The 144,179-nt window shown below is 40.0% G+C and overlaps 2 protein-coding genes and 3 gene segments (V, D, J or C); 2 read left to right on the top strand and 3 right to left on the bottom strand.

Annotated features, from left to right (window-relative positions):
* Positions 1–34,297: 34,297 nt before the first annotated feature.
* On the bottom strand, positions 34,298–41,098 carry LOC123461470 (the record flags this gene model as incomplete). The annotated part of the segment is given in 3 exon segments: positions 34,298–34,314; positions 40,378–40,686; positions 41,050–41,098. Coding segments are annotated over 3 exon segments (375 nt in total), but the record flags the coding sequence as incomplete, so codon positions are not given.
* Positions 41,099–43,542: 2,444 nt separating this feature from the next.
* On the bottom strand, positions 43,543–78,043 carry LOC123461485 (40S ribosomal protein S17-like). Its single transcript, XM_045152185.1, is given in 4 exon segments — positions 43,543–43,716; positions 43,718–43,965; positions 75,332–75,437; positions 77,840–78,043. Coding segments are annotated over 4 exon segments (732 nt in total).
* A 3,094-nt stretch (positions 78,044–81,137) lies between these two features.
* On the top strand, positions 81,138–81,479 carry LOC101600815 (eukaryotic translation initiation factor 1-like). Its single transcript, XM_045153495.1, has one exon. The coding sequence runs from the start codon at positions 81,138–81,140 to the stop codon at positions 81,477–81,479; it is 342 nt and encodes a 113-aa protein (XP_045009430.1).
* A 1,972-nt stretch (positions 81,480–83,451) lies between these two features.
* Positions 83,452–84,062, top strand: LOC123461484. The segment is given in 3 exon segments: positions 83,452–83,500; positions 83,588–83,600; positions 83,681–84,062. Coding segments are annotated over 3 exon segments (444 nt in total).
* A 52,072-nt stretch (positions 84,063–136,134) lies between these two features.
* Positions 136,135–139,342, bottom strand: LOC123461469 (the record flags this gene model as incomplete). The annotated part of the segment is given in 3 exon segments: positions 136,135–136,150; positions 138,575–138,884; positions 139,294–139,342. Coding segments are annotated over 3 exon segments (375 nt in total), but the record flags the coding sequence as incomplete, so codon positions are not given.
* Between the last annotated feature and the right edge of the window lie 4,837 nt (positions 139,343–144,179).

Below are 144,179 nucleotides of genomic sequence, written 5' to 3'. Positions count from 1 at the left end.
CACCAACCATCTGTCTCCCACAGTACCTCCTTTCCATGGTGGTGGAGTACTTCGGCAGAGTCGGGCTGCCTGGGCACATGTACAACAGGATCCACTTCTTCCTTGCCCTGTGAGTACCTGCTTGGGTTTTATGCCTCAGTCTTGCCACACCCCAAATCCTGCCTCATCCAAAGCCACATCTGGGCCAAGTGGCATGAGAAGTCATAGATCTCAGCCACTGAGCACTTGCAACATTTATGGAGCCATGAGCTATGGAGAACAAGGAAGGAACAGAACTTGACATCATGAAAATAATGGGGAAACTCTCCTAGATCCTCAGTTAGGGAGGTGATAAAGGCAGAAATAGAAAGGAAACAAATCAAAAAGTGGGAAACTAAATATTCCCTAGTTCAGTGTGGGGCATAGCATTTGTTCCCCATGCTCAAGGTCCAGGACGCTCTGTGGCCTTATAGAGACAGATCATTCCGCAGTCATTCCATTCACATGACATATATTCAGCATTCACTTCCTCTCTTGTAACTTCTCCAGCATGTCCCAACTGAGAATGGGATTCCTACTTAAGGACAAGCACACTTCTCCTTTTTGTCTGATAGTTACATTGCATGTGACATGGAAGAATCTGACCCGATTACGAAGGTGACAATCATCCAGTGTTTGCTGGGCAAGGAACACTGGAAAGGCTTATGCAAAGAATTTCTTAAGTTGAAGACAGAGTTCTTTAAGGCACTGGAATACCGAGCTTGGGTCAAGCCTGATTTGTGTGAGGAGGTCAGTCATGGTGATGGCCAGGACAGTAGGAAGGTGGGAATACCTGGGTGGGAACAAGGGCAGTGCACACCCTTCAGGGCTCATTTCATTTCAGATCCAGAACCAGAATCCAAAACACTGGGTCTGGAGCCGGGTACACGAGGGCCACCACTAGGTTCCTAGAGCCTGGGAACCATCAGCGGGATAGTGGAAGAGGAGCTGCAGTCTGTCCAGGTGTGTGGAGGTCTGAGCCTGGGATGCAAACTGGTTGAGCCACAATAACATTCATGACCCTCCCTTACCCTGAGCTTTGTGGACATGGTGGGAATGCTTTGTGTTATTCATTGATTTTGTTTTTAAACCAGATGAGCATAGAGAGGGTTTTGTTCATTCCTAGAGGAAGGGCCATGTTTACATTACTATTCTCATGTTTTTGATGAAAGAATCAAGTGATGAGCCCCATATGGATTCAACTTCAGGTCTTGTTTATTTTTTTTTTCTTTTGGTATTTTAAGGAAGGTCATGCCATACCAATTTTCTATATCTGTAGCTTGATCAGAGTTGAAATTCACAAACATAAGTATAGGAAAACCCCTAACACCATCCTTTCTAGATTTATCTAGAGACTTATCACACCACTCCCAGGATTCTCGTGTTTTGCTCCAATATGAAGCAAACTGTACTGACCTGGATCCCTAAAGGATGTGGTCAAGTCTCCTCTACCATTGCAGAGGAGAGTTGAGGATTAACTTGTCTCTTTAAATAAAAAGTGAGGTTCTATGTACCAAAAGGGAGTAGTGAGAAAATGCAACCATGATGAAATATTTAATACATGACTTACAGAAAATGAGCTCGAGTCTGTAGACATGCTACAGCATGTACTTTCTTTCATTGAATTTTCTTTACATTTGCAATTAGTTTTAATGGTATAGACCTTGTGCATAATCCTTAATAGCAGCTCTTCTTGGATAAATGGTTGTACTAAAAAAAAAAAAACACTGTTGATGGGACAGATGGTTGATTCAGTGAATACATGTGTTTCTTGTGAAGCCTGGGACACCCAGAGTTTGATAATCCATTTCTCATTTAATTCCCTAGTCCAACGTGGTGTAGATTTTCTAGAATGGCCAACACAAACAAGCATGAAAATCAGTATAGACTCCAGATCAAAGTAAGACCACACAGAAGAGCAGTGGAACAGGATACACAGTGATCTGCTCCACCCACAGTAGGTAAGCAGCTTCCCACAGGAAGTGCCCACTACACACACACACACACACACACACACACACCACAACACTACACTAACCCATGAGCCAAAAAAACAAAACAAAACTGGATTTCTGTCATGCTGCTGGATCGGGGAGAGTCCAAGACAGTTACAAAAAGGAAGAAAACAGATCAAGAACAAGGAAAGCAGTAAAAAGCCCAGACTTCTAGGATAATCCAGGAGAGGTAGCTTGTCTAATAAATCCACAGTATTGTTAACTTTATATTGGAGTGAAAAAATACTAAATCTATCTATCTATCTATCTATCTATCTATCTATCTATCTATCATCTATCATCTATCTATCTATATGCATATACATCATTAAATTCCAAATAAGAGTATTGGATGCTATTGATTTTATCACTTATGGGAAGAGTCAGAGGGCACCCCTGAAATTCACCAGTTCCTCTCCCATCACACACTCTGTGCTGTGAATTGTAAGAGCTCACCTTACACACGACTCTAATGGAAACTTCTGTCTTTTCTTATAGCTCCTGCCCACTCCTGCAATCCCCACCCCTACAAAGAAGTCAATGCCTTTACCTGAGGTTCCAGGAAGCTGCACAGTGACATCCATCTGCAGCTGTCCTCAGACTGCCAGGACGGAGGGCCCAGAAACATCATGGATCTCAGGAGCCTGCACCAGGGAAAGAAAAAAATTACTACAGGAAAAAAAAGTGAATTACTGCCCCTAGTCTACATTTGTTTGCCAACAAAGACCACCCCATCCTCTTGGTAGCCTGGGGAAAAGGTTTCAAAATATTTGACCTGGAAGACCACCTAAGGCCTCCACACCTTCCAACGACTGAGGACAGGAGACAGAGCAGAAATTTCAGGGGTGTCCTGGACCATCCAGGAAGAAAATCCTGAGGGAAGAAGCTAAATTTTAGGATTGGGAGAAGGAAGAAGAGAATATGAGAAGGGGAGAAACAACTGAGGCTAGAGTTTAGACACGTTTTTAAAAAAGTATTGCAGAGATCTGTGCTCAGAGTGTTTCCTGGAAAATCTCTCATAGTATTCCAGGAAGACCTATCTATTGAGAAGACAATCTATGCATCAAATTTCAGCAGTGGCTGAGGGGAAGCTCTGAGGTACTGAGTTTTATGGGATTATGGGATGTAGACTAAGATGAAAATACATGGGAATATGAAAGAGTTTCTATGCAACCACATCCCCTACCACATAAAAATATACATATTGACAGATGATAAAATCACGTCAAATGGGCCTTATGAATAGCAGAAGTGAAGGACCTAAGTTCTCAAGACACCACCAACACTGGACATAAAACAGTTTGAGGCAGGCTACAGGTAATAAAATAGCAAATAGGAGAGAAACAAGTGCCAAAACTAAGATTCAGCAGACCTGCCAGCAACAAAACGATGAGATCACACAGAAATTTCACATAAGGAATTGTACATGATGCATTCTTCTGGGAGAGATGAGATTGACTGCATTATCTTTGGTTGTATTTTATTGATTTTTACTTGTTTTACTTTTTATTGATTATATTTATCTTGTTTATACTGTACCATTTCAATTATTTTGGTTACATTGTTTTGATATCATGTATTTTATTAATAATTATTAGGTTAGTATTGAAATTTCTCAGATTGACCCCTAAAACACACCTAGCCCTGTGCTATGGAAAATACATGAGTGCTTCAGAGATGCTAAACACTAGGATTGGGGAGCAAAGAAAACACTAAATAAACATTCTCAAAGTAAGAATATTAGCATTTTCCTAACAAAGGAAGGGAAGCCCAGGTTCAAAACTCTCCCAGAGTCCTTGATGGAGACAAGTATAAGGCTGGAAGGTTTATGTATCTAAGCCTCTGGAAGCCAAGAAGGTGGGGAGGGACTGAACACTGTTCAAGAGGTCCTAGGCTACTCCTCCAATGCTTGAGCTACTTCATATGTACAGCCATTTATGTGTAACTATTGCAAATAAAAATTTAAAAATAAAGATTATTTGTAGAAAAACATGGCAGACAAAATATGTTCTGTCCCCAACTCCCAAGTAAATGATGAATTTTATGATAAAATTTCAGGTAACCGTAAGGTTACTTGTAGAATAAGATGAGATAAAAACCATCATGAGATATTTAAAATGCTATCTTACAGCTTGGTAGATGAACAAGTGTTAAAGTGCTTCCTTGAAATTAAGATAACCTGAATTACCATTCCCTCATCCCCAAATTAAGAATCAAGTAAAGGGGTACAGAAATGGCTTACCAGTTAAAGTGCTTGGCTACAAAATCTAAAGAACCAAGTTTGATTGCCCAGGACACATAAAAGGCAGATACACAAAGTTGTGCTTTCTTCTAGAGTTCATTTGCATTTGCTTGAGGCCCTGGCATGGCTCTCTCTCTCTGTCTCTCTGTGTGTTTCTATCTCCATATCTCTCAAATAAATAAAAGAAAAGAAAAAAAGCCTTAAAAAAAGAAAGTTGTCAGGCATGGTAGCAAACACCTTTAATCCCAGCACTCAAGAGGCAGAGGTATGAGGATCATGGTGAGTTCAAGGCCACCCTGAAACTACATAGTGAATTCCAGGTCAGGCCAGGCTAGCATGAAAACCTACCATGAAAAAGAAAAAAAAAAAAAAAAAAAAAGGAAGTTAAATTTGTTTACTCTGAAATCACAGTGGTAGGGAGGTAGAGTCAGAAGACCCCTAGAGAGCCCTATGAGCTCTGAACCAGTGAGGACAGTTTATCAAATCAGGAGAGGGTTCCAGCACCTGTAAATCTATATCCAGGTTATCCGTTGTCCTCATCATGCAGGTGCCTCACAGTAGGCAGGATCATAGACTTCATAAGTGCTCTCTCCTAGATGATTCTTGGTCTCTCCTGATGGCTTTGTGAGATATAAAACTCTGATTCCAACTGAAACTGCCAAAGCTCAGATGTCTCAGACATTTCTATTTTTCTATGTCTACTTACAGCCTGGAAAGTGAATGGGAAAGGTAGTTTGCTTAATGGGTGAAGAGATCAACAATCTCTCCCAAAGTTACATTCTAGGGTGTGTCTTAAACATGGCTTACAAGAATGGCAAGTTGTACTAGGAATCCAAGCCTAGTAGAGGTTGCTAAAATATCTGAGAAAACTAAAAATGTGGAAGTAATCCACAAGGGACTGAATTATTCATCCTAGACTATAAAAATAAGATATTTGTACTCACATTGCCAGAGCTGTGCCACAGGAAGAGCTGGGCATCCAGCTCCTTCAGGGCAATGAGGATTGGTTAGTGAGCTTTCACTTTGGTGACAATACCCTATGGAACAATTTACAAACAGAAAATGTTTGACAGTGAATATTTATATTAGCTGGGGCTAAGCCACAATGGTAGACACAGGTCAGGGAGGCCCCTGTGTATTAAGCAGTAGCTGGGAGTGCAGATGCACCACATCTGTAAACATGGATGAACTCAAACAAGAAGTCAGGATGAACAAATTCATGCTAACTATGGATGACATGGCGGACCAGGCAGAGCCTAAATATATATATTATATAATTAAAAAAATATATATATATATACACACACACACACACACACACACACACACATATATATATCATGGCCTGTGGAATTTTTTATTCAGACTTAGATTTTTACATAGTCTTCATCAGGCATAAGACTGAATGGAAGATCATGTCATTCAGAATGGACCTTGAGTCCAATTTGACTAGGGGTCTAGGGTCAGCTTGGCCTCTGGTGGTTTGTGATTGTGGTGCTGGTTCTCGCTCTCTCCTATGTTTATATGATGGGGTGAGTCAGCTTCTTCAAACATGACAAAGCTGTTTATGGAATTTGTTAGATTGAAGTAAACTCTTTCCTCCCATGAACTGCTTTTGTCCAGGCATTTTCCCAGAAATGTAAAGGAAAGTGCAGCACAGTCCTACTTCACAAGTTCCCAGGGCTTTATCAATTCCAATAATGTTCAATCTTCCCCTTCTTCACATTCACCAACCTATGAACATGTCAAAGCAGGCCCTTAGAGGGAACACGTGAGCCACAAGAACCTGGAAAGGGTAGGAGGAAGATTGACCTTAAACTTCTACAGCTTCTCTCTCTCTCCTCTCTAACTTTTATTTTAGTTACCTTTTTCTTCCTTCTCTTATTGGCACTGACCTGTAACTCCCAGTACCAGCATGTGGCTATCATCTACAATGAGTTTTTGATCAGAGAAACGACAAGGTTTGCAAAAAGAAAGACAGATTTCTGTCAGAATACTTGATGTCCCACCAAAAGTTAGTGGTAATATCCTACTGCTGAAACACATCTTATGTGTTTTACATGTAAAATGGAATGGCATGGCAGGAAGCTGGAAGAGATTCAGTCCCCACACAGTCAGGGTGTCTAGTGCCATAAGGTGCTACGTGGGTGACTGGGGGAAAATGACCAATATCTGTCCAAGCAACTCATGGTCTAACCTACTTAGCAGCAAATAACCTGCCATGATGCTCACACAAGTGCAATAGTGACACACAGCCATGGTGGGAAAACAACTGCCCTTGATTTGGCTAACTGATCCCTCAGTGGGATGGGACCCATAGCTGGATGTGGGAAGCAAGTCAGAACCACATCCAAACATAAGCCCACTCTCCATTATCAAGCTACCACCATCGTGGGCTACAAGAGGGCCTACACCTATTAAATTGTCTATAAAAAAGTAAGGGTTATCTCATTTGTCCTGGTGCTAACTTACTCTCCATTGGAGAATCTGCTTCTCATTTTCAGATAGAAGTAGATAATAAGGAGAGAGCCATCCCATCATACCTCAACAGGGCCCCAGCTGAAACTAATAAAAATTGGTGAAACAAGCAAGGGTTTTCTTTTCTTAGTGAACCAGGTACCAGCACAAGAGTGAAGGAGATCAACACAGAGAAAAATCAACTACTACCAAATCAGAGATCCAGAGGCCCCCAAGACCTCATCACTGAAGCAGACCAAAACTGAACCCAACATGGCTCAGAGATTTTGTGGAAGAGGGGGAGGAAAGAATGTCAGAACCACATGTTGGGTCATGATATGCAGACATTTATCCTACCCATCGCTGTGGGCTAACACCAGAAAGCATGACCCATATGCCTCAACAAGGAGGGGAAAAGGGGGGGGCTAGGTAGTGGATGAGCATAAACAATTGCAACTGAACAGACCTGGCATCTTTAGTACAAAACTTTCATGTTTAATGGCATATCCTATTGTTCATTACTGCCTATTACTTATAAATATAACCTCACTCAAGTGCTCAAAACACTAGCTTACCCAAGCTAGCCTATCACACAATTCCTGTTTCACAAAAACATTCTTTCTTCTCTTCATAAGCCAAGACATATTGAACATTTTTCTAGATATTTATTGTTGGACATTTGTATTTTTCTAATTAAAATTGTATGTTCACTTCTTTACTCTATTTTTGATTGGATTTATTTATTTCTTTATCAAGTAGTTTTTTTTTTTTTTTCTTGAGCATTTGTTCTGAGCCAACACTTTCAGTGTTGTAGAAAGTAGTTGTAATTTTAAAAATGACAGATTATATTTTTCCATATTTTTTTCAAGGCACTGTGCCACCTTTTCAAATGGTTGTAACATATGAATAGAGTTTGAAACTTCCTCATATTCTGCTAGCGGGAAGTGATGAAGAATTTCTCCCATGAGTACATTCAGTAGGACATTGAATTCTACAGTTCCGCTATTGTCATGAAAATCAAGTTAGAAAGAACACACAAGTAAACCTCACTACTAATAATGCCCTACTTGATTGTCAACCCAACTCCTGCTGGAAAACCTGTTGGACAGTAACTACTGTGCCAATGAACATGGTCTTTGTCTCAGGTTACTTGAACTTATGAACCCTGACACAGATATCTGGACACTGAGATATGATAACAGTAGTCAGAGGACCGAGATGCAGTGGACCAGATCATCAGATTCAAGAGCACTACACATACTTCAGCAAGTTGCTGCCCAAATGCAGTCATAATATTTTGTAAAAGTTTGATGGTCAGGGAAGGCCTAAGGAAAACATGCTTTTCAGTAAGAAATCAATGTATGCATGATTAATTTTCCTGTAATGACACCTCTATATCTTACTGTTTCTTGGACTTGGTTTGAATTGTAATTGGCTGAACCAGAGTTGGTTCAGGTCTTATCCTGCAAAGTCACACCATACTCTGCAGCCAAGTTGTTCTGACAAAAACTAGAAAAGTTTGCAAAATCACATCACCAAACCTCAAGTCTCCCCATTCATCCACAAAGAGGCCATATCCAAGAGAAGAATAGACTCATATGGATAGCAAGCATTACCTGATGTGAAAAAAAAAAATGTAGTAGACAAAATACATTCAAGCTATGACAGTAGCCAAAGGCCCCCCACAATGTGGTGAGATCAAACTATAGAGCTACCATGGTCACACAAGCAGAGGCGTGGTCACGTTAGAGCCTCAGATATTGAAATGCATATGAAGAATGTAGATGCACTCAACACACTATGGATGACAGTACCTAATGGTGCGGAGGTGACTCTGAGGTGTCAGTCATCTTAGGTCTAGGAAACTGAATAAAGGAAGGCTGACTCCTTAGTAAAAATTAGTCACAACAGTTAAGCTGTTTAGATTCTCCTTTGTACTGCATACCTAACAGTCTGGTCTGAATGTCTGGAACTGAAGATGAGCAAGGTTCCCCACTTCTTCATAAGAGAAGTGAAGGAGGGCAGGAAAGCAGACCCAGCACAACAAAGAAAGAGGTATTTTCTGAAACTGCGATGCTGTCTAAGATAACTATTGTTTCCTTTTATTCTGTTACCTATTGTTTAATATCCACATTCTTGTCTATATTGTCTACATATTAACTGTTATGTTCTAGTATGTATATTGTTTGTGTTCATTGCAGAAGTGATTCACCTACTATGGGTGCACAGCAGAATCTTCTAATTACACATTCTACTTCTTCTTTTTTTTATATTTTTTTCAAGGTAGGGTCTTACTCTACCCAAGGCTGACCTCAATTCACTATGTAGCTTCAGGGTGGTATTGACCTCATGGCGATCCTCCTACCTCTGCCTCCCAAGTGCTGGGATCATAGCCATGTGCCACCATGCCCAGCAAGATTCTACTTCTTCAATTTTTACTTCTTGAATCATTGGTGTGCATTCATCAGTGTTGCATATTTATATATGGGTATGTACATATTTAGGTGTGTGATATGTGTTAATTTGAATGTATGATAGCCCATTGACACATGTGTTTTATTTAAGCTTATAAATTAGCTTTCCAGCTACCCACTTGAGGAAGGTGTCACTGGAGGTCAATACTGGCATAGAGCCCACAGGTGTGTTTGGGGACAGATATGGATTATATATAATGAATCATGCCCTTTATTAAGTCAGTAGTGCACCACCAAGTCTGCAGTCTTTGACAGAGTAGGAGGAGGAAAGCATATCAGTGATGAGCCTTCCTCTAACCTTCCACCAAAAGCACAAGGAGAAGTGGCTGGAGCTGCCCAAGCCGCCCCCTTCTGCTTCCCTGGGTGACTGATAGTTTCAACATCTTCAGTCTGAAGCTTATTATGATGAGAAGAAAATCTATTCCAGCTTCATTACCACTGATCACTAATGAGAATAAGTGTGTCCCAAAGGAGGATAAGATATCAGGAGCATAGGAGCTGTTCCTGATTTCTGCTGAACCCTATATAAGTGGCTACTCTTACATGCCTAGTAGTTAATCATGACTTTCTCTCCCAGGGACACAGACATAAGGGTTTGGGACATGATCATGACTAGATTTAAGAGGAGACAGCATTGGATACAATAAAAGGTAAAGAAGATAAATTAAAATTTGTAACTTCCTAAAATCATTCATGTTAAAAGAGGAGTTCACTCTTTCTCTGATGACTCCTCTCTTGCCACAGCTTCCTTCAGACTCACTCCATCACTGACTCTAGCTCTGCCAGGATGTTTTAATTTCTCTTCTATCTCTCTCTCTCCCTATAACCACAGGGTGTGGGATGTGTGGAAAATCCTTAAGCTCCATACCTTGGGTTTTTACTTGTTTTAACAAAGAATTGAAATAAACATGTAGGGGAGGATAGTTAACTATTTTATACAATCATTCAGGGGAGTTAGAGGTGTGAAATGATGTCTGAGACCAAGAAAGGAGCCTGGATCTATCATGTAGTCTGAGAGCCCATGTAGGAGCTGAGCATGGGTCAGTGAAAGAGGATTTCTGTGGCAGAGGTTTGAAAATACTAGCAAAATGTTAGAGCTGATCAAAACCTACAGCCATGTAGCAGGATACAAAATAAATACACAGAAATCAGTAGCCTTCATCTTTGCTAACAACAAACACACAGAGGATGAAATCAAAGAATCACTCCCATTCACAATTGCACCAATAAATAAAGAAAGAAAGAAAGAAAGAAAGAAAGAAAGAAAGAAAGAAAGAAAGAAAGAAAGAAAGAAAGAAGGAAAGGAAGGAAGAAAGAAAGTACATTGGAATAAACCTAACGAAGGAAGTAAAGAATCTACAATGAGAACTTTAAAACACTCAAGTGAGAATTTGCAGAAGACACTAGAAAGTGGAGAAACATCCCTTGTTCCTGGATGGGAAGAATCAATATTGTGAAAATGGCAATCTTACCAAAATAAATCTACACATTTAATGCAATCCCTATCAAAATTCCTAAGGCATTGTTCATGGAAATATGAATACAATCCAAAAATTCATTTGGAATCACAAAAACCCTAGAATATCTAAAATAATACTGAGCAACAAAAGTAAGGTTGGTGGTATCACCATTCCTGATTTTAACCAGTACTACAGAGCCATAGTAACAAAAACAGCATGGTACTGGCACAAAAACAGACATGTAGATCAGTGGAACAGAATAGAGGACTCAGATGTAAGTCCAGGTAGCTATAGCCACCTGATATTCGATAAAAGTGCCAAAAATACTCACTGGAGAAAAGACAGCCTATTCAGCAAATGGTGCTGGGAAAACTGGATATATATCTGTACAAGGATGGAAATAGATTCTTCTCTCTCCCATGCACAAGAATTAAGTCCAAATGGATTAAAGACCTTAACATCAGACCTGAAACTCTGAAACTGCTAGAGGAAAAAGTAGGGGAAACCTTTCAACATATCGGTCTTGGCATAGACTTTCTGAATACAACCCCAATTGCTCCGGCAATAAATCCACAGATTAATCACTGGGACCTCAAGAAATTACAAAGACTTTTCACTGCATAGGACACAGTGAAAAAAGGAAAGAGGCAACCTAAAGAATGGGAAAAAATCTTTGCCAGCTATATATCTGATAGAGGATTAATATCTAGGATATACAAAGAACTCAAAAAGTTAAATAATAAGGAATCAAACAAGCCAATCAAAAAATGGGCTATGGAGCTAAATAGAGCATTCTCAAAGGAAGAAATACGAATGGCATATAAGCATCTGAAAAGATGTTCTATGTCACTAGTCATCAAGGAAATGCAGATTAAAACTACATTGAGATTCCATCTCACTCCTGTCAGATTGGCAAACAGCATGACAACAAATGATCATAAATGCTGGCGGGGATGTGGAAAAAGAGGAACCCTTCTACACTGCTGGTGGGAATGCAATCTGGTCCAGCCATTGTGGAAATCGTTGTGGAGGTTCCAAAAACAGCTAAAGATTGTTCTTCCATATGACCTAGCTATAGCACTCCTAGGCATATATCCTAAGGACTCATTTCACTTGCTTAGAAGTACGTGCTCAACCATGTTTATTGCTGCTCAATTTATAATAGCTGAGAAATGGAACCAGCCTAGATGTCCCTCAACTGAGTAGATAATGAAGATGTGGCACATTTATACAATTTATACAGTGGTAAAGAAAAATGAAGTTATGAAATTTGCAGAAAAATGGATGGATATGGAAAGGATTATACTAAGTGAAAAAACCACGGCCCAGAAAGACAAGTGCCACATGTTCTTTCTCACGTGTGGATCCTAGCTACAGATGCTGCATGAGAATGAAAATACTTAGTTAACAGAGGCCAGTAAGTTAAAAAGGAGTCATAAAGGGAACAGAAAGGAAGGGAGCAGGGTACTTAATAGGTTGGTATTGTATATATGTAAGTACAATTACTGAAATGGGGAGGTAATATGATAAAGAATGAAATTTCAAAGAGGAAAGTGTGGGGGGGGGAGAGGTATTACCATGGCATAGTTTTTTATACTTATGGAAAATGTTAATAAAAATTGTGAAAATAAAAAATACATAAATACTGACTGCCTCTACTGAAATTTTACACAATTCCAAATGCAAATGATGAAATTCTGGGAACACAGCTCCTTCATCTGTACTATTCCTGTGTGGTTCACTGTGAACTCAAGTGTACTGTGTCCAAAATATAGTAAGGAAGAAAATTTGCGGTAATTCAGAGTCATGATTTCCTACCTAGTATATGTGGGGTGTGTTTTGTGTTTATTCTCATGTGTGCATATTGTTTAGTGGGAGCTATAAAAGATGTACAGAGAGGGTTTGGTGTGAGGTTATGTGTGTATGGATCTGAAGGTGTTAGTTGTCAATGGAAACAACTTAAATGTTGGGGAGCTGGAGAGGTGACTCAGCTGTTGAAATCACTTGCCTGCAAGGCCTGACAACCCAGGTTCAATTCCCCATTCCTACCATAAAGCCATATATGCAAAGTAGAATACACATCTGGAGTTCTGTTGCAGGGACAGGAGACCCTGGCATGCCCATTCCTCCTCCCTCCCTTGTTCTCGTTCTCTCATACCTTCTCAACTAAAAAATATTAAAAATAAAACCACAACCTACAGAGGATATATCTGTAGTTTGTTGGAAACAAATTCAATGAGAAATTTATTTATTTTTGGTAGTAGAGGATTTAATTTCAAACATGGCTTCAGCAGTACAGACTCAAAGATATACTATATCTACTGAAACCAAGTTAGACTAGATCAAGCAGACTGCTGTGTGCTGAGATGTGTTCTCCAATTAGTGTGTTGAACTTTGAAATCCCAGGGTGTCAGCATGTGACTGTCCTCAAATATAGCTACTGTAAATGATTAAGGTCAGAGCACTTCTAATCCAGTGTTTGTGATTGCCTTGCATAACTGTAAATTACTAGCTAAGACTCCAGGGAGGAGAATGTGATCCTCATACACCTCCAGTTATCATACTATGGATTTCTCATAACTCTCCACTTCCTAGAAATTTTATGAACACCAGTTCTTGCTTGCTGAGGAGAAGCAACCAAATTGTCATTTTAATGTAATGACCTCTTAAGCTCTAAGAGTTTTTGACATTTTTGAAAGTTCCAAGGATGCAAGGTGAGTGCCAGCTGAACTTAGAGCACTGGATAGCTTATGTTACTGATAGCTATGTTACATAGTTCTCAACTTATCTTGAGTGCAGTGGTCTAAACAACTTCATAGGCAAGAAGAATCACCAGTGTGCCAGCTTAAAGGCTATTATTCCAAATGTTTCTGTGGTTGTTGTTTTGATTAGAGAAGGGTCAGGAATGCTGACCTACTAATGCCTTCAATTGAGTGTACCAGTGCTACACACATTAGAAAGGGTCATGTACCTTACCCAATCTATTGACTCAAGTTGACTACCATTCATTCACCCTCAGACACACACCTGCAGTGTGATGTTGACTCATTAAGCTGACACATAAAATAGTTAAGAGAGGACTCACTTCACCAAACAATAGTACTCAAAAGGAAGTTCCTGGTTCTCAGCTCACTGACATAACACTTCTCTCAGCTCAGTCAGGTAACAGTATTTTTCCTGTCTTCCAACTACTGCTGCTTCTCCCATCCTGCATGTATCAGAGGTTCTCAATTCACCCTGCCCACAGTGGTTTCAAACATTTCAGCTCACAGGAGGCACAAGCACCAGGTACTCATGGTCTCTGAGAATCAGCATTATGATGGTTCTTAATTCAGATGAAAGCACTCCCTCTGAAGTCACACATGGAAATGAGGAAGAGGTCCATGCTGCAAAGGCTGACAGCAATTTCAGATCACCCATGGAACAGTAGTCTCATCAAATCCAGGTAACAGTGTTCTTATCTCATTGCATTAAAAGTAGATCTCAATTGAACATGATATAGTATTCTCCACATCTTATGGGAATAGGGTTTCTATTCAACTTCTGACAATTGTATGTGGTCTCAGCCTCTTCAGATATTAGAGCAGGTGCATCAGCCAGGTAACCATAGTTTCAGCATGCCTGCATTATGACAGTTCTCAATTCACATGAGAACAGTCCTTATGAAGTCACCCATGTAACCAATTTTCCACTGCTATCGCCAATAGCGGCTCTCAGCTCACCCAGGCAGTAGTGGTTCTCAACGCTACCTCACTTAACAGTGACTAACACCAAAAATAAGAACTAAAAGTTTTCTTAGTGTGCCCATGTAATAATGATCTCATATCACTCATGTAGCAGGTTTTCCAGCCTGTCCAGAAATAATGATCTTAGGTCCCAAAAGTATTATTATTCTAGATACATACAGATTAAAATTGGCTCTGTTAATAAAAGGCAATAGAGGTTTTCTACTTCGCAGATAAAAGGCATTCCTGGCTACACTCTTGACTTACCAAAAGTACGAGTGTTTTCCTGGTCTGATCTTGTGTCAACATGAGGACAACGATTAAATATAGAGATTAGGCAAAAAGGTAAAGATAGTTCTTAGGATCCTGACATATTTTTGTTCATATTTATTATATAACGTTTGTCTTTGTTTATTTAGAATGCTGTTCTTTCAACTTTCCAAGGAAACAATTATGTCTGTTCAGTGGGTAAAGGCTATTAGAGCTTGGGTACCTACCTGTGCTCTAAGATCACTCAAATAAAAATAGTGGTATTTGGTGAAAGGAGAAGCTAGTCCTCAACCCCCCTGATCTTAAGTTCCCATAGTTCTCAACTTACCTTGATTGCAGTGGTCTAAACAACTTCATATTACAGGGGAGGCAGATCAATCCTGTAGCCAGAGTCTCTCCTTACCATGAGGGCAATAATTCTCAATTTAACAAGGGATAATATTTCTGAGGTTAAGGGTAAATGACATCCCAGCTTCCTCAGGTAACTTCATTTCTCAGGCCACCCATGGAGCTGTGATCATTACAACTCCTGATAAGAGTGACCTCACCTAACAATTTTGAGACATTTCTCATCTCCTTGTGATCACAGTTCTCCCTGCTTCCACTGGCGACCCTGTTCTCAGTCCCCACCTCAGACTTAGTGCTTGTCCTCTCATACAATAGAGGTCTCAGCCCACCCAGATAATAACAACCTCAGATTACCAAGGTGAGAATTTTGCTAACCCACCCCAATAAGCATAGTCTAAGTTCCCGGGGTACAATTCTTCTTGCAGTACCCAGATAAAAGTTGACCTAGCATCAGGTTAAGCACTACTTCTATCCACCAAAAATCAGTAGTTTCAAGTCTCCTGTGGGTCCATACAACTCAGTTCAAATATGGAATATCCCCTTACCTTGATAACTGTCATGTCAGCCACTATTGATCCCTGAGGAGGAAGGTTGCTCATGTAACCAAACTGTAACTTATCAATATTTCAATGGTTATAAATTCATGAGGATTAAATACTTATTATGTCATAAAGGTAACTGATGTCAAAGGTTCCACATCAGACATTGGATCTCACTTTACCCAGCATGTTCTGATCTTAGCATCTTCATTAACAATGGTCACAATTCATGATAAAATAGTGGATCTCATTTCGCCATGGTGCCAGTGCTCTTTGCACTGTTGGGTCACAGTGGTTGTGAGTTTCTCAAACAGATAATAGACATTTTAACTCATCTAATTTACAGTGATTTCAGCCCTTCAACGTGTTACTAAATTACTAAAATCAGTAATTTTAGTTCTTGCAAGTAAAATGTGTCAAATCATAGCTGGTAACAATGTTCTCAGATCCCCTAGGTAAAATTCTCAGTACATCCAGGTTGAAGTTTTCTTACTTCATGGAAGGAATGAACAATGGTGGCATATTTATCAAGTAAAAGGCCTCCCAGGATTGGGCACCTGACTGTAGTTTCAGATCCCAAAGTTAGTCGTGATCAGCCAAAGCACAGTATTTGTCAGCTCCCCTATGCAACAACTTTATTACCTGTGCTAGGTTACAGTACTGCTCATCAGCAAAGTGGCAGGTTCATGTCTCCCAGATGTCATTGCTTGTAGGATCACCTGGCATTTCCACAACATTATCTTGGGCACAATTAGTCACTGCCACCTTTGGTCACAGAAGTTGTAATTCAACAATGTATCCTTCATCCTCAGCCTATATCCATTGTACTGATTCTCAGTATAACAGACCAATTACTTCTGAGGGCAGATGGGTAATAGATGTCCCAGATTCTTTAGCTGTAGAATTCTGAGATTGCCCAGATATCAGTATCCCCAGTAAATGCTAGTCAGAAAACAGTGTTCTTACCATATCAGGTTAACAGTACTTTTCCAAATTTGCTCTAGAAATTTTGTTCACTACTCCACCAGGTAACAGCACATATAAGGAACCTAGAAAAAACAAGCAATACTCAAATACTAGTTAACACAAGACAGCACAGGTAGAACTGGAATCACAAAAAGAAAATGCAAACATAAATACACACCTTTCAATAATATCTCTTAATATCAACAGCCTCAATGCCCCAACAAAAAGACATAGGTGGGGCTGAAGAGATGGCTTAGCGGTTAAGCGCTTGCCTGTGAAGCCTAAGGACCCTGGTTTGAGTCTCGATTCCCCAGGTCACATGTTAGCCGGATGCACAAGGGGGCACACGCATCTGGAGTTTGTTTGCAGTGGCTGGAAGCCCTGGCATGCACATTCCCTCTTACCCTATCTATCTGCCTCTTTCTCTCTCTGTCGCTCTCAATTAAATAAAAATATCCAAAAACAATTAAAAAAAAAAAAAAAAGACATAGGTTTGCAGACTGGGTTAAAAATCAGGATCCAGGATTCCAGGAAATAGAAAAAGAAGGAAGTCTACCAAACTCCTTCTATGAAGCCAGCATCACTCTGATCCCCAAACCAGGCAAACATACAAAAAAAAAAAAAAAGGAAAATTAGAGACCAATCTCCCTCATGAACAGAGATGCAAAAATTTTCAACAAAATATTGGCAAAAAGAATATAAAAGTGTATCAAAAAGATCATTCACCCTGACCAAGTAGGCTTTATCCCAGAGATGCAGGGATGGTTGAATATACACAAATCTATAAGTGTAATACATTATATAAATGGGTTGAAGGACAAAAATCACATGATCATCTCATTAGACGCAGAGAAATCATTTGACAAAATCCAACATTCCTTCATGATAAAAGTCTTACAGAGACTGGGAATAGAAGGCACATATCTCAATATAATAAAAGCTATTTATGACAAGCGTACAGCCAACATATTACTAAGTGGGGGAAAACTGGAAACTTTTCCACTAAAATCAGGAACAAGACAAGGGTGTCTACTGTCCCCACTTTTATTTAATATAGTTTTGGAATTCTTAGCCATAGCAATAAGGCCAGAGACACACATAAAAGGGATACAAATTGGAAAGGAAGAAATCAATTTATCATTGTTTTCAGATGACATGATTCTATACATAAAGGACCCAGAAGACTCTTAGCAAACTGTTAGAGCTGATGAAAACCTACAGCCATGTAGCAGGATACAAAATAAATATACAGAATTCAGTATCTTCATAAATGCTAACAACAAACACACAGAGGATGAAATCACAGAATCACTTCCATTCACAATTAAATCCAAAAAAATAAACTACCTTGGAAAAAACCTAATGAAGGAAGTAAAGACTCTCTACAATGAGAACGTTAAAACATTCAAGTGAGCAATTGCAGAAGACACTAGAAAGTGGAGAAATATCCCTTGTTCCTGGATTGGAAGAATCAATATCGTGAAAATGGCAATCTTACCTAAAGCAATCTACACATTTAATGCAATCCCTATCAAAATTCCAAAGGCTTTCTTGGTGGAAATAGAAAAAACAATCCAAAAATTCATTTGGAATCACAAAAAACCTCGAATATCTAAAATAATACTGAGCAACAAAAAAGAGGCTGGTGGTATCACCATACCTGATTTTAACCTATACTACAGAGCCATAGTAACAAAAACAGCATGGTACTGGCACAAAAACAGACATGTAGATCAGTGGAACAGAATAGAGGACCCAGATGTAAGCCCAAGTAGTTATAGCCACCTGATATTCGATAAAAATGCCAAAAATACTCATTGGAGAAGAGACAGCCTCTTCAGCAAATGGTGTTTTGAAAACTGGATAAATATCTGCAGAAGGATGAAAATAGATTCTTCTCTCTCGCCATGCACAACAATTAAGTCCAAATGGATTAAAGACCTTAACATCAGACCGGAAACTTTCAAACTGCTAGAGGATAAAGTAGGGGAAACCCTTCAACATATTGGTCTTGGCAAAGACTTTCTGAATACAACCCCAATTGCTCAGGCAATAAAACCACAGATTAACCACTGGGACCTAATGAAATTACAAAGATTTTGCACCGCAAAGGACACAGTGAAAAAAGCAAAGAGGCAACCTACAGAATGGGAAAAAATCTTCACCAGCTATATATCTAATAGAGGATTAATATCTAGAGTATACAAAGAACTCAAAAAGTTAAATAATAAGGAATCAAACAAGCCAATCAAAAAATGGGCTTTGGAGCTAAATAGAGCATTCTCAAAGGAAGAAATATGAATGGCATATAAGCATCTAAAAAAGTGTTCTACATCACTAGTCATCAGCGAAATGCAGATTAAAACTACACTGAGATTCCATCTCACTCCTGTCAGATTGGCAAACAGCATGACAACAAATGATCATAAATGCTGGTGGGGATGTTGAAAAAGAGGAACCCTTCTACACTGCTGGTGGGAATGCAATCTGGTCCAGTCCTTGTGGAAATCATTGTGGAGGTTCCTAAAACAGCTAAAGATTGATCTACCATATGACCCAGCTATAGCACTCCTAGGCATATATCCTAAGGACTCATCTCATTTCCTTAGAAGTACATGCTCAACCATGTTTATTGCTGCTCAATTTATAATAGCTGGGAAATGGAACCAGCCTAGATGTCCCTCAACTGATGAGTGGATAATGAAGATGTGGCACATTTATACAATGGAGTTCTATTCAGTGGTAAAGAAAAATGAAGTTATGAAATATGCAGAAAAATGGATGGACCTGGAAAGGATTATACTAAGTGAGGTAACCCAGGTCCAGAAAGCCAAGAACCACATGTTCTCCCTTATATGTGGATCCTAGTGGGCTTCTTCGGGAGAATGAAAACACTTAGTATCAGAGGCCAGTAAGTTAAAAAGGAGACATAAAGGGAAGAGAAAGGGAGGGAGGAGGGTACTTAATAGGTTGATATTGTATATATGTAAGTACAATGATTGTAATGGGGAGGTAATATGATGGAGAATGAAATTTCAAAGGGGAAAGTGTGGGGTGTGGAGGGAGGGAATTACCATGGGATTTTTTTTTATAATCATGGAAAATGCTAATAAAAATTTAAAAAAAATAAAAAATATACAAAAAATAATCCAGATCATACTTTGATCAGTACCAAGTGAAGATATTCCTGTTACTTTTTCAAATTTTGGTCGCATAGTCACACTTATTGTCCTCTCCCTCTCACGCTGGACATGCAACTGCCCACCTCCATCCAGGGCTCACACAGTAACCAGCAAAGGGAACAGTGATCAGCAAAGAAGAAACACAAAGCTAGGCTCAGAACTTGCTCTTCTCTGACAGGCTTAGTAACTCAAATGTTTTCAGTTTGTTCTAGTTTTCTGATGAATTACTTACAAATAATTTTTATTATCTTGTGATCATTCATGTTACCACTCTAAACTTTTAAATTTGGTCAAAGTACTCATCTTGCATTTACATTTGCATGAATTTTGTTTGTTTTGAAGTTTTTTTTTTCATTTATAAACACACAGGAGGGTATGTGTGTATAAGCAAAACTCAACACAACACAACAACTCTTATTTCTGCACGTGAAATTCCTTCTCTCTGTATGTGGCTGGATAGGTAAATAAAACCAGGCCAGCTGTCTTTGGAAGCAAGTATCTTTTATTGCTGAACCATTTCCCCAGCCCCTACATTTGTAGATTTTTTTTAAAAAAGTATTGATTTATTCATAGATAGTTCTTCTGTTTAAAAGATAGGTTGGGGAAATATTTAATTGTGTCTTTAAACTCAAGGGTTTTGAGCTACACATACAAATTCATACACAAATACAAACAATCCTCATCTTATATTCCTACATGGAATTGTTCAACTGAAAAATTTTGTCAATTTATAATGTGTCAAAACATTAGATGTTCAATAGAAAAATAATTTCAAATTTATATGGTTTGTTCCCAATAATTGTGATTTTTGACATCAACACTCCCCTTGATGCTGGGCTTCAGCAGCAATCCTCAGTTCAAGGCAGTCACATGACCACAAGAAGAGACAACCAGTGCTCCACAGTGAACCACAGTTAGTGAACCACATGGAATAGTCAACAATATATTGTAATGTGGCTTTATATTAAATAACCTTTCCACATTATCCCCATAAGTGACACTTCAGCTTATGTTGAACAGTAGGTTAGTTATTTTTACTTATTTAGTCACTTGTATAAAGAGATGCATAAAGAGAGAGAGGAAGAGGAAGTCTGAGAAATTGGCACACTGGAGTTCCTTGCCACTGCAAATCTCTTCCAGATGCATGTGAGACTTTGTGCATCTGGCTTTAAGTGAAGACTGGGGAAATGAGCCTAGGCCATCAGGATTTCCCTTCAAATTCAAAGCCATTTCTCCAGCCCAAGATTAGATTTACTAAATGTATGTAATATACCAATATTTCCAATAAACCTGATTTTGTTTAGATATAATTTATTGTAAGACAGGGACTATTTCTTTTAGGAAATATCTGTTTAGACACTGATAGTACTCATAGGGATTCACACTCTTTCTACACAATTAACTTTCACAACTGTGCTGAATCCCTGAATCTCCAGGCTTCTGGATGACAAGAATTTCAGTGTAAGTGTTTATGCTCATGTGGCTGTGTGTACACAGCTTTCCTCATGCTACTGATCACTCACATGGAGGCACAATCCCAGTTTTGTCTGTTCATAAGTTTGTTCTAATCACGCTGCAATTTAGCCTTGATCATTGTGTACTGTTTTCTCTAGGCTCTAATGAGGGCAAATATTCAAACCTTTTATTGTTTAGTCAGATCCTCAGCACAAGGAGTAACTAACTCATATCTATCCAGTCAAAACAATTAGCACTAGGAAGAATAACACTAGGAAGAATAAAACAAGTTCCTACTTACTGATGCACTTGGTAACCAGCAAAGTCTGCAGGTCATAAGACTTCTGCGAAAGTGTCTGGGAATATTTCACATCCCTCAGTCTGCTGGGGAGGGGTCGTACAGCCTTATCACAGAATTCCAGTTTCTGGAGCACTGCCTTTCAGTATAACATAATAAGAATAAGACTGAATGTCCCCAATTCCATCAGCACCCAGGACAGCGATTCTTCCTATGGTCTCTGGGTCACAATGCAGGGATGGAAACTGAGCAGAAGCAGAGGCCCTGCCCTTACCCACAGGGATTACGTTCCCAGCCTTCCAACATTAGACATTCATATCTGTCTCATTTTTAAGCTCCTGATGACATTTTCAAGACTCAGTAGAGCCAAACACCTTTCTGCATCCAAACCATGTCACACTATGTCAGTGTTCTGCAAAATCCGCATGCATTCTTCTTTTTTTTTTAAAGTATTTATTTATTTATTTCAGAGCGACAGACACAGAGAGAAGGACAGATAGAGGGAGAGAGAGAGAATGGGCGCGCCAGGGCTTCCAGCCTCTGCAAACGAACTCCAGACGCGTGCGCCCCCTTGTGCATCTGGCTAACGTGGGATCTGGGGAACTGAGCCTCGAACCGGGGTCCTTAGGCTTCACAGGCAAGCGTTTAACCACTAAGCCATCTCTCCAGCCCTGCATTCTTTTTTTTTGGTGACGCATAGGAGGGTTGAAGGGCCTGGGTTCTGAGGACACCACCAACACTGGACTTTAACAGCCTGAGGCAGGGTGCAGGTAAGAATAGGGAAAACAGCAGTGATCCTAGGTGACAAAAGTAAGGTTCAGCAGATCTGTGAATTAAAAAAAAAAAAGTAGACCACACAAGATGGTAACATAAGGAATAGTAAGTAACATATACTATTGAGAAAGATGACATTGCCTTTTTTACTTTTGTTTATATTTAATGATTTTACTTATTTATTTCTGGTTACATTTATTAGATTTATGTTTCTGTTGGTTCTACTTTGTTTATGATGTACAGTTTACAGTATTTTATTTACATGGATTTTTATTAATAAATATAAATTTGGTATTCAAACGAATCAGGTAGACTCATTAAAAAAAAAAAAACAGCCCTTAACTATGTTACACCTTACAAATGATTCAGAGGTGCTAAAAATGAGGATTGGGGAAGAAGAGAAACACCAGCCAAACATCACAAAATTAAGAATGGTTATGTTTGTATAACAAAGAAGTGTATCCCAGTACAAAACGTTGTCAGATTCCGTGAAAGACAGAAGGATAAGGCTGAAAGATTTAATTATCTAAACCACTGGGTACCAGGAAGGTGGACAGGCACTAAATGTGGTTCAAGAGGCCTAGTCCGAGTCCTCTCATGCCTGTGTTACTTAATGTATCTGTGCTGTGGATAAGTATAAGATTTGGGAGCCAAGATATGCAGAGCCCTGCAGGTGATCACATAGTGAGCGTCACCAATGACAGCACTAGGCTGAATGTTAAATCCTATGTCTGATTTATACAAAGAGTCTCACGAGTGTGAGGGGACACCTGGGACTCTCAAGTTGAACAACTATAGGAGAAACAGTTCTCTGGTTTGGGGGATAACAGAACAGGTGGGAATGGGGGAAGAGAATGGAGAATGAAGTAAAGTCAGGAGGAAGAGGAGGACTGAGAATGTTGGTAGTCATCACTGAGGCTCTAAGGGAGGAGCCATAAGATCAGTGTCATGGACCATGTGAAAATATATAGAGGTGATGAGGGAAAAATGGGTTTTAAGGTCATCCTGGAGGCACTATTGAAAACATGACTGACACTCACCTCCCCATTCTTCCTGTGAGTATTCCTCAGACAGGAGTCCTGCACCAAGCCCCAGAGCAGCAAGTGCCACTCAGGGATATCTCCTAGACACAATCGGAAAAAAAAAAAAAAAATGTTGATACCTGCAAATCAAGTGAACTATTATCCTTCCATCATAAATTATATGGAATATTGAGGTAATTCTTACTGTATAACTAATTTATGCCATTTATTATGACATTATTAACTTTTGCTTATATATTTGCATCTGTTGACACAAAAAATACAGCTCTCACCTCAAAGGGAATAAGAGAGTTTATTCTGGAGCCAAATATGAGTGATCATATCCCCGGAACACAGATTGACATTACCCCAAATGCCATGTTCCAATGTATAAATGATTTCAAGAAGGTTTTATAGTTATAGAACAAAGGAAAGACATCAAGGCACTTTTCAAATACATTAGCTGACCATCAGGTTGGTGGGTTACAGGAAAGTGGGGAAATCTCCATCACAGGCCTCAGATGCTATCTGATGACATTCTTAGTCCTTGAATTGGTGGAAGCTCTTGATCTGATCTTGCACTCCAAAAAGGATTACACCTGATCAACTGATAGGCACCAGGATGTTACAAACACAGAGGTGGGCAGTAAATGGCTAATCTGCGGCTAAATGTACCCCAAGGAGATTTGGCTCTGACTTACAGCATTCTATCTCAGTAATCACAAGAGCTTTATCAATCCACACACCCTTGTTGGAAGTAGGTGCAACAGATAGAGTTGTTTTCTGGGAACTTTATTTCACACAGCTAAGATTATTTACATATTTTAAAAACAAGTTAATCAGGGATGGAGAGATGGCTGAGCGGTTAAGCACTTCCCTGTGAAGCCTAAAGACCCCGGTTCAAGGCTCCATTCCCCAGGACCCATATTATCGAGATGCACAAGGGGGCTCACGCATGTGGACTTCATTTGCAGCAGCTGGAGGCCCTGGTGCCCCTCTCTCTTTCTCTGCCTCTTTCTCTCTCTGTCTGTCACTTTTAAATAAATAAACTAAACAAAGAGTTAAAAATAAAACAAGTTAATCAGTTAAACATAATATGGTTAGATTCAGATTGAAAATCTTACTTTGTTTTGGGACATAGAGAAGACAGGTCTATTTTAGCTGCCCAGTGTCAACTCCAAGCCATTGCACCAAAGAAAATGATACTCTTTGAAGAAAAAGCAGATGTGTTATTCTTGGCTCCTTTACCTTCTCTACATGAATGAGGAATGAGGGAGCAGACTGACCTCTAACACATCTCTCCTTCATCCCCTTCAACTCTTCTAAGTCATGTTTTCCCAATATATCTCTAGGTTGTGTCAGTGAGCCAAGAGTTCACTTTCTGATTTGCTTCTGTAGGCATGGCAGACAGAAAAGAAGTAGTTATATGGGTGTCCTCTAGAGCAGGGGATGACAATGGGAATGTTCTTTGTGTGACATTTTTTTTTTTCATTATGATTCAGTTAAAACATCTTGTACTATGGGGTGTTTGAACATCATTAGGATTGATAAGAACCATGAGAACTTGTAAGGTTGGAGTGAATTCTTTGCATTTCACATCATGTAAGGTTACTATTTTATGGGGGACAGGGCAGACGACGGTGTGGTTTGGTACAGGTGTCCCCCTTCAACTTAGGTATCCTGAATGCTAGGTTCCCAACTGATAGAGATTTGGGAACTAATTACTCCTGTGTATTGTTCAGGGTTGTCTTATGGGTTTTATAATGAGTGTTCCCTTGACAGTGTTTTGTATACTCTCCTGTTACTATTGTCCACTTCATATTGGCCAAGAGATGATCTCCACTCTTGCTCATATTATTGTTTTCCACTGCCATCATGGAGCTTCCCTTAGAGTCTGTAAGCCTAAAAAATATATTTTTTTATTTTTTTATTAGTTTTCTATTCAGCAAATTCAGGCAGTTTGGTACCATTACGAGGCTCATCCGTGACCTACCCCCTCCCCATTGGCCCCTGCTTGTTGAGGTATATGGATCGTGCATTGTGGAGTTAGCCCACAGTTATTGGTATGGCAAATGTCTCTGCATATAATGACCCAACATGTGGCTCTGACATTCTTTCTACCCCCTCTTCTGCAAAATTTCCCTGAGCCATGTTGGGTTCATTTTTGGTCTGCTTCAGTGATAAGTTGATGGGGGCCTCTGAGGCTCTGGATCTCTGATTTGGTGGGAGTTGATTTTTCTCTGTGTGGTCTCCCCCTTGTGCTGGTATCTGGTTCATCAGGAAAACAGGACCGTTGAGTGTTTCAGCAATTTTCCTTAGTTTTAGCCGGGGCCCTTTTGATGTGTGATCGTGTGGCTCTCTCCTTAGGATCCGCATCTATCTGAAAAATAGAAGAAGATTCTCCAACGGAGAGTAAGTTGGCACCAGGACAAATGAGAAAATCCTTATTTTTTTTTTTCATAGAGAGAGCTTAAGAGGTGTAGGCCTTCTTGTAGCCCAGGATTGATGGTAGCTTGATATTGGAGAGTGGGCTTATGTTTGGATATGGTTCTGACTTATTTCCCAACTCCAACTATGGGCCCTGTACCACTGAGGGGATCAGTTAGCCAAATCAAGAGCAATTGGTTCCCCACCATGGCTTTGTTCCACTATTGCACTTCTGTGGGCTTCACAACAGGTTATTTGTTGTTAAGTAGGTTAGACCATGAGTTGCTTGGAGGGATATTGGTCATTTCCCCCACTCACCTGTGTAGCACATTCTGGCATTAGATACGCTAACTGTCTGGGGACTGACTCTCTCCTGGCTTCCAGCCATGCTGTTCCATTTTACATGTCAGCTGCATATGGTGTCTTCAGCAACAGTGTCTTACCACTAACCTTTGGTGGGTCATCAAGTATTTTGTCAGAAATCTATCATTCTTTTAGGAAAACTTATAGGTTTCTCTGATCAAAAACTCATTGTGTATGTTAGCCACATGCTGGTACTGGGAGTGACAGGTCAGTGCCCATGAAGAAAATGAAGAAAAAGATAACTTATATACAAGAGTTAGAGAGGAGAGAGAGAGAGAGAGAGAGAGGGAGAGGGAGAGGGAGAGGGAGAGGGAGAGGGAGAGGGAGAGGGAGAGGGAGAGGGAGAGGGAGAGGGAGAGGGAGAGGGAGAGGGAGAGGGAGAGGGAGAGGGAGAGGGAGAGGGAGAGGGAGATGAAGGGAAGGAAAATGTAGATTTAGGTTAGACTTGATCCTACCCTCTCCAGTGTCTTGTGGTTCAGGTGTTTCCTGTAAGGGCCTGGTGAAGGTTCAGCCATTTGGTCTGACATTTAGAAAGGAGAATTTTATGGTACCATTGCTGTTTAGGTCTAGATTAGTGTTTCCCACCCATTTGATGCCCTCCCTTCCTGCCCCATCCATCCTAGTGTATAGTCCATGAGATGCTTGCTGGGTATGTATGGTATCTTGGGTAGATTCAGGTTAGGTGCTATAGATGAGTGAGACTATGTTTTGATGTTTTTTCTGTGATTGGCTAAGTTGACTGAGAATGATCTTTTCCAGATTCAACCATTTTGCCTGAACTTTCTTTGTGTCATTTTTCTCTTACTGCTGTATAGAATTCCATTATGTAGATATACCACATCTTAGTTACCCATTTTTCTAGTGATGGACATCTGGATTGATTCCATCTCTAAGCTGTTACGATTGAGCTGCTACAAACATGGTTGAGCAAATCTCTTTGGCCTGTGGTTTGAAGGTTATAGGTAATAACTGGGTCTGTTGGTATCTCTATAGTCAGCTTTTTCAGGAGTCTCCATATTGCTTTCCAAAGTAGTTGTACCATCCTACATTCCCACCAACTGTGGATGAATGTTCCTAATTCTCCACAGCCTCGCCAGCATTTATTTTCATCTGAATTTTTGATGTTTGCTATCCTTATTTGGGTTAGGTGGAATCTCATAGTTGTCTTAATTTGTATTTCTCTGATGATTAGGGATGATGGATATTTTCTTAAGTGTGTGTTTTCCAGTTGTATTTCTTCCTCTGTGAACTGCCTGTTCATCTCTTTGCCCCATTTTGTGAGTGGGGTGTTAGACTTCATACTGTTTAGACTTTTGAATTCTTTGTAGATTCTAGAGATTAGGCCTCTATCCGTTGGATAACCCACAAATATTTTCTCCCATTCTTTGGGTAATCTACTGGCTTTGCTTATTGTATGCTTGTCTGTAAAGAAACTCTTCAGCTTCATGTTATCCCATTGGTTTAGTGATTGCTTAAGATTGTGAGTTGCTGGGGTTTTGTTCAGGGAGTCTTTTTCCATTCCTATATCATGGAAAGTACTTCTTAAATTTTCTTCCAGTAATATTCATGGTTCTGGTCTTATAATGAGGTTTTTGATCCATTTGGATTTGAGTGTAGTACATGGTGAAATGTGTGGGTCAAGTTTCAGTTTCTTGCATGTGGTTATCCAGTTTGTCCAGCACTATTTGTTGAAGATGCTATCTTTTTTCCAGCCTATATTGTTCAGACCTTTGTCGAATATCAAGTAGCTATAGTTGCTTGACCCAAAGTCTCGGTTCTCAAGTCTCTTCCATTGGTCTATGCTCCTGTTTTTATGCCAATACCATGCTGTTTTTATTACTATGGCTTTGTAATATAGCTTTAGATCAGGCATGGTGATGCCACCAGAGGTATTTCTTTTGCTGAGGATGTTTTGGATATGTGAGGCCTTCTGCTTTCCATGTGAAATTTAAGATAATGTTTTCTATCTTTGTGAAGAACACTGTAGGGATTTTAATTGGAATTGTGTGAAATCTATATATTGCCTTTGGTAGGATTGTCATCTACACATTGTTAATTCTGCCTATCCAGGAGCATGGGAGGCCTCTCCATTTTCTCAAGTCCTCTTCAGTTTCTTTTTTGAGTGTATTTATGTTTTCATTGTATAGATCTTTCACTTCCTTGGTTAACGTTATTCCAAGGGACTTTTTTTTTCATTTTTGGTATTCAAAATGGGACTATGTACCTTATTTCTTTCTCTGTATCTTTCTCATTTGAATACAGAAATGCTACTGACTTTTGTGCATTGATTTTGTATCCTGCTACCTTGATACAAGAGTAAATCATCTTCAGGAGTTTTGGGATGGAGTCTCTCGGGTCTCATACATATACAATCATGTCATCAGTGAATAGAGCTATCTTTACTTCTTCATTTCCAAATTGAATCCTTTTTATTTCCTTCTTCTGTCTTCTTGCTTGAGCTAGGACTTCCAGTACTATATTGAAAAGCAGAAGTGATAGAGGACAACCCTGTCTTGTTCCTGATCTTAATGGGAATTCCTCCAGTCTCTCTCCATTAAGTATTATTTGGGCCTTCAGAGCTTTTTATATTGCCTTTATTATGTTAAGATATGAACCAACCATGCCAATTCTCTCCAATGTTTTGATAATGAAGTGATGCTTGATCTTGTCAAATGCCTTTTCTGCATCTATCTAAATGATCATGTGTTTTTTTTTTCACTTTAACCTTGTTTATGTGCTGTATTACTCTGACAGATTTCTTTATGTTGAACCACCCTTGTGTTCCTGGGATGAATCCCACTTGGTTAAGGTGGATAATACTTTTGATGTGTTGTTGGATTTTGTTTGCGAGGATTTCGTTCAGGATCTTTGCATCTAAGTTCATTAAGGAAATAGGCCGGTAGTTTTCTTTTCTTGTGGCTTCTCTTCCTGGTTTTGGAATTAGTGTGATCCTAGCTTCTTTTGGGTAGCTTTTCCTATTCTTCAATTGTGTGGCACAGTTTTAGGAAGATTGGTTTGAGTTCTTCCATGAAGGCTTGTTAGATTTCAGCTGAGAAGCCGTCTAGTCCTGGACTCTTTTTTTTTTTTTTTCTTTTAGGACATTTTTATTACTCTTTCAATCTCCATGAGTGTGATGGGTTCATTGAGGTGATTTAATCTGCTCTGAGTTTAGAGTTGATAGATGGTATGCATCCAGGAATTTATCCATCACCTCCACATTTTCAAGTTTTGTGGAGTAGCAGGTTTTGAAATAAGTCCTGATGATTCTTTCAATTTCACTTATGTCTGTTGTGGTCTCTCCTTTTTCATTATGAATTTGGTTAATTTGAAGCTTCTCCTTTTTTGCTTGATCAAATTGAACAGGGGTATGTCAATCTTGTTTATTTTTTCAAAAAACCAGCTCTTTGTTTTGTCAATTGTCTTAATTGTTTCCTTGGTTTCCAATTCATTAATTTATGCTCTTATTTTAATTATTTCTTTCCTTCTGGAGCTCATTGGGTTGGATTTTTTCTCATTTTTCCAGTGCCTTTAGGTGGATGGTTAAGTTGTTGATTTGGGATCTTTCTGTCTTTTTTATGTAGGCATTAAGTGCTATGAATTTTCCCCTGAGGACTGCTTCATTGTGTCCCATAAGTTTTGGTATGATGTGTTCTCATTGTCATTCAATTCCAGGAATTTTTAAAATTTCCTTTTTTGTTTCATCCAATATCCATTTATTGTTTAAAGTGTGCTGTTCAGTTTCCAGGTGCCATTGGGATTCCTGGTGGGTCTTCTGTTGTTAATTTCTACCAATAGAGCATTGTGACCTGATATCATACAGGGAATTATGTCAATTTTCCTAAATATGTGGAGGCAGTCTTTGTAACTCAGTATATGTTCTATTTTAGAGAATGTTCCATGGGCTGCTGAGAAAAATGTGTAGTCTGTGGATTTGGGATTGAAAGTTCTGTTGATGTCCGTTAGCTCTAAGTGATCTATGGTTTTATTGAGCTCTCTCATTTCCCTGTTGAGTTTCTGTTTGAATGATATATTACTGATAATGGTGTATTGAAGTCCCCAACTATGATGGTGTTGATGGTTATTTCTGTTTTATTGTCAAGTAGGTTTTGTTTTATGAACTGTGGTGCCCCTGTGTTTGGTGCATACAGATTTTTGATTGTCATATCCTCTTGATGGATCATTCCCTTGATAAGTAGGAAGTAGCCTTCTTTGTCTTTTTTGATTATTTTTGGTTTGAAGTCTATTTTATCCCATATTAATATAGCTACACCTTTTTGTTTCTCATTCCAATATGCTTGGATTATTGTTTTCCACCATTTCATCCTGACGAGGTGTCTGTCTTTAGTGGTGAGGTTGGTTTCTTGAAGGCAACAGATTGAGGGGTCTAATTTTTTGATCTATCCTGTTAGCTTGTAGCTCTTGATGGGTGAATTAAGGCCATTTATATTTAGGGTAATGACTGTGAGATTTGTTTTGAACCCTGCCATATTGTGATGGTAGATGTGTGTTGGTGTTTTCCTGGGCTTTGAAGTTTTTTGTGCCTACTCTGAGTTTGGTTATTGTGATCTGCTTCTTGTAGGCATTTGTGTTTCGTTATTTGTTTCTTCTCTGTGGAGAATTTCCTGAAATACTCTCTGTAGGTCTGGTTTTGTGTTCATATAATTGTAAAGCTGAGTTTTGACATGGAAAGTTTTGCTTTCACCATCTATTATGAGGGATACATTTGCTGGGTAGAGTACTTTGGTTTGGAAGACATAGGTTCTTAGACATTGGATTGTTTCTTTCCAGGCCTTTCTAGCTTTCAGGATTTCCATTGAGAAGACTGAGGTAATCCTGATGGGATTACCTTTGAAAGTGGTGTGCTGTTTTTATCTAGCTGCTTTTAGGAATTTCTCATTGGTGTCAATGTCTAGAGTCTTAATGATAATATGCCTTGGAGAGTTTCTCCTTTGGTCCAGTCTGTTTGGAGTTCTGTTTGCTTCTTATATCTTTATGGGCCTTTCTTTTAAGAGACTGGGAAAGTTTTCTTCAATTATTGTGTTAAATAAATTCTCCATGCCTTTGGTCTGAAATTTTTCTCCTTCTGGTATTCCAATGATTCTGATATTAGGACATTTAAGTGTATCCCACAATTCCCTCATGTTCTGTTCACAGAAACTTTTGAACTTACTGAAAGTTTTGAACTCTCGAACTGTTTCTTCCATTTCATCTTCCAGATTGGAGTTTCTATCCCCCACTTCACTGACTCTATGCTTGAGAGCCTCTAGAGAGTTTTGGACTTATTCAATTAAGTGTGCATTTTCTACTACTTTTCTATGTATCATTTCCATCTCTCTGTCAAGCTCCCTTTTCACATCATTTTCTGATTTTCTTGATTCTTGGAATTCATCCTTGCTTTTCTTTATGTCTTCATTTAGTATGGCCAGCAGTTTTTTAAGGTCCTCTTTTTTTTCACTCTCCCTCAAACTCATAACTCTCGTTGGACTTCCTGCAATTTCTTATCAATTTATTCTAGCTTAGTGATGGTAGCATTCACACGATTATCGGTCTTTTGTTGCTTTCCTGAAAGTTCTAGCAGTGGGTTTGTCAGAGTTTCATTGTTTGGCTTCAATTTCATGTTCTGATCCTAATGACTGTTGGCTAGTTGTATTCATTGTAGGACTGGGTGAACTAACTGGATTTTCTTCCATTTTTGATTTTTCATGTTATTTCTTTTACACTGTGGTCTGTCCATTACAGTGTATGGGCAGGTAGGTGGGTGGGCCAGCCTGGGCTCTAGTGCAATGGGAATCTGAGGCAGCCTGGAGTGGTTGCCAAGCAGCCTGGGCTTTAGCTCCCACTTGCCAAAGCCTCCTATCTACTGTCTGAGAGGGGCACCGAAATTGCCTGAATTCTCAAGTGGTAATGTGCCAAAGCTGCCTGTGTTTGACGTTGGAGGGGGACTGAGGGACCTGAAGCCCTGAAGTAGCCCAAACTCTGGCTGGGAACACTGGGACCCGGAAAAAGTCTGTGCTCCCCCACCTCAGGTGAATGGAGGATGACCGGCATGGCAGAAAGGTAGGTGTTGGCACCTGAGCTGGAGCAAGCGAGAGACAAGGTCTGGGCTTGTGTGGCATTTGCTTTGGGACTGTGCAGCAGCAGAAGCAGTAATGTGGGCAAGTGTGCCAAGCAGTATAAGCTTCTGCACTCAGGGTTCGATTGTGGAGTGGAGGTGGGCATGGCTTGCATGGTGGTGGGGCCTGGCGGCTACTCGGTGAGTGGGGTTGTCTACCTGCCCAGGAAGTAATCCACAATTTCCTGTTTCGCCCCGCTCTGTACCCTCCCATTGACAAGAAGACCCAGAAAATCCTTAATGTCTTGCCTTTCTTTCCCTGGGATTTGCAGCACAGCTAGGCAATCACCATCTTGGCCTGAGGCCATTTTTTTTTTTTCTTCCAAACAAGTTGCTCTTGATCACATGATTTCTGCCAACAGTGCAAACCTGACCACAAATACAGGCCTTGACAAGGTCTCGTGCTAAACAGGGAAGTGCTCTTAAATGTGAAGCCATCTGCCCAGCTCCAGGGTTTTTGTTTCAAAATTCGGTCATATTTTTCTTGTTTTTTTTTTTTTTTTTTTTTTTTTTGCATGATCTTATATGTACTAATATTTGTACAGTATTTTCTCTAAATGTATATATCTTCATGCATAAATCCTCAATAGTATTAGTCATCCTTTTAAAATTGATGTGTGACAACCACTTAAAAAATCTGCCACAAGAGTACTTGGCAACGTGAATAGTGCTGTTATTGCTAGACTGCCAACCACTGCCAAGGTGATATTAACAGATATGGTGATCAATTGAAACCTATCAAAACAGAAATACAGAGGCTACAGAGAACTCAGCACTTGGTGATGCAGCCAGCCAGCCTGCTATGGGTCAGGGAATATTGTAGAGTAGGGATCAGAAAGATTGTATGATCAGAGTGGCAGTAATACTGTGAAACAGGGTACTTTGTTACTATACAGGGCTTCATTACCCCACAGTGAATACCATAACCCCATGGCTCCCAGGGTAATGGGAGCAGGAGTGGAGGAATGAAAGTTTATAATTTGTATATAGATATATTCTGCCACATCCCTCAAGCACCTATTTTCATGACTATTCACATTTTATTTTTTATTTGTTGATAATTTTATGCATGTATATAATGGATTTTAACCATCATCCTCTCAAATAATCATCTCTTTATCCCCATCTGCCCCCTTCCTGTGAACTCCTTCTTCTTCCCAACAATTTTTTATTCTATTTTGATGGCTCTTTTCTCATGAATGAGTGTGGCCCACTAAATTTAATTAGAGTACAAATAGGGCATTATTTACCAGAAAACTTCTTTCCTACTAATATTTTCATGGAAGAAAATTTCTTCTACTTTATTCACAGGAGAATCAGGTGATCAGACAGGATTCATCCGGGTAGTTCTTCTTGTCAGTCAACAGATACTGATGGAGATGGTGCCAATAGCTAAGGGATATGACAAAGAAAAACAGTTTGAAGTCAAGATAAATAAGTTAAGTTAATCTTCACCAACAAAACATTATAATATTAATATAGTCTCTTGTCTCTGCAATTCTTATAATCATATAAATTTGAAGATATTCCAGCATGTCAATAGAAATAACTAGTTTTTTAAAGTTAGCAGTAAAAATGCAAATATTATGTTATGTAATTAGAAAATAAATTTAGATATGTGAGATTAAATACATTTTTTTAAATGACACCTTTCCATAAAATGTTATAAAATTTATTACCTATAGTACACATAGCCCAAACATAGCCCAGGTGTGCATAAATCTCTTATTATCTCAGTAAGCTTTACATTGCTATTTATCAGGTCTATAGGAGATGGGCTGTGTTCATGCATGTCACCATCTCTTTGGTGCTAATCGTGATGCTGGATTCTGCAATAACATAGATGAGTAATTTTTTTTTTTTTGTCTAAATGTGAAATGCTATATCCCCATGTATTCATATGTGTATGTAATTAAACACAATTTTGTAGGTTCTCTGCCATCGTTGGCTTCATGTTCCTGGGATGAACCTCCAAGTTAGGTACAAGTGATGGGAAGAAAGGATTTATTGATACTTACAGACCCAGGGGATGTTCCACAATGGTGGAAGGAGCTGGCCCCCTTTCACAGTCCATGCACAATGAAAAACCACCACCAGCACCACAAAACAAGCATACTCCATGAAGCCTTGCAAAACTCAAGCACTCTGCATATCTTTGGCTGGAATTCAGATCCACCCCCAAACACACCTTGGGGATGGACCACTGTGCCTTTATCCACTCACAGTGTTACCTCTTCCAGCTAGCCAGCTGGAAATCCAAGAAACCTTAATAAAACTCATGAATTTATTGGGGCACATCTATTCAGTCTAACACATTATGCTTTGGCCTGCAAGACAATCATAAATATCTCACATTGTAAGTTGTACTTAGTTCAACAGCAAAGGTCCCCATAGACATTACCAAGTTTAAGATTGTTCCAAAGTACCAAGTCTCATCTGAAATTTAAGACTGTTTAATGTAAATCCGATAAATAAGAACAAGTTTTATACTTTCAACATATAAATGCATAGAGTAAACATTTACAATTGCTAGAAGGCATAACAAGAAGCAACTGGATCAATACAAACTCAATAAATGTCAAGCAAACATTAAACACCTGTAGTGCAAGTCCAATATTGTTGCAAGTAAACAGTGAGGAGTGTCTGGATTTCCAATTCTGCCCCTCCAGCTGGGATGAACAGCCAGGGAAACCTTCTATCTCCAGTGAACAGCACTCCATGGTTGCTCTCTGTACAGTCCTGGTATACACAAAGCATCTTTGTGTCTTCATGCAAACCATGGTCCATCTCCAAATGGCTCCACTATCCTATAAGGAACATCACCCCCTGCCTATATTCTGCTTCTTAGCAGTGGCTCCTGGAACCATGTGCACTTCATGATCCACTCCACACATGTTTTCTACATTTGAAAATCAATACAAGGTTGCAGGACATAGCCATATTCTTAATTCAGGGATGAAATAAATCCTGACTTTGATGGTCAGGTTCCTTCCTTTCAGGTAACTATTTTTAAGAGAGTTTGCATTTCTACCTTTCAGTCTTTCCTGAGACATCCTTTCCATTGTTTCAGTCTCAAATAGTTGGACCATCTTCCATCCAAATACTAATATAATTGACAATAGCAGCTCAGCTACCAGTCTCAGTGACCCTAATTTGGTACTTCTTTGCATTTTCCAGCTTTAAATCTTAAACTTCTCAGTTCAATATCTTTAGAAAAGCCTATCAGTCCATTACAAATTTAACCTTGAACAAATTACCTTGGCATCAATAGTAGAATGTAGCCAGCACTTAGGCCCGTAGGCCTGTCCCAACAGAGTTCTCTGTGATTTTTTTCTTCTCCTTAGAAAGCTCAGGAGCCAAGCCTCCAAATACAACTCTATCTGTATTTAGCATTTTCAAATTTTCACCATAATAGCCCCAAAACTTGGCTTAATACTCTGGAATATGTCTTCATTTAAAAGTACCAAGTCTATGCCTATTAGTGTAAAGACAATATATCCATATAAAGTTTGCCACAACACTTGTGTTAAAGAGTACTCATCCCTAGTTAGAATGTTTATTACAAAACTGCTAATAAATGTGAAAAATAAAGTACTCTTTCAAAAATTATTTTGTGGGGCCTGGTGATCTTAGTTTAATTTCCAGTACTCACATACACAGATATACAAAGTGAGTCATGCATCTGGGGTCTAATTTTAGTGAAATGAGGCCCAGGTGCATCCATTTCTCCTCCTTTCCTCTATTCTTCCCTCTCTACTTGCAAATAATAAACAAAAAAGACATTTTGCAATGTGTTCTCACTATGTCTTATGGAATGAATCTCCTGATCCTCATGTTTTAGTTTCAAAGGACTTAGCTATGTTTGGTAAAATGACATGTTCTTATTATGCCTTATGACATTAGACTTGTGGTGTTTGTGTTCCAGGTTCCTATGAACTGAAGTAAAGTTTTGTGAAAATTACATGTTCTTACATTGTCTCACAGCTTTAGACTTTTGGTCCTCATGCTCCAGCTCCCAAGGGCAGGGCCAGAGTAGTGTTCCTCCATGCCTGCATTCATAAACTCAAGTGTGTTTTGTTGGGAATTACATCATTAGTGTCTCAATGGGAAGCTGTATACAGGTTCCAAAAAAGGACAATAGAAGTACCAGATGGTCCAGCTACCCAGTCATAAATAGAATGTGATAAAACAAATGAAGTAAACTTATAAGAAATACCTGCAACCCAGTCTATTGCTGGAGTATTCATCATCATTGGGATATGAAATTAGCTTACTTGCCAATCCACAAATGAATTAAAGATATAATATGATATAAAGAAAAATGCATAGCCATGAAAATGATAGAATCCTGTCATTGGCAGTGAAAAGTATGGATCTGGAGATCATCATGTTAAGTAAAATATGGAAGACACAGAAAGATAGAAATGATACATTCTTTCCCATATGAGAAAATTATAAAATCCAAATGATCATTTCTGATTAATAATACTGACAAAAGGGCCAAAGAAAGGAGATGGTGTTGAAGATACAAGGAACATGAACACACATGTACAATGCCTGCATAAAAATACACAAGAATTCATTAGTATTCACAAATAAAATAATGAAATATTTGTTAAGCTTTGCCTCCCTAGCACCTGGTAGTGCTGAGGAGGGACCAGGCCCACTGGTTCCTCCCAAAGGGTTGAGGAGAAGGATGAGCGTCAGATGACTGAGAACCTCTCCTAGTCACCAGAGAAAAACCACACTGAGGTGGGAGTCTTGTTGAAGCAGCAACTTGCTTTATTGTTACAAGCAGTTGCCTATATAATGTTGAGAATGAAGGCGGGGATTTTAGGACAGGGGAGAGAGGTAAGGGCCAATAGTAAACTGTGACCTTTGAGATGATTTGTCCCAAGCGTGCATGCATGGGAATTCCAACTCCTACACAGAAGTAGCAGGCCAGAAACCATTAGGCATAGCTGGCCCGAGGCAGATCACCAAACTTTAGCTAGGCTCAAGAAGTTCCACTAGGCCTCACGCCCGGGCTTCTCAAGGCCCAACAAGCTTAATAGAGTAATGTCTAAAGTGTAGAATTATTTTACTGATCTTTAAAATATACTTTTCTTGTAGGTAAGTCTAGTGATATTTTCTTATATTCCAAGAACCTGGGAGAGCTAAGCAGGGAATAAGGAGCTCAAGTTACTTGTTGGCTATATACCAGTTTCAGGTTAATCTTAGCTTTTGAGACCCTACTACATAAATAATAAATGGACATTTCATGCTTAAAATTTACTTATTGTGTCGCAGTAGTTTACTAATGCATACAGTGCAAGGTTAACCGTTTTGGCCATCATTGTGAGAACTTCAGACATGTGTGTAGGTAAGTGAACTACATGGTACCTTCTAGGAGTATGTAGGTGGCTGTGATGAGGAGATTCCCTTAACTTGCAAGTTATTTGATAACATGTATAAATTTAAGAAGGAAATTGGAGCCAGAAATATCAATGTTGTAGAAAACAGTTACAGTTTAAAAATTGAAAAATTATCTTTTCCCCCACTTCATTTCAGAAAATAATCTACCTATTGCCTCCTATGTCATTGTTCATACAGTAGTTTTAATATTAGTCTTTATATTCCTTAGGTATTTTGTAAAGATGGTTATCACTATCTACAGAACAATCTAGATGATTACTATTCAAAAAGAGTCTCTCTTCACACTACGACACCATCTCAGGGAATTTATTGTGTTCAAGTAGATGTAACACATGGGTAGAGTTGCAAACATCCTTGAAAACTCCAGGTGAGAAGTGATGGAGATTTTTTCCCATGAATATCTCAAGTAGGAGGCTGAATTATAAGGAACCAATATTTCCACTAGAATTAATAGGTAGAAAGGAAGCACAAGTACATCTTCAACTAATGATGTCCCACTCCATAGTCAACCCAGCCAATCCTGGCTGATCTGTGGAAGTTTACTACTCTGTAAATGAATTGAGTCTTAGTCTCAGGCTCCTGGAAGCTGTGAAACCTGCCACATAGATCTGTGAACATCCGCTTATATAGCCAAATGTGAGGGAGTGACCTTGAGGCAGTGGGTTAGACTTTGAGGTCATGCTTTGGTCTAGGAAATTACAAAAGGAAGGGTTGGTCTCTGCTGATTCCTTTACAGAAATACAACACAAGAAGCAACTTGCCTGAATTACACTTTTCAGTGCATGTGTGCCAGTCATGTCTAAATGGCTAGAACTGAGAAAAGCAGTAAGTTTCCTTCCGACTACTCTGTAAGACAACTCAAGGTGGAGAGGACTTAAGAATCCTCATAGCTAAAAAGAGATATGCGCTGATGCTGCAAACCTTTTTAATTTTATTTTGTTTCATTTTCCTTCACCATTATTGTTTAATATCCACATTCTTGCCTATATTGCACAAGATATTACCTACATATTAACTGATTTGGTCTAGTATTTGTACTGTTTAATGAAATGTTATATATTTTATTTCTGTGCATCTTCTATTGTGTTATCTATGAAATTTATGTCATATATAGACTATACCTTTTCCTTCATTCTTACTTTTTTTCCTCCTTTTACATCTTTAATTTTTCCATAGTGTTGTCATTTAATATCTTAATTACCATTCAATATGGCCTTAATAATGAAGCTCTTTCCACCCAGCAATGTAACAATTCTCTCCTAGTTACTTTTCATGTTTCTATTGTTCTAATACTAAATTTATGATTCCTCAGAGTATTTTATATCCATTCCTATTGTATCTTGTTTCACACCGAATTTTTATTTTCCTTTTATTACCCGATGAAATTAGAGTTATAGGAACAATTGTTTTAATTGAATGTCAGTACTCTCTTTTCATAAGGACATGTCTTTATAAGTTGTTGTTCCTCTACACTTACTATCCTACATTTAGTAGGGTGTTGTAGATTGGGCCTAGTAGCATAAATATAAAAAATGAAGGTATGGCTGAACACCTGAGTGTGTGTCTGGAGGCAGTGTGAATATTAGTGTACTTATGCTAATACTGTCATTACATACAGTAACCAAAATATTGACAGTGAACCTATCCATGTGTGAGTTAATTGATGATTAGACAAAGAAACTATGTTATTTATATGTGTGTGTGTGTGTGTGTGTGTGTGTTTTATATTAGTGTCTATCACTATCACTACAAATGTAGTCCTGCAAGTTGTATTGCTTCCTCATGTGCTTGCAGGTGCACAGGGTAAAACCTGAAATCCAGGCTGTGTCCTTTCAACATGGGATTGTTCATAAGAAGATTATCTCAGTTTCTAACTGGTTCATAGATTCACTACAACCTGATTAGATTTAAAACCCCAACATGAGCCACAGTGTGGTGTCCTACTAGCTGCTGTGTTCCATGTGCCCTTCATGATTCCATTCATTCCCATCTGCCCAGAATCTTCTGGATATTTGGTGACCTCGGGGATGGGTCAACTGTTGATTTTTCTATCGGTCATTCAAGTTGTTGCATAAGACTCACATTTCCATGCTCTTTGGATTTTTCAGTTCTTTCTTCATTGTTTTTTTATACTCCAACTCTGAAATGAAGAAAACAATCTTCCCTTTAAACATGCTGAGGATGAGAAAATTATTTTGAAGCACATTTTTGTAGTTTATCAAGAAATGTGTAAACAAAAATGTGTGTGACTTTTCAGATGCTTCTCTGTGCCTGCTTCACATGGTGAAGAAAGTATGTTCAGAGAAAGCAGACATGGATAAGAATTGGTAGAGTGGGGTAAAGAAAATCCTAATAGCATCAATTGTTTATTTCCTGCTGCACATAAAAGAGGAACTGATTAATTTACCCTCCAACAAGCAAAATGGAAAAAAAAACAGCAATATTCACAAAACTAAATTTAAAAATGCACATGAATGTTGGTTACCATACTTCACCCTTGGTCCTGGCGACATGGCTGCACCTATGAATGAAATCCATCTGTGTGTGCACTACTCAACAATGGTGAGGATGAGTGACCATCAGCTTTCCTTCCTGTGTGGCATTTGTGAGGGCAATGAGGTGCTCTTCACACCGAGGCTGCTTATTTGATGCTAAAAATATAGCATTGTGTGGGCATTCTGCAGGCAGATGCAGCAGCTGTGACCTTCTCCTGTGAGGCCTTCCAGCTCTGCCTCTTACACAGCCTGCGAGAATCTACTGTGCTGCCAAACAGATGGGAAATAAGTGATGCAGCCAGCCAGAGAGGTTTTTGTTCAGGGCTGTACCACTGTGGGAGGAAGATGTGTACCTTGAAAGCAGTAATAAACTCCTAAGTCCTCAGGCTCTACTCTGCTGATTTTGAGTGTGAAATCTGTCCCTGACCCACTGCCACTGAACCTGTCTGGGACCCCAGAGTCACGGTTGGAAACCTTATATATCAGGCGCCTTGGCGACTGGCCTGGCCTCTGCTGGAACCAATTTAGATATGTGTTTCCATTACTATGTAGGAGACTCTGACTCGACCTGCAGGAGATGGAGGCGGGCTCTCCTGGTGTGACAGACAGGGACAGTGGAGTCTGGGTCATCAGGACATCACCAGTGGACCCTGAAATGGAAACAAAAAATAAAATTATAGACTAAAATACTGAAATATTTTTAAGAAGTTTTGTTTGTTTGTTTGTTTTTACTTCCATCTACTTGATTTGTTGATTGGAATCCTGTTCCAAGCATACCCAATACATTACTTGGCCTCTGGAAGATTCCTACACTGTCCAAAATGTGCTTTAGAGCCAAAGCCTTCCACAAACTATATGCTCTTGCTCATTCTGGAATCTTCCTCACTCTCAGGAGATTTTCATAGTCACTTGCATATCATAATTAACACATGACAAAACACACATCTGTGAAAGAGTATCCTCAGATTGCACAGCCCCTCCCATGCCCCTTCCTCCTCTCCCTCTGCCTTTACCAGGGATCCAGAGCATCATCAGCCCCAGGAGATGAGCAGGGCACCTCATGGTGTCAAGTGGTACTGTAGAATCCTGGTCAGTCAGGTCACAAGTTAAGCTGAGCTTTTATCTCAGACTAGCAGTGGAAGGTCCTCCCCAGGGAGAAACATGCAAATCCCCTGATGGGAGCAACAGTGCACAAAGAGCCAGGGTGAGTGCTGGGTGTGCTCCCATGAGAGTGGTGTGAAATGCCACCTGTGTGTTCATCAATACCCGTGCAGTCCATGCTGCCTTATGGTGTGAGCAGAGGACTCCTGTGTAAGAGTGATGATCTGTCAGGTAACATAGAGCACAAATCCCAAAACCCAGAGCCAGCAGTTGAGCATCAACAGTATGGTGTTGTATGCACAGCCAATTATGGATAAATTAATGGCCAAGAAGCATAGCTCTCTCCCACCTAGTCTAGACAACAACAGGGCATTTCACACTAGTACTATTGATTACCAAAGCTATTTTATCAGTGACCTTCAAATTTTATTTCTTTATTGATTGATCAAAACAATTTATGACATTTGCTGTTATTATTATATCTTCAAATGTCTTTTGTTACAATATAGTCAGCCTTATAAAAGTCAGTTACCCTTTCCATTTTCTTACTATTAAGAACCATTGTTCTCTATGTCTCAATATAATATCTATCCTTCTTACTGCTTAAAATAGTTGCTATAAGTTTTCCTTTGCCAGTATCTGTCTCTCCTTACTGAAGTTTAACCTAAATGTACATGCCGTTTTTTTAATGCTAGTCTACGAATAACCTACTTTTGATTTTGCAAGTTATATGTGTGTTCTGATAAGTTTATTTCTTAGCAAACCTTGCATTTATGGCTTCCAGGGTATAACAGTCAGCCTCCCAGAGGTTTTGTACTCTCTCTTTCTTGCTTGCTTTCATTTTATTTCAAAGCTGTTCTTTCATTTATTTTGGTTTGGAAAAAAATAAGGTGACTGAAAAAGAATGCAAAGAAAAGCAAATTGCCAGAATTTCTGATTACCTGGGCATTGTAAAGGATCCTTGCCTCAATTTCCCTTGTTTAGTTTATGCTAATTGAATCCTAATTTCAGTTAGTTTCTCTTACCTAAAATCCCATGAGGATAGAATATTGATTTGACCCCTGTGTTTTATGTCTGCCTGAACTTAGGGAATAAAATTAACAATACTCTCAAATCAATAGAGCTTCTCTTTGGTGTCTTCACCTTGTGAATGACTGAGAGTAAATAGCAATCCACATGTAGCAGGTTCAAAACTCCCCATGATAGCTAAGTGTTGTCTAGATGGACAATGTTGAATGGTGAGCCTCCCTTATGGCCTATGGATATTTATTCTTCCTTTGCTATAGTTATTTGAATGGAGAGCCTAAAATCCTTCTTTGTGACATATTTATGTTTTGATAGTCATTAAATATTTTAAGAAGGAAAATATTCTTCAGTTAATTTATTATATAGTTTAAGTCTATGGCAAAACTTTAATCAATGATGTTTTTTGAATATTAAATATTGATTTTTTTTCTTTTTCATGCTATCTATCAAAAAGATATTTAGGCTTGGAGAGATTGAGAAACTTGTCTGTGAAACTTAAGGACATAGATTTGATTCCTCAAGACACACATAATCCAGATACATGGGGGGGGGGTACATGTGTCTGGCATTCATTTCTGGTGGCTAGAAACCCTGACTTGCCTATTCTTTCTCTCTCTCTCTCTCTCTCTCCTCACCTCTCTCTCCATCCCTCTTTCTCTCTTTCTCTCTATGTTCTTTCTTGGGAATTCTTTGTTCCTTTTCCTTTTCATACAGAATCGGGTTCTGCTTATTTCTTGAAGTTTCTGTCTTACTCGGTCTAATTATTTTAGTCTGTTTGCTGTTGCTGTACTGCTTGCTTCTGAGGCAAAATCCATCCTGAGCCTCTGGCCTTCCTTGGAAACTGAAACCTTGTTGTGGACTCACACAAATCCTGTAGTCTGCACTGCCACCTGTGGGTCGTTCCCACAGCTTCACAGAGTGGCCACCCACTCTGTGAAGCTGTGGGACTTTGACTCTGCCTCACACTGCACACCCTCAGAGGCTCTTTGGAACCATGGTACAACACATGACCGCTCGTATCCTGCATTTTTTATTCTTCCAGTATCACTTGAGGCATGGATTTTCAACATAGATATTTCTCCAACATATTCTAAGTAAGAATGAAGCCTGACCTAGAGGTGCAAAGACCTTTATTTTTTAATTTTCCTTAAAAAAAATCACATTTCTACTAGCCCACACCTTCAATGGGTTGGTTCTTGCCCTCAAGATTCTTCCTACTGTCTCAATGCAGAGCTTCTATCCCATCTTCTATAGTGGTAATCTTAACATATATATATATATATATATATATATATATATATATATATATATATATATATATTTTATTTTTTTAGTCATTCCCAGATTTATTGAAAATATTACAGGATAGAAGAAAACAGTCAAACAGCTCTGCATGGTGTTTTGAAATACATTCCCACTGTGAGCTGAGTGACCTTCAGGTTAGAGAGGCTGCCAGAGCCCAAAAGCTTCAGCATTTCCTTAGTGTCAGGGTCCACCTCAATGATCTCCTGATCCAAGGCTGAGGCCTCAGGAACATGATTATCTCTCTTCTATCTCTCTCTTTTCTTCCTGTAGCTTGATGGAGATTCCTCTCACAGGAGCTCTCTGAATCCACTTCATCAGATGCGTGACATAGCCTGCTATCTTGTTGCGGAGCTTCTTGCTGGGAATGATGGCGATCTCCTCACACACACACTTGCTGGTGTGGAAGTCATTGCCCAGGCACGTGTAGTACTTCTCGATGATGACCTTGGCCACTTTCTTCACAGTCTTCGTGTGCACACAACCAATGTTGGTGGGTCCTAGGAAAAGATTTATTGACAACTTCTGTACTTACAGACAAAAAAACACCATGGTATTTTCCTCCCATGCTCTCCCCCACATTCTCCTTCATAACTCTGTTCACTGTCATTTCCCCTCCCTCTCTCCATTAGTCTCTCTTTTAATTTGATGTCATCATCTTTTTCTCCTATTAAGAGGGTCTTGTGTGGGTATTGCTAGGCACTGCAACATCTTAGATATCAAGGCCAAATTCTGTCCGGACAGTTGTATGTAAGGAGTCGTATCCTTCCTTTGGCTATTACATTCTTTCCTCCAACTCTTCCACAATGGACCCTGAGGCTTGGAGGGTGTGAAATGTTTCACTGCTGGAAACTTCTCCTTCCCTTCTTCTCAGTACTATGTTACCTTTTGGGTCATCCTAGTGGTCATCACCATCTGAAAAGTGAAGCTTCTCTAACAAGAAGTGAGAGTAGCATTAATATATGAGTATGAACATTAAGTGTAGTGCTTTTGGGGCAATTTAATGAGCGTAATATATGCTTTTTCCAGACAGGAGTAGGCTTTATACCCTTAAGGCTCATGACTTCCCTTTCCATAGGCTTTTGATTAGGTTTTCAGTAACAGGCACATACTCCCATAGAGCTGGCCTTCAGTCCCAATTAGAGAGTAGTTGGTTTCCTCCAGAGCAGACATGCCACTACTGCACTCTTTCAGTCATTTGGCCTGTCTGGCCAAACCTGAGGTTTCCAGTGCTCACTGTTTTCAATGCTGATGGCTTCTGTCTCCCATAAGACGGCATGTAGTGCAGCTTTTTCCAGCTTTCAGTTGGCTGGGCTAAAGGGAGGTGTTCTGCTCAGCACCAAATTGATTTTGTAATGACTTTGCCTCTCAGGCATTTGAAGTTTTCATCAATAGGGTCTTACCATATCTTTCTCATGGAGAACAAACATCAATGGCAATAGTCTGTAATGCTTTGGAGGCAACATGGACCTCTCTGGCCAACAACTCACTGGAAGGTATCCCATGTTGGACACTGAAAATTTTCTCCAGTTCTGTAGGTTGTCTCTTTGCTCTCTTCACAGTGTCCTCTGCTGTACAAAAGCTTTGTAATTTCATGAGTCCCAGTAGTTGATTAGTGATTGCATTTTATGATTGGTATTATATTCTGAAACTCATTACCTATGCCAATATGTTGAAGGTTTTCCCGTACCTTTTCATCTAGCAATTTCAGAGTCTAAGGTCTGATATTAAGGTTCCTGTCCCACTTGGATTTTATTCCTGTGCATGGAGAAATATAAGGATCTATTTTCATCTTTCTACATATAGATATCCAGTTTTCCCAGCACTACTTGTTGAAGAGGCTGTCTTTTCTCCAGTGAATATTTTTGGCACATTTTTTTTCTAAATTCAGATGGCTGTAGCTGCCTGGATTATCATCTGGATCTGGTCCATTGAGGTACATGTCTGTCTTTTACCAATACCATGTTGTGTTTGTTACTATGGCTTTGTAATATAGCTTAAAATTGGGTATTTTGATATCACCAGTCTTATTTTTGTTACTCAAAATTGTTTTGGCTATTCAATGATTTTTGTGCTTTCAAATGAAATTTAGGATTATTTCGCTATTCCTGTGAAGAATACCATTGGATTTTAATGGGGATTTCATGAACTGTGTAGATTGCTTTTGGTAAACTTGACATTTTTACAATATTGATTCTTCCAATCCAAGAACGTGAGATATCTTTTCATTTCTTTGTGTCTTCTGCAATTTCTCACATGAGTGTTTTAAAGTTTTCAGTGTAGAGCTCCATAACTTACTTAGTTAATTTTATTCCAAGGTACTTTAGTTATTTTTTTGAGGCAATTGTGAATGGGAGGGATTCCCTGATTTCATTCTCTGCACGTTTGTTGCTACTATATAGGAAAGCTACTGATTTCTGTGTATTTATTTTGTATCCTGCTCTGTTGGTTAAAGTGTTCATCAGATCTAGCAGTTTGCTGGTAGAATTGTTAGGGTCATTTATATATAGAATCATATCATCTGTAAATAGTGATAATTTGATCTCTTCCTTTCCAATTTGTTTCCCTTTTATGAGTGTCTCTTGCCTTATTGATATAGCTGAGACTTCCAGTGCTATATTAAATAAAAGTAGGGACAGTGGACACCATTGTTCTGTTCCTGAGTTTTGTGGAAAAGCTTTGAGTTTCTCACCATGTAGTATTATGTTGGCTGTGAGTTGGTCATAGCTTTTATTAGGTTGAAGTAACTTCCTTCTAGTCCCAGTTTGTGTAATACTTTTACCATTAAAGGGTTTTGGATTTTGACGAATGTCTTTTCAGCATCTATTGAGACAATCATGTGATTTTTGGCCTTCAAACCATTTATATGATGTATTACATTTATTGATTTGCATATGTTGAACCATCCCAGCATCTCTGAGATAAAGCCAACTTGGTCAGGGCGAATTTTCTTTCTGATATATTCTTGTATTCTGTTTGCCAATATTTTGCTCAGAATTTTTGCATATATGTTCATGAGGGAGACTGGTTTGTAGTTTTCTTTTTTTTTTTTGTTGTTGTTATTCTATCTTTGCCTGGTTTTGGTATGAGAGTGATGCTCACTTCATAGAAGGAGTTAGGTAGAATTCTTTCCTTTTCTATTTTATGAAAAAGTTTGGAAGCACTGGTATTAGTTCTTCCATGAAGGTATGGTAAAATTTGCCAGTGAATCCATATGGACCTGGTCTATTTTTAGCTGGGAGACATTTTATAACTACTTGGATCTCTGTACTTGTTATAGGTTTATTTAAATGGTTTATCTCATCTTGGTTTAATTTTGGTACATAATATAATTCAATGAAATAATTCATTTCTTTTAGATTTCCAAACTTAGAGGCATATATATATTCTTAAAGTATGTCCCTATGATTGTCTGAATTTCTTTAATATCTGTTGTAATGGTGTCTTTTTCATCTTTAGATTTATTAATTTTTGTCTCTTCTGTCTTTCTTCTGGTCAAATTAGTTAAGGGTTTATCAATCCTCTTTATCCTTTCCAAGAACCTACTTTGTTTTGTTGATTTTTTTGGATTTTGTTTTGTTTTGTTTTCTATTTCATTGATTTCTGAACTTATCTTAATGATTTTTCTCATCTACGAATTTTTGTCTTGCCTTGCTCTTCTATTTCCAAGGCCTAATGTGGAGCAGAAAATTCTTTTTGTCTTTTGTGAATTCTCTAATTTTTTTTTTTTTAATATAGGCATTTAGAGTATCAATTTCCCTCTTAGGACTGCCTTCATTGTGACCCAAATGTTTTGGTATGTTGTATTGCCATCATAATTTGATTCTATGAATTTACTAATTTCCTTTTTGATTTCTTCAATGACCCATTAATCATTCAATAATGTACTGTTTGGTCTCCATGAACTTCTGTATGCTCTGTAGTTTTTCTTGTTGCTTATTTGCAGTTTAATCCCATTGTGGTCAGATAGAGTACAAGGGATTATTTCAATTTTCCTGTAATTGTGGAGATTTGCTCTGTGTCCTAATATAAGATCTATTTTAGAGAATGTTCCAGGTGCTCCTGAGGGGAAAAAAATGTATATTCTGCAGCATTTGGTTGGAATGTTGTGTAGATATCTTTTAGATCCATTTGTTCCATGTCATCATTTAATTCAGATGTCTCTCTGTTTATGTTTTGTAGGAATGGTTTGTCAATTGATCATAGTGAGGTATTGAAGTCTCCCCCTACAATAGCATTTGATGTTATCTGTGCTCTTAAGTCTAATAGTGTTTGCTTGATGAAATTGGGAACCCCCATGTTAGGTGCATCTATGTTCAGGATTGTAATGTCCTCCTTTTGGAGGGCTCCTTTAATCAGTATAAAATGGCATTCTTTATCTTCCATCGTTAATGTTGGTATGAAGTCTATCCTGTCAGATATTAGGATAGCAACCCCTGCTTGTTTCCTAGGCCCATTTGCTTGCAATATCATTTTTATCATTTCACCCTAAAGGTGGTGTCTATCTTTTATTGAGAGATGAGTTTCTTGAAGGCAACTAATGGCAGGATGCTGCCTTTTAATCCAGTCTGCAAGCCTGTGTCTTTTGGATAGTGCATTGAGGCCTTTGATATTAAGAGTTATTACTAAAAGATATGCATTTATTCTTGCCATTCTTCTTATTTTGTAATATTTCCTATTTTCCCTTTACACGTTTGTTTTAATTGTTATTTGAGTGTGGCTTTTTTTTTTTTCCTATTGCCTCCTGTGTATGTTTTGCTTTCTCTTCAGCATTAAGAGTTCCTTCAAGTATTTTCTGAGGAGCTGGTTTAGTTGTCATCAATTTCATTAGACTGTTTTTGTTGTGGAATGTCCTTACTTCTCCATCGATTTTGATAGATAGCTTTGAAGAATAACATAATATTCTGCTAGTCAGCCCTGCCCAGGTAGTGCTGTTACAGGGAATGGAGAGGCTTATCAGCGTTCACCCACCATTCTGCTGTATTCAGGAGCTTTGGTTGTTTGGGGAGGGGTGGTAGGTATCATTGGGAAAGTTCACCTTTGATTTCCCTTTTCCATTTGTTTTTCTGCAAGAGCTGCTTTCCTCAGGGGTCTGGCCCAGCAGGCCCCAAGGATGATGGGGTAGACTGACTACTCAGGGCTCCCCTCAGCTATTTCTACCCTCCCTCTGGAAGGGAAGGTGGACTTAAGAGCCTTGGCCAGTTTGTGGGTAAGGCCTGGCTCCCTCTTAACCTTGGATCTAGAGTGTTACTCTCAGCTCTGGGAAATTTTCACATTGATGACTATTTTAAAATTCAAATAAAATTAATTTTATTGTAATAAAAGGATAAAGTAATCTTGGTTGACTGTTGTTATCTTTCAGAACTTGGAATATGTTATTCCAAGCCCTTCTGGCTTTTGAAGTTTGTGTTATTCTGATGGGCTTGCCTGTGTAGGTGGCGTGCTTCTTCTCTCTAACTGCTTTAAATATATTATCTTTTGTTTGTTACATACCCTTCAAAACCAAACACCCATAACCATTCCTCTATAAACCTTTTCCTTCCTCCCAGGCAAAGATTGCATCTACTAATTCCTTCAAACTTTGTAAAGAACATTAAGAACATGAGAAGTGGAAAATGAAAGGCAAGGAGACAGTATACAAATCCTAACTGCAAGACTCTGTGCTATAGACCATGGACTTGGACAGCAGCTACCCTGGGAGGAAGGGGACAGTGAAAAATATTGGTCTCAATATCAAAGAAAGAAAAGAAACTAAGACATAAGATGGAGTTATTGAGAAAATTCTCATTTTACTTTTAGTACCAAATACTATGGAACTTGGAGAGACAGAAGAGAGAGATGGAGAGAGAGAAAGAAAGAGATAGATCATGCAAGGGAGGAATACATGACAACAACACTAACAGAGGAAGGGCAGAAACCCACACAAATTAGGACCTCAAAAGCAGCATCACCACAGGACACATCACTGATCATTTTTGCCTTCCAAAATTATGTGAACCCTGAGTGTGCACATCATTCAGGGGCCAAGAAATGCCTATCTTCTCAACTTTTGACTAAAACAATTTTAATTAGCTAAGTTTTTTAGGCAGGGTCTCACTCTAGTCCAGGCTGGACTCAGACTCACTATGTAGCCCAGTCTGGCCTTGAGCTCATGGTGATCTTACTGCTGTGTCAGTTTATGAGCAACAGGACCGCACAAAAAGTAGAAATAAGGAATGTTTTTGATTCTGTAGAAAGATAACATGAGCATTGTCCTTTGTAACAGGTGGGAAATGTTAAAAAGAGTCTGGCCTATTCCTCTCTCTTCTCCTCAGGAGTTCTCCTTTCCTAAAAGATAATCATCTGGCTTCAGAGAAGGCTCTATTCCTCCTGGAAGATTGAGATTCCTGGGAAAATTGCCTTTTCTGGAAATTCTGATGTGTCTGATATGGATTAAACAGCACCATGAAAGATGTCAATCAAGGTCTCATGCTGTGCTTCAGCAATACCTGAGAACGCCAACTTGCCTTTTTCTGAGGCAAGCACTGTGTACTTAATCTGTCTGGAACCTCTCCTGCTCCTAAACTCTAAGCACCAGCTATCATAAAATCTATGTAAACTATTTCCTCTGCTCTTTGGATTTTAATCTTTGAAACTTAAAAGGAAAGTCTCCAGGAGGCCACTGGCTCAGTGCAAGGTTTGTATGGCCGTGACTTTCTGCACCTAAGCTCCCCAGTTATTGCCCTCATGAAAGGTTAGACAAGGCTTCTACATTCACAAAGAACCCCCAACCTCCTGAATAACTACCTCAGACTCCAGAGATCTGCTATTAGTGTCTTGAACCACCATACCTTGTTTGACTAAGACATTTGTGAAAGCTCTCTGCTTAGTCAAGATTATATCATGATTATTCTACTCTATGAAGCCATAGCAAGTTTCAGAGACTCACCTCTGCCTCCTGGCCCTCAGAATGCCTTTATCTAGAGAGGAAACCTGAGTCAGAACTGCACAGGGATACACAAAGTGGCCATCTATGGTTTAAGCCAAGAACAGTAATAAAAGATTTATGAGCTCCTTGGAAGAGGGAGGCACGGTGGCAAGGGCTTTAACATGCACAGGTTTAGGACATACCTGTAGTACAATTTCTAAGAGTATTTCCTAATGACCCTAAGCAATTATTGTAGGTTGTCTAGGAATTTACCACTAATGGTTAGGGAAAGACTCTTCAAGTTTTGTGTCACAGATCCACCATTGTTGAAACTACAGGTCTCTCCTGTACAGAGTTAAAATAGGCTTGATATATGGACCTCTGCATTCTGCTTACTTTCCTGACATTTGGTAGTTTTTCTCAGTTATTGTAATCATGAAAGGCTGACTACTGTTTCAGACTTCCAAACTTCAACAAAAATCTGTGTCTTCAAATCTAGCAACCTCCACTAAAATGACTATAATTGTCCAGTTGAGCCCCAATTCTGCGGGATCAATAATTTCCAAAGCAGAGAAAGAAGAGCAAAAGCACTCTGCTTGTGGGCGTGCGCCCACTGTGCCCACTCATAGCTTGTTTATGAGGGTCAGCTGAAGGGCCTCTGGAGCCTGTTTTTGACCAGTATATGGAAAGGAAATCCCTGGGGAGAAGCCATCTAATAAAAATCTTTAGGTTCTGCCGGAGTAGCTATTGCTAAGTATATGACTCTTTACCTCACAATGAATGCCCTTTCTTTTTGTAGCCTTCATCAGTGCATGAGGAAATCATGCTCATCCAGTCACTTGACTCCATGGCTGCTTCGACAAGAGAGTTTGCATCACTGGCCAAGCCAAATATGATATATATGAAGCAATATTTTGGGTTCAGATAACATGTGCCCAAAGATATTAACATGAAGATCTTATACCACTCTCATGACTTTGAGTACCTCAGGCAAGTTCATGAGTTGAGGAAGTGAAACCTGCTTTGCCTGTGATAAATCCATGACCATTGTTGGCCAATCCAATGTGAAGCCTGTGCACAAGGTACCTGATATCCTAACTGGGTCTGACCGTTAATTGGATGTGCCACTGATGAACTGCCCAGATTAGATAGATAGATGATAGATAGATGGAGAGATAGTCAGATAATAAGTAGATAGATGATACATAGGTTGGTAGATAGATAGATGACAGATATAGACAGAACAGAAGGATGCGGCTCCTGCTTGAAAACACACTTCATTTTCTGGGGCTATGCACCTGTCAGCAGTGATATCCGCATCCTTTTCCTTTGCTCTTTTTCTGCTGCATTTCTTTCTCCAGATTTGCCTGTGCCTGACTGTCCCTGCTGAATCCAGGAAACAACTTCCCTGCACATGTGGCCTGGGATCAGTATTTCCCAGAGGAGTCCCAGTGGAAGATGACAGAAGAGTGGAAAAGCCCAGCTCCTTCCACACTCAGGTGGATACCACAGAGGTACTGGCCTTAGGCTTCACTTGTGTTCAGTTCCCCTCATCCTCAGGAGCCAGCTGGCTAACATGAATTTCCTGGCCATGTTGCTCTGCCACTTCCTTCCTGCCATGTCAGGGTTTCCTTCACATCATACCTGGTCTGCCTAAGCAGAACTGCTTACTGCTTGTGGATCCTCCAGCTTGCAACAATGGTTTAATCTTTATTCCATCAAATGTCTCTCACCTGATTGGTTACTTCTCCTCGTTAGTGCATAGGACTGTTTAGATATACTTAATGACCATTTAACAATCACTGAAATTGAACGAGCGATTCCTCTGTACTAGCTCACAAAATCAGAAAGAACTCTTGCAGATAGCAGCACACTGTGAACTCCTTGTGATCTGCTAAAAAATATGGAATCCCTCGCCATTGTGTGTGAAGATGTCTTTTGGACTTTATTTTATTTTTAATTTAAATTCGAGCAGTACAGACATGCAGTTTAAAGGAGAAGGAGGAAGACCTAACTCCCTATCACAAATAATAGGAATACTCTAATCTGTTCATTCTAGGAATATTGTCATATGTGTCAAAAACTGAAAGGAATTATAACCAATTTGATGCTTACATGGATAAATAAATAGATTTATTGTTTAATTTTCTGTTGTGTATCAAAATATAACTGATCACTTCAAACGTTAATGAACAGTGCCAGGCATGGTGGTACATGCCTTTAATCCCAGCACTAGGGAGGCAGTAGGATCACTGTGAGTTCAAGGCCAGCCTGAGAATACAGAGTGAATTCTAGGTCAGCCTGGGCTAGAGTGAGACACTACCTTGAACCCCTACCCCCCAAAAAATACCCATTAATGAACAGAAATAAGAATTTCTCAAGCTACTAATTCTTTCTGTTGAATTTCTAGAGTTCCTTGGTGCAGCTGTTAGCTGCTGTGTCTGGAGACCATGTTTCTCCATCTGTCCTCAATGGTGTTTAAGAAGTAACCATGCTTTTCTCATGCCTATGGTAAGGACGCTAGGCTATGTGTAAATCTCTGGTAAACTGTCTGTAGTCATTTAATTTAAACCAAGAAACTTACATTTCATTAAAAAATATATGGAAGTATTAACTCTGTATAATATCACACTAAAATAGCTCTTAATTCAAGAATAAGAACTTCTCCAGGTTACCTCCCATTTATCATTACATTTCTAGAAATGTGTTGATCACAGTTTATGTCCATACAGCCTCAAATGAACAAAGTAATCTTGTCTATCAGAAGCTAGGCAGGATTTGTGAGTAGTGTTGTCTTAGAGATAGCCAGGACCGTGGGGCAAGGGTAAACTAGGATATGGAACATCTAAGGCCTGAAGGTGCTACATGGGCAACTGGGGGAAAATGACCAATATCTGTCTAAGCAACTCATGGTCCAACCTACTTAGCAGCATATAACCTGTCGTGATGCCCACACAAGTGCAATAGTGGCTCATGGCCATGGTGGAAAACCAACTGCTCCTGATTTGGCTAACTGATCTAACCAGTAGAACATGACCCATAGCTGGAGCTGGAAGAAAAGTCAGAACCATATTCAAACATGAGCCCACTCTCCATTATCAAGCTACCACCAACCATGGGCTACAACAGGGCCTACACCTCTTAAATTCTCTATCTAAAAAAGGGTTATCCCTTTTATCTGGTGCTAACTTTAATCTCAGTTGGAGAATCTGCTTCTCGTTTTCAGATAGACACAGATCCTAAGGAGAGGACCACCCCATCATACCTCAAAAGGGCCCTGGCTGATTAAGAAAAATTGGCAAAACAAGGAAGGATACTGCTTTCTTGTGAACCTGGTACCAGCACAAGGGTGAAGGAGATCGACACAGAGAACAATCAACTCCTACCAAACCAGAGATCCAGAGGCACAGAGGACCCCAACACCTACCTCATCACTGAAGCAGATCCAAAATGAACCCAACATGGCTCAGGGAAGTTATGCGGAAATGTGTGTGGGGGAGGGAGAATGTCAGAGCCACATGTTGGGTCATGATACAGAGACATTGTGGGGAGTTTTGTCTTTACCCATAACTGCCCATGAGTGTGGGCTAACTCCACGGTGCATGACCTGTGTACCTCAACAAGGAGGGGCCAGGGGGAGGGAGTAGGATATGGACAAGGCTAACAATGGTACCAACTTGACTGTATTCAATGAATACAAAACTAATTTAAAAAATGAATTAATTTAAAAAAAAAAAAAAGCAGAGGCTGGGCTCTCCCTCTAGAACTGTGTGATGAGATCAGTCATGATGACTGCCAGGACAGTTGGTCCATGGGGATGCCAGGGGTGAATAAGGGCTGTATTCACACTTCAGGGCTCATTTCATTTCAGATCCACAACCAGAATCCACACCGCTGGGTCTGGAACCTGGGGCATGAGGGAACCCATAAGTTCCCATACCCTGGGAACCATCAGCAGGAGTTGTGGAAGAGGAGCTGCTGTCTCTCTAAGGCCATGTGGCCCTAGTCAGCGCCTCAATAACACCACTGATCTCTGGGTATCTTGGAGACATCCATATTATCTATATTACCTGACCTGGAAGAGCACCTAAGAACTCCAAACCTTCCAATGGCTGAGTACAGGAGACAGAAAAGAAAACTCAGAGAAGTTCTGTACAGCTAAGGAAAAGGGTAATCTTGATGGAACAAGCTAAATTCGACCACTGGAGAGGAAAGAAGAGGGCACGGCAGTGGGAGAGACAACTGAGGCTTGGTAGAAGACACTTTCCTGGAAAACTATCTCTGGGAACCTTGCTAAGTGTACTTCCTGGACAATCTCCAAGATTATTCCAGGAAGCCCTATGCATGGAGTAGACAGACTAAGGCTAAATTTCAGCAAATGATTGATGGGAAGTCCTGAGGTCCTGAGCATCACGGGATATAGACCTGAGGTGAAAGCCAATGGCAATGTGAGAGAGATTCTATGAAAACACCTACCCTACCAGATTAAAATAAACCATATTCAGGGCTGGAGAAATAGATGGTCTAGTGGTGAAGCAGTTTGCCTGTGAAGCCTGAGGAACCATGTTCTGCTCTCTAGATCCCACTTAAGACAGATGCATAGAGGTAAGGCAAATACAAGGTCACACATGCCCACTAGATGGCGCAAGTGTCTGGAGTTCAATTGCGGTGGCTGAGGCCCTGGTGGACCAGTGCTCTGTCTCTCCTCTCTCAGTCTCTGTCTCTCTTGCTCTCTCTAAAAAAAATAACATAATAATAACCCATATTGGCAGATGACAGGATAAAGGAAAAGTACATAGACCTAATGACTAGGAGAGGTGAAGGGGCCTAGAGAATTAGTTCAACAAAAACACTGGACATAAATAGTGTGCTGCAGGATACTGGTTAGAAGAGGGCAAATAGGAGTGAACTTAAGTGACAAAAGTAACATTCCACAGATCTACAAAGAATGAAAAATAAGACCACACAGAAGTTTAACATAAGGAATAGAAAGTGACATACACAATTGAGAAAGATGAGATTGGCAATATTATTTAAGGTTTTATTTATTGATTTTACTTATATTACTTATTCAATATAAGTTACTAATAGTTATATATTGATTTTAACATTTTATTGCTCATATTTATTTTATTTATGTTATATTGTTTATATTATTTTATTTATGTGTGTTTTTATTTTAAAGATTTTTTTAAAGCTTTATTTATTTTTATTTTATTTTATTGAGAGAGAGAGAGATACAGAAATAGGCACATAGAGAGAGAGAATTGGCATGCCAGGGCATCCAGCCACTGCAAATGAGCTCCCGATGTGTGTGCCCCCTTGTGCATCTGGCTTACGGGAGTCCTGGGGAGTCAAACCAGAGTCCTTTTGGTTTTGCAAGCAAGTGCCTTGCCCTCTAGGTCATCTCTCCAGTCCCTGTATGTGTTTTTATTAGTAAATATGAATTCATTATTATAAAAGACTCTGGTTCTCTCATAAAACCAACCTAGCCACATAGTTCATGAAATATTGTATGTGATTTTATAACTAATCAATTCAGAGGTCTAAAACATTACCTAGTTAAGAATAGTATCATTTGTGCAATAGATAAGTGGAAACCCATCTTCAAAGCTCTGTCAGAGTCTTTGAAGGATACAAGGGTAGGGTTAGGGGTTGTATGTATCTAAGACACTGGGAACCAAGAAGGTGGGCAGACAATGTGATTCAAAAAGCCTATGTTAGACCTACCGTGCTTGGGTTACTAGATGGTTACATTTTATAGTCATATATGTACAGCTATTTCAGAAAAAAATTTAACCATAAAGATACTTTTTGGAAAAATATCAGACAAAAATACTGCCTTCAATTTTTCCCCATGAGAATGATGGATTTTGCTACATAATTTCTGGTAAGTGCAAGGATCTCAGGGATTTTATGTTCAGGTATAGCTCAGACAAACCTGTTCCAGTTATATTTGTGTTGGTGGCACAAAGCACTTGAACAAAAGCAACTCCTGGGGGATAAAAATTTGTATTGGCTCATAGACTCAAGAGAAGGTCCTTCATGTCAGGGAAATCCATGGAGTGAGTAGAGTCTGGACATCACCTCCTGGCCAACGTAAGATGGACAACAGCAGCCAGGAGAGTGTGTCAAACACTGGAAAGACATAGCTAGCTATAACATCCATAAGCCCACTTGCATAAACACACATCCTCCATTAAGGGTCCAATCCCAAAATTGCTGTGGATCAAACATTCAGAACATATGTGTTCATGGAGGACTCCTACTTCAAACAAACACTATCTCTTACTCAAAGACACAAAATTATAAATGCTACAAAACTCAAAACATATGAATACCAAAACAATAGCACAAAGAACTTCCTGGCATCTGCACCTTGCTCCTTACCAGCAGCCTTCCTTCCCCTCTCAGTCCTCAGTGGAGGAAAGTAGATGTCATTGCCCTTTGTGAGGAAGAATCTCTGAGCGGATGTCTCTGTGACTATAGCGTTTCCATGTCCTCTGTCTGGGGAAGCGATGGAATGCACTGTGGGGTTCCCCAGAGGGGTCCCCGCTCAGGGCTGTCTACGCGACCCCAAGAACACTCACGCAGAACGCTCTCAATGCAAACCGCACGAGGTTTATTGAATCCGATGCATCGGGGCTCAACACAGATTCCTCTTGCAGGAGGGGTGAAGAGCCCCTAGCAATGGGTTTGGTCAGCTTATAAAGGCTAAAATCACAGGTATGCATTGTCATAGGGGCTTTCCAGCCGTGGGTCCCTCTGATTGGGTGGGGCCCACGGGGTGGGCTCGTGTGGGTCCCTCTGATTGGGTAGGGCATACAAAAGGTCAGGTCCTCATGGTATACTTTTTACAAAATGGAGGTAGTTGCATACTTTTTACAAAATGGAGGCAGTTGCAAAATGGCAGTTCTGTGATTCAGTGCAGCAGCAAGCAAGCCATATTACAGAAGCTTAAAAAGGCAGGTTAGCAGAGCAGCTAGAAAACAGGGCAGCAGAAATAGGGCAACTTTTATCCTTTCAGCACCTCTACTTATGTAAGTCTAGATTCTTGACAAATGGAAAATCATTCTTGAACTCAGAGTTCTGCCTGTCTGCCTTCTCCCCAGGTGGTAAAACAATGCAGTTATTTACTCCTGGCTAACTAGTACTCACTGGGCATGTCATGTGCCTGCCACTCAGTAGTAGGCATTTCACTGCCAACTGTTTCTCAGCCTTGTCCTTGGCCAGGACTGTGAGGAAGCTCAATGCACCGGAAGGTGACAGTAATACCCTCAGGATTTCTTATGATCCATGAAAAGACAAACTTGTTTTTTGGATGGTACTATCATGCCTACTTAAGAGATCACTGACTGGCTGGACGCCCTTTCTGCTTGCCAACTTAAATCAACAGGTCACCAACACTAACTCCAGACTATACTCTGTTGTCTTTCTAAAGCTTGGTTCTTGCTTTCGATGGTAACGTGCTATTGAATAATCTTCTTCCCTTCTGAGTTCATTATATACAAAACTCAATGTCCCTCAGAGGGTAAGTCAGCTTTAACCTTTGAGAGTGAAATTAGCAACATGCCCCTGGATACTGAGATAAGATGTGATGCAAATGGAAGTTGCAACTATTTGCTGCACTGGGTGATTTTATTTGAGTTCAAAGTGTATGTATTCATCAACAGTATTTTCAAAAACAGTTCTCAACCATAATAAAGCATTGTTGAAATTGAGCAGCTCAATGGTAAGTAACTCACTGAAAACCCTTCCTACATGAGAAGTTCTGAGAAGTGTTGATATGTGAGGACCTCCCCCTTCCTGATGTGTGGCTATTACAGTGTTCCAGTAATGGTCGGTAGACAAGGGAGCAGACTACCATGCCAGGCTGAGACTGTCCCACAGGGTGACCTCCTCTGATAGATGTGAGTGTCACCATCAGTTGTGACAGGAGCACAATATACACTAATCCAACTGAAGGGAGAAATGAGAGTCATGAGTGGCAGATATTTTAGCAGGAGGTCTAATTAGAAGGGGTGTAGAAGTGAAATGTTATGAATTTGGATTAGTCTGCCCCACATTAGGGCATTCTTGTAGTAGGAGAACACATGCTTCAGGCTGAGAAAAGGGCGGACAAGAGAGTGAGAAAGAGAAAGAATAGAGGGAGGGAGGGAGAGGCACACAGGCACATGCTAGTGGGGAAAGCAGTGCTAGACAGACATCTACAAACTGAGGGAAGGACAAGAAAAAATCCACACCTGTGTGAAGTGAGGGTCAGAAGGAAAAGAGAGCAAATCAGCTGGCAGAAGTGATTTTATGCCCATTAGGTCATGGGGACTCACCAGTGGGAGGTGATCAGTGGAGGTTCAAGTCAAGGAGGCAGGTTGCCTGGGTGGGGGACTTGCCAGCCCCTTTGAAGAAATATCCCAGTTAGGAATGGGGAGGGAGCACTGAGACTCACATTGCAAAGGCGGTGTTCATTTTTATTTATTTATTTGAGAGCGACAGACAGAGAGAGAAAGAGGCAGACAGAGAATGAAAGAAAGGGAGAGAGGGAGAAGGAATGTGCTCGCCAGGGCCTCTAGCCACTGCAAAAGAACTCCAGACGTATGCGCCCCTTATGCATCTGGCTAACGTGGGTCCTGGGGAATCAAGCCTCGAACCAGGGTCCTTAGGCTTCACAGGCAAGCCTTAACCGCTAAGCCATCTCTCCAGTCCAAAGGCCTCATTTTATTACTTCTCCACCAAGAATCTATGGAACCCTGGGCTCAAACCAGACAGGACCACACCAGTTCAGAGGTGAATGTGGCCTGTCCCTGCAGAAAGTTGAGCAGAATAGTTATTACAAGGGGAGTGATAAATCAGCACATAAAAAATCAGCATAAGACTTACAAAGTTCACATTGCAGGTTCTCCACAAACACCCATTCAAGAAGATCACTTCCATTCCAGGACCAGATCCCTAGTATTCCTCAGCAGAGCTTCTCAAGCCTCAATTCCTATCAGTGCTTGATCAACACAGTTTGACCTCACACTATGCATTTATGAATGATGCTTCTGGAATAGGAAGGAAATTTGTGAACCACTGATCAAGGTCTATAAATTCTCTCCCATGACAGGGACCAGCTGAGGGCGAATGACCTCAGAAGTCTTTTGTTGTTGTTGTTGTTTTTGTTTTGTTTGGGAAATTGTGAATTTTAATTTTATTGATTATATTTTTCTAGTACACTTAGTGTAAAATTTTTTAAATTATATATTCCATAGATTACATTGAATTGTTGAAAATATTAATTTTTTGCAAAATTAAAATCTTCATTATCAAAATTCAGCAAGTAGTCCGTTTATTGGATTATACTAAGGCTTTCCTCCATTTGGGGAGTTTTTACCCCTGCTCCACATTGATCGTACATATATGAACTTTCCTTGTATTTTGTTCTCAGAGACATTTGCTACCTCTTCCATGTTGCTGTGTATATGGGAAGAACTAGGTAACTTTTATTCATCTGTGGCTTTAAAGCATTTATAAATGCTTAAGTCATAATATTTTTTAAAGTTTTTATTAATTAGTTTTGTATTCATCAAATACAGTCAGTTTGGTATGATTATTGGGCTCATCCATGACCTACACCCTCCTATTCGCCCCTTCTTGTTGAAGTATATGGGTCGTGCATTGTGGAGTTAGGCCACAGTTATGTATAAGATAAATGTCTCTGCATATCATGACACTACATGTGGCTCTGACATTCTTTCCATTCCCTCTTCTGCAAAATTTCCCTGAGCCATGTTGGGTTCATTTTTCATCTGCTTCAGTGATGAGGTGTTGGTGGCCTCTGGGTCTCTGGCTCTCTGATTTGGTAGGAGTTGATTTTTCTCTGTGTTGATCTCCTTCCCCCTTGTGCTGGTACCCAGCACACCAGGAAAACAGCACCCTTGCCTGTTTTGCCAGTTTTTCTTAGTTTCAGTCAGGGCCTTTTTGAGGTATGATGGGGTGGCTCTCTCCTTAGGATCTACATCTATTGGAAAAGAGAAGCACATTCTCCCAAGGAAAGTAAGTTAGCACCAGGACAAATGAGATAAACCTTACTTTTTTTTTAATAGAGAATTTAATAGATATAGGCCCTCCTGTAGCCCCTGATTGCTGGTAGCTTGATAATTGAAAGTGGGCTTATGTCTGGATATGGTTCTGACTTGTTTCCCAGCTCCAGCTATGGGTCTAGTACCACTGAGGGGTCAGTTAGCCAAATCAAGAGCAGTTGGTTTCCCACCATGGCTGTGTGCCTCTACTGCACTTGTGTGGGCATCACAACAGGTTATTTGCTGCTATGTAGATTAGACCATGAGTTGCTTGGACAGATATTAGTCTTGTAGATATTCTCTGCCACAAGGCAGGGGGCATTCTGAGGATTGTGGGGGAGGCGCAGTCCACATTCCTTTCCCCATACTTATGCCACTGTCATGTAAAGCACCTGTGTCCTTCCTCTAAGCATCACAATGATCTGGAGGCAAAGGATTGTTAGTGGAATTTTACTACCACAAGTGGGAAGAAAGTGAACCCTAGGGTAATAATGATGGAGACTAAGAGATGGAGTTGAAGCCTCTGAATTCAAAAGTCTCCAAATCTGTCTTAACCACTCAGTTTAGTTTCTGACATGAGCATATTTCTGTCCTTGTTATGTAAAAGAGGTTCAGTACTGTCTTTGTCTCTGGTAGACATAGGAATTGGCACCACAATGAATCTATTAGATCTCCTTAGAAAGACAGAGACATCAGGAAATCTGTGATGCAACAAGCACCCTAAGGAGCAGGTACACAATTCAGACACTGTCCTAGGGAAGCTCCAGTGACTGCCTGCTTTTCCACATTCTGTGGCGGTGGCAAATCAGAGACTATGCCAGGACTAAAAGAGAACCTTCTCAATACACTTGTCTCTCCACTCTGTGTGTACAGCTACCAAACTGACTTACACACTAAGATCTATAAAACAGCAGACGTGCTGGAAAGTTACACTGCAGGAGCTGTTAATGAACATGCAGAGTTGACCTGGCAGCTCCCACACGGACTGTCCACAAGCTGCTTCACAACTGCTTTCTCTTCAGAAGCTCATGTCCTCTACCCAAGTGGGAGAGCTTTGAGGTGGAGTATATGCAAATGCTTATTTATTCATTTATTTATTTTGCTGATTTCTCATAGTTTAACTAGTAAAGTAAGACTTGTTCCTACTGTTGCTACAGTAAGTTTGTAAATACACAAAGTAGATTGCTGTCATACTTACTAGATATATTTAATGGAAATAAACTTAAAATGATTAGATCCAGAGGTTGTTCACTACATTAGTTGGTATCAGATGTCCCCTGAACTCATGTGTTGGGAATGCACATCCCCAGATCGTAATAATTTGGAGGGGATCCTCATAGCAAGTCTGTTGCTGGAGGTGGGGCTTCAGGTTTATGAGTCCCGAGCTCGCCAGTTTTAGTAGGCTCGCTCTCCTGCTGCTGCTTTCCACCTGCTGTGACACAGGTGATGTCCAGCCTCAGCTCATGCCAGCATTTTCCTGCCATCATGAAGCTTCCCCTCAAGACTATAAGCCAAGATAAAATTAAAAAATAAAACTTTCCTCCCATTAACTTCGTTTGATCAACTGCTTTATCTGAGCAATGAGAACGTAACTTAGCTATAGAAGTCAGCTTCAGGTTGAAGGATCATGAAATATCTCTCCAGCAGTCATTTGCTCAAGTAAAGCTGAGTCACTTCTACAAGTTAGGAAGAACTTCAGAGCTTCCTTGTAGCCATAAGTCACTTATTGCACTGTCAATGAGCCATCATCAAGAGATCGTCCAAGGTTCTCACTGACAGGCTCAGCAGTGGTAGAACAAGCACTCAATCAGTGAGCACACATCATGTTCTAAGGCATGAAACATGGAAGAGAATGCCTGTTGCTCTCAGATCGACAAAATATCATACTCATTAGAAACAGAAAACAGAGGTACAGATGCTAGTAGAATGACAGAAGTTCAAAACATCATGTGGTATTTAAAATGTTATCTAACAAGTTGGGAGATGACTCGGGTTTTGAAGTACTTCCTTGAAACCATGAGAACCTGAATTTCCTCCCCAGGTCCTACATTACGCAGCCAGCTATGGTGGGACACTCTGGAAATCCCAGGGTCAGGGTGGTAGACTTAGGGAACTCTATGAGCCCTGGGCCAGTGAGGACACTGTATCAAAAAGCAAGAGGGGCTGTGGAGATGGCTTAGCAGTTAGATGCTTGCCTGTGAAGTCTGATGACCCATGTTCCATTTTTCCAGATCCTATGTAAGCCAGGTGCATAGAGGTGAGACAAGCACAAGTTCACACGTACTTACTAGGTAGCACAAGTATATGAAATTAGAGTTTAGTGGCTAAAATCCTAGCATACCCCCTCTCAAAAATTAAAAAAAATAATAAATTATTTTTTTCATTTTTATGAACATTTTCTATGATTATAAAAAGTATCCCATGGTAATACCCGCCCTCACCCCCCCCACGTTCCCCTTTTATGATAAGTGGATCAAGAGTATAGAAATGTTTATCTTGCTCAGTGTGTGATCATATTGTCAGCATTGCTACCTGTGATGCTTGAGGGGGAGAGAGGTGTGTTAGTGGTTTCCATGCAGAAAAGACTGTCCCCATGAAGACAGCTCATTTTCCAGGATGTCCCAAAAGCTGGGTACTGGATTTTAGATATGCTTTCTTGTTCATTTATCTTTATTAAGTTTCCACATCCTGTTTTGGTACTTCTGTTGTCACATGTTGATAATTGTGCTAGCAATACAGACAGAAGAGACTCCTGAAGCCTGAGTGTGCACAGCTACAATTAAGGAAGGTTTACCAGTTACTTCATGCTTTAGTTTTCTTTGAGTTTTACATGCTCCACTAAGAGAACCAGGAAACCCAAGGCAATGGTTCTGTGTAATATTTAACTCACACCAGAGATAAATTTCCAGATTTACAATCCTATGGAGATATAGTTATAAAGCATTTTATAATGGCTCCCTGTAGTACCTTCATATCAAATTACCAAATCACATTCATAAAGAACACACGTTTTTAGTTGTGCTCCTTCTAGGAGGCAGGTGCCTGGGCAGGGTGTGTGTGGCTCATAAGGGTATCAAAGGCTGTATTCAGTGGTTTTCCCAGGCTTCTGTCTCACATGGATGGTTGAAGGTTGTGCTTCTGATGTTATCCAGGTTATTGGATTACTTCTTTCTTTCTTTCTTTCTTTTTTTTTTTCCTTTAGAACTGCATGTTTGAGGCTGCTGTCCGGTGGTGACTCTGACTTCCTATAGGACACTAGAGTTCCTTGACACATGGAGTCAACAGCCAAACCAACAATTTGAATTTATAATAGGGAGAAATTGGAAATTTAAGCATGAATTAAGTCAGAACTACCCAGTAAATTCTCCCTTTGAATTCACTCAGAAGCACTTCCTCTGCAGATAATATCAGCATAATCAGTTACCAATGTGCTTGTGATTTTATTTGAACATTCTGGCATTGACCATCCTAATCCTAACCTATACTTGTTCCTCCCATGTCTTAGCTAGGCCATCAGAATTTAAGAAGGTTCATATCAGCAACTTGGGAGATAATGCCAATGAGCTATTTCTTTTTCAGAAAATATACTACCTGTTCAAAAGATATATACATATAAGAAATTATGGAGACAAAGAGACAACCCTTGGCCTGTTTAGTAATATTTACAAGTCATTTGTCAGACAAATATCCAGAATATTAAAAGTAATTAATTATCCTAATTTAATTAGAAGAATAAGATCTAGTAACACTAAGCAAGATAATATAGTTCCAAGTGATGAAGATACTTGAGCCAAGATGATAACGTTTTTTCAATACCTGAAAAGACACTCAGAATTGTTAGTGATTAAAAAAAAGCAAATTAAGTTGACAATGATGTACTTTCACAGCCATTGTAAATATCATTTTATACATTTATATGTGTACATTTTCTTGTATTGAAGATGGTAACAAGTATGGTTGAAAATGTTGAGAAATGTTGACAAAGCACTGTTGAGGTGAATATGAAATGCTCTTGGGGATTTTGCAAAAGCTCAAAAAAGAAAAAAGAAATTTCCCACTAATTTGTAACAGTTTTCATCAATTTTACTTCTATAAATTTATTCAAAATAAATAAGAACAATTGCCCATACAAAGTCATATGTGAATTTAAAGCACTGTTTTCCATGATAGCCAAAAGGCATAAACAGCCCAAATGACCATTATACTGGCAATGACTGAAATTCACTTTTATTCATGCAATGGAACACTGGCAGTAAGCGCTGTGAGAAGCTGGGATTCCTCACATCTAACAGAGGAAGACTCTCTTCAGCTTCAAGTCCAAACTTGCCATTTCATGAGGAGGCACATGCTTAGCTTTCAATCCCGAAGTTTCTCCAGGTAGTCGCTGCAGTAGAACAACACTGTGAAACTGACACACCTTGAGACTGAAGATGTCAAGTATGACATTGCTGAGGTGTATTTCAGGTTGGCCCTCGTGACCCAAGCAACGTGCCTTTAAGTGATAACTGGTTGATGCAGCATGCCTGCTGTTACCAGTTGTATCTGTGTATGTGCATTGCTGGCATCTCAAAGTCAGTACTAAGTTCAAAATCTTCCATTTCCATGTTTCTGGGAGTAAAAATGAAAGTGATTCCATACCCACAGAATATCAGAATGCCAGATTACAAAGTGGATGCACTTTAGACAAAGAGTTTGGGAGCACACCCAGGTTTCTTTTGGTACAAGGTTGTTTTTGTGCTAAAGTGACATTGATTGTCTCCTAGAGATACTCACATGAATGTTGGAAATTGGATCATCTGGATGTCACATCTGACATAGAATATTAGAAACATAAAAACAAACACCCTCACATTTAATCATATACCAAGACCACCCCGATGATTAATCACTGACCACACTGAACTGGGGAAATTACCATGGTTCTTAATTGTCCTTACCTGGCAAAAAGAGAAATCACCAGGAACCACCAGGACTGAGTGGGGCCTTCATGTGAATGGTGTGCCCTAACTTTGACTCACTATTGTACTGGGTTAGATTAGTTTGTTTTGAAGTTCTATGACTATTCCCACAGTGCATGCTATCAGCAGTGGCTGGGCAGGTCTGGATACAGCTGAAGGACTGGCCCAGTAACTCACCAAGATCCTATGGTGCTGAAGTATCCAAGGCCAAACCAGCATTGTACAGATTGACCTGCACAGAACCCTGGGTACACAGAATGAGATCAGTCTACTGTCCTAGAGTGGAGTGGTATATTTCTATCTTCATAGTTAATGCTCTTCTTTATTTTTAATCTTTTTCATCTAATATGGCTGTTGTAGTTAATTTCAGTTGTCACCTTAACAAGATTTAAAATTTCCATGGAAATAGATCTATTGGCAAGTACATGAGAGACTTGGCATATTGGGTTAATTCAGATGGGAAAAATCTACCCTAATTGTGGTCAGCACCACTCTATAAACTGAGATACAGGACAACATTAAAAAGGAGAAAACTGTATTGGAGAGATGGCTTAACTGTTAAGGCTCTTGCCTGTGAAGACTAGGGACCAAAGTATGACACCCCAGAACCTATGTAAGCCAGATGCATATGGTGCTGCATAGGTCTGGAGTTTGTTTGCAGCAGATAGAGGCCCTGGTGCATTCACTCTCTCCATGTATGTATATAAAGAGAAAGCTAGCTGAGCACAAGCATTCATCTCTCTGCTTCCTGGCTGCAGACTCAAAGTGATCAACTACTTCTGATTTCTGTCATGCTATCCTGCCAGGACGGACTGTATTCCCTCAAATTTTAATTTGAAATTAATCCTCCTTTTTTCCCTGACTTACTGTTTGGAAGCATTTGTTACATCAACGATAAAAGTCACTAATGCAATGGCCCATTGGGAATCATAGTTATGGAAAATGCAAGAAATTTATCATTTGGATATTAATGAGTCTAAGAAGTTTCTCTCATTTTGCTAATTATATTAAGCTCATCACATAATATAATATAACAGAAGGAACAATAGGAACTTGTTATGAAATAAGATGATAGATAGATAGATAGATAGATAGATAGATAGATAGATAGATAGCAGATAGATAGTTATTTGACACAGACAGATGAATAGATGGTAGACAGGTACATATATAAGGAAATACATTTAAACAATCAAAGGGAACAGTACCATGTGCAAACTAGTGTTATCAGTTTCATAGAAGTGCTCAGATACTGACATCTGACATGGTTGACCTGTCATTTCCAGATAAGTAATGGTTGCCTTCCATTTCATTTGTGTTGTTTGTTTTTAACTCTTTATAGGAAATGTCCATAAGTGTAGAGAATGTGCTGTGGTCATGATCCCCTTCTATCACCCTATTTCCCCTTCCCAAATTCCACCGCCACTGAGTCCCTTATTATTTGAAATTAGTCTCACTTCTACTTTGATGACATCATTTTCCCCTTCTATTATGAAGGTTTTATGTAGTGTCAATCACTGTTTAAGGCAGATGAGTAGGACTTTATATTTTTCTTTTCTGAAATATCAGATTCCCATCCAGCTCTTGAAATCTCCAATACTAGATATTTGCTAAACATTTGGACATATATTCATAAGCCTTTTCCCCTAATTTTAAATAATTCCAGCTCAAACAACAACCACCAACCACAGAAAAACAAAAGTTTTCTTTAAACCAGGAGTTCAATTCTATTGTATCAATTTTTCATATACCTGAACATTAACACATCTCACATCTCTTCTTCTTCACACAAAGCAGCTCTTGGTCTATGGCTCTAGAAAAAATGATCCAATGGCATTTAGATAGAAGCAGTATGTGATGTGAACTGTGAAATGGGAAGAGGGAGAACTGCATTGGGCAAATGGGAGAAACAACACATACTCTGGAAATGACGCTCGCATCATGAGGTTGAGAAGAAAGATCACATGGCGCTGGAGTAGAGTGAGGAGCAATCTAGACGTGAGGGCTGAAGGGATAGCTCAGTGGTTCAGTGCGCTTCCTGCGAGAGGTTGACGGCCTGACCTGGGCATGACAAGGATTCGCTGTAACTCCTGTCTTGAAGGAGAGCTGGGACCTGGTGAGAGCAGCTCACAAAAATAAACAAAAAAAAAAAAAAGGGCAATATTTGACTCAAGCTCAAAGAAGAATGGCAGGAAGAGTTATGGAGAAGGACACCCAATTTTATGCTCTGGCCACCAAATTCAAGTGCACCCTACCACTGGAGAGTGCATGCTGCATTCTATTGGCACATAGACATGCAAGAAGTATGCAGTGAAACACACACACCCAGGTACAAAAAGAGATTCCAGTGTGCAGGAACACTGTGTTCACTAGTGTAAGTGTCACAGGTAGAAAAGGATGAACATGGCAAGAATAAACTGAACCATGGTTAATTCCACTATGGTCAGGCAACATTTCAGAATATCAAATGAGTAATTATCCAAAAGCTGATATATCTTTAATAAATACTGACTGAATGTCATTGACTACTGGATAGCATACACTTTTTGGCCCCAGGGACCTTGTTATTTTACCCTTTTGCTTCTATTTGGCCTCATTTCCCACAGCTCAGCACTTGAAGGATCTGATAAGTGATGCTAAGTTTGGCTGCTTGTCCAGAAAGCTGAAAAATGAGAAGGAAAAAGGGAAAGCTGTACAGACAGAAGTGCCTGAATACTTACAGGTGACCCTCCCTAGTCAGTAGACTATGTATGAATGTGTAGAGTCTACCCAAAGCAAAAAGAGAAAGACTGAAAGACTGGATGGGAGGATAATCCCTCAGTCTCCTGGACTTCATGAGGCAGCATAAGAATGGAGAATCCACTATCTCTCTCTGTCCTTTCTTAGCCTGAAATTTGTTCACAAGATTGTTTTCATGGATACTTCCTGCACTAGGTCTATTGAGAAAGTTCACAATAAGCTAACTAAAAGGAAGTTTTGTGATATTGGTAGTTTACACAGGCCATTATTCATGCCAAATCATCTGTAATTTGCATAACAGAATTTATAAAATACCTATGTGCTCAGAAAATGTTCAGAATGGAATTGGTTTAAGTGAAGCCCTCTAGAAACCACTCCAAATGGGCACAACTGGTACTGCTTGTGGAAGGAGACCCAGCTGTTGTGGGCTCACAGTCAATGAATCTACTACTGAGAAATGAGCACCCATCATTCTGACTGTAAGAAAGACAGCACCATGCACTAGAGCCATGAAATCTTGGTGACCCCAGTGAGATTCAGCTCCTCCTTTCAGTACCTTGTGGAATCCTGATTTATGGATGTAGGGCTCTTCTTTAGACCCATCTACCCTTTTGCCTTTCCATCACCAATATCTATTTTCTATGCTTAATTTCATTCTTTAAAACAATGACAGTATTTTGTTACTGTATTAGTGACTTTCTTAATAATACACTAAAATCTGACCAGAAACAGCTTTAAAGAAGGAAAAGGGCTTGTTGTGACTTACAATTCAAAAAGGGATACTTTCCATTGTGGTGGGAAAGGAAAAGCAGCAGGCTGATCACATTGCTGGCAAACTTTGAAAGGAATTAGAGGGAAGTGGTAGCACACTGTAAATCCTTTAGACCATCCCAGTGAATTACTTTCTCCAGCAAAGGTTCCACTCCTTCTTTTTACAATCATCTAAACAGACCCACCAGCTGCCGATCATGTATTCAAACCATGAACCTATGGAGTACTTTCTTATTTGTATTTATTTATTAGCAAGCATTAATAGAGATTTTATATTCCAAACATAACACATATTAGCATATATGCATGCATGTATTTATCTATGTATGCATATATATCAACAATAGTTCCATTCCATTATAAATAATAACAATTTATCTTAACCCAATTATGGGAAAACCAAATCTCTTTATTACAACATCTGCCTTCTTCCATAATGAAGAAAGTTCACCTAAAGGGGAAAAAGAAAAGACAACACAGTTATCAGCTGCCTGATCTAACATTTTTTTCAGATATATCAGGTAACAGTACATCTCATATCATCCAGGAATTCAAAGTTTCATGTGTCCAAAGTTTCAGGTGTTGGATCACACAAGTTTTCTCAACAGACCTTGGTAACAGTGGTCACAACCACTTCTGATCACAGAGGAGTCAGATCAACAAGGTGTCCATGGACTATTTTCACCCATATTAAACTGGTTCTCAGTTCAACAGAGAATTCTTCTTCACAGGTTGTAGGAGTGGGTGATGTTCCAGCTCTCACAGCTGACAGTGAACCTGCCCTTGACACTTACGGGAATCACAGTTTTCTTAGCAAATCCATGTAGCAGTGGTCTCAAACTATTATGTTAACAGTCCCTTTACCTTCACCCTGAAAACACTTCTCTCTGCTCCCAAAGTTGTCAGTGGTTCTCAGTGCCCAACTTCAGTGACTTCAGATCAAGTAAAAATGACCTCAGATCCTCTAGGTAACATTTTTCCTATTCATACAAGTTAATATTTTGTCAGTTCACATTAATTCTCTTATGTCATTCCTGGCTTAGACAAGTAACAGTAGTTTCAGTTCATCCAAATAAAAGTGGTGACCTGCTATCAAGCTGTCATTAAGTGTTTTCTGCCTGGTGACTTACGAATGTTCTAAGGTTCATCAGGAAACAATACTCTGTACCAAGAAATGCTAGTGCAAGGTCCAACATGTGTCACTTCTTGGATGAACTAGGGACTGTCTTCACCTTAAGGTCATACCTGTGGTCTCAGACAGTATACATTATTAAGAGGAACACTACCTGGAACACCAGGGCAAAGCTCATCAGCATGGTGATAGTTGAAAGTCATCAGGGAAAAATGCTTCGGGATCAAACAGGTGATGTCCCAGCATCACATTTGACATTGGTTCTACTCACCCAGGGATCAAAGTTCTGAGCAGTTGGTTTACTTATTTCTTGTTGCACTATAATAATAATAATAATAACTATAATAACTATAGTTCTTCCCTTTCCACAAAAATACTGATCTTTGCATCCAAGGGTAGAACTGGGTTTTAGCTTCTCATATTACTTAAAACTTATTCCCAACACTTACAATGAACAGTGATCTTAGCCCAAACAAGTTTCTCAGTTCACCAAGACAAAATGTTGTACAACCTAACTGTGGTCAGTGTTCTGTGATGCTGTAGATCACATTAATTCAGGTATTTCAAGTTTCAATTTCTCCCAGCTCACAGAGGTAAAGACGCTTCATGGCTCTCAAAATCCTACAACACCACCATGGTCATAGTTAGCAACATTATGATGATTTTAAATTCTTTGTTTAAAAAAATCCTTCAATGATCAAACCTGTAACTGAGGTCACAGGTGCCACAGATGACAGTGGTCTTTAGCTCACCAGGGGAGCAGTGGTCTTGTCAACTCCAGGTGACAGTGGTCATACATATCATGTTAGTAGTAGTTCCAAACTCACCCTTACAAGTGGTCTCTTCACCTCGAGTAACAGTGACTCATGATACCACTTCCTCTGACACACAGTCAACAGTGATGGTGAACACATAAGTAACAGGGGTCTCAGGCACTCGGTGTGATTATGATCTCAGATCATCAAAGTAATAGTTTTGCCAGCCCACCATGGAAACATAGGTCTAAGACCTCCCAGGTACCATTCTCCTGAGAGTAATAGTTAATGTCTCAGATCACAAAGGTGATCATGGTTGTACTCAGCAGGTAATCTGGGCTTACATCCCTATCACTTATCTAAGGGGACCAGGGGACCACACTGCTTATCTCAACCAGGAAACAGTAGGTTCATGTCTTCCAAAAGTCACATGAATCCCAAAGACAGTCACAGATTCAGTGCTATCAGCCACTTCTCCCTGATGAGCAGACTGACTGAGTAATCCTGTTCTCAGCTCACCAATGTTTCAGTGGTTCTAAGTCAGCAGAAAACAGTCCTGAGCTCATGCAGGTACCAAACATCCCACTTTCCTCATGCAGCAGGTGGTCAGCCCCCCAGGGAATAGTTGTCGTAGCAACTCCAGGTTTCGGTGGTCACATCTTTCCAGTGTAGTGGTCTCCTCCCCCATGTGAACAGTGGTCATCTTATTCAATAATCCTTGTCTTAGCCCACCTGTGTCATTATTTTCTCACCTCACCCAGGTAAAGTTTATTCTCTCATTTTAAACAGGCCTCTACTCTCACATGCATCTCTAGTGCCATCATTCTATGTAGCACAAATCTCAGCTATCCCAGGTAACACTGTGACAGTTGTCTCAGATCACCAAAGAAACTGTAGACTCAACACACCTAACAATTTTAGTCCTGATTCTAACAAGTAACAATGTTTTGCAGCTCACCAATGTAGCTCAACTCACCAAGATAACACTGATAATTTTTCCTTCACCTGAGAAACATGTACTTCTTGGTCTAATCAGCAAACAGTGATTCTATTATGTCACCCATGGAAGTGCAATTCTCAGACACCTTTCTAATAGTGGTTGTAAAATTCATGAGGAAACAATGATTCTCATTTTCCACAGGTCGCAATCACCTCAGACCTCCTGGTTAATTATGGTCACAGAAACTGCAGATAGGAGATCCTAGCTCACAGACATAACAGTGGGTCACATCTCATCCAGTTAACAAGTCTCAGCTCTTTCAAGAAATTAATATCTCACCACACATAGGTAACAGTAGTTCTCATTCACCCAGGTGGCGGTGGTTTAAGTCACTGTATGCCAGAGGGCTTTAACTACCACAGGCAGCAGTGGGTATGAGCTCTTCCAGGTATCAGATTCTCAGCTCATTCAAGAAATGGGTTTCGAATCCCCATGCAGTAGTGGTTCCTATGAATACATGTAACAGTCTCAGCTCACACAGGTAACACATCATTCCTCATATAGAAATCAGGGGTCTCACCTCCCCCAGGTAATTGGTTCTCACTCACCAAAGCAGTAATGGTTCAGACCTCACCCAAAGACCCTGGTTCCTAGATCAAGCAAGTGAGCATTGACTGAGCTCGATTAGCAATCACAGCTCTCCCAATTAACAGCCAGCTTACCTCTGCAGGTAACTGTGAATCTCAGCTCACACAGTGACTGTGGTAATCAGCTTACTTACACAGTACTAGTGTCCTGAACTAACAGTGGTCTTGGCTCACGTGGAAACAGAAGTTTTTACCTCATACAGATAATGAAGGTCTCTGCTTCCCCAGTAAATGGGAAGGCCTCATATAATGCAGGCAATAGTGTCCACAACTTACCAAGGCAAACTAGTTGTTCTGTGTTCAAAGAGGAAACAGTTGTTCTTAGCTCACCCAGGGATCACTGGTTCCCATAATCCTCAGTTATCTCAGCTTTCCAGGCAACAATGGTTCTTAAAACAGAAACTATCATCTTAGCTCTCCCAAGGAACAGTGGTCTCAGATCTTCTAGGTATCAAAGGTTTTTCAGTCCTTCCCAGCTAACAGTGATGCAGACAGGAAATGTGGCTTAGGCAGAAGACATCCAATGGACTCAATTCTTTCTGTCCTGTAAAGTGTCACTAGGCTTGATTTCTGACTTTACAGATTGGGACTTTAAAGGTTAAGTGTTTTCAGCAATGCATATTTTCTCTGCAGTGCTTTTAGCACATATCTTTGCAATGTGCAAAGATAACACTGCACTTTTTTTTTTCTGAACCCACAATAGACCTGCTGAACTTGACCCATGTTTTTCCTTACCTAATCTCTCAAGAGTGTCTGATGTTAAGCAAGGAGGGTCTTTCTTATTTGTAGCCTGTCTCCCTGGCACGTGGATTCAAAGCCCATCTAAGGGCTTTCAGGCATCCCTCTGTCCTGTACTAGCTCTCATAAGCTCCTGCTCTGAGTTTTCCAGATAGTGTCAAGATCCTCTGATTGATAGAGATTTTCATGATGTTGAAGTATGGCACCTCACCCTGAACTCTCCTGACAGTGCATAGTATTTGTTAGTTTTCATGAAAACTTAGTTGAGGATGGTAGAAAATGCATTACAATACAACTCAGGGAACACAGGTTCCCAGCTCATACAGGTGATGATGATCTCCAGAAAGACTGGGGATAGGCACAAAGAAGCAACTGTAGACACAGTGAAACTGCAGATACAATAAAGACATTATTTAAAGCATACTGTTAAACTTGACAACATGTGCATGGTATCTCATTTATATTCATTGAATTCTTGTACCACAAAGACAAAAGTTGTTTTATAGGGAAGAAAGGCTTCTAGCCTCAGACCAAGCCAACCTGCTTATCAACAGTGAGAAATGGCTCCATTTGGATCATTTCCCCAACTATGGGCCTCCCAGCAGCAGGGTCAGAGCCAGGACAAGTCTATGTTCTTATTCCACTAGAAAGGCAGGGATATCTAACAAGGAAATATCACAAGAAGAAAGTGAATTGTTTTTACCTCCATCAGTCCCTGTGGGCCTGGAGTCCTGGTATCTAATCTCTGAGCATAGGGCCTCTCTCCATAGGAATCTCAGGGCCTTGCAGTTTGACTCTAGTGGTCAAGACAACTTGTGCTTTGATTTCTCCATCTCAAACACAACATTAATCGCCTCCTGGATACCTGAGAGCCTGGATAGAAGTACAGGAGACTGCACAGCCTTTACCATGCAAGCCTCATGATGGAGCCAGACTGTGCATCCCTCACCATTGAACCTGCACCATGCAGGCCTGATCACATAGAGACCACTAGAAGCCTGGCCACTGGCTACGTTCTCTTCTATGGAAACAGGCTTCCACTCTTTTACAGGATCTTGCCATCATTGCCTTTTCTTTTTATGTATGCACACAGTTCTACATGTTTAGGTATATGTGTGCATGCACCTGTGTACATATATGTGTGTTTGTATAAAACAAACAGCACTCACCACAAATGACTCTCCTAGATAACTTTTTTTTCATTTTTATCATTACTATTATTATTAACATTATTAAGGGATACATTAGGTGTTGGTAGCCTCTTTTTCCACATCCCTGTTCCCATTCCACTGGGGACACTCCTCAGTGGCGTTGCAGGTATTCTCTATGGGAATATTCCCCATAGGAATGGGGCTGCAGGTTTTGTGTTGTGGGAGCAGCAGTCAGTTATTGTGAGTGGGACGGATGCCTCTAGGCAGGATATCTCAACCTGCAGCTCTTGCAATCTTTTCACCCACTCTTCCACAAAATTTCCTGAGCTGTGGTGGGTGTTTTTTAAGTCTACTTCACTGATGAACTCTCAGGAGTGTCTAGATCTCTGGTTGAGTATTGACTGTCCTCAGGGTGTGTCTCCTTCACCCTGGTGCCAGCATGGAAGCAGCGCTCTTGCTCATGTCCCCAGTTCCTCTGTGGTCTCTGCTGTGCCTGTCTGAAGTGTGGGGGTAGTTGACCCCCTCACGTCTCACGACCTTCTGAAAAGGAAGAACAGGTTATCCAACGGAGAGTGAAGTCAGAATAATTTAACTAGGATAATCATCATAAATTTCCAGAAAATTTGATGTATTTAATCCTTGACTTAGCCAAAGTCTAATGGAGAACATAATGTTTGTCACCATAGGATAATAATCTGGTTCTCAATTCCAGATATGGGTCCTTTACACTGCATGGATCTCTTAGCCAATCAGAAAACTATTGGTTACCCACCAAGGCTGTGTGCCACTATTTCACTAGCATGGGAAAAATATCATTATTAATTGTTTCATGTGCACTGGGTCCTACACTTTATAGATCCTACCAGGTCCACAGCGCCACTCCAGAACCAATATGAATCTTTGGAGACATTTATACCCCATCCAAACCACAGCACTCTGTGCAACTTTTTTACCTCACTTATTCCATTTTATATTTACTCACATAGAATTAGAGATATATATTTTAAGTGATGTAAAAATTCTAATGAGACTTATAAGATACCTCAAGGAGTCAGGCAAAAAAAAAATACTCATCACTTGGATATAAGGTGAAGAAACAGCCTTATGTTGTGACCCTGGGGCCAGCTCAATTCTTTCTGCCTGAACCATTTGCTGCCACGCCACATATTCGTAGTCCTTGGAAATGAAGAGATTTGAGTTACACAGGATTTAGTGATAAAGTATACTTATGTTTACATCAAAATGGAAGGAGAGATGGATGGATAGAGATGCTGAGAAGAGTATGAATGGATGCTCTAGAAGGCTGGTAGATGAACAGATGGAGAGCTGAACAGATGGAGAGCTGGGTAAATCAAGATTTGGATGGATGGGTGGATATATAGTTAGAAGGAAGGAGGATTAGATGGATTGATGAGTAGACGAATCCTTAGGGAGATGGAAAGGATGTCATGTGATAAATTGTATGTACATAACAAAATGTTAACTGCAGATATTAAGTGGCAAGGGTATTGATGGGCCATATGTACTTTTCCAATATTTTCACACTACAGATTCGTGAAACAATAACCTCTGGTGGCTGTAAGCTTCAGTGTGACTGTGGTTGTGTAATGATAAATCACATAATTAGAATGACTCCTTAAACGTGAATCATGGAGATGAAACAAGTGATCTTCAGTAAAGCTATTAAACCATGTACATAATGGCTCATGCTATAAGAGAGGGATTATGAAGGGTCAGAAGCAGCTCAAAGGTTTCAATTATACCTCAGACCTATTGGCAGGTGAATGTCTTCCACTACACAAGAAAAGCATGTGCTGACATCAGAGCATGCCTGTCTCCTTCCATTACTTTACTTCATTTGTTCCTTCCCTGCTTCTTTGCTTCCCTCCTTCCTTCCTTCCTTCTTTCTTCTCTCCCTCCATCCTTCTCTCCCTTTCTCCCTTCCTTATTCCTTACCTACCTCCTTCCTTTTTCCTGCCTGAACTCTATACTTTCATTTATCTCTCTTTTATTCCTTTTTCCTTCCTTCCTTCTTCCCATAGTTATTTTGTGTAAGAAATAACAATTAATCCAAGGAGGCACCAGAAGGGCTTCCTGGCAGCAGGGGTATTAGTAGGTTACTGAGAAGAATGTGGTAAAATGGAGACGTGACTTCAGTCCTACTAATCCACAGCAGGAAGTTCCAAACAATAGAACTGAGGTTGTTCGGCTGTAGTCCTTCGTGGCTTTGCTGATACCTTTAGGTTCCTTCAGACAGCTCAAGTGCTCTGATGGGCTCAGAAGAAGGTGTTGGTTTCACAGAGAGGGGAAAGGTGAGGAAAGCCAAATTTTGCTTCTCCTTTAATGGCTCTTGACAGAAAAATGGGACAATCCTGATTGGTTAAGTTCAGAGGCTAGGGAAAGCTGTAAAAGTCCTCCTGGATGACATGGATTTCTGTTCTAATGACAGCCTAGCTCCACCTGGGAGGGATATTTACAGCAAGGACTATGGTCTTTGGTCCGCTAGACATCAGAACAGGGTCCTTTTACAAAAAACAAAACAAAACAAAATGTTTGCTTAACAGAAGATTCAGGCCCTGGGGATGCTGTTATGTCCAGGGTAGCTGTAAGGCATTGGCTAAACACATCATGAGCAGTCTCTTGGCCAGTGAGAGACACACCAGGGCTCCCCAAAGCAGTACAAACCCATGTCACAGGAAATAAAATAGTCAGGCATGAAAGTGGAAGAACACAAGTTGAGATATTTGAGCCCATCCCCACTGAATGGCCTTGCCTCCTCTTAAGCCAGTCAGCCCTAAGACTCCCGACAGAAGCCTCTCTTAACCACAGCAGTCACTCTGGACTCTGAAATGTTCAGAAGGGCCACTGTATTCTGGGAGTCATTGTGTGATATTTGTTTCTTACATGCAGACTCAAAACAGTGATTGACAGGAGACAGAGTCCACCTCACCTACCACCCCAATCCTAATAGCCAGGCCTTTGTTAGCCCAGATCAGTATACAAGGGCAGGTAATAGAGCTTCGATGCAGCTCAGCTTAGAAACATATTTCTAGTTTCTAACATATTTATCTCCCATCACCACTTCTTGTCTTTTTCTCCCTGAAGTACTGCTGCTCTAGACCCAAGGTAAAAAGTGTTTCCTTACTTCTGGATGCTAAGAACTGCAATGCAAATGTGCTAATGCTCACGTGATTGTAGGCGTGTAGATCTTATGCTCGTGGTCGGTCCTTAACATGAAGGCACTTTCCCAGTTTTGTCTGTTCATAAATTTTCTTCTCATTACACTAGGATTTATCCCTGATCACAGTGGACTGGTTCCCCTAGGCTCTAACTTGGCCAAATACCCAGCCCTGCAGTCATTTGTCACTTGTCCTGCAGGGGGCGCCACTAACACATGTCTATCCAGTCAAAACAATTAGGGCTGGCAGTAAGGATGAATAAATAAATAAATATAATAAGAATAAATCTTGCTCCTAGTTAATGATACTATTGGTATCCAGTGATGCCAGCAGGTCTGACCACCTCTGTGAGACTGGTCTGGACACATTTCACATCTAGCCAGGCTGAGGAGGTCATACTGCAGAATTCCAGTTTCTGAAGCAGTAGCTTCGGGTAATCAAAGTAATAAGAAGAGTACGACTGCGACTGCGTGTTCCCAGTTCTACATCACCCAGAACAGTGATTCTTCCTATGGGGTCTCTGGAGTCAAAATGCAGGCATCCATGGGGAGACAAGCCATTGACCATTTCATCATTCACAAAGTTCCCAGCCTCTGTCTGCATTCTGCGTTCACATATCTGAAACGTTGAATGCCCTAGTGACATTTTATGGAGTCAGTGGAGCAAACTCTCCCTCTCCCTCCAAACTATGGCCACCCTATTTCAGGGTTCTGAAAACCCACCTGCATTCACCTCCAGTCAAGGGTGTGAATAAAATGAATTATTGTTTGAAGTGATAGGGAAACAGATTTTAAAGATAAATAATAAGGCAGTCACAGATCACACCCCAATGTAGAATTGCAGACAGAAAAGAATAAAGGAGAAAATTTCACAGAAATCCCAGGGAAATGCATGTTCTAACTTGGTATGTAGCAGTACTACACTGATAAACCACGGACTGTCTTTTTGACAACAGTAAAACCATCATACATTAACCTGCATATCATCATAGGCAGCAATAAGAACCACTCAGAGTTTCTTCAAGGGCAGCTTGTCATGACCAGTGAGGAGCAGCTTCGGGTCCAACTCTCAGAGATGGGTCAGGGTACCCTTGCTATGGGTGCTACTGTGTGATACAGGTGAGGGAGAGGAGAAGAGAAGTTTGGGCACAGTCACTGTCTCCACCAGGGTCCTCTGTGATTCTGCATTGTCACTTGAATTAACGGACTTGGAGGTTTCACATTATTATGTCACAGTATGTTTACTAGATTTCCAGAGCCATGTCTGTGACTATGGTGACACATCACCCGCACAAGGACTTATCATGGAATTGTATCACTATATCTCATTCAATGCAATTGTTTTCAGTTGCATACATTTTCCAGAAATAATTGCATTTTTTTCTGTTTGGATAGACTTCCATGATATATTATGTATCAATTTCATTATCCTTTCTTTAAATTGAAGAAGACATTAGGAGTTGGGAATATCTCCTATATTTATGATTTGGAAGAATTGATATAGCAAAGTGACTATATTAGCAAAAGCAATTTATAGATTAAATTTGACCCCATAAAATTCCAATGTCATTCTTCACAAAAATATAAAAATCAATCTTTAAATATATACAGAGTCACGAAAGACCTCTGATCAGCAAAATAAGCTGGACTCAAAAAAATATGGTATCATCATATATGATTTTAAGCTGTATTCCACAGCCATAGAAACAAAAGCATAGGGTAGGGGCATAAAAACAGACAGATCATCAATTTGCACCCAATAAAATATCCTAATATTAACACACAAACCACTCTAGCTATGTGACTTTTCATTAAAAAAATACAAAACTACACATAAGAGAAAGGGCAGCCTTTGTAATCAGTGGTGCTGGACAAACAGGATATCCCATCATGAATGGGTCAAGCTAGTTGCTCTTCTTTCATCTGACACAAAACTCAACTCCAACTGGACCAAAGATGTGAGGATGAGAACTGATACTCTGAAATACCTAGAGCTAAAATAGAGAAAACTTTTCAAGGTATAGGAATGGATAAGAATTTTCTCAATAGGACTACATTGTTAAAGAAATAAGGGAGGAAATTACCATGTGATATTTTTTTATAATCATGGAAAATGTTAATAAAAATTTAAAAAAATATAAAAAAAGAAATAAGGTCGACAATCAAATAATTGGGACATTCTGACATTATAAAGATTATGTACAGCCATGAATACAGTTAAAAATTAAAATTACTTTGGGATTCTAGAGATGCTATCTTACTCTGTCAGAATAGCTACCAGGCTGACCTAGAATTCACTCTGTAGTCTCAGGGTGGCCTCGAACTCTTGGCGATCCTCCTACATCTGCCTCCTGAGTGCTAGGATTAAAGGCGTGCACTACCATGCCCGGCAACAACGCTAAAATATTTTTGTTCACATGAGAGACTTGATTTCCAGTCTCAAAAGAATAGTAGGACATAATTGATTCCTTACTCATTCTATATTTAAAAAGTATGTAAATGTCACAAAATGCTGACCAAACATGTCCATATTATCATTCCAGAATATGTGATGATGTCATTACATCACAAAATATTATACAGATAAAGTTAATCTAAGGATCTTGAGTTAGATATATTATCCAAAATGGCTTTTGTGAAGTCAACAAAGTCACAACTAATTTTTATAATTTTATTAAAAATTTACATAATCTTCTTAAACCTTCAAATTTGCCTTCCTCATCCACCCTCCACTGATCTCTTTTCTATTGTTCCTTCTTCAGTTTTTATAATCTGATTTATTTTTCTTTTCTTCATTTAATATCTTCAATGACAACATGCTGGTGGGCCCAAAGTTTTGCAGGTCTTCTGCAGGTAACGATGGCCTCTGTGAGATCATGAATGCAATGACCACATTGTGCCTGGAGACAGCATTTCAAATTGTTCCTCCATCCTTTGGCTCTGACATTCTTTCTGCCATCTCCTGATCAATAGTCCCAGAGGTATAATAGAGATGTCTTGGATGGTATAATAGAGATGTTTCACTTAGTGCTAAACACACAGCTATGACTTTGTCTTACCACTTTGGTGAGTCTTGAGTGTCCTCAGTGGTCACCATGATGGGAAAAATAAATTTCCTCTTTCCAAAGGTGAGGGTGGCATTAATATATGAGCATAAACATAACATCACTGGAAAACCTCTCATATTACCACCTAATACAAGTAAGTATCATAAGCATTAATTAATTAAATTAATTGATGGATTGTATTTTGAGGCCTGATCTCCTTATAGCCCAAGCTGATTGGAACTCAGTCACTAGCAACAGGCTGGCCTTGAACACATAGCAATCCTCCTACATCTACTTCTCTACTAGAATTTAAGGTGTGAGACATCATGACTGAAAATAATTATCATAATAACTTTGAATCCACAACATCTCTCATTACCAGATTTTTCACTATAGCATTGCTTTTAAAAAATGCACCCCAATCTTATTGGCGGCATTTGCTTTGCTTTGTACTTAAAGATACTAAGTAACTTTAAATCTCATCTATGTTTATAAGAATGACTCATGGGCCCCAGTCAGTGAGCCTCCGCCAGGACTCAGCTGCCTCCGCCTCGAGCCCCCTCGCTTCCCCACCCTGCGTCCCCCCTGCCCGCCTACTCCCGCAGCAGCCTTCCGCAGTCCGTTTCCACCAAGAAAAAGGAATGTATCGTTATGTCGGCTATCCAGAACCTCCACTCTTTCGACCCCTTTGCTGGTGCAAGTAAGGGTGATGACCTGCTTCCTGCAGGCACTGAGGATAATATCCATTTAAAAATTCAACAGAGGGACGGCAGGAAGACCCTGAGTACTGTCCAAGGGATCGCTAATGATTATGATAAAAAGAAACTAGTGAAGGCATTCAAGAAGAAATTTGCCTGCAATAATATTGTAATTGAACATCCAGAATATGGAGAAGTGACTCAGCTACAGGGTGACCAGCACAAGAACACATGCCAGTCCCTAATAGAGATTGGACTGGCTAAGGACCATCAGCTGAAGGTTCATGGGTTTTAAGTGCTTGTGGCTCTCTCATGTATATAAGTGAGGATTTCCTTGCAATGAGTAGAATGCCCCTTCTGTCCCTTGTCACAAGTTTAAAAACCTCACAGCTTGTATAATGTAACCATCTGAGGTCTGCTTTTAACTTGGACTCGTGTAACTTCATGCAAGAAACTGAAAAGAGCCAAAATAAAAAAGAATGACTCATGGTCTGTAGAGTTGTCAAAAATCTGATTTCTGTGGTTGCAGAAAATTCCACAGGGAAATTACAACACACTTTAGTCGATTTACTGGTACAATAGAAAAACACACACACACACACACACAATAGTAATGAGATGAGATTGTTCTCACATTTTTTAAGAAATAAAAGTACCATAGGTAATTATTTTGTATAGTAAATGGAAAGCAGATACCATAGGGAAATCTATTTTAAAAAAGATAAAAGTAGCCATATACGTACAACTAAGTTTTAATAAAAAATTATTTCGATGTATTTTGAACCATACTGCACTTAGATCAGTATCACTGAACATGGACATCTGCTCACAAATTGCTTACATTATTTTTTATTTGTAGATTTTAAGAAGCAATGCAAACCAACAGTAAGTTTTAACAACAGAATGAGTGGGGAAGCTTCTCTTATCCAGTCAAGAGGCATACTTCCATACTTCCTTATGCTTTTCACATAACTTTACAGCATAAAGGAATTTAATCCAACTGAAACCTTTGTGAAACTGGTCTTGATTAAAATCTTACATGAATTTTCAGCCTCTGGAACTGTTACGCTCTGTGAATTAAAGCAGTGCACCTGTAGATGAACAGAACAACTTGAAAGAAGAGGTTGTACGTAGGGGATATATTTTAGATTGTCTTACAGAAAAGTGACTAAGTTGTCAAACAGTGTCTCTCTCACAGTGGAGGGGCTGAGTTCTTCTTAGCCTCACACTCCGTTACGCTGGACGTTGCAGTTCCAGAAGGGCTGTAGGGTTCGAAGAAAGCTGCTAATCATAATCCAGTTCTGGAAAGTGAAGGAATCTGTGTTCTGATGTCCGTGAAGGTCAGCAACATTAGCATGTATGGTGGCAAGAGTCCGGTGCATTCATTTACCAACCAGAAGCCAAGGGTGAGGGCGGATATCAGTCATGTTTTCACCTCAGATCTCTTCATATCTGGTATGCCACTGGAGACAGCATTTCTTAGATGATCCTAAGTCCAATAAAATTGACAACATAGATTCACCATTGTGATAATTTATTTCAAATTTATTCTCAGACATTCCTGGGTAATAGGATGACAGAGAGACAAACTTTCAGCACCCAAACATTTTCATATGGTCTGTATATTGATTTAATGTGAGTCTATGTTAATTTCCCTAAAAGTCCTGGAACATCTTGAAACTATCATTGGATAGAATGATAGAAGCATGACAGTTGCTACACAACAATAGCTAAGTTTCCTTCCATTCCAGAGTTATCTGTGTTCCAGATAACTCATTGTGAACCTGGCTTTCTTAGGCCTTTTTGGGCTCAGAGGACAAGCAAGTTCTCACTTGAGCAGCTGCCAGGAAGAGTGAATGTAAACCTGAGGTCTAGGAAGTGCTGTGGATTTTCTGGGTGCTACAAATATTTATGTTTAGCAAGTTTTTATAATGGAATATGTATATCACATTTCTCAGTTGGATTTGTTTTTCCAAGTATGTCAGATTCAACCAATCTTCATTAAAATACTTGGGTAAAGTAAAGCTCAGGACCAGGAGCAAGAACAACTCTGCAAGAAAAACAAAAGCACTGAGAACTCTCCTTCCTCATCAAATTTGCCTTTGCATATGAGTACAAGGGCCACATAGATTCATAAGCCAAAATCTGACTACTCTACACCCATCTATTTGCATATATCTTCCTCAGAAACCACAGATGGCTCTTACTTCCCTTTAAGACTTATAAGAAGCGAAGTGTAGTAATTGAGACAGAGATCAGAACGCAAAATGGATTTTCAGGCCCAAATGTTCAGCTTGCTGCTACTCAGTGTCACAGGTATGAGAGAGAGAAGGATCAAAGATGAAAACCTAGAAAACTATGTTCCAATTAAGTTTGAATCTAAGAGAATCCATTGTTTCTTAGTTTTACTTGTTCTGTAGGAAATGAAAATATTCTTGGATCTCAATTTCTAACATCTATTTCTTTTCATCTCTCCTGCATGATCATAGTATCCAGTGGAGAAATTGTGCTCACCCAGTCTCCAGCATCCATGGCTGTTTCTCAAGGAGAGAGAGTCACCATCAGTTGCAGAGCCAGTGAAAGTATTAGTTACATGCACTGGTACCAACAGAAGTCAGGAGCTTCCCCTAAGCTGCTGGTTTATGACATATCAAACCTGGCTTCTGGAGTCCCAGCTCGCTTCAGTGGCAGTGGGTCTGGGACCTCTTTCTCTCTCACCATCAATGGCATGGAGTCTGAAGACGCTGCAATCTATTTCTGTCAACAGTGGAATATCCCTCCCACAGTGATACAGACTGGAACAAAAACCCCTTCAACACAGAGGGCCAGCTGCTCCTTTCAGATAACGGGCATAGTCAAGAGTGACATTGATTTGTGACAAGAGCTCGTCTTTTTTTATGCAGCTAAATACAGGATGAAAGCCATTCAAAGGAGTCAGTTCTTCTGTGGGAAGCAGGAGAATGGGGTGGGTAGGGGCATGATGTTGTAAGGCACCACAAGATTCCCATTTTAGTGAGTGTTGTGAACTTGGATACAGATATTCAAAATAGGGCACAAATTATTGATTTATGACCAAACATGCATTGGCTTATTGAAATGCTCACTGTCAAAATAATTTCCTTGGAAATGTGGAAAAATAATGGCAAAACAACTCCATTTTTCCAAGTCGGAGTCAGTCATGGGAGAGGAGCAACCATGTTCAGATTCAATGACTGAAAAATCAAAGCTATTATCTCTATCCTCTCTGCCTTTTGATTTATTGATGATAATGCTGTGTTTTTATAGAATGCATGTCACTCTAGAAGTTGGGTTGTCTAAAAAAGGAATAGAAATAAGTTTAAAATTTGGAATGGTAAAGTGATTTCAGTCCTCTTTCCACTTTACAGCTTATCTTCTTTGAAATGCTGACACATTGTATAAATATATAGAAATTATGTCATATCAAATAGAGACTTGAGAAACCTGAAACAAGATTCAAAATAGTGACTGCTTCAATTGAAAATTCTTGAAAACAGGCTGGAGAGATTGCTTAGTGGTTAAGGCATTTGCCTGCAAAGCCAATGAACACAGGTTCAATTCCTCAGGACCCACTTAAGCTTGATTCATGAGGAGGCACATGCATCTAGAGTAAGTTTGCAGCAGCTATCCTTAAGTAAATTGCAAATACATAAGTAAAATTAAAGATGCTAGAAAAACATGTTATCTCCTAGACAGGGTTATTGATTTCCTAATGAGTTTTCAAATTGGTTACAAGTTGACAATGAGAAGTTTTTAGTACATTTCTAATTTTCATGCTAATAACGTTCATGCTAACAATGGGCTGGAAACCAGAGAGATGGGAAGCTGTGTGAAAAACTGTACCCTAGAATAAGTCCCCATCTTCCCATTTGTGTATCTCAACTGACTCCTCCTTTGCAAGAGTTTTCAGAACATCCTAAAACCAGGCCGGCACTTGGCAGCTTTCTGACACTTTCCTGTTATTGTTCACAGGAAGCTCTGGAGTCTAACTGTGGCTCTGCGTTTCTTAGAGAGCATTTTCCTTTTCAGATTCCCATCATGACCTAGTGCCTTTTGTATGAGCCAAGCAAATTCATTTTAAAGTGCACTGTTTTTGTGATTTCTTTTTCTCCAATATATAGTTGTCTGTTTTTTAAATCCATTTCCATATGCAGTAATTGAGAATGTTCAAGACCTTTTATGCTAAGTAATGTGACAATATGCATTAGCATATTGCTTACTAAATGGAAATCTAGAATGAAAAGTTTCACGACATATCCCTGAAAACAATGGCATAAAATATGTACCTATTGTCTTGAAAAACAACGTTTAAAAAAAACTGGAAATCAGTAGTAATGGAGAGATTTAATTTCATCAAATAATCGTAAGACAAATGTAACTTGGTAAATTTAAAGCAAGACATTTCTATCATATTTTCATGGCCACTAGTCACACAGCTAGTTGGCTGTGCTATGGAGTAAATTCAGCTGGATGATGAAGGCAGACAAGGCCTGTGTTGTTAAGACATGTTTTCACTTCACCTCTAGTCATGTCTGGTTTCTGAGAAGCTCTTCTATGCCATTCCACTGTACCCATGCGAGGTCAAGCCTGCTTCAGCTGATGAGACCAGAAATGACTGGTGAGGAAGGTCCAGGCAAGGCATTCGTGGTTGAGCCATTGGTTTAGCAGAAAACTGTGACCCTGAGTTCTCCAGTGTGTTGTCACATAGATACACAGACTCTGGGAAGTTGTCCCCCAGACAAGCAACACAAGAGTCAGGTGGGCTTCCCCAAGCAGAAATGTTGGTGTTCAGGGCTTTTTCACTTTTTCACTACAAGAAGAGCAGCTACACTTTCCATGCTATGATAAACCCAAATTTTCTCAGCCCCCAGCCTCCTAACCATGAGTGTGACATATGTCCCAGACACTGCCACTGGAACTATGTTGAATCCCAGAACACTGACTAGAAATCAAATGGAACAGTGCTGGGAGACTGGCCTGGCGTCTTCAGTAACCAACACAAATAAGTCTTTGTGTCAGTACCCTTGTCGGAGGCTCTCTCAGCCTGCAGAAGACAGAGGCTGACTCTAGGAGGAGCAAATAGGGAGAGTGGAGTCTGTGTCATCACAACATCCCCACTGCTGCCTGGACATGTGGAGATGTGCATGGTTACATAAATATTATGAGAACGTTTGATGACATCTTTATTTCATGTGTGCTACTTTGGTTGCTACCTCACAGTATCCATTTTCACAAAAACACAACAATTCAAAGACACTACAGGTTCTCTAGATGAAAGCTTCTCTTTATTTCATCATCTGCATCAGACTCTGCACCAAAGCACAGGTCTGATCTCCTTCTGGATTCTGCCTTAGTTTCAGAGATCTAAATATCAAATGGCCCATTGATGACAAGACTTTCACATCTCACACATGGCCAGCAGTGAGCCAGGATCTCATCCTCCCTCTGCATAATCCTTTCTGATCTCTTCTGTCTCCAAGATTTTCAGAGGATTCAGAGACTGAGGAACTGGGGTGAACTGAAGAGATCTGATCAGTGAAGACAATATTACTGCTATGCTTTTATCTCAGACTAGAAAGGAGAATCCTCCTTAGGGAGCAATATGCAAATGACCTGGTGGGTGCATTGGTGCAGGGAGACAAACTGCCAGGTGAAATCAAAACTGAGACATCATAGCAGCAGTCTCTCTCCTACACTGAAAGCAACTTAAAATATCTTCTGCATTTCAAAAACACTAACAATCTCTGTTTTCTCAGGAGAAGGTATATATTGTAGTCTTCCCTCTTTCCTCATTTACCTGTTGTCTAGTTCTGTGCACTCTGCATGGCATGTTATCTATGACTGACTTCTTAAGAACTTTATTGTGCCTCACTTGAATGTGTTCATACAATTTTTAATCTACATATTGCTGTTTAATATGAACACACACATACATCCATAGCACATACATGCATGCACATACAATAAAACATAATAAGGATATAATTCATCAAGGAGATGTGATAATTGTAAATATATGTACCCAAAATATTCAGAAATTTCATTTCACAAATGAACTCTAATGGTCATAAAAGTTGACATATTTTCTCATCTCACAAGTGAACAGTAATGAGCCCAGGGATTTTCATACTACATTCTCATCTTTACATAAGTCATCTAAAGTAAATAAAAAACTGAATGGATAAACACCACAGACATATTATGCCATAGCACAATTAGATTTAACAGGCATTTACTGATTATTCAAAGTAAGCAGCCATGAAACCTTCTCTAAAATAATATACATTCCATATCACAACACACATGTTAACATATAAAGCAGTCAACCTAATATCTTGCATTTTAGGACTTCCTGTGTATTAAAACAAGAAGTTAATAGCAAGAGAATACAGAATGTGTTTACTGACAAATTCTGACATATTTTTAAATCTTTTTATTGACAACCTTCCTATATGACTGCAATATAATTTGATCATAATCTTCCATTAACATCTTTTATTTCCTCCCCTAACCCTATTACACTTAACCTTTTCTTCTTTCCAAACAGTTCCTCTTCTATTTTGAAAGTGTTTAAGGTTTTTGTTTGTTTGGCCTTTATTCAGCATCCATGTCAAAATGTTGATATGCTCAATAAGTTAGGAAGTAACTATAGCATAATGAATGCAGTGGTACCATTTTGCCCAGAGGATATTGCCTTCAGACCCTCTGGATGTTTTATTCTTACTCCCCATCACCTTTCTACAATGTTCCTTGTACCATGGAAGGCATGATAGAGTTGTCTCATTCAATATTGCTGCCTATTATTTCATTAGTCTCAGCCCTTTGAGTAGTAATTTCCCCAGTGGATACTTTCCAACTCCTAATGTTTCCTTCAGTTTAAGGAGGCAGAGATCAGCTACCCTTCAAGGTGGGAAGTGACAGGAAGACACTGAAAGTTCACTAATGAACTAATAAAAACTTTTTATCTAAATAATATGGATAAGTATTAAAGTTATATTTAAATAGGGAATTTGGTGTGTTCTGAGATGGTTCAGTTTAAAAAGTATTTTCAGTGCAAATATGAGGACCTAAGTACAGATTCCTAAAACCCAAATAAATGCTGGTAATGATGGTGTTTGCCTTCCTTCCCAGAGGTCCAGACATGGAGACAGAAAGGTTCCCAGGGCAAGTTGGCTAACTCTCAGAGTTCATAATCTATGGATTCAGTGAGAGAATGAAGGAAGGAAGGTAGGAAGGAAGTAAGTTAAGGAAGGAAGGAAGGAAGAATGATAGAAGGAAGAAAATAAAGCTAAGAGGTAGTAGATGTCAACCTCTGGCCTTTACATGCATGATCACACAGGTCCTTATGCACCTGTATATACGCTTGTGCACACACACACACACACACACACACACACACACACACACACACCACAGCTATATCCCTCCCCACTATGACAGACTGCTACTCTCCCACCACATAACATAGAACTCCATGGATTATCAGCAAACCCCCTAAGGATGGCCCTTATTGAGTGAGGACAGGGAGGAAGGTAATGATAGTATGAACATATGATGTCTCCATACAAAGTTTCTACTTAATAAAAATAATAGAGAATTTTGAAGGTGGAATAAAAGTAGAGAAAAATGTTCTAGGATCATGGTGGGGTACACAGCCACTGAGAGTGGGCTGACACAAAAGAAAGACAAGTGACTCAGAAAATATGCATTGAAGTGTCAGGAGCAAAAACAATTTTACAATAATATAATGAAAATGTCGAGTTAAAGGAGGAAAATATAACTTGTTTGGATATCAAGGAAGAGGTAGTTGAAAAGTTAGAGGCTGCCATAAAAGAATTAACAAGAGACTCAAAGCCCACAATGAACCCTGCTATCACGAGCAAGCAGAACTGCTATGATCAGACAGCACTTCTGGAGTCTGCACAGAGGAAGGACATCTGGGAAATTCCCTCCGCTTCATGGCATTTGATGACACACAGTGGCAGGAAGTCATTCACAGAGGCTATCGTTTGTATCTGCAGCAATAGGAGTAAATGTTCCTTGAAATGTCCTATCTCTGGAAACTTCCATCGGAGTTCAGCCACCGTTCCACTGAGGGCTGGCCGGAAATGCTGATAGAAACACAGGGGCAAGATTTCTAGTCAGAATTTAGGGGAGTCCCAACTGGTGAGAAGCAGGTTAAACTCACGGTGGGCTAGAAGAGGAGCCAATCTTGTTTGAGGCATGAAGTAGGGAATCTTCTTAAAGATCCTAGCAGATAATCAGTGGTTGAAATGGGTTATGAGCACAGCCACCTGACTGAGAGTGAGGCCCTGAGGGAGGAAAATTTCAGATATGATAGCACTAGTCAGAGGACCGAGATGCAGTGGACTAGATCATCAGATTCAAGAGCACTACACACACTTCAGCGAGTTGCTGCCCAGATGCAGTGATAACATTTTGTAAAAGCTTGATGGTCAGGGAAGGCCTAAGAAAAACATGCTTTTCAGTAAGAAATCAATGTATGCATGATTAATTTTCCTGTAATGACACCTCTATATATTACTGTTTCTTGGACTTGGTTTGAATTGTAATTGGCTGAACCAGAGTTGGTTCAGGTCTTATCCTGAAAAGTCACACCATACTCTGCAGCCAAGTTGTTCTGACAAAAAGTAGAAAAGTTTGCAAAATCACATCACCAAACCTCAAGTCTCCCCATTCATCCACAAAGAGGCCATATCCAAGACAAGCATAGATCCATATGGATACCAAGCATTAGCTTATGTGAGAAAAATGTAGTACACAAAATACATTCAAACTATAACAGTAGGCAAAGGCACCCCACAATGTGGTGAGTTCAAACTATAGAGCTACCATGGTCACACACGCAGAGGCGTGGTCACGTTAGAGCCTCAGATATTGAAATGCATATGAAGAATGTATATGCACTCAACACACTATGGATGACAGTACCTAATGGTGCGGAGGTGACTCTGAGGTGTCAGTCATCTTAGGTCTAGGAAACTGAATAAAGGAAGGCTGACTCCTTAGTAAAAATTAGTCACAACAGGTAAGCTGTTTAGATTCTCCTTTGTACTGCATACCTAACAGTCTGGTCTGAATGTCTGGAACTGAAGATAAGCAACAGGTTCCCCACTTCTTCATAAGAGAAGTGAAGGAGGGCAGGAAAGCAGACCCAGCACAACAAAGAAAGAGGTATTCTCTGAAACTGTGATGCTGTCTAAGATAACAATTGTTTCCTTTTATTCTGCTACCTATTGTTTAATATCCACATTCTTGCCTATATTGTCTACATATTAACTGTTATGTTCTAGTATGCATATTGTTTGTGTTCATTGCAGAAGTGCACTATGGGTGCACAGCAGAATCTTCTAATTATACATTCTACTTCTTTTTTTTTATTATTTTTTTTTATGGTAGGGTCTTACTCTACCCAAGGCTGACCTGCAATTCACTATGTAGCCTCAGGGTGGTATGGAGCTCATGGCGATCCTCCTACCTCTGCCTCCAAAGTGCTGGGATTATAGCCATGCACCACCATGCCCAGCAAGATTCTACTTCTTGATTTTTTAATTCTTGAATCATTGGTGTCCATTCATGAGTGTTGCATATTTTCATATGGGTATGTGCATATTTAGGTGTGTGATATGTGTTAATTTGAATGTATGACAGCCCATTGACACATGTGTTTTATTTAAGCTTATAAATTAGCTTTCCAGCTGCCCACTTGAGGGAGGTGTCACTGGAGGTCAATACTGGCATCCAGCCCAAAGGTGTGTTTGGGGACAGATATGAATTACATATAATGAATCATGCCCTTTATTAAGTCAGTAGTGCACCACCAAGTCTGCTGTCTTTGACAGAGAAGGAGGAGGAAAGCATGTCAGAGATGATCCTCCTTCTAACATTCCACCAAAAGCACAGGAGAAGTGACTAGAGCTGCCCAAGCCGCCCCCTCCTCTTCCCGAGGTGACTGACAGTTTCAAAGTCTTCAGTCTGAAGCTTATTATGATGAGAAGAAAATCTATTCCAGCTTCATCACCACTGATCGCTAATGAGAATAAGTGTGTCACAAAGGAGGATAAGATATCAGGAGTGTAGGAGCTTTTTCTGATTTCTGCTGAACCCTATATAAGTGGCTACTCTTACATGCCTAGTAGTTAATCATGACTTTCTCTCCCAGGGACACAGACATAAGGGTTTGGGACATGATCATCACTAGCTTTTAGAGGAGACAGCATTGGATACAATAAAAGGTAAAGAAGATAAATTAAAATGTGTAACTTCCTAAAATCATTCATGTTAAAAGAGGATTACACTCTTTCTCTGATGACTCCTCTCTTGCCACAGCTTCCTTCAGACTCACTCCATCACTGACTCTAGCTCTGCCAGGATGTTTTAATTTCTCTTCTATCTCTCTCTCCCTACAGCCACTGGGTGTTGGGTTGTATGGAAAATCCTTAAACTCCATATCTTGGGTTTTTACTTGTTTTAACAAAGAATTGAAATAAACATGTAGGGAAGGGTAGTTAACTTTTTTATATAATCATTCAGGGGAGTCAGAGGTGTGAAGTGATGTCTGAGACCAAGAAAGGAGCCTGGATCTATCATGTAGTCTGACAGCCCATGTAGGAGCTGAGCATGGGTCAGTGAAAGAGGATTTCTGTGGCAGAGGTTTGAAAATACTAGCAAACTGTAAGAGCTGATCAAAACCTACAGCCATGTAGCAGAATACAAAATAAATACACAGAAATCAGTAGCCTTCATCTATGCTAACAACAAACAAACAGAGGATGAAATCAGAGAATCACTCCCATTCACAATTGCACCAAGAAATAAATAAAAAGACTACCTTGGAATAAACCTAATCAAGGAAGTAAAGAATCTACAATGAGAACTTTAAAACACTCAAGTGAGAAATTGCAGAAGGTACTAGAAAGTGGAGAAACATCCCTTGTTCCTGGATTGGAAGAATCAATATTGTGAAAATGGCAATCTTACCAAAAGGAATCTACACATTTAATGCAATCCCTATCAAAATTCCTAAGTCATTCTTCATGGAAATAGAAATACACTCAAAAATTCATTTGGAATCACAAAAACCCTAGAATATCTAAAATAATACTGAGCAACAAAAGTAAGGCTGGTGGTATCACCATACCTGATTTTAACATATACTACAGAGCCATAGTAACAAACACAGCATGGTACTGGCACAAAAACAAACATGTAGATCAGTGGAACAGAATAGAGGACCCAGATGTAAGTCCAGGTTGCTATAGCCACCTGATATTCGAAAAAAGTGCCAAAAATACTCATTGGAGAAAAGACAGCCTCTTCAGCAAATGGTGTTGGGAAAACTGGATACATATCTGTAGAAGGATGGAGATTCTTCTCTCTCGCCGTGCACAAGAATTAAGTACAAATGGATTAAAGAACTTAACATCAGACCTGAAACTCTGAAACTGCTAGAGGAAAAAGTAAGGGAAACCCTTCAACATATTGTTCTTGGCATAACCTTTCTGAATACAACCCCAATTGCTCAGGCAATAAATCTACAGATTAATCACTGGGACCTCATGAAATTACAAAGATTTTGCACTGCATAGGACACAGTGTAAAGAGCAAAGAGGCAACCTACAGAATAGGAAGAAATCTTCGCCAGCCATATATCTGATAGTAGATTAATATCTAGGATATACAAAGAACTCAAAAAGTTAAATAATAAGGAATCAAACAAGCCAATCAAAAAATGGGCTATGGAGCTAAATAGAGCATTCTCAAAGGAAGAAATACGAATGGCATATAAGCATCTAAAAAGATGTTCTATGTCACTAGTCATCAGGGAAATGCAGATTAAAACTACATTGAGATTCCATCTCACTCCTGTCAGATTGGCAACCAGCATGAAAACAAATGATCATAAATGCTGGCGGGGATGTGAAAAAGAGGAACCCTTCTACACTGCTGGTAGGAATGCAATCTGGTCCAGCCATTGTGGAAATCACTGTGGAGGTTCCTAAAACAGCTAAAGATTGTTCTTCCATATGACCCAGCTATAGCACTCCTAGGAATATATCCTAAGGACTCATCTCACTTCCTTAGAAGTACGTGCTCAACCATGTTTATTGCTGCTCAATTTATAATAGCTGGGAAATGGAACCTGCCTAGATGTCCCTCAACTGAGTGGATAATGAAGATGTGGCACATTTATACAATTTATACAATTTATACAGTGGTAAAGAAAAATGAAGTTATGAAATTTGCAGAAAAATGGATGGATCTGGAAAGGATTATACTAAGTGAGGTAACCCAGGCCCAGAATGCTGAGTGCCACATGTTCTCTCTCATATGTGGATCCTAGCTACAGATGATTGGGCTTCTGTGTGAGAAGGAAAATACTTAGTAGCAGAGGCCAGTAAGTTAATAAGGAGATATAAAGGGAACAGAAAGGAAGCGAAGAGGGTACTTAATAGGTTGGTATTGTATATATGTAAGTACAATGATTGAAATGGGGAGGTAATATGATAAAGAATGGAATTTCAAAGGGGAAGGTGTGGGGGGAGAGGTATTACCATGGCATATTTTTTATAATTAAGGAAATGTTAATAAAAATTGTGAAAATACAAAGAATAAATAAATACTGACTGCCTCTACTGAAATTTTACACAATTCCAAATCCAAGTGATGGCATTCTGGGAACACAGCTCCTTCATCTGTACTATTCCTGTGTGGTTCACTGTGAACTCAAGTCTACTGTGTCCAAAATATAGTAAGGAAGAAAATTTGTGGTAATTCAGAGTCATGATTTCCTACCTAGTATATGTGGGGTGTGTTTTGTGTTCATTCTCATGTGTGCATGTTGTTTAGTGGAAGCTATAAAATATGTACAGAGAGGGTTTGGTGTGTGGTTATGTGTGTATGGCTCTGAAGGTGTTAGTTGTCAATGAAAACATCTTAAATGTTGGGGAGCTGGAGAGGTAACTCAGCTGTTGAAGTCACTTGCTTTCAAGGCCTGACAACCCAGGATCAATTCCCCATTCCTCCCATAAAGCCATATATGCAAAGTAGCAGACACATCTGGAGTTCTGTTGCAGGGACAGTAGACCCTGGCATGCCCATTCCTCTCCCTCCCTTGCTCTCTTTCTTTCATACCTTCTCAACTAAAAAACATTAAAAATAAAACCACAACCTACAGAGGATATATCTGTAGTTTGTTGGAAACAAATTCAATGAGAAATTTATTTATTTTTGGTAGTAGAGGATTTAATTTCAAACATGGCTTCAGCAGTACAGACTCAAAGATATCCTTATGTCTACTGAAACCAAGTTAGACTAGATCAAGCAGACTGCTGTGTGCTGAGATGTGTTCTCCAATTAGTGTGTTGAACTTTGAAATCCCAGGGTCTCAGCGTGTGACTGTCCTCAAATATAGCTACTGTAAATGATTAAGGTCAGATCACTTCTAATCCAGTGTTTTTGATTGCCTTGCATAACTATAAATTACTAGCTAAGACTCCAGGGAGGAGAATGTGAGCCTCATAGACTTCCTGTTATCATACTATGGATTTCTCATAACTCTCCACTTCCTAGAAATTTTATGAAGACCAGTTCTTGCTTGCTGAGGAGAAGCAACCAAATTGTCATTTTAATGTAATGACCTCTTAAGCTTTAAGAGTTTTTGACATTTTTGAAAGTTCCAAGGCTACAAGGTGAGTGCCAGCTGAACTTAGAGCACTGGATAGCTTATGTTACTGTTAGCTATGTTTCATAGTTCTCAACTTGCCTTGAGTGCAGTGGTCTAAACAACTTCATAGGCAAGAAGAATCACCAGTGTGCCAGCTTAAAGGCTATTATTCCAAATGTTTCTGTGGTTGTTGCTTTGATTAGAGAAGGGTCAGGAATGCTGATCTACTAATGCCTTCTACTGAGTGTACCAGTCCTACCCACATTAGAAAGGGTCATGTACCTTACCCAGTCTATTGACTCAAGTTGACCACCATTCATTCACCCTCACACACACACCCGCAGTGTGATGTTGACTCATTAAGCTGACACATAAAATAGTTAAGAGAGGACTCACTTCACCAAACACTAGTACTCAGACCAAAAGGAAGTTACTGGTTCTCAGCTCACAGACAAAACACTTCTCTCAGCTCAGGCAGGTCACAGTATTTTTCCTGTCTTCCAACTACTGCTGCTTCTCCCATCCTGCATGAATCACAGGTTCTCAATTCACCCTGCCCACAGTGGTCTCAAACATTTCAGCTCACAGGAGGCACAAGCACCAGATACTCATGGTCTCTGAGAATCAGCATTATGATGGTTCTTAATTCAGATGAAAGCACTCCCTCTGAAGTCACACATGGAAATGAGGAAAGAGGTCTGTGCTGCAAAGGCTGACAGCAATTTCAGATCACCCATGGAACAGTAGTCTCAGCAAATTCAGGTAACAGTGTTCTTATATCATTGCATTAAAAGTAGATCTCAGTTGAACATGATATAGTATTCTCCGCATCTTATAGGAATAGGGTTTCTATTCAACTTCTGACCATTGTATGTGGTCTCAGCCTCTTCAGATCTTAGAGCAGGTGTGTCAGCCAGGTAATCATAGTGTCAGCATGCCTGCATTATGACAGTTCTCAATTCACATGAGAACAGTCCTTATGAAGTCACCCATGTAACCAATTTTCCACTGCTATTGCCAATAGTGGCTCTCAGCTCACCCAGGCAGTAGTGGTTCTCAACGCTACCTCACTTAACAGTGACTAACACCAAAAATAAGAACTAAAATTTTTCTTAGTGTGCCCATGTAATAATGATCTCATATCACTCATGTAGCACGTTTTCCAGCCTATCCAGAAATAATGATCTTAGGTCCCAAAAGTATTATTATTCTAGATACATACAGATTAAAATTGGCTCTGTTAATAAAAGGCAATAGAGGTTTTCTGCTTAGCAGATAAAAGACATTCCTGGCTATAGTCTTGACTTCCCAAAAGTACGAGTGTTTTCCTGGTCTGATCTCCTTGTGTCAACATGAGGACAACGATTAAATATAGAGATTAGACAAAAGGGTATAGATAGTTCTTAGGATCCTGACATATTTTTGTTCATATTTATTATATAACATTTGTCTTTGTTTATTTAGAATGCTGCTCTTTCAGTTTTCCAAGGAAACAATTATGTCTGTTCAGTGGGTAAAGGTTATTAGAGCTTGGTTACCTACCTGTTCTCTAAGAACACTCAAATAAAAATGGTGGTATTTGGTGAAAGGAGAAGCTAGTCCTCACCCTCCCTGTTCCTAAGTTCCCATAGTTCTCAACTTACTTTGAGTGCAGTGGTCTAAACAACTTCATATTACAAGGGAGGCAGATCAATCCTGTAGCCAGAGTCTCTCCTTACCATGAGGGCAATAAATCTCAATTTAACAGGGGATAATATTTCTGAGGTTAAGGGTAACTGACATCCCAGCTTCCTCAGGTCACTTCATTTCTCAGGTCACCCATGGAGCTGTGATCATTGCAACTCCTGATAAGAGTGACCTCACCTAACAATTTGGAGACATTTCTCATCTCCTTGTGATCACAGTTCTCCCTGCTTCCACTGGCGACCCTGTTTTCAGTCCCCACCTCAGACTTAGTGCTTGTCCTCTCATACAGTAGAGGTCTCAGCCCACCCAGATAATAACAACCTCAGATTACCAAGGTGAGAATTTTGCTAATCCACCCCAATAAGCATAGACTAAGTTCCCGGGGTACAATTCTTCTTGCAGTACCCAGATAAACTTTGACCTAGCATCAGGTTAAGCACTACTTCTATCCACCAAAAAACAGTAGTCTCAAGTCTCCTGTGGGTCCATACAACTCAGTTCAAATATGGAATATCCCCTTACCTTGATAATTGTCAGTCAGCCACTATTGATCCCTGAGGAGGAAGGTTGCCCATGTAACCAAACTGTAACTTATCAATATTTCAATGGTTATAAATTCATGAGGATTAAATACTTCTTATGTCATAAAGGTAACTGATGTCAAAGGTTCCACATCAGACATTGGATCTCACTTTACCCAGCATGTTCTGATCTTAGCATCTTCACTAACAATGGTCACAATTCATGATAAAATAGTGGATCTCATTTCTCCATGGTGCCAGTGCTCTTTGCACTGCTGGGTTACAGTGGTTGTGAGCTTCTCAAACAGATAATAGAGATTTTAACTCATCTAATTAACAGTGATTTCAGCCCGTCAAAGTGTTACTAAATTACTAAAATCAGTAATTTTAGTTCTTGCAAGTAAAATGTGTCAAATCTTAGCTGGTAACAATGTTCTCAGATCCCCTAGGTAAAATTCTCAGTACATCCAGGTTGAAGTTTTCTTACCTCATGGAAGAAATGAACAATGGTGGCATATTTATCAAGTAAAAGGCCTCCCAGGATTGTACACCTGACTGTAGTTTCAGATCCCAAAAATAGTCGTGATCAGCCAAAGCGCAGTATTTGTCAGCTCCCGTCTGCAACAACTTTATTTCCTGTGCTAGGTTACAGTACTGCTCATCAACAAATTGCAGGTTCATGTCTCCCAGATGTCATTGCTTGTAGGATCACCTGGTATTTCTACAACATTATCTTGGGCACAAGTAGTCACTGCCACCTTTGGTCACAGAAGTTGTAATTCAACCATGTATCCTTCATCTTCAGCCTATATCCATTGTACTGATTCTCATATAGCAGACCAATTACTTCTGAGGGCAGATGGGTAATAGATGTCCCAGATTCTTTAGCTGTAGAATTCTGAGATTACCCAGATATTAGTGTCCCCAGTAAATGCTAGACAGATAACAGTGTTTTTACCATATTATGTTAACTGTACTTTTCCAAACTAGCTCTAGAAATTCTGTTTGCTACTCCACCAGGTAACAGCAGTTGTCAGGCCTCATCTCGCTTAACATTGGTTTTCCACATAGAATACCAGTGGTTTTAGCATCAAGATAGCAGTGATTTCAGATCACTCAGGAAACACTAGCCCTAGCTCACCAACATTACAATGATTCTGAATTCGAAATGTAACAATTCTGTGGTTACACATGCAACCAACATCCACATTCCCACAGCTAACACTAGTTCTCAGCCACCCCCCACCCGCGGGACCTAGTTTTGTCAGTGATTCCTGGTACCAGTGGTCTCAGCTCATCACATTAATAAGGTAGTTTTCCACTCAACCTGAACAGTTCTATTTTCTCTGCCAGGTAATAGTGATTCTCATCCCCCAAACTTAGGAAAAAGAAATGTCAACACAATTAATGACCATCTGAGAAATCCAAATAAGATCTGCCCATCTTAGTACCAGTGATATCAGATTCACTAATGAACATTCTTCCTGGGGAATCCAGATTAATGTCTCAGCTCATGAAAGTTACTGTGTATTTGGCTCAATAGGTAAATATCATTCCTGGTTCAGACTCCTAACAGTGGTCTTATCTCTTCCAATTGCCTCAAAGAAAACCCTATATGACAGCTTCCTAACTTAACAGTTTTATTAGACTTACCAAGTCACAATACTTTTCAGTAAAGGTAGATTCAGATCTCATAGACATGGTAACTTGGTAACTATGGACTTAGCCACTTCAGATCACTGAGCAGAAAATCCACACAAGTAACTGTGGTTCCTAGTAACAAAAATGATAATTCCAAGTTCAGTAGAAAATAATTCTTCTTAGATTATATTGGCCACTAAAGTCCCAAATGCTATTGCTTAAAATTATTATCATCACAGAGGTTCAAAGTTCTCAGCTCTTCCAGTTACCAATGTTCTCACTTCATCTTAATAGCTATAGTTTTTATTTGGTAATAATGCTCTCTCTCCTGTCATGTAAGTCTGTCAGTTTGCCACCATATTTAACACTGATTCTCAACACATATAATTAACTGTTATCTCCAAATCCTCATATATCAATGACCTCAGATCACCCACATAAGAGTTCAGCAATCCAATTCTGTTAACTGAGGGCTCACATCTACCAGGTAATATTGTTTTCAGTATATCTAGGTTATATCTGTTTCATCCCTGGAAGGTAACAATGGTTGTCTGCATAGCAGGCAAAGGCCTTACAAGAAATACAATTAAGTGTTCTCTCTTACCAAAGTAGGAATGGCAATCAGCCTAAAAGGAAAAACAGGTTATCAGCTACCTGTTGTAACAAATTTGACAGCTATACCAGGTAACACTACTTCTCATCTCAATAACAATCATAGGCTCTTGTGTCTCAGATGTTATCAGGGACTGTCAACATACCCTGATATCTATGGTCTCAGACAGCACACATCACGGTGGAGGAAGTACACCCAGGTTATTGAGGTCTGTGCTCAGCAACATTATGATAGTTTGAATTCATCAGGGAAAATGTGTCTGAGGTCACAGAGATACCTGATATCCAAGTGTAACATCATAACTGTCATCATAGCTACTAGCATTATGATGATTTTAAATTCTTTATCTGAAAATCCTTTCATGATAAAACCCATAACTGAGGTCACAGCTCCCACAGCTGACAGTGGCCTTCAGCTCATTAAGGGAGCAGTGGTCTTACCAACTCCAGGTGACAGTGATCACACATATCATATTAGCAGTAGTTCCAAACTCACGCTGAGAAATTGTCTCTCTGCCCTCAAGTAACAGTGACTCATGACATCCCCTTCTGATATATAGGTAACAGTGATCTCATAAGTAAGTGTGCTCTCAGACCATCCTTATAACTATGACCTCAGATCATCCAGGTAACAATCTTGCCTGTCCACCATAGTAATGGTGGTTCCAGGTCAACCAGATGCTATTCTTCTCTCTCTCTTTTTATTTATTTTTATTAATTAGTTTTATACTCAGAGAATACAGTCAATTTGCTACCATTATTAGGTTCATCCATTACCTAACCCCTCCCCTTGGCCCCTCCTTGTTGAAGTATATGGGTCATGCATTCTGGAGTTAGTCCACAGTTATGGGTAGGATAAATGTCTGCATATCATGACCCAACATGTGGCTCTGACATTCTTTCCACCCCCTCTACCACAAAATTTCCCTGAGCCATGTTGGGTTCATTTTTGGTGTGCTTCAGTGATGAGGTGTTGGGGGCCTCTGGGTCTGTGGATCTCTGATTTGGTAGGAGTTGATTTTTCTCTGTGTTGATTTCCTTCACCCTTGTGCTGCTACCCAGTTCACCAAGAAAACAGCACCCTTGCTTGTTTTGCCAATTGTTCTTAGTTATAGCTGGGGCCCTTTTGATGTATGATGGGGTGGCTCTCTCCTTAGGAGATATATCTATCTGAAAAAGAGAAGCATATTCTCCAATGGAGAGGGAGTTATCACCAGACAAATGAGATAACCCTTACATTTTTATAGAGAATTTAATAGGTGTAGGCCCTCTTGTTACCCATGATTGGTGGTAGCTTGATAATGGAGAGTGGTCTCATGTTTGGATATGGTTCTGACTTGTTTCTCAGCTCCAGCTATGGGTCCCGACCCACTGAGGGGATCAGTTAGCCAAATCAAGAGGAGTTGTTTTCCCACCATGGCTGTGTGCCACTATTGCACTTGTGTGAGCCTCACGACAGGTTATTTGCTGCTAAGTAGGTGAGACCATGAGTTTCTTGGACAGATATTGGTCATTTTCCCCCAGTCGCCCATGTAGCACCTTCTGGCACTAGACGCACTGACTGTCTGGGGACTGAATCTCTTCCAGCTTCCAGCCATGCCAATCCATTTTATGTGTCAACCCCATAAGGTGTCTTCAGCAGTAGGGTCTTAACACTAACCTTTTCTGTGTCATCAGGTACTCTGACAGAAATCTTTCTTTTAGGAAACTGTGTAGGTCTCTCTGATCAAAAGCTTATTGTGCATGATAGCCACATGCTGGTACTGGGAGTTACAGGTCAGTGCCCACTAAGAAAAAGAAGAAAAATATAACTAACATAACAGAGTTAGAGAGAAAAGAGAGATAGAGAGAAGAGAGAGAGGGGGGATAGAAAGAGAGAGGCTGTAGAAGATTAAGTTTGGTCTTCATCATATATTCTCCAGTGTCTTGTGGGTCAGGTGTTCCCTCTAAGTGCCTGGTGAAGGTTCAGCCTTTTGGTCTGCCTTTTAGGATGTAGAATTTTATGATACCATTGCTGTTTGGGTCTAGATTTGTGTTTCCCCTCCCCTCCCCTTCCTTCCCTCCCCACCCATACTATTGTCTAGTCCACGAGAAGCTTGCTGGATATGTAAGGCATCTTGGGTAGATTCAGGTTAGGCAGATTCTATTCTTGAAGTACCCAGATTAGTATTTTCTCAGCTCATAAATATAATAGTGTTTTCACTTAGCAGGTAAAAGTCCTGTAGAATTATGGTCATATCAGTTACATAGTCTCACCAAAATTATGAATTTTCTAAGGTTACCAGGTGCCCACACTGCTTATCTCTACCAGGAAATGTTAGTTTCATGTCGTCCACATGTCATTATTTTCTAATCCCACAGAGGGTCTTAACTTACCTTGTTTCAGTGATCTCAGCCTCTTACCCCTGAGGAGCGATAAACTGTGTAACCCTATTCTCATCTTACCAATGTTTCAGTGGTTCTCAGGTTAACAGGGAGCTGACCTTCAGTGATCATTCAGGAACTTGTCTCCAGGTTTCCACAGGTGGCAGGTGTTCAGATTCCCCAGGGAACAGTTGTCCTAATAATTCCAGTTTTCAGACCTCAAAGCTTTCTGGTAACAGTGGTGTCTTCCTACTGTGAAGAGTGGTTGTCATCTTATCCAATCATCATTGTCTCAGGTCTGCAGTGTAATTGTTATCTCAGCTCACACAGTTAACTTATTTTGGCTCCAATTTTAAACAGGGCTCCACTCTTACATGGACCTTGAGTGGCTGCTCCTTCAGGCCACAGTGATGTAAACATTCTGATTAGAACTGGTCTTAGCTATCCCAGGCAATGCTTCTGATAGTTGTCTCAGATCACCAAGGTAACTGTGGACTTAGCACACCTAACACTATTAGTCTTGGCCCTAACAAGTAACAGCAGATTACAGCTCACCAAAGTAGCTCGCCTCAGCCAGATAACAGTGATCTAGTTTATAAATATTTTATTTATTTTCTTTTCATTTTAGAGAGAGAGACACACATGCACACACACACACACACACACACAGAGAGAGAGAGAGAGAGAGAGAGAGAGAGAGAGAGAGAGAGAGAATGGGCTTCCAGAGCCTGTAGTCACTGCAAATGAACTCCAGATGCAGGCATCAAGTTGTGCATCTGGCTTAGGTTGGTATTGGAAAATTGAACCTGGGTCCTTAGGCTTTGCAGGCAAATTCCTTAACTGCTAAGCCATCTCTCCAGCCCTATTTTGTTTTCCTTTTTGACCTGAGACACTTGTACTGATTAGCCTAATCAGCAAAGAATGTTTGTATTAGCTCAGTTATGTAAACATGGCTCTCAGACATCCCAATAACAGTGATAGTCAACTTTCTCAGGAAAAAGGGTTCCCCACTTTGAACTCCTGGTTAACTGTGGTCACAGCAAGTCCCCCTAAGAGATACTAGCTTGTCCCAATAACTATGTGTCTTAACTCACCCAGTTCCAACTTTCCTTAGCTCACTCATGTAATGAACACCTCAGACAATAGTATTAGGCAGCGGTAGTTCTCACTCCCTCAGGTGGCAGTGGTCTCTGTCACTGTATGTCAGAGTGCTTTATCTGCCACAGGCAGCAGTGGTTGTAAGCTCATCCAAGTAACAGATTCTCAGCTCATGCATGTAATGGCTTTCACTTCTCCAGGCAGTAGTGGTTCCTATGAAACAAAGTAACTGTCTTAGCTCACACAGGTAACATATCCTCGCTCACACAGGAATCAATGGTTTTACCAATCCACCCCCCCACCCCGAACAGTGGTGTCCATTCACCAAAGTAGTAATGGTTCTGAGCTCGCCAAATACACTGGCTCTCAGATCAAGACAGCAAGCACTGTTTGAGCTCCATAAATGATCACAGGTCTCTCAGTTAACAGCCAGCTTTCCTTTGCTAGTAACTGAGAATCTCAGCTCTACCAGTTACTGTGGTAGGTAGTCAGCTTACTTACAAAGTGACAGTGTCCTGTGGTCTTGGATCACACAGGAACAGAACTTTATACTGATATGGATAACAGAGGTCTCTGCTCCCTCCAGGGAATTAAAGGTCTCGAATCATACAGGAAACAGTGCTCTCACCTTGACCCATAATAGTTGTTTTGTGTGCAAACAGGAAACAGTTGCTCTCAGCTCACTCAGGGACAACTGTTTCTCATTGACCTCAATTATTTCTGTGCATCCAGACATCCTTTGTTCTCAGTTTTCCAGGTAGTAATGGTTTTCAATACAGAAGCAATTGTCTCAGCTCTCCCAAGTAGCAGGGGTCTCAGCTCTTCCAGGAATCTCTCAACAGAGTTAGGAAGAGACTATGGGCTTCATAGTGGAGGAAACAGGAAAACCAAGGGCAGCTGGGGAATAGGTCCCCCTTCTGGAACACATCGCTGTATAGAAATGAACCACAGGAGTGATCTAAAGTTGACCACTCCTACAAGCTCACCTGGGCATAAGCCTCCCTATATCAATGTCTTCAAACCCATCAGGGGTTTTTCCCCAAGTACAAGGGAAAAAAAAAACAACACTGCTATGTATGCTTCTGTAACAATATACTCAAGAAAAAGTAATTCACAAACAATAGGAAACCATTTCTCCCAGTTCTGGAGACTAATCTCAAGATCCAAGCACCAATAAGTTCAGAGTGTACACCATTACCTTCTGCTTTGAAGAATCTTCTGGAAGCTGTGTCTTCACTGTGTGGGAAGCTGGAGGGTAAATGGATGAGAACTGCATGAAGGTGTTCTCACAGTACCTTAACCCCCAAGTCCAGGGTTCTGCCCTTATGACATCATCACCTCCAGAAGGCTATTTCTTTATGACATCACCTTGGCCAGTCCAACCACTGTGTGCCTTGGGGGACATTCAGATTGTTGCAAGAGTTGGGCAAATGACAAGGATATTTTCCTAAGCTGATTCACCCTCTCCAAAATGTGGGGCTGGATAGATGACTTAGTGGTTATGGTGCGTGCCTGCAAGGCCAACGGACCTCTGTTCGACTCTCCAGGAGCCACGTGAACCAGCCAAGGCTGTTACCTGTTCAGTGCATGAATTCTGGTGGCACCCAGCTTCTCTTTTATTATTTGAAAAGTGCTATGGCTTCAAATACGCAAAAATGGCCAGAAAATAAGCATGTTTTCAAAATAATTTAATCTTGTTTCAAAATCAGAACAGAGAATGTTAATTGCATATTTGTTTTCAATAAAGGTTGAATGCTTGGGTCTTTATTATGGACATTTTTATTATGGTTTATCAAATTACCTCATTTTCTTCTCCTAACTGTTACCAGTTCCACTTCCATTCATTTTGGAAAGTCTTACATGCTCTAGTGTAGGTAGGTTGCACTCAATACTCCAAGACCCCTGTTCCCTTAAAATTTACTAAGTCAAATTTTTTTTTTTTTTAAAGTTACCAACATAGACATGTTCAATTGTAATCTCTTCTTACATGACATTGGTGGTTAGTTTTGGGGGTTTTCTTTGTCTTTTATTGTTTCATACTTGTTCATAATGGCCAAAGTTTTTTGTTTTCTTTTTAAAACATTATATTTATTGTTTCTGTTTTATTGTCTCCGTGGCTTTCATTAATTATTTAATTATATTCTCATTTAATTTGCATTGGAACATGTTTATGATGTGTGTGTTACTCCGCAGCACACATGTGGATGTGGAATGAAAACATTGGGGTATTTGTTCTCTTTCTCCCTTCTTTGTGATGCAGTCTCTCACTATTTTGCCACTGCATGTATGCTACTAGAAACGGCTTTCCAGCTTCTGGATTGCTCGGGCTTCATCTGACACTGACCTAGGCACTTTGATACCACAGATGATTGTGCCAAATGCTTCTGCTTTGTTTTTTGTGGGAGGGAATTGAAGTGAAGGAGGGCAACTTCTAATTAAGCACTTTTAGCCATTGAGCTCTCTACCAATCCTCTATTTTATTACGCTACTGCATCTGCTACTTTTGTTTTTGATTTATTCTTTTATAGCAGGTCTTGTTTCCCAACACCTGGAAAAGCTACATAATTTCCTCTGATGCTCACTTTGCCCACATTCTTCAAGATGTTGTTCTCACAGAGGTGTTCACCTCTAAAGTCTTTGCTTCAAGATTGATTTATTTTTCTTTTATCTATATTAGTGTATTTTTGAGACAGGGACTGTTGTAGCCTGTGATAGTTAACATTGACTGCCCACTTGATATCACCTAGAATAACCTTGAAAGCAAATTTTTACAAGATTCATTTCATGCTGTCAAGTGGAAAGACTACATACCATATAGTCTTTCTGGGGTGCTTTCCTATATTCAAGGAAGATTCCCCTTTCCTCCCCAGTGAAGCCAAGGCCTGGACATCTTGCCTGTCAACAAGGTACAATGGAAAGCCACCCTCCTGTACTCTGGCAGCAAAAGCAGTAACTTGTCTGCACTTCTGCCATCACAGAGCTGCCAGGAGTGTGTGAAAAGAGGTGCCTGTAACCTGCAGTGAGGGCACTGGTCTGCTGTGCTGGAACAGACACAATGAGCCCCATCCTGGATGGCATTCTACACATTCCAGCTATGTAGGAGGAACCAGATGTCACGAGAGATGATGTCTGCCCAGACCACACACTTGCATGAGGATTCTGGTATGACTTCTAAGAGATAAAGCATGCTTGAGGCGTCTGGAATCCTGGTGTGCATAAAGTATCCACCAGTCAAGAGCAGATACTGTGCTTCTATGTCAGTCAAGCCTTCATGAAAATTCCTTGAGGAATATAATAGAAGATGCTAAACATGGAAACATCTCTTTAATCATTCTCCACTGATTACACATAGAGGAAGGATTGCTGGGAAGAAATACAATGTATCATTGAAATCAGTTCTATATCCACAGAAAAGTGGAACATAAAATGTGCTATATACATACAATGGGATCTTATTTGTCTTTCTAACAAATATTTCTAAATGAGTTCTAACAAATATTTCTAAATGAATGAGTTTTGGTAAATGAAATAAAACCATTATTTAGAGTCAGGTATTATATGATTCCATCCACATGACATTCCTTGAACTCCCTTGGGGGAATTTGACCACACACAGGAAATATAATCCTGATATGTGTGTGTGTGTATGTGTTTAACTGTGCAGAGAATATCCATGTGAGTGCTGTGCATGTGTGTGTTTCTCTAAGATGTTCTCATATGTGTTGGTAGTTTATTAAGGTACCCATTCATTAATGTTTGTATGCACATATGCACCTGTGGATGCTGGAAATTCAGACTCTTGTCATCACACTTGTGTGGGCTGCACTTTATTTGCTGAGTGATGCCCTCAGACCTATTATTATGTTTTGGAAGGCATATTTGATATTTTCATCACATTGAAAAATGTCATTATACAATCATACAGTATATACATTTGTATATTCTCTTTCACCTTGCCTCATTTCTCTTTCTTCCTTCCTCTCTCTTACACACACACACATACACACACACACAAATTTAACACTCATGTGTAACAGAAAATATTCAGTGGGTCTGTGGTCATGCCACCTTGAATACACGAGATCCCATCTTAAATTATTCTATGAATTCCTCACTTAAACTGGCCATATGTGATAGATCACATGGAATATAATAAATATTGGTGAGCACAATTTCCACAGAAAAAATTTTATGGGAGGTAATTATGGAAGAACAGATGCTGAACATCACCTGTTAGCATAGTAGACTCAAGATTGAGCTTCCTAGTGAACAGCCAGTATGGCTGGACTGATAAACCTCAAGGTTCCCCCTCAGTGACACACCTCCTCCAGCAAGGCCCACCTCCCAAAGCTTCCAGCAGCTAGGACTTGAGTATGTTTAATCAATAACAAATGTTGTCATGGGAGGACATTTTATATTCAAACCAACAAAGATTGTAGACAGAGGACAGACATGTTTGATAGACTGGTAGGTGGAGGAGTGATAGATGATGGGTGAATCAGCCTCCAGATGACAAGATTTTCCCCTTGAGCATGATACTAAATACAGGCTTTCAATTCTCACAGCATTCTCAAAAGAAGAATTTTATGTATTTATTTTTGTTTATTTATTTATTTATTTTTATTTAAGAGCGACAGCCAGAAAGAGAAACAGGCATAGAGAGAGAAAGAGAGAATGGGCCCTCCAGGGCCTCCAGCCACTGCAAATGAACTCCAGATGCATGCGCCACCTTGTGGATCTGGCTTACGTGGGTGCCTGAAAATCGAGCCTCGAACTGGGGGTTCTTAGGCTTCACAGGAAAAAGCTTAACCGCTAAACCATCTCTCCAACCACCACCCCCAAAAAGAAGCATTTTAATACTGAGAAGTTCTCAGAAAATTAAGCATAGAGATTACCACATGACCCAGACATTCCATTTCTAGATATATCACAAAAGAATTGGCAGCACACACTTGATCCCTATTAGAACACCCACATTTACAGCAGCCTTATTCATCCTAGCCAAGCAAGTGGCATATGATTACATAAGCACAAGTGGAAACAAAGTTGCTAACGTCATGTCCATGACAGATATAAGTAACAGGAAGGGGACGACAAGGCTGTGGAGAACAAGAAGGAAGAGAATCAAGAAGAGTTCCACGAAGCAGAGGAGGAGCAAGAGGTGGAGGAGATTAATTGCCACAGCCCTTCCCAAGGGAACAAGGTAAATGACTTAAGGTGAGTCTTGGTATACTCATGTGGCAATTTCAATGTGAAAATGTTCCCTGTATTTACAAGTAATTGTAACAAAGCATCATATTTAATATCTGCAGGGTGGAGTCTTTGGGAGGCGGAGCCTTGTTGAAGGAGGTGGCTCGCTGGGGGCAACCCTTGCGTTTCATACTCCAGCCTCTCATTACCAGTGCTATTAAGCTCACTCTGCTTCCTCCCTGCTGATGTGTGCAGATGTTACCACCCAGCTGACTAACCCTGTCACACTTTCCTGCCAGGATGAAAAGTCTCATCTAAACTGTGAATGGACATAAACTCTTTCCTTCAATGAGCTGTTACTGGTCAAATGTTTTGTTGCACCAAGAAGAAGGTAAGTGCTCTCACCCGTCCTAACTCCTAAGGGTCCCAGTTCCTCTCAGTACCTCCACACAGCACCACTCTTAGGAACAAAACTTTAACAGGTTGGTCTTTAGGAACATTTTAATCTAAACTAAACAAAAGTGCCTTGTTCTTCAGCAAACAGTCCTTGATCTACCTGTCAGCACTTTAGGACAGCACATCCACATCCCTTCTGATGGGGTAAGCTAGCGGGATGGGGGGCTGAGCACAGTGACACATACTGCTTCTAGGGGAAGAAGTGCTCCCAGCCAGCTGCTCTCCAGCCTGTTCATGGCAACTTGTGCAACACTGGCTGTCACATCAGCATAGTGCCAGAGAGGCTGTCACAGAGAATGGAGTGTCCTTGGTAACTCAGAGTGGACAGTCATGCAGAGTGAAAAAGAAAACACATCTATTTAATTTCAATAATCAAGTGTTGTCACTGCTTATATCTTTAGCAACCTTACCAGATCTTGGTTGACTTAATAAGTAGATGCTTATTTTGGGCATCTTTTAAGATACTTGAAATTTTCACTGGAAATGAATGATTACTAGATGAGAAGTGCAGTCGGATGGGGCAGGCTTGCATATATGTTTGGAAGCTCCATGGATGGAGATCCCACCAGTGAGCTGAGAGGTGGCACATGAACATCCACCGCTGGTATGCACTGCTGGACACCAGGCAGCAGGTCAGGACAGATGGTTGTGGTGCCATAGGCAGAGCAGCACATTCCTCGTGAGGCACTTTCCGTCTTTTTTCAGAAGAAAGTCCAGAAGACGTGAGACAGGGAAAGGGTATTGCCTCATTGATGATTGGATGGATAAATGGCTGGATGGACGGACAAACAAATAGAAATATGTGAGGGTTTCAGACCCAATAAAAGTGATACTGTTCATTCTCCTTTTCTGTACCCCTGAGACAGGACACAGGACACCATTCTCATTTGATGAGAGTTTAACAGTAATGCAGGAACCCACAGTTGGGTGCTAACTTACTGACTTAAGAGGAACAAAGGATCGCACTGGGAAGCAGATGGCCATGAGGAAATGGACCTTGTGCTTGACCCCTGTGGACACAGTAGTGAGGCCTTGGGCTGTAGGACCCAGAACATGCAAGGCTAACACTGCTATACATGTATTATGCGGGCCTGGAGAAGGGTAGGGTTTTTTACCCCTGCAACTTGTGTCACAAAGCATAGCACATGTGCACATGTGAACATGTCCATCCACGCACACACCACATGGGTATGGAAAAGGTGATTTGAGAACATATTTCATTAAAAAATCAGAGATAATAGAACTTCTCACAGTGAAAGACATGAATTATGAGGGGGAGGTGCAGCTCCAAGGTTTTTCAGTTCCTCTTCAGGGGTATGGGCAGGTGAGTATCTACCTAATCTACCAGAGAAGCAACTGCAGGCAGCCAGAAACTGTATGCATCCCTCTGTCCGTCTCTACCCTCCCTTGTCCACCTAATCTTCCTTTCTTTCTTCATTCCTTCATGCTTTTGTTCTCTAACTTCCAGCCTCTCCAACTCATTTCCATCCTGTTTCCTTCTACTTACTTTTCTTTTTCACTTCTTTCTTTCCTCCTCCTTCCTGAGCTTATATTGTCCATAAAAGAACAATTGGCCCAAGAAGGCACCAGAAGGGCTTCCTGGCAGGATTATTTGTAGATTACTTATGAAGCGGATGATGGAATGGAGACATGACTTCTGCCCTTGTAACCCACAGCAGGAGAGCAGGCCAATAGAACAATGGCAGTTCAGCTAGAGTCCTTCATGGCTTTGTGGTCAAGTTTAGATTCCTTGAAACAACACAGGTGCTCTGATGGGATGAGCAGATGGGGTTGAATTTATAGACCAGGAAAAGGTGATAAAAGCAGAATTTTGCTTCACTTACTGACCTTGAATGGTGACATACAGAGCAGGACAATCCAGACTGTTTACCATCAGAGGCAAAGGACAATTGAATAAGGCCTCCTAGTCAACCTGGGTTTCAGTTCTAATGACAGCCTAGATCCACCTGGCAGGGATATTTACTGTACAAATTATGGTCTTCAGTTAACTAGACCTCAGAATAGGGTCCTTATACAACTGTTTGTTTAGCAGCATATTCAGGCCCTGTGGAGGCCATCATATTCAGGCCCTGGGGAGGCCATTATATCCAGGGCAGATGAAAGACATTTAGCTGAAAGACTCAGTGAAGAGTTGAGAGATTTATTCATAAGATCTCCCTAAAGAAATATACACATGAACAAACAGGCAGGTATGACAGTGGAAGGACACAATGTGGACATTTGTGTCCCCTCCCCAAGGAATGGCCTTGCCCAGCCTGAAGCCATTCAGCCATAAGTCTGCCCCAAATATGCCTCCCTTAGTCACAGATGTAGCTCTGGACACTGGAATGGGCAGAAGAGCCACCATATGCTGAGAACAATGGACAGACATGTCGGTTTCTGACATGCAGAGTCAAAACAGTAACTGACAGGAGACAGAAGACACTTCACGTATAACCCCAGTCCTAATAGCCAGGCCCGTGTTAGTCTGGAGCAGCAAACACGGGCAGGTGATAGGACTTCGAAGCAGCTAGGGAACACATTTCTACTATACTCATGGCTATGGGTTTAGTTCCCACATCCCCTTTCCAAGATCATGTATCTGTCATCCACATAGCAGGCTTCCGTCACAACAATATATGACAGTTTGTATTAGGTCTGCAAAACATCACATGCCTGACATTGTTTAATTATTTATAATTTACTTATTTATTCACTTATATTTTTTGAGACAGGGTTTCATGAAACACAAGCTCGTCATAAACTCACTATGTAGCCAATTATGACCTTGAGCATCTTATTTTCTTGACTCCAACAACCAAATATTAGAATTATAGGTATGTGCCACCATGCACAAAATTTGCATGGTGCAGGTGATGCAACCCAGGTCTTTCCTGCATGCTAGACAAACACACACCCAACTGAGCAACATACCCAGTTATATGTGGGTATTCCAGAAAACTTTGCAAACTTCTGATCTTTTTTTAAAAATTTTATTTATTTATTTGAGAGTGACAGAGAGAGAAAGAAGCAGAGAGAGAGAGAGAGAGAGAGAATGGGTGCGCCAGGGCCTCCAGCCACTGCAAACGAACTCCAGATGCATGTGCCCCCTTGTGTATCTGGCTTACGTGGATCCTGGAGAATCAAGCCTTGGACCAGGGTCCTTAGGCTTCACAGGCAAGCACTTAACCGCTAAGCCGTCTCTCCAGCCCTAAGTTTTTGTTTTTATTTATTTATTTGAGAGTGGCAGACAGAGAGAGGAAGAGGCAGATAGAGACAGAGAGAGAGAGAATGGGCGTGCCAGGGCCTCCAACCACTGAAAACGAACTCCAGACGTCTATGCCCCCTTGTGCATCTGGCTAATGTGGGTCCTGGGGAATCAAGCCTCGAACTGGGGTCCTTAGGCTTCACAGGCAAGAGTTGAACCACTGAGCCATCTCTCCAGCCCACTTCTGATCTTTTGATAATGAGTTTTTACATTTTTTGCCTATGTAAATTTTATTTTTAACACAATTTCCTCCCATCACATTTCCTTGTTCTCCTGTTCTTATTCCTATATCCCATCTTCCCAAGAAGTTCCCTTCCTACCTTGTATCTTTGATTTATATTTGTGACTCACTGAATTAACTTAGGGATGTTTACATACATATAGTGGCATTCCTTAGTGAAGACTGTGCCACCTACCAGAGGCTACATTATGGACAAAAATATCTTTTCCTCTGCCTCAGAAACAATTAGTGGCCAAAGGCTCCTTTGGTACTGATCAATGCCTCACTTCCTCTTCTACCATCCATGAAGGAATTTTGATGGACCCAATACTGGGGAGGACTTTTGCTGGTAAAGATAATTACTTTGAGGTCATGAATGAAGCCATGGCATAGCACAAGACACTGTGAGGTCTTGAATACAACAACCACTTAGTTCTGGAAGACAGTATTCTAAAGAACTCCTCTCCTTCCTATGGTTCTCACATACCTTCTGAAACCACTTCTGACTTATGTGGCAATTGATGGTTCCTCTGTCTTCCGCAGAGGAGGCCTGAGAAGATGGAGACAAGGTCATCTGGATGTTACATCTGGCACCAGGACTGGAAAGTTTAAATCAATTAGTAAATTATGGCAGGATTTCCCTCAAAGATAAAGAACCTGCCAACACTACCCACAGTGTGTTCAGAAACTCTCCAGCTCTGACACTCTTCAGTATGGGACCAGAGCAACAGGCGTCCAAGGAGCTGAGCAGGGACTCTGCTGTCCACGCAGTGCTCTTCTGATTGGGACCTACTGCGGTAAAGAATGTAACCAGCATGTGAACACGTCCTCAGAGAGGACAGGGTCCCCCCCTGGACAAAACCCTGTCCACCTCCACCCAGGGCTCAAGTGGAACCCAGCAAAGGAGCCAGCCATCAGCAAAGAGGAAACCTAGAGCTAGGCTCACAATCTGCTCTTCTCTGACAGGTTTAGTAGCTAAAATGTTTGCAATCTGTGCTTATTTTCTGCTGATATACTTACAGATCATTTTTATGGGATTTTTAACTTTACATTTTTCCTGTGGTCTTTCATATTACAGCTCAGTGAAAATTTGAAAGTGGAGAATGAACTCATTTTTTCATTGATATCTGTATAAATTTAATATCATTTCATTTTCCCCTTTTATTTACTTATAAACACTCGTGTGTTTGTATGTATAAGCCCACCAATAGTGGCCATCTGTCTTTATGTGGGAGGCTCAGAAATTGAACCCAGGCCAATTGCCTTTGGAAGTAAGTATCTTTTACTGTTGAGCCATCTCCTCAGCCCCTATATTTGTAGAAGTTTAAAGAAAATATATACTTATGGGACTAGAGAGATGTCTTAATGGTTAAGCACTTGCCTATGAAGCCTAAGCACCCTGGTTCTAGGCTCGATTCCCAACTACCCACATAAGCCAGATACATAAGTTGGCCCATGCATCTGGAGTTCATTTGCAATGACTGGAGGCCCTGGTGTACATATTGTCTCTCTCACTGCCTCTTTCTCTCTGTCTATTGCTCACAAATAAATGAAAATAAACAAAAATTAAATATATATGCATACATGCATACATACATTTATAATTATCATTTCTTTTCTGTTTATTTTTGACAGTTTAATATTAATTCCTAGATAGTACTTTTTATTTATAACTCTAGTTTTAGTATTTGTTATTTTTATTTTTAATTTTTATTTATTTTTTGTTATTTGGATAGTGGAAATTTATTAAACACATGCAACATTGAAAAATAGAAAACTAGTACATGTTACAAAGCACAGCCTTGGTTTATAAACAATATAACCCCAATATTCCGCTATTACTTTTGTTCTGATTTACCACTTATTTTTAAAAGGCTCAATTAAAATATCTTCAGTGACTTAGGTTTCACAAATGTTTGTGTCTCAAGTTGAGGATGATGTAGTTAAATGAGATTAGACTCATAGTGGATACTTTCAGCAGCAGGAGATCAAACCTTCACTACATAAGCCTTCGGGTGCCACATTTCATATCAAACCATAATATTTACTTTGGCAAATTCACATTTTAACATCTGTATTAAGCTTATTAACATATCACTATAATTACAATGCTAAAGATACAGTAACTACTTATCCTATGTGATGTGTTTCCTTCAGGGCAAACATATTATGCACAGTATCAAAACAGCATTGTAAACAAAAAGGGGAGAATCTTTCAAGGGAGATTAATAAAACATGTGTTCAGGAACTGGAAGTTGGAAAAGATTTCTTAAGCATAGTACAAAAGGCAATGTGATGGTTAAAGTGTCAATTTGGTCTGTTTAGTAATCTACAGAAATTTCTTTCAGGTGGGTTCTGAGGTTGCTTCCAGGAAGGATTAACTGAAGGAGGAAGTTGTTCCCCCAGAATGGGCAGCCCATCTCAGGTGGGAATTTATATAAGGAAGCTCTGGGTAAAAAAAGGTCCTTCCTTCCACTTGTCTGCTGGAGCTGCTTGCTGCCTTCCAGTGTGGATTGCAGATCAACCTCAACTGAGGATCCGCATGAATTGAAAGTCAGTGGCTCCTCAGGAAGCCTACAGACCTTCAGTGCTGGATTGGGATTGCTGAGGCATGTAACCACATGTGGACTGAACAGCCATGGGGCTCCTTGATTCCTGGGTCTGCAACTGCTATTGGACTACCATAAAACTAATCCAATAAATTACCTTTTACTTTTTTTTGCGGGGGGGTTCTTTATATTTTAATTGGGCAGAAATTTTTTTTTTTAATTCCATCTAAATAATGGAACCAATGTGTTAATAGTAGATTTCTCCTATAAAATAGTCCTAACAACTCACAAATTATCATCATCTGAATTCTTAATTTATATATATATATATATATATATATATATATATATATATATATATATATATATACACATATATATATATTTAAATTTTTTATTAATTAGTTTTTACTCAGCAAATACTGTCAGTTTGGTACCCTTATTAGGCTGATCCGTGACCTACACCCTCCCCTTGGCCCCTCCTTGTTGAGGTATATGGGTCATGCATTCTGGAGTTAAACCACAGTTATGGGTAGGATAAATGTCTCTGCATATCATGACCCAACAAGTGGCTCTGACATTCTTTCCACCCCCTCTTCCACAAAATTTCCCTGAGCCACGTTGGGTTCATTTTTGGTGTGCTTCAGTGATGAGGTGTTGGGGGCCTCTGGGTCTCTGGATCTCTGATTTGGTAGGAGTTGGTTTTTCTCTGTGTTGATCTCCTTCACCCTTGTGCTGGTACCCAGTTCACCAAGAAAACAGCACCCTTGTTTGTTTGGCCATTTGTTCTTAGTTTTAATAGGGGCCCTTTTGAGGTATGATGGGGTGGCTCTCTCCTTAGGATCTACATCTATCTGAAAAAGAGAAGCAGATTCTCCAATGGAGAGTAAGTTAGCACCAGACAAATGTGATAACCCTTACTTTTTTTTATAGAGAATTTAATAGGTAAGGGCCCTCTTGCAGCCCACTATTGGTGGTAGCTTGATAATGGAGAGCGGCCTTATGTTTGGATAGTACTTTTTAAAATACAAGTTGGGAAAATGTCTAATAATCACTTTAAATTTGATGATTTTGAAGTTGCATATGTAAACTAATACACAAATACAGGTGAACTTTATTGTACTGTATTCCAACTTGAAATTGTTTAACAAAATAATTTTGTCAATTTGTAATGTGGCAAAATATTGCAGGTTCAGTAGAAATGCATTTTCAACTTTAAGTGGTTTATTCCCAGTAATTGTGATCTCTGACAACTAACTCCCCTGATGTTGGGCAGTGGCAGCAATCCTCAGTTCAGGGCAGTCACGTGACGACTAGAAGAGCCAACCAGCACTCCACAGTGAGACCTAGTCAATGAACCACACAGAATGTTCAACAATTTATTGTAATGCGGCCTTATGTTAAATGGCCTTTCCACGTTATATCCAAATATACATTTCTAGCTTAGGTTGTGCAGTAATTAGTTATTTTTCTTAAGTTTTATTTACAAGAAGAAAGAGAAAATGAGTGAGTGAGAGTTTGATTATGTGGGCCTCTTACCACTACAAGGAAAAACACTATTAATGATCATTTAAGATTAATTTTTGACTTGATAATTCATTATTTTAAATTTTCTCAGTGGGATGAAGGCCTCTCCCGTGATCATATGTGCATTACTCTTGTTCATGCTGCTTCTCACTCACATGGGGGCACACTCCCAGTTTTGTCTGTTCATAAGGTTATTCTAATCACACTAGGACTTATTCGTGTTCATTGTGGACTGTTTCCCCTGGACTCTAACTTGGGCAAATACCCAGCCCTATTTAGTCACATCTCCAGCAGGTGGAGCCATGAACACATGTCTATCTATTCAAAAGAACTAAGGCTGGCAATGGATGGATCACTAGGAAGAATAAAATGAGTTCCTACTTACTGATGCACTGGGTATCCAGTGATGTCTGCAGGTCTGACCACTTCTGTGGGAATGGTCTGGGCACATTTCACATCCTTCAGACTGTGGGGGTCACACACCCTTACCACAGAATTCCAGCTTCTGCAGCACCAGCTACCAGTAAAAGAAGTAATAAGACTGAATGTCCCCAGGTCCATCAGCACCCAGGACAGCGATTCTTCCTATGGTGCCTGGGTCACAGTGCAGGCATGGAGGCTGAGCAGAAGCAGAGGCCCTGCCCTTTCCCACAGGGAGGAAGTTCCCAGCCTTCACCTGCATTCCACATTCACAGCTCTCACACTTTGAAGTTTCTGATGACATTTTTAGGGCTCAGTGGGGCTAACTACCCCTCTGCATCCAAACCATGTCACACCATTTTGGGGTTCTACAAAATCAACATGCTTTTTTTTTTCTGGTAATGAATAGGTGAGGTGAAGGACGTTGATTCTGAGGACACCGCCAACACTGGACTTTTAACAGTGTGAGGCAGGATACACATAAGAAAAGAATGAACAAGAGATGTCCTAATTGACAAAAGTAACATTCAACAGGCCTGCAAAGGACAATAACAAAAAATATGACTACACTGAAATATAGCATAAGGAAAAGTAAGTAACCTATCCTATTGAGAGAGAAGAGACTGGCTATATTACTTTTGGTTATATTTATTGACTTTACTTGGTATTTGTTGTATTTATTAGCTTTACTTTTCTACTGTTTATTGTTTTGTTTAGATGTGTTTTCATAAATAAATATGAAATATGCATTTAAAAAGAATCAGCTTTACTCACAGAACAAACATAGCCCTATACTGTGTCACAGTATATAACTATGTAATTAAGGGATGCTAAAAGCTACGTTTGGAGAAAAACAGAAACACTTAACAAACACCCCCAAATTAAAAATGGTGTCATTCATATACCAAAGGAGGGGATACCTAGGTTCAAAACTTTTTCAGAGTCCTTGAAGTACACAGGGAAAGGCTGAAAAGTTTAAGAATCTAGGCCACAGGGAACCACAAGGTGGGCAGGCAGTAGACGTGGTTCAAGTGGCTTAGGACAGTCATCTCACGGCAGAGAAACTGTCTTCACTTTTTCCATGAGAATTATGGATTTTTCTATAGCCTGAACTGGCTTATAAAGAGATGTTGGAAGACACAAGAACTAAGGAGGTCAAAGTTTTCGGTAGGTGACTCTGTGGACAACAGCCATTCCCTAATCTAGGGATTTTAAAAAATGGGTATATGGCCTGGGTGAGAGTTCTAGCCCTCTGGAGTGACAGAGATGAGTCTATTCAGCAGAACACTTTTGAGGCATTTATTAATGATTTGTCAGCTTTAGCATCCTGCAAGTCTGCTTGTGACATTCTCAATGGGTGAAACTTCTCGATTTTTTATTTTTAATTTTTGGTTTTAGAGACAGGGTCTTGCTCTAGCCCAGGCCAACCTGGAATTCACTATGTAGTCTTATGCTGGCCTCAAAGTGGCTGCAATCCTCATCCCTCAGCCTCCCTATTGCTGGTGTTTAAGACAAGTGCAAACACACCTAGCTCCCTTAATTTTTGTATTGTTAAAATAAGCGAACCTAAATAGTTCTCCTGTGTGTGCTGATGGGAACTGACACCCAGGGTTGTGCCTTGTTCAATCCTACACTGAGCTGCGCCTCTGGTCCTGATCTATACGTACTGAAAGTTGTGCACAGGAATACACATAGGGTAATAAAAGGGCAATCCATGCACTAGGCAGCTTCCCGCCTGTGTCCCTTGGATAGGTGGCTTAATGGAGGGACATCCACACCATGACCCAGCAGGTCCTCAGGTTTTAAAGCACATGGTCTACAGATACATGGGACACAAAGTCCAGACAGATTTGTAGCATCCAGAGTCAAGATAACAGTTCACCTAGAAATAGAGTAAAATGAATAGAGTTTAAAAAAAAAAAAAAAGCTTGGCAGATGTTTACAAATATCTTATTTTTTAAGCTGATAAAACTTTATTTATTTAGTACGATATAGTTATATTCAATTTTATATGAGGTAGAGAAGTGTCTAACTTATGCATATTAATGATCAGGTGTTGAAGGTAAAAGAAAATAGGCAGTTCTACATAATAGAAAGAAAATGGATAGTACGCAAAGTTCAAAGTTCAACAATTTAACAACATAAACAATCATATCAGTATGTTAGGTAAAAGATTCTGAGATAAATACTGTATACCAAAATGTCCAAATATATGTCATTCAATACCAGGGAGTTTAATTCTGTTGCATTCATGGATACTGTGTCTATATTTCTATCGTGTGCTGCTTCACACAATTTTAATAACTTATTAATCTTAATAAGATCTGCCTGGTACTCTAATTCTTAATATTCTTTGTTTTTCTTTTTGATTAATCATTTTTGTACTAAGTGAATACAGTCAAGCTCGTACCATTGTTAGCCTCCTCCCTGTCCTCCCACTCCCCCGTGCCTCTCCTTGTTGAGGTATATGGATCGTGCATTGTGGAGTTAGCCCTCAGTTATGGGTAGGAGAAAATATCTCTGTTTATCATGACCAAATGTGTGGCTCTGATATTCTTTTTGCCCACTCTTCCACAAAATTTCCCTGAGCCATGTTGCATTCATTTTAGATATGCTTCAGTAAGGAGGTCTTGGAAGCCTCTGTGTCTCTGGATATCTGGTTTGGTAGGAGTTGAGTGTTCCTTCCTGTGTCAATCTCCTTCACCCTTGTGTTCACCAAGAAAGCAGCACCTTTTCTTGTTTTGCCAATTATTCTTGGTTTCAGCGGGGGATATTCTGTGGTATGATGGGGTGGTTCTCTCCTTAGGATCTGCTTCTATCTGAAAAAGAGAAGCAGATTCTCCAATGGAGAGTAAAGTTAGCAAAGATGAATGGGATAACCCTTATTATTTTATTTTTTTAAAGAGAATTTAATAGGTGTAGGTCCTCTTGTAGCCCATGATTGGTGGTAGCTTATAATGGAGAGATGGCTTATTTATGGATATGGTTCTGACTTGTTTCCCAGTTCCAGCTATGGGTTCCATTCCACTGAGCAGAGCAGTTAGACAAATCAAGAGCAGTTGGTTTCCCACCATGGATGTGTACCACTATTGCATTTATGTGAGCATCACAACAGGTTATTTGCAGCTAAGTAGGTTGAACCATGAATTGCTTGGACAGATATTGGTCATTTTCACCCAGTCACCCATGTAGCACCTTCTGGCACCAGACATGCTGACTGTCTGGGGACTGATTCTCTTCCAGCTTCCAGCTATCTCACTCCATGTTACTTGTCAACCATATATAGTGTCTTCAGCAGTAATGTCTTACTACTAACCTCTGGTTGGTCATTATGTACTCTGACAGAAATCTGTCATTCTTTTAGGCAACATTGTAGGACTCTCTGATCAAAAGCTCATTGTAGGTGATAGCCACTTGCTGGTAGTGGGAGTTACAGGTCAGTGCCCACAAAGGGAAGGAAGGAAAAGATAAGTAATGTAACAGAGTTAGAAAGAAAAGAGAGAGAGAGAGGAGCTATAGAAAATTAAGGTCAGTCTTCATCATACCCTCTCCAGTGCCTTATGACTCAGATGTTCTAAGGGCCTGGTAATGGTTCAACGATTTGGACTGCCTAGTAGCTTGTAGAAAATTATGGTACCATTGACATTTAGGTCCAAATTTGTGTCCCTCGCTCCCTCCCTTTCCCTACCCTCCCTCCCTACCCACTCTATTGTCCAGTCTTCAAGATGCTTCCTTGGTATGTTGGCATCTTAGGTACATTACGGTTAGGAGCTGTAGATGAGTGGGACTATGCAGCAATTTTCTTTCTCTGATTGGGAAGTTCATTGAGAATGATCTGTTCCAGGTTCAACTATTTTTCTTCAAATTTCATTGTGTCATTTTTTTCTTACTACTCTGCATAATTCCATTGTGTAGATATACCACATCTTAGTTTTCTTTTCATGTAGTGATGGACGTCTGGGTTGATTCTAGTTCTTAGCTATTACGAATTGAGCCACTACAAATATGGTTGAGCAAATCTCTCTGGACTGAGGCTTGAAAGTTTTAGGGTAGATGCCCAGAAAGGAAATAACTGGTTCTGTTGGTGACTGTATAGTCATCTTTTATAGGAGTATCCATATTGCTTTCCAAAGTGGTTATACCATCTTACATTCCCACCAGCAGTGGCTGAGGGTTCCTATTTCTCCACATCCTCACCAGCACTTATTTTAATTTGATTTTTTGATGTTTGTTATCCTTACTGGGGTAAGGTGGAATCTCATAGCTGTTTTAATTTGTATTTCCTTGACGGTTAGGGATGATGAACATTTTCTTTGTGTTTGCCATTTGTAATTCTTCCTCTGTGAACTGCCTGACCAGTTCTTTGCCCCTTTTGTGACTGGGTTGTTTGACTTTATATTGTTTAGACTTTTGAGTTCTTTGTAGATTCTAGAGATTAGGCCTCTGTCAGTTGGATATTCAGCAAATATTTTCTCCCATTCTGTGGGTAATCTATTGGCCTTGCTTATTGTATGTTTTTCTGTGAAGAAACTTTTCAGCTTCAAGTGATCCCATTAGTTGAGTGATTGTTTAATATCCTGTGCTAGTGGGGTTTTGTCCAGGATGTAGTTTTCCCATTCCTATATTATGGAAAGTTCCTCCTAAATTTTCTTTTAGTAGTAGCTGAGTTTTCTGTTCTTATATTGAGGACTTTGATCCATTTGGACTTGAGTGTTTTGTAGGATGAGACATGTGGATCAAGTTGCAGTTTCCTGCATATGGTTACCCAGTTTGTCCAGCACAATTTGTTGAAGATGAGTCTTTTCTCCAGTTAATATTGTTAGGGCCTTTGTCAAATATCAAGTAGCTGTAGTTGTTTAAACAAAAGTCTGGGTCCTCATTTGTATTCCTTTGCTCTATACTCCTGTTTTTATGCCAGTACCATGCTGCTTTTATTACTATGGCTTTGTAATATACCTTTAGATCAGGTATGATGATGCCTCCAGGGTGGGAGTAATGGTGCCTCTAGGGGGAGCTGGCCTGAGCTACCAGGCAGGCAGAAAGATGGGCAGGGTAGTCCTGAGCTAACATGTGGGTGGGTGGATTAGCCTGAATTTGTGCATAGCAAGACTCCTAAGCAGCCTGAGCTCACACATGGTGGTGCACCAGTGCAGGGCAGGCAGGGTCGGCAGACATGGTATTGGGCATGATCTAGAGCAGGCAGACAAGCAGAGCGATCTTGAGCTGGCATGGGCAGGTGGAATGGGCCTGAGCTTGTGCATGGATGGGCGGCTGACTGGAGCAGTAAGAGGGCAAATGGGCAGAGCAGGCTAATATTGCATGGGAAGATGGGTGGTGTGCATGTGGCAGGCAGATGGATGGATCCAGAGTGAGCTTGAGTGGGCCAATGGGTGGAACCTGCCCAAGGTCACACATGGGCAGGGGTAGTAGGGTGATTGCCTCTGTGCAGTGAGTCAAGGGAAACCATGCTGGCCTTGGTCACCTTTCCTACTGTAAGTGTGGGAGTATCCTGAGGCTGGGACTATGGCTACAGTGGCTGCTTGGTGAGGCTGGAGAGCTGCTGGGCTACCTGCGAGCAGGGAATAAGCAATTCCCCCTTTTTTTCCCCCTCTGCATCCTCCCACTGGCAATCTCTTAGATATTGCTCTCCCTTAAAAGACCCAGTGAACCCTTAATGTCTTGCCTTTCTTTCCCAGGGAGGTACGGCACAGTTAAGTGGTTGCTATCTTGACCAGAATTCTACAAATATCTTTGTATATAATGAATAGATCTTATTTGAAAATTCAAATATTATCACCAAATCTACAAAATTAAGAAAATATGATTAGCTTAAATAATACAATTATTTTGTTTGTTTGCTTTGTTCTAGTTTTTGAGGTAGGCCTTTACTTTAGCCCAGATTGACCTGGAGTTCATTATATAGTCTCAGGGTGACCATGAATTCATAGTGATGATCCTACCTCTGCATCTAAAGTGCTTGTGTTAAAAAATGTGCCACCATGGCAGGCTTCATTTTATTTATTTATTGGAAAGCAATGAGAGGCAGAGAGTTTGCAAGCTAGAGAGAGAGAGAGAGAGAGCTAGAGAGAGAGAGGAAAGATGGAGAGAGAGGATGATCTCATCAAGTCTTTAGCCCCTGCAGAGGAACTCCAAATACATGTGCTACTTGGTGCATCAGGCTTTACATTGGAACTGTAGAATCAAACCTGGTTAGTCCAGGTCATTAGACTTTGCAGGTAAGTGCCAACTCTCCAGCTCAAAAAAAAAAAAAAAAAAAAAAAAAGACCCTTACTAAAAAGTTTTATGCCATGGGATCAAGAAAGTGATGCACAGAGTAATTCAGTGCATCAGATATTAAGAAGTCACACTAAGGCTTTTGTTTCTTAAGATGCAGAAAAAGGAAATTATGTCACCTGCTTTTCAAACACTGTGCAGGATCCTCCTTCTTATTCCCATGGATTAACAGAGAAGGCAGCAGCGCGACAGTCTAGGGGTAAGGTGGGTGGAGCAGTGCTACTCTCCAGAGGTGAGATGCAGTGGTCCAGGTCCTCTCTGGCCTCTAAGAATTCCTCCTTACCCACAACCTTTCCTTCCCTTTTCAGTCCTCAGTGGAGGAAAGATGTCATCATCCTTTGGGGGAAGAAGAATCTCTGAGCACATATCTGTGTGACTGCTCTGTTTCCATGACCTCAGTCTGGGGAAGCACCTCTACTGTGTACCTCAAGAGTTCTGGATAAGCAGGAAATGATTCCTTGAATTCAGCTTCTGCCAAGCCTGTCCGAACTCCTCAGTGGTCCCAGAGAATAAAACAATGCAACTACTCCTGGCCATCCAGTCTTCCAGGAGCACCGTGTGCCACTCCGGGAGTAAGCACTTTCCTGGCAGTTATTTCTCAGGCCACTACTCTGAGGAGGCCTTGTGCTATAGAAGGTGACTTCTCAGCATTTCTGGAAAGCCAGAAAAAGTCAGTCTTATATTTTGATGAACCCATTATGCCTACTCCAGAGACCAATGATGACTGTGCTCTCTCATCTGTCTAAAGCCTGATATTCACTTTGTGTGACAACATGACATTGTCCCTCTCTCCCCTTTATGAGTTAATTATGTCTAAAACTTCTTTATTAATTTGCCCCAGAATTAGAGCAGTGTTCTATTAGAGATTGAACTGAACTTCTGAACACATGTGAAGGCTGAGAGAGAAATGAACAAGTGAGAGAGAATAGCGGGATGGGCAGATAGAGAGACATATAGGTACATGTGAATGGGGAAAGCAGGAGTAGACAGACATCTCAAAACTGTGGAAAAATAAAGGTTAAGTGGACACCTGTAATAAAGTGAAAGTCAGAAACTAGAGCAAAGCTGGTGACAGAAGGGCCTTTAAGCCCATTAGGCCGTAGCAGGCTGTCCAGTGGTAGGTGGATGGTGGTGGTGCAAGTTCAAGGGACTAGTTGTCTGCTTCCCCATGGGGGAAATTGTCAGCCTTTTGGAAGAAATATCCCAATTAGGAATGAGGAAGGAACTCTGAGGCTGACATTGAGAAATCCTCATTTTTTTTTTTTTTTTTTTTACTTTCCATCAGAAACATACTGAATCTTTAGCAAAAAAAAAAAAAAAAAGGTTTATCATTTCAGAGTGATGTGAGAAGAAATTTATATACGTGTAATGACCAAATGAATACATAATAAATTAGCATAAGTCTTACAAAGTTCACTTGAAAAGGTAAGTTTCACATAGTCCAACTTCCCAAGTTCCCATAGTTTTTATCATTGGCACTGCTCAATCTTCCACATTGTTCACATTTTCTTATTTATTAACACATAAAATCAGAACCACATCATAGCACAGAGAACATTCACACTACAAATGATGTCATTGCACGTGAAGGTTAAACCTACGCAAGTATGAAACAGGGCAAATAATCAAGTCCCATAGTTCCAAGTCCCACATCTATAAGCAGTAACAAAGTTTAGGGATTCCAGCTGGATGCTCACAGGCTAGAGAAAGCACCCATACCTAGCAGCTCTCCATGCAGACATTCTATAGTCCTGGCCTGTCTCTTAATGTCTCCACTGCAACTCACAATCCCTCTTCATGTCTTTACTGGGCATTGAAGCATACACTTGAGCAACCATGCCTCATATTGCCCAGTTTACATTTACAACAACCAAATTATGTCACAAATCACATGATCTACACTTTCCTGCATTTGTTTTAAATCCATTGCAGTAGGTGACCTGCAAAATTAGTTATTCTGTAAGGGGAACAAATGTAAACTTGTAGTATGAGTCAGTTCCTTTAGCATTCAGACCACCTACATTCAAGAGTCAGCATTTTTTCTGTTGTCCTAATGCAGAAGAACTGACCCTATCTCAAATGTTGCAATAACTCATACAATTGCATCTCAAATGGCCTGGCATCTTCAGCACTAAACTTGTATTTCTAATGCAGTATCCTTCTGTTTGAGCCATCCCAATTCTTCTAAATTCAACCTTGCTCAAGTGCTCAAAATGCCAACATACCCACATTAGCCTTTCATACAACTCCTTCTAGCACAGTTCAGATAAGTCTCCTTCTTTTCTTCATAAGCTAAGCCTAAGCAGCTGTTTCTGCATTTAGGTCTTTCAAACTCCTGACCGAAATAGCCCATTAAGCCCTGCCTACTGCACTGCAAGGCATCTCATAGATCAAGGTTTCAAATTCTTCCATATTCCTTCCATGAATCCATTCAAAAAGGTCCAAACTGAAGTCAGGTTTCTAACAGCACTGACCCATTTTTGTATAAATTTTCTGTGTCAGTTACCTTCTCTTTACTCTAACAAAGCTTCCAACCAAAAGCAGCCAATGAGAGGAAAATATTCATTTAGGATGATAGTCTATAAGGGAAGTTTAATGTTACTGGGAAAAAGCACTGCATGAGCAAAGTCTAGATGCTACATATGTCACAACAAGTGAAAATAAAATGTAACAGGAGAGTTTGTTTCACTTATTCTCATAATCTCGAGTCTGACAACATGTCCAAGTCCACTCTCAGCAACTTACCACCACCACAGGCTTTACCACACAATCTGCCATCAACTGTCACCCAAACTGTCACCCAAAGCATTCAAAACATGTGAGTTTAAGAGAGACATCTCTTTCATACCAACACATATTTCCTTCCCTGAGCCAGCATTCTAGCCTTCGTATCAGGACTTATTATGCATAATTTGACTTGTAAACAAACAAACTTATTCCATATTTGGATCTGTATATCTGAGATAAAATATGATACTTCTCTTCTTGAGCCTGTATTACCTCACTTAGTATAAATTTTCCCATTTTCATTTATTTCTCTTTAATATTCATTATTTTACTATTCCTTAAAGTAGAATTCCAAGTAGAATTACATTGAGCAGCTGCACCACATCTCCATTTTTCATTCATCAGTTGAGCATCTGGGCTGATTCTATATCCTAGTTCTTGTGAATAGAACAGCTATAAACATGGCTGAGCAATGTTCACTGTAGGAAGATGTAATGTCTTTATAGTATATCCCCAGGAGTGATATAGCTGGATCAATTGGGATATGTAGTTTTAGATGTTTGAGAACATTCCATACTGATTTTTACATTAGCTGTACAAGTTTGCACTCCCAACAGTAGTAATTGAGATGTCCTCTTTGTGCTCACTCTCACCAGCCTGTGGAGTCATTTTATTTATTATTATTTATTGTACTTTTACTTATGCATTGAGAAAAAAGAAAGAGAGAGAGAGAAAGAATATTGGTGAGCCCAGTCGTCTATCCACTGAAAATGAACTCGAGAGGCATACACCACATGTGCATCTGTCTTCGGTGGGTTTTGGGAAGTCAAACCTGGGTTATTAGGCTTTGCAGGCATATGCCTTACCTGCTAGACATATCACCATCCCATACTTGCACTTTTGTCTACATACATTCCACTTGACCAAAATCAAATGGAATCTCAAATAGTTTAAATTTCCATTTTCATGATGGCTAAAGATGCTGAACACCTCTCTAGATGTTTATTATTGGCTATTTGTATTTCTTCCAATAAAAACTCTGTGTTCAGTTATTTGCCCCATTTCTGAGCAGTCTATATGGTGGAATGTTGTTTGTGTGTTTGTCTTCTTTGGGTTCTTGTTCTGAGAAACACTTTCAGTGTTATAGAAAACAGTTGCAATTCAAAATATGACAGAGGATATTTTGCATATTTACTTTCAAGCCACTGCACTACCTTTCTCAAATAGATGTTACACATTGGTAGAGTTTGATATTCCCTTACATTCTGCTGGTGAGAAGTGATGGAGCATTTCTCCTGTGAGTACACTGAACATGTAGCTGAGTTCTACAGAACCCATATTGCTACTGGAATCAAAAGGTGGAAAGCTAATGCAAATATACCCCAATATTAACAATGTCCTACTTCATTGTCAATCAACCCCATGCTGGCTGATTTGGTGGATGGTTACTACTGTGCAAATTAGCATGGTTTTAGTCTTATCATCCAGGAACCTGTGAACACGGTCACATAGATTTCTAAACACCCACCTTCAACAGAAGTCATCAAAATATCAGGTTGCAGTGAATCAGAGCAGCAGACTCAAGGATTGCTACACTTATTTCAGGCAGTTGCTACCCAAATGCAGTGCAAATTTCAAAACAGCTTGAGGTTCAGGAAGGGCATAAGTAAACATGCTTTTCTGGAAGAAATCAATGTATGGCTGATTTTCTTGTAATGATACCACAATATCGTACTGTTTTTTTTTTCCTCATTTTTGTTTTCTGGAGGTAGGGTCTCACTCTGTCTCAGGCTGATCTGGAATTCACTATGTAGTCTCAGTGTGGCCTCGACTCTCGGCGATCCTCCTACCTCTGCCTCCCAAATGCTAGGATTAAAGGCATATGCCACAACACCCAGCTGGTACTATTTCTATAAGATAGATATGGTTTGAATTGTTCCCAGGGATTGTCATGGGTACCCTGTAATTGAATGAATAGTGGTTGGCTAAAAAAAAAAAAAAAAATTCAACGTGAATAGTCACTCCATATTCTACAGTCTGATTGTTCTGACGGCAAAAATAGAAAACTTTGCAAAATCATACCATCCAACTATATTCATAAATAGACCATATCCAGGACAAGTATAGATTCACATGGACAACAAACACTATCTGATGTGAACAGAAATGTAGTAGGCAAATTATATTTAAGGTATGACCATAGTCAAAGGCAATCCACACTGTGGTGAGATCCAATTATAGAGCTATGAAGGTTAGTGCAGGCAGATTAGTAGTCACATTAGAGCCTCAGATACTGAAAAACATATGAGGAAAGTCCATCCACTCACCACACCATGGATGACAGTGGTTAATTGTGTGGGTGGCTCTGAGGCAGTAGGTCCTGCTTAGGTCTAGGAAACTTAACAAAAGTAACGTATACTCCCAAGCAGAAATAAGTCACCATTTAGATTTTTAGATTTAGATTAGTTTAGATTCTACTTTGCACTGCATATCTGCTGAGCTGTTCTAAATGTCTGGAACAGAAGATGGAGCAGCAAGTTCCCCACTCCTCTGCAAGAAAACTCATGGAAGGGGGGTAGCAGACCCAGCACAGCAACAAAGATTTATTCCCTGAATGTGTGATGCTCCTTAATTTACCTTTAATTTCCTTTTACTGCATTCCTTACTGTTTAGTATCCACATTCTTTCCTATATTACCTAAGATATTGCCTAGATGTGAACTGTTGTGTTCTAGTATTTATATTATTTCTGTTTTTTGTTTTGTTTTGTTTATGTACACATTCCATTGTGTTCTCTTTGGAATTTCTGCAAAACAAAGGTCAGCCAAATGACTGCCTTCTCATTTTTACTTCTTTACCTCCTTTCCCATCATTTTTTTCTTCTTATTTTATAATTATAATTAATTCAGTATAGCTTTAATTACCTTTAAATTCTGTTTACCCCAACAATAAACTATTCCCTCCTGTATACTTTCCACTCTTCCATTGTTCTAAAACTATACTTATAATTCTCCATTGTATTTTCTATCTATTCCTAATTTTCCTATGTTCTCACTATAGTGTTCTTGTTCCTTTATTACCCAAAAGTAAATAGAGTTTGTATGAGCAATTTTATAATTGAATCTGCTACTGTGTTTTCACAAGAACACATGTATCAGTTGTTGTCACACTGCACTTACTGTCCTACTTTGATATTGGGTTTGTGATCCAGCTACTGTCTTGAGTAAAAGAGATGAAGGCATGGTTGAACAAGGGAAAGTGTGTCTAGAAGCAGTCTGGATACTAGTACACTTATGTTCATATCAACATTATGTGAAATAACAAAAGTACTGAAGCTATTCATAGGTGAGTCCACTGATGATCTGATAAAAAAAATCATGAAATATATACACGCAGACACAATGGTGTAATAACTCACAAACCATGCTTTCATGCTATTACCATCATATTCTACTTAGGTAACCATAAGTGATGAAATCTAGAGTTGACTCATGCTTATGATATTATATAATGTTCCTATGCCATCATTCTGGGCAATAGACTAGTATACTGCTTATGATAATCAGTAGTAACATAATGGTTATCTCACATACTTAAATATTTCTCAAAAGGCATAATAAAAATGAAGTCTAATAGATGAAATATTCCTAGAACAGGTATACCATAAGAAAGGCTCTTGCAGAATGAGGAATAACTATAAGTGACTGGCAATGAACCTGGAGGTCTAGGACATTGGTGTCCACCACAGTCACTACAAATGCAGTCCTCTAAGTTATAGCCCTTCCTTATGTGCTTGCAAGTGCAAAGGGTAAAACCCTGAAATCCAGGCAACAGTCTCCTCAACTCTGAGATTGTTCATAAGAAGACCATCTGAGTTTCTAATTGTCTCATAGCTTAACCACAACTCCACTAGATTTATAACCCTAACATGAACCACAGTTTGGTGTCCTGGTAACCATTGCCTGGTGTGTGTGCCCTTTTTATGCCATTTATTCCCCTCTGCACAAAATCTGCTGAATATTATTTCACCTCATGGAGGTAGAACCACTATTGGTTTATTAGTCAGTGTGTGTAAGACAAACACCTCCATGCTATTTGAATTTTGCAGAATTGTTTCTTCATTTTTGAACTCTAAATATGAAATAAAAAATATTTTTTCTCTGTCAACACCTCATCACTGAAGCAGACCAAAAATGAACCCAACATAGCTCAGGGAAATTTTGCGGAAGAGGAGGCAGAAAGAATGTCAGAGCGGCTTCCGGCCAAGATGGTGGCCGCCTAGCTGCACTGCAGATACTGGGGAAATAAAGGCAAGAAATTAAGGGTTATCAGGGTCTTCTTCCAGTGGGAGAGCACAGAGTGGGGAAAAACAAGGAAGCACGCATCCGCCCCTCGGGTGGGTAGTCTACCCCACACATACAGCCGCCGCACCCCGCACCCTGCACCCCATGCCCCGCACCTCATGCCCCACGCCACACGGCTGTGCTCCAATCGCGCACCCACCAGCCCATCGTGCGCCCGCCAGCCCGCAGTGCTGACGCGGGGACCTCCGCCTTTGTGCTCTGATCATGCAAGTTGGCCAGCCATACTGTGCTCAGTTCGCACGCCTGCAGAGGCCACCGCTGCCATGATTAGGTGGCTGCCAGACCCCCTGCTGCTGTGCTCCAATCCCTTGCCTGAAGGCCAGCCTCTCCTGTGTCCTGATCCCGTGCCTGCATCAGCTGCCTCTGTATTACAATTGCACATGCAACAGGCCCAGTCCCACAGCAAGGGCCACACAGGCCCACACTGAGTCACTAGCACCAGCTCAGGTGCCATCCCCTACCTGTCCCTTGCCACCCATCCCCCACTCCCCTGATGCGGGAGAGCTCAGACTGTTTGCAGGTCCCAGTGTTCCCAGCCAGAGTTTGGGCAGCTTCAGGGCTTGCTACCTCAGTCCTCTTTCAAACTCGAAAACAGGCAGCTTTGGTGTATTACTGGGTGAGAATTCAGGCAACTTTGGCGCCCCTGTCAGGCTATAGATAGGTGACTTTGGCAAGAGAGAGCAAAAACCCAGGCTGCTTGCAACTGCCCCAGGCTGCCTTGGATTCTCATTAAGCTAGATCCCAGGCTGTTCCACCCACCTACCTGCCCATCCACTGACATGGGTAGACCACAGCGCAAAAGAAATAACATGAAAAATAAAATGCAAGAAAATCCAGACAGATCACCCAGTCCAACAAGGATTACATCTAACCAAAACATAGAAGAGTGCTTAGGATCAGAACATCAAGTGCAAGCTATGAGGAATGCAACCCTGACCAACTTACTGCTAGAACTTACAGGAAAGCTACAAAGGACAGATAATTGTGTGGATGCTACCATCACTAAGCTAGAGCAATATGATAAGACACTGGAAGGAATTCAAAGAGAGCTAAGAGAGTTGAGGGAGAGTGAAAAAAAAAGAGGACCTTAAAAATCAGCTGGCCACACTAAATGAAAACATAAAGAAATGCAAGTATGATTTCCAAGAATCATCAAGAAAATCAGAAAATGAGGTGAAAAGGGAGCTGGACAGAGCGATGGAAGTGATACTTAGGAAAGCAGGAGAAAATGCAAACTTAAATGAACAAGTCCAAAACTCGCTAGAGGCTCTCAAGAATAGAGTCAGTGAAGTAGAAGATAGAAACTGATCTGGAAGACAGGATGGAAGAAATAGTTCGAGAGTCCAAAAATTTCAGTAAGTTCAAAAGTTCCTGTGAAGAGAACATGAGAGAATTGTGGGATACACTTAAACGTCCTAATATCAGAATCATTGGAATACCAAAAGGAGAAGAATTTCAGACCAAAGGCATGGAGAACTTATTTAACACAATAATTGAAGAAAACTTCCCCCATCTCTTAAAAGAAAGGCCCATCAAGATACAAGAAGCAAACAGAACTCCTAACCCACTAGACCAAAGGAGAAACTCCCCAAGACTTATCATTAAGACTCTAAACATTGACACCAAAGAGAAAATCTTAAAAGCAGCTAGGAAAAAACAGTACACCACTTTCAAAGGAAACCCCATCAGAATTACTTCAGACTTCTCAATGGAAACCCTGAAATCTAGAAGGGCCTGGAATGAAACTCTCCAAACTCTAAGCATCTATGGCTTCCAAGCCAAACTACTCTACCCGGCAAAAGTCTCCCTTAAATTAGATGGTGAAAGGAAAACTTTCCATGACAAAACTCAGCTTTACAATTATATGAACACAAAACCAAACCTACAGAAAGTGTTCCAGGAAATTCTCCACAGAGAAGAAAGAAATAACCAAACACAAATGCCTACAAGAAGCAGAGAACACCAACCAAACCCAGAGTAGACAGAAAAAATTTCAAATTCCATGGAAATGCCAACACACTTCTACCACCACAACATGGCAGGGATCAAATCAAATCTCACAGTCATCACCCTAAATATTAATGGCCTTAATTCACCCATCAAGAGACACAAGCTAATAGGGTGGATCAAAAAATTAGACCCCTCAATCTGCTGCCTTCAAGAAACCCACCTTACCACTAAAGATAGAAACCTCCTCAGAGTAAAGGGTGGAAAACAATATTCCAAGCAAATGGGAATAAGAAACAAGCAGGTGTAGCTATATTAATATAAGATAAAATTGACTTCAAACCAAAAGCAATCAAAAAAGACAAAGAAGGCTACTTCCTACTTATAAAGGGAACAATCCATCAAGAGGATATTACAGTCATAAATCTGTAGGCACCAAACACAGGGGCACCATAGTTCATTAAACAAAACCTACTTGATAATAAAACAGAAATAACCACCAACACCATCATAGCTGGGGACTTTAACATAGCATTATCAGTAATAGACAGATCATCCAAAGAAAAGCTCAACAGGGAAGTAAGAGAGCTCAACAAAACCATAGAGCAGTTAGACCTAACAGACATCTACAGAACTTTCCATCCCAAATCCACAGACTACACATTCTTCTCAGCAGCCCATGGAACATTCTCTAAAATAGACCATATACTGGATCACAAAGACTGCCTCCACATATTTAGGAAAATTGACATGCTTCCCTGCATGATATCAGATCATAATGCTATATTCCTAGAAATCAACAACAAAAAAACCAACAAGAACCCCAACGGCAACTGGAAACTGAATAGCACACTCTTAAACAATAAATGGATAGTGGATGAAATAAAAATGAAATTGCAAAATTCCTGGAATTGAATGACAATGAGAACACATCATACCAAAACTTATGGGACACAATGAAGGCAGTCCTCAGGGGAAAATTCATAGCATTCAGTGCCTTCATAAAAAAGACAGAAAGATCCCAAATCAATAGCCTAAACATCCACCTAAAGGCATTGGAAAAACAAGAAAAATCCAAACCAAAGAGCTCCAGAAGGAAATAAATAATTAAAATCAGAACAGAAATTAATAAATTGGAAGCCAAGGAAACAATTAAGGCAATTGACAAAACGAAGAGCTGGTTCTTTGAAAAAATAAACAAGATTGACAAACCCAAGGCCAATTTGATCAAGCAAAAAAAGGAGAGACTCCAAATTAACAAAATTCAAAATGAAGAAGGAGAGTTCACAACAGACATAAGTGAAATCGGCAGAATCATCAGGACTTATTTCAAAAACCTCTAGTACACAAAACTGGAAAATGTGGAGATGTATAAATTCCTGGATGCATATCATCTACCAAAGGTAAACACAGAGCAGATCAATCACCTCAATGAACCCATCACACTCATGGAGATTGACAAAGTAATAAAAAACCTCCCAAAAAAGAAGAGTCCAGAACCAGATGGATTCCTAGCGGAATTTTATCAAACCTTCATGGAAGAACACAAACCAATCTTTCTAAAACTGTGCCACACAATTGAAGAACAGGGAAAGCTACCCAACTCCTTCTATGAAGCTAGTATCACCCTAATCCCAAAACCAGGCAGAGATGCAACAAGAAAACTACCGGCCTATCTCCCTAATGAACATAGATGCAAAGATCCTGAACAAAATACTCGCAAACCGAATCCAACAACAATTCAAAAGCACTATCCAACTTGACCAAGTGGGATTTATCCCAGGAACACAAGGGTGGTTCAACATACGAAAATCTGTCAATGTAATACACCACATAAACAAGCTTAAACATAAAAACCACATGATCATTTTGATAGATGCAGAATAGGCCTTTTACAAGATACAACATCACTTCATGATCAAAACATTGGAGAGAATCGGCATGGCCGTTTCACATCTCAACATTATAAAGGCACTATACAAAGCTCCAAAGGCCCAAATAATACTTAATGGAGAGAGACTGGAGGATTTCCCAGTGAGATCAGGAACAAGATAGGGATGTCCTCTATCACCTCTGCTTTTCAATATAGTTCTGGAAGTCCTAGGTCAAGCAATAAACAGGAGAAGGAAATAAAAGGGATACAATTTGGAAAGGAAGAAGTTAAGTTAGCTCTATTTGCTGATAACATGATTGTATATGTAAGAGACCCTAGAGACTCCATACCAAAACTCCTGAAGGTGATTAACTCCTATAGCAAAGTAGCAGGATACAAAATCAATGCACAAAAATCGGTAGCATTTCTGTATGCAAATGACAAAGATACAGAAAAAGAAATAAAGGACATAGTCCCATTTTCAATAGTAACAACAACAACAAAAATACCTTGGAATAATGTTAACCAAGAAAGTAAAAGATCTATACAATGAAAATATAAAAGCTCCCAAAAAAGAAATTGAGGAGGACCTGAGAAGAGGGAAAGACCTCCCATGCTCCTGGATAGGCAGAATTAACATTGTGATGACAATCCTACCAAAGGCAATATATAGATTTAACGAAATTCCAATTAAAATCCCTACAGTGTTCTTCACAGAGATAGAAACAATGATCTCAAATTTCATATGGAAAAGAGAAGGCCTCGCATATCCAAACATATCCTCAGCAAAAGAAATACCTCTGGTGGCATCACCATACTTGATCTAAAGCTATACTGCAAAGCCATAATAATAAAAACAGCATGGTACTGGCACAAAAGCAGAAGTATAGACCAATGGAGTAGACTTGAAGACCCAGATTTTGGGTCAAGCAATTATAGCTACTTGATATTCGACAAAGGCCTGAACAAAAAGAGCTGGAAAAAGATAGCCTCTTCAACAAATGGTGCTGGACAAACTGGATAACCACATGCAGGAAACTACAACTTGATCCACACATTTCACCATGCACTACTCTCAAATCCAAATGGATAAAAGACCTCAACATAAGACCAGAAACTCAAATACTACTGGAAGAAATTTAGGAAGTACTTTCCATGATATAGGAATGGAAAAAGACTTCCTGAACAAAACCCCAGTGGTTCAAGTTTTTAAACAGTCACTCAACCAATGGGATCATATGAAGCTGAAGAGTTTCTTTACAGATAAGCACACAATAAGCAAAGCCAATAGATTACACACAGAATAGGAGAAAATATTTGCACGTTATCCAACTGACAGAGGCCTAATTTCTAGAATCTACAAAGAACTCAAAAATCTAAACAATAAGTCAAACACCCCACTCACAAAATTGGGCAAAGAGCTGAACAGGCAGTTCACGGAGGAAGAAATACAAATTGCAAACACACACTTAAGAAAATGTTCATCATCCCTAATCATCAGAGAAATGCAAATTAAAACAACTGTGAGATTCCACTTTACCCCAATAAGGATAGCAAACATCAGAAAATCAAACAAAAGTAAATGCTGGCAAGGATGTGGAGAAGTAGGAACACTCATCCACTGTTGGTGGGAATGTAGGATGGTACAACCACTTTGGAAAGCATTATGGAGACTCCTGAAAAAGCTGACTATAGAGATACCAACAGACCCAGTTATTACCTTACTGGGCATCTACCCTAAAACCTTCAAACCACAGGCCAGAGAGATTTGTTCAACCATGTTTGTAGTGGCACAATTCATAACAGCTAAGAGCTGGAATCAATCCAGATGTCCATCACTAGAAAAATGGATAACTAAGATGTGGTATATCTACCCAATGGAAATCTATACAGCAGTAAGAAAAAATGACACAAAGAAATTTGAGGAAAAATGGTTGAGCCTAGAACAGATCATTCTCTGTGAACTTACCCAATCACAGAAAAAAAAAAAAAAAATCAACATATAGTCTCACTCATCTATAGCACCTAACCTTAATATACCCAAGATACCATACATACCCAGCAAGCCTCTCATGGACTAGACACTAGGATGGACGGGGAGGGAGGGGAGGGCATCAAAGGGGTAGGAAACACTAAGCTAGACCCAAATGGCAATGGTACCATAAAATTCTACTTCCTAAAAGGCAGACCAAATGGCTGAACCTTCACCAGGCCCTTACAGGAAACACCTGAACCACAAGACACTGGAGAGGGTAGGACCAAGACTAACCTAAATCTTCTACATCTTCCCTCCTTCCCTCTCCCCATCTCCCCTCTATCTCTCTCCTCTCTAACTGTTTTATATTAGTTATGTTTTTCCTCAATTTCTTAGTGGGCACTGACCTGTAACCCCCTCTTCCAGCTTGGGCCTACCATCCACAACGAGCTTTTGATCAGAGAAACCTATAAGGTTTCCCAAAACAATGACAGACTTCTGTCAGAGTTCTTGATGACCCACCAAAGGTCAGTGGTAAGACCCTATTGCTAAAGACTCCATACGCAGCTGACATGTAAAATGGAATGGCATGGCTGGAAGCCAGGAGAGAGTCAGTCCACAGACAGTCAGTATGTCTAGTGCCAGAAGGTGCTACATGGGCGAGTGGGGGAAATGACCAATATCTGCCCAAGCAACTCATTGTCTAACCTAATTAGCAACAAATAACCTGTTGTGATGCCCACACAAGTGCAATAGGTGCACACAGCCATGGTGAGGAACCAACTGCTCTTGATTTGCCTAACTGATCCTCTCAGTGGTACTAGACCTATAGCTGGAGCTGGGAAACAAGTCAGAACCACACCCAAACACAAGCCCACTCTCCAATATCAAGCTACCATCAATCATGGGATACAAGAGGGCCTACACCTATCAAACTCTCTATCAAAAAAGTAAGTGTTATCTCAATTTTCCGGGTGCTAACTTACTCTCTGTTGGAGAATCTGCTTCTCTTTTTCAGATAGATGCAGATCCTAAGGAGAGAGCTGCCCCAACATACCTCAAAAGGGGCCCAACTGAAACTAAGGACAACTGGTGAAACAAGCAAGGGTGATGTTTTCCTGTGAACCAGATACCAGCATAAAGGGGAAGGAGACCAACACAGAGAAAAATCAACTCCTACCAAATCAGACAGCCAGAGCCTCAGAGGCCCCCAACACCTCAGCACTGAAGCAGACCAAAAATGAATCCAACATGGCTCAGGGAAATTTTGCGGAAGAGGGGGTGGAAAGAATATCAGAGTCACATGCTGGGTCATGATTTGCAGAGAAATTTATCATAACAATAACTGTGGGCTAACTCCACAATGCATGACCCATTTACATCAACAAGGAGGGTCCAATAGGAGGGGGTAGATCATAGATTAGCCTAAACAATGGTACCAAACTGCCTGTATTTGCAGAAAAGAAAACTAATAAATTAAATTTTAAAAAAAAAAAGAATGAGGAATGGCCATGTGTACATTTGAACATACATCTAGCCTCCAAACAAACCTGTATTTATAATTTATTTTATAAATAAATTTATTTATTTATTTATTTATAATCTCACCAAGCATTTTGAGTCAGCAACAGTAATAGCATCTTTCATGTATTAGGGAGAAGGTAGATATGAAGCAGGCAGTCATGAGAGCAGCCATAAGATCATGAGGGGTCTTAACGACATGTTTTTGTTCACCTAGTAAATAATGCATCCAACCATTTGTTACAAATCAGTATAATTATCTATTTCAGCACTTTAAGATGTCCCTCCATGAGGTCATACCTGAACATTTGTCTGTTGAAATATATACATATCTATATATTAATAAGTGACTTCCTTTAATTCATGCTTGTTAGGGCATTCTACTATGTTGCTGATGGTTGTACCTGTAGTATATTATACTATACTTCAATTTCATTTTGATAATAAAAAGGCATTCAAAATAAAAATTAAAAGAATGTCAGAGCCACATGTTGGGTCATGATATGCAGAGACATTTATCGTACCAATAACTGTGGGCTAACTCCTCAATACACGACCCATATACCTCAACAAGGAGGGGCCATTGGGAATGGGGTAGGTCACAGAAGAGCCTAATAATGGTACCAACCTGCCTGTATTTGCTGAATAGAAAACTAATAAATTTCTTTTTTTTTAAAAAAAAGTGCTTTCCTGTAAACATGCTGAGTCTGGGAATTTTCTCTTGGAGCATATTTTTCTTAGTTTCTCTAGAAATGTGTAAACAGGAATGTGCGTGATTTTTTTCTGATGCTTCCCTGATGAGCATATAGTCCAGTGCTGTGCCTGCTCCACACAGATGGGCAAGTACACTCAGAGTTATCAGAAATTACAAGATATATTCAGAGTGGGCAAAGAAAATCCTAATGGCATGTTTGTTTATTTTCTTGCTGTACCTGAAATACCAATTTTTCAATATGATCAAAAACAAATGTAAGGAACAAATAAATATTACAAATATAGATTTAAAAGTCTACTTGAATTTTTGTTGCTACGATTTACCCTTAGCCTCAGAGGTATAACTGCACCTATGAATAAGTTTCATCATTGCAGGTGCAGTAGGCAGGGGTGACTAGAATGAGTGGCCATCAGCTGTCCTTCATGTGTGTGTACAGAGCAGGGATGACTGGGATGTGACCATCAGCTGTTGCTTCATGCCTGGCATTTCTAAGGGCACTGGTGCTCTTGTCACACTGAGGTCACATGTAATGCCCAAAAAAATGTAGCATGGTCATGACATTTTAGGGCAGATGCAGAAACTGTGATCTTCTCTCCTAAGGCCTTGCAGCTGCGTCTCTTACACAACCTGAGAGAATCTACTATGCTGCCCAACAGATGAGCCACAAGTGTGGTAGCCTGACAGAGAGGTTTTTGTTCAGGGCTGTACCACTGTGGGAGGGTCATGTGTACCTTGACAGCAGTAATAAACTCCTAAGTCCTCAGGCTCTACTCTGCTGATTTTGAGTGTGAAATCTGTCCCAGATCCACTGCCACTGAACCGGTCTGGGACCCCAGAGTCACGGTTGGAAACTTCATATATCAGGAGCCTTGGAGACTGGCCTGGCCTCTGCAGGTACCAATATAGATATGTGTTTCCATCACTAGATAGGAGACTCTGACTCGACCTGCAGGAGATGGAGGCGGGCTCTCCTGCTGTGACAGACAGGGACAGTGGAGTCTGAGTCATCACAACATCGCCAGTAGATCCTGAAATTGCAATAAAAATAAAGTTATGGGATAAAATAGTGAAGTATTTTTATGTGCTTTTTTTTTTGCTTCCTTTCACTTGATTTGTGGATTTGGGCCACGTTCGAATCATACTCAGTATAAAAGGTATTTTCAAAGCACATCTGAGCCTTTGGAAGATTTCTACACAAGAGAAATGTGCTTCAGAGCCAAACCCTTCCCAGAACTATATGCCCTTGGTCCTTCTGAGGTCTCCCTTGCTCTCATAAGTCAATGCCCTCTCTCATACACAACATGGAGGAAACCATACACAGACAAACACACACACACACACACACACGACACATATACAAAATACATATCTATAAGACAGTATCCTCAGAGCCCACAGTCCCTTTCATGTCCCTTCCTCCTCTCCCTCTGCCTTTACCAGGCATCCAGAGCATGATCAGCCCCAGGAGCTGAGCAGGGCACCTCATGGTGGGAAGTGGAACTGAAGAGTTCTGGTCAGTCAGGTCACAATTTGAGCTGAGCTTTTATCTCAGAATAGCAAGGGAAGGTCCTCCCCAGGGAGAAACATGCAAATCCCCTGGTAGGAGCAACAGTGCACAAAGAGCCAGAGTGAGTGCTGGGTGTGCTCCCATGAGAGTGGTGTGAAATGCCACATGTGTTTTCATCAATACCCGTGCAGTCCATGCTGCCTATAGGAGTGGGAAGAGGTAGACAATAATACAGCATTGAACCTTGTTGTTATTGATAAATATAGTTTTTATCTAAGATTTTTATCTATCAGCATCAACTGTTCCCTTTTCTCCTACAGATGCAGAGTTAATATTTTTAAATGTAAGTAGAATATAATATAAGAGAGCATTATAGCTCATACAATAAGTCTATACTACACATCCAAAAATATTCCTGTGCAAAGGAATAGAATGAAGCAGAAAATATTTTAAGTTCTTTTTCAGAAAGTTTCCCTCAAATCTTCTTTTTTTTCCTTTGTAATACTGAATCACAGTCTGATTGTTTCTTACTTATTCTGTGCAAAAAAAAAAAAAAAAAAAACCTCAGTGTATTGGTAGACTTGCACCACCCATGAGTGAGTTTAGACATGACCATATGCATTGCAAAAGCAGGGAATTGGTTTTCCTGTTTTAACCTCAGTGTTACCAGTTCTTGTGTCTGAGATGTTCCAGGACTTTTGGGATGTTTGTCAAGACAATGTGGGCTGTCTCAGACTTGAACTGAGGTATTCATTTCAGGTTCTCTGCAATCACTGTACTCACAGACTATGCTTCTGATTTTTTATTGCCCTGCTTATTGGTAGTTTTTTTAATTAATGAATTAATTAATTTGGATTTATGAGGTAGGGTCTTGCTGTAACCTAAGATGAACAGTAATTCACTATGTAATTTCAGGCTGACCATGAAATCATGTTAATCCTAATTCTTTTACCTCTGCTTCCTATGTGCTGAGATTAAAGGCATGTATCGCCACTCCCAGCTATTTTGTTTTTAATTATGTTTTGACATCTAAATAATTAATACTTTTAGAATATTATGATTATATTTGAAAAAAAGTAGTTTTAGAACACTACCATGGAATTTGGAACCAACAGCTATACTTCAAACAATATTTGGCACCAATCAGACACCTTGACATGAACAAAGCCATAAATATACGTTCTCATTATGTGAAGTTAACATAAACATTAAAAAGTACCCAATTCAAATTGTTCTTTTGCAATTCTATTACTTTTAACCCTTAAATGTATAATTTAATGGAAAATAAGTTAAGAATTAAAATTTTGGTCTGGAGAGATTGCTGAGATGTTAAAGGTACTTGCTTACAAAGCATGCCAGCCCGGTTCTTTTCCCAAGAACCCACATAAAGACAGATGCACAAAATTTCCCATGCACTTGTTTGTTTGTAGTGGCATGAGGCCCTGGATTACCCATATTCTCTTTTTTTGATTCCCTATTTATCACTCTCTAGCTCAGTCTCCCAAAAAATGAATATTTTTTTGAGATAGGGTCTCACTCTAGCCCAGGCTGACTTGGAATTCAGGTAGTCTCAGGGTGGCCTCAAACTCACAGTGATCATCCTACCTCAGCCTCATGAGTGCTGGGATTAAAGACATGCTGCACCACCATGCCTGGCTAATAAAACATATTTTATAACAGTAGAATTTTTAGTATATTTTTTTGGATAGAAGATACCATATCCCTAATATTGTAAAGCAATCTCTGCAATATTGTGAATATTTATGCTTGTCTATGGACAGCAAACTGACCAGTAGCCACATAAATTCCCTTCACATTTTACACTGAATACCCAGAGTTAAGACTATGATACTGATCACCCACTGTGCCCATGTGAGAAGCAGAAGTGTCCCTGAAATGTGCTTCTAATTTTGATGAACAAAAGAATAAAATGAGGAAGTAAGTGTAGGGGTTGCATTGGCACTTTCTTTGTGTGATTACACGCTGTGGGTTTGGGGTTACAAACTAGACAGCAGCTGGCATCTTCTGATTGAGCCACTGTCTTGAATCTATTTGCTATTAGCATATGGTTAGTGATAGTGAGGAGACAATGGTATAACAGTGTATATTTTGTAGAATCAACAATTATTATGATAATATTAAAGTCCATAGAGTCAAGATACTGCCTCAGTCTTCAGTGGTTGCTTAACAGGGACTTAACAGGAGATTTCCTTGGATATGAATTGAGGTCCAGATACTCACTGATGTAACAGTTCCCACCAATAGACTTGACTGGAGGATTTCTGAGACCCACCCTACTGGAATTGGAGCAGCAACCCTTACATAAAATCTTGTTGATGCTAAAGGCTGAAGCCCTACAAGAATTTCCACACTATTGATTTAACCATCACAATCCTTCCACAGGCACTCTACCTAGGAGGACTAATCAGGGTTGGGAATGATATTACCTGATTCTCAAGACATGACAACATGTCCTGATGTCACAGTATCAGTGGGGGTTCTCAATGTCTATACCAAGGAATATGCAGTTGTCATACAGTGGCAGGGTCTGTGAAACTGAAATTCTCTGTGGAGAGTAGAAAAGAGGCTCTTAGGTGAAAATGGCATTGGTTGGTATAGTGACCTTTTCATTGCTCAAAGAATTAATTGTGCAATGCAGTTATAACAAGTTTGTTTTTTTTTTTTTTTTTTGTCAGTTTGATTTCAGTTGTGAAGAGAAGCTTCATGATGTTAGGGGTAGAGCATGGCATGACCAGAGGCTGGAAATCACTCTACCACAGCAGTTAGCAAAAAAAAAAAAAAAAAAAAAAAAAAAAAAAAGCAGCAGGAGAGTACAATGAATTTTTGGAAGGGGATCCATTTACAAAACCCCAAAACCCTGCCTCCAATGACACACCTCCTCCATAAAGGTCCCATCTTCCAAACTGCCATACCTGAGAACCAAGCATTCAAACTACATTAGTTTGTGGGGACATGCATTTCAAAACACTTGGTTCCCATAAACTCACAACCAACTGTAATGTAAAATGCAATGCATTCAGTCCAATGCTAAATGAGTCCATAGGGTTTTCAATCTCAACTCTGTTTAAACATTACCATAGCCCATGTTATGTTTAATTTCATTGTAATTTTAGCCAGAAAAAAAACAAAAGCACATAACACCATTCATTCAGCTCTCACACTTGAGCTTCTCCTACACGCTCCCACCCCAGACCTGTAGACTGCCCAACACAGCTTATGAATCTCTCAAAGCAATTGTAAGCACAACTATGTGGATTTTCTAATTCATCCTTGCTCTGTGGCCAACCTGATTTCTGCCAGTTATCCTTGGGACCTCTTTCCCATGTGCCACTCTTTGGATGAGTGGTGCCTTGGAAAGTCATAGGTGGATGTAACAACCCTCTGCCTGCCCCATAACACACCTCCTCCAGCAAGCTTTCACTTCTCAAATTGCCATCAGCTGGGGCGCAAACCCCTGAAATTTATAGCTTTATGGAAAATTTCTGGTTCAAACCAACACACCATGAAAAGACACAGCCTGTAGCTCTTGGCCTACAGCCTTCAGAGTGTTGTTTATGTCTATTTTCTTTCTTTTTCTCTTTCTTTCTTTCTTTTTTTCTTATTTTTGTATTTCAGACAGATAGAGACAGAGAGAAAGAAAGACAGCAAAAGAAAAAGGGAGAGAAATGCCCAACCAGGACCTCAGCCACTGCCATAGAAATCCAGATGCTTTCACTGCCTATTGGACATGTGGGACATATAGCTTGCCTCAGTTTTGTATGTCTGGCTTATGTGGGATATGAAGATTTGTACATGGGTTCTCAGGCTTCACGGGTAAGAGCCTTAAACTCTAAGCCATCTTTCCACCCTATATTTGTTTTGTTTCTGTTTTTTTTTTATTTTTTTATTCAGAGTGTATGTCCAACCCCATCCTCATGTTGTTTCTTCTTCATGAAAAATTTCCATTTTTGAATGATCATTTTAAAAAGTAATAAACAACCATGTGTCACAGGTTCCACCTCTGGCACTGGCTCTCAGCAGCTTCATTAACAATTCATGATGAGATAGTGGATCACGTTTCTCCATGACGCCAGTGTTGCTGGCACTGCTAGGTCACAGTGCTTCTGAGCTTCTCACGCAGAAGACAGAGGCTGTTTTCTTTAGCTCACATAATTAGAAGTGATTTAGCCCTACTAGGTGGCAACAATTTTAGTTCAAACAAGTAATATCTTTACAACCTTACCTGGTAACAATGTTCTTAAATCCCCTAGGTAAATTTTTCTGAACATCCAGGTTGATGTTTTCTGAGCACAAAGAAGGAATGAGCAATAGTGGCCTATTCATGAGGTAGAAGGCCTCCCAGGTATGTATGCCTAACTGCAGTTTCACATCCCAAAGTTAATGGTGATCAGAAAAAGCACAGTATTTGTCAGTTACCCAATGCAACAACTTTATCACCTGTGCCAGGTTACAGTACTTCTCAATCACAAAATGGAAGTTTTATGTCTCTCTGATGTCACTGCTTGCATGATCACCTAGTATTTCTACATCATATCTTGGTCAAAAGTAGTCATAGACTTCTGGTTAAGATGGCAGTATAGGTGCCATGCCAAAGTAGCCTGGGGGGAAAAGAAAAAAAAAAAAAAAAAAAAGCAAAATACACACTTTTACTAAAAAGCTAGGTGTATAGGAAATTGAAATGGCAGTGGAGAAGTAGGAGAGATCCAGAGCACCCAGAGCTCACACAGGCCGGCAGAAGTGGCTCCGGCAGGTCCGCAGGAAAGTGGTGCGGGAACACAGTGGCAGGGCACCAGCC

Source organism: Jaculus jaculus, chromosome 6, assembly GCF_020740685.1.
Source record: "Jaculus jaculus isolate mJacJac1 chromosome 6, mJacJac1.mat.Y.cur, whole genome shotgun sequence".
Classification (NCBI taxonomy): domain Eukaryota; kingdom Metazoa; phylum Chordata; class Mammalia; order Rodentia; family Dipodidae; genus Jaculus; species Jaculus jaculus.
This window is presented reverse-complemented; position numbering and strand designations above follow the sequence as displayed.

Bases quoted from the DNA above. Each gene is read 5' to 3' on its own strand.
- LOC101600815 (XM_045153495.1), top strand. From the start codon at position 81,138: ATGTCGGCTATCCAGAACCTCCACTCTTTCGACCCCTTTGCTGGTGCA.